At 31.4% G+C, this 116,339-nt stretch overlaps 10 protein-coding genes, 1 long non-coding RNA gene and 7 pseudogenes across 22 annotated transcripts; 14 read left to right on the top strand and 4 right to left on the bottom strand.

Moving 5' to 3' along the window:
* The first annotated feature begins 2,306 nt into the window (after positions 1–2,306).
* Positions 2,307–6,104, top strand: LOC111300526 (WAT1-related protein At4g15540-like). 4 transcript variants are annotated; one of them, XM_089747555.1, is made up of 8 exons: positions 2,307–2,413; positions 3,362–3,642; positions 3,766–3,831; positions 3,971–4,084; positions 4,622–4,883; positions 4,958–5,116; positions 5,198–5,346; positions 5,525–6,104. In XM_089747555.1, the coding sequence occupies exons 2-8, from the start codon at positions 3,452–3,454 to the stop codon at positions 5,685–5,687; spliced, it is 1,104 nt and encodes a 367-aa protein (XP_089603681.1). In that variant the 5' UTR covers positions 2,307–2,413; positions 3,362–3,451; the 3' UTR covers positions 5,688–6,104. The 4 variants fall into 4 exon arrangements, with proteins under 4 accessions (XP_089603681.1, XP_089603682.1, XP_089603683.1 ...); XM_089747556.1 differs by lacking the exon at positions 2,307–2,413 and adding an exon at positions 3,163–3,275; XM_089747557.1 differs by lacking the exon at positions 2,307–2,413 and having other exon boundaries at positions 3,177–3,642; positions 4,622–4,692; positions 4,798–4,883.
* Positions 6,105–11,591: 5,487 nt separating this feature from the next.
* LOC111291940 (WAT1-related protein At3g28050-like) lies at positions 11,592–14,223 on the top strand. Its single transcript, XM_022884076.2, has 7 exons — positions 11,592–11,979; positions 12,061–12,126; positions 12,294–12,407; positions 12,959–13,229; positions 13,332–13,490; positions 13,586–13,737; positions 13,816–14,223. The coding sequence occupies exons 1-7, from the start codon at positions 11,783–11,785 to the stop codon at positions 13,973–13,975; spliced, it is 1,119 nt and encodes a 372-aa protein (XP_022739811.2). The 5' UTR covers positions 11,592–11,782; the 3' UTR covers positions 13,976–14,223.
* LOC111291939 (protease Do-like 9) lies at positions 14,178–19,076 on the bottom strand. The gene is made up of 9 exons (XM_089747554.1): positions 18,367–19,076; positions 17,628–17,827; positions 17,361–17,541; positions 16,996–17,187; positions 15,851–16,083; positions 15,168–15,269; positions 14,966–15,016; positions 14,766–14,870; positions 14,178–14,662 (listed from the first exon to the last, which is right to left on the bottom strand). Exons 1-9 carry the CDS (start codon positions 18,953–18,955, stop codon positions 14,564–14,566), a joined length of 1,752 nt encoding a protein of 583 aa, XP_089603680.1. The 5' UTR covers positions 18,956–19,076; the 3' UTR covers positions 14,178–14,563.
* A 4,998-nt stretch (positions 19,077–24,074) lies between these two features.
* Positions 24,075–27,855, top strand: LOC149513721 (alpha-dioxygenase PIOX-like). The gene is made up of 10 exons (XM_089747553.1): positions 24,075–24,239; positions 24,325–24,588; positions 25,185–25,334; positions 25,425–25,558; positions 25,703–25,916; positions 26,019–26,164; positions 26,253–26,480; positions 26,562–26,764; positions 26,844–27,087; positions 27,311–27,855. Exons 1-10 carry the CDS (start codon positions 24,129–24,131, stop codon positions 27,534–27,536), a joined length of 1,920 nt encoding a protein of 639 aa, XP_089603679.1. The 5' UTR covers positions 24,075–24,128; the 3' UTR covers positions 27,537–27,855.
* A 4,236-nt stretch (positions 27,856–32,091) lies between these two features.
* LOC111299577 (uncharacterized) lies at positions 32,092–38,540 on the top strand. Of its 7 annotated transcripts, none has more exons than XR_016329868.1 (3): positions 32,092–33,009; positions 34,092–34,182; positions 38,320–38,540. XR_016329868.1 is itself a non-coding variant. In XM_022894839.2 (2 exons), exon 1 carries the CDS (start codon positions 32,433–32,435, stop codon positions 32,982–32,984), a length of 552 nt encoding a protein of 183 aa, XP_022750574.2. In that variant the 5' UTR covers positions 32,092–32,432; the 3' UTR covers positions 32,985–33,009; positions 34,510–38,540. The 7 variants fall into 7 exon arrangements, 2 of the variants coding, with proteins under 2 accessions (XP_022750574.2, XP_022750569.2); XR_002691315.2 differs by having other exon boundaries at positions 38,315–38,540; XR_016329866.1 differs by having other exon boundaries at positions 34,510–38,540.
* Positions 38,541–42,993: 4,453 nt separating this feature from the next.
* LOC111300945 (xyloglucan glycosyltransferase 4-like) lies at positions 42,994–46,979 on the top strand (annotated as a pseudogene).
* Positions 46,980–47,986: 1,007 nt separating this feature from the next.
* Positions 47,987–50,269, top strand: LOC149513720 (uncharacterized). Its single transcript, XR_016329514.1, has 4 exons — positions 47,987–48,243; positions 48,628–48,681; positions 49,436–49,495; positions 49,893–50,269. It is a non-coding gene; the product is annotated as an uncharacterized LOC149513720 (long non-coding RNA).
* Positions 50,270–56,202: 5,933 nt separating this feature from the next.
* Positions 56,203–58,053, top strand: LOC111300943 (uncharacterized). The gene is made up of 4 exons (XM_022896503.2): positions 56,203–56,369; positions 56,462–56,494; positions 56,993–57,515; positions 57,635–58,053. The coding sequence occupies exons 1-4, from the start codon at positions 56,313–56,315 to the stop codon at positions 57,817–57,819; spliced, it is 798 nt and encodes a 265-aa protein (XP_022752238.2). The 5' UTR covers positions 56,203–56,312; the 3' UTR covers positions 57,820–58,053.
* Positions 58,054–63,087: 5,034 nt separating this feature from the next.
* LOC111299575 (peroxidase 31 pseudogene) lies at positions 63,088–64,369 on the top strand (annotated as a pseudogene). Its single transcript, XR_016329865.1, has one exon. The product of XR_016329865.1 is annotated as a peroxidase 31 pseudogene (transcript).
* A 2,819-nt stretch (positions 64,370–67,188) lies between these two features.
* LOC111300525 (U-box domain-containing protein 40-like) lies at positions 67,189–69,517 on the bottom strand. The gene has a single exon (XM_022896155.2). The coding sequence runs from the start codon at positions 69,022–69,024 to the stop codon at positions 67,291–67,293; it is 1,734 nt and encodes a 577-aa protein (XP_022751890.2). The 5' UTR covers positions 69,025–69,517; the 3' UTR covers positions 67,189–67,290.
* A 4,629-nt stretch (positions 69,518–74,146) lies between these two features.
* On the bottom strand, positions 74,147–77,302 carry LOC149513719 (ferredoxin-thioredoxin reductase catalytic chain, chloroplastic-like; annotated as a pseudogene). Its single transcript, XR_016330140.1, has 6 exons — positions 77,296–77,302; positions 77,066–77,215; positions 76,646–76,758; positions 75,731–75,815; positions 75,453–75,524; positions 74,147–74,427 (listed from the first exon to the last, which is right to left on the bottom strand). The product of XR_016330140.1 is annotated as a ferredoxin-thioredoxin reductase catalytic chain, chloroplastic-like (transcript).
* A 9,131-nt stretch (positions 77,303–86,433) lies between these two features.
* LOC111300524 (uncharacterized) lies at positions 86,434–88,492 on the bottom strand. Its single transcript, XM_022896153.2, has 5 exons — positions 88,287–88,492; positions 87,830–87,865; positions 87,069–87,270; positions 86,749–86,827; positions 86,434–86,665 (listed from the first exon to the last, which is right to left on the bottom strand). Exons 1-5 carry the CDS (start codon positions 88,442–88,444, stop codon positions 86,544–86,546), a joined length of 597 nt encoding a protein of 198 aa, XP_022751888.2. The 5' UTR covers positions 88,445–88,492; the 3' UTR covers positions 86,434–86,543.
* Positions 88,493–91,339: 2,847 nt separating this feature from the next.
* On the top strand, positions 91,340–92,525 carry LOC111300523 (metalloendoproteinase 3-MMP pseudogene; annotated as a pseudogene).
* A 1,221-nt stretch (positions 92,526–93,746) lies between these two features.
* LOC111300942 (metalloendoproteinase 1-like) lies at positions 93,747–94,815 on the top strand (annotated as a pseudogene).
* Positions 94,816–98,842: 4,027 nt separating this feature from the next.
* Positions 98,843–99,868, top strand: LOC111300519 (metalloendoproteinase 1-like; annotated as a pseudogene).
* A 1,811-nt stretch (positions 99,869–101,679) lies between these two features.
* On the top strand, positions 101,680–104,792 carry LOC111299573 (uncharacterized). The gene has a single exon (XM_089747550.1). The coding sequence runs from the start codon at positions 101,743–101,745 to the stop codon at positions 104,386–104,388; it is 2,646 nt and encodes an 881-aa protein (XP_089603676.1). The 5' UTR covers positions 101,680–101,742; the 3' UTR covers positions 104,389–104,792.
* Positions 104,793–105,669: 877 nt separating this feature from the next.
* Positions 105,670–110,281, top strand: LOC149513718 (uncharacterized; annotated as a pseudogene).
* Positions 110,282–112,744: 2,463 nt separating this feature from the next.
* LOC111300518 (large ribosomal subunit protein eL27x-like) lies at positions 112,745–113,800 on the top strand. Its single transcript, XM_022896148.2, has one exon. The coding sequence runs from the start codon at positions 113,168–113,170 to the stop codon at positions 113,669–113,671; it is 504 nt and encodes a 167-aa protein (XP_022751883.2). The 5' UTR covers positions 112,745–113,167; the 3' UTR covers positions 113,672–113,800.
* Positions 113,801–116,339: the final 2,539 nt, after the last annotated feature.

The raw sequence follows: 116,339 nt of genomic DNA, 5'->3' as shown, positions 1-116,339 counted from the left end.
TGTCTTTTTATTTCAATTATTTTTATAAACATGAGCAAACAAAAATTTATGAATCCTATTTGCCCAGGTTTAACTTGGTGATAAAAGGACTGAATTGAGATGAAAAGTAATCTTATACATGTCAAAAATTTGAGTATCTAATGATAGTTAAATTCAAGTGATCTTCCTGTATTATCGATGCTTCCAGCACGTGATAAACAAAGAAATTATAAATACTAGATTTGAACTTTTAAATATTATTTTTTTAAAGGTAACCGTATAAGATAGTTTAGCTAAACTTTGGGTTCTATTATAAGAAATTTGTGTTAAGAACTTGATATGAAATGCCACCCTTTATTGAAGATGATTTTGAATTATTGTTACCTTCCTTGGATATTAGGAGGCTTCCTTTGATTCTGTCAACTCTAAAATCTCAAGTATAACCTGGCAGTAATCACCCAAAATCTGCTTAAACTGGAAGAAAAAATGTTACTCCTACTAGTTCCAATTCTTAAATATTGGTTATTAATCTTTTTGCATAATTCATTGAAGGATAGATTCTATCTGTTGACTTCATGCGTTGACAGAGACATCCTACATTTTATGAAAATCAATGTATCTGTTCATTCAGCAGAAGCATGTCTCAGATTCCATAATTCAGAGTACTTGTTAAAATGTTTTTTGTATCCAACCAAACATAAGTGCTCAAACCCATGATTATGTTCACTACAAGTGTTCCACTTCATCTGATGGTAATTGGGTGTTCAAATCCTTAATCTTTTTAGTCATTCATAGCATTCCTGATACCACTGCGTTCTTAGTGGAATCCATTGAGTTCTTAGTGGAATTTTCACCCACACTGACTTTGAGCTAACATTTGTTCAACATCAATAGAAAACCAAATGTCCATCAAGCAAAGGATGGTGACATGCCAACAGCCAATGGACATCAAAATGGAATAGAGGCCTGTCAGAGCCCATGTTGGTTGGAAATGGACTCTTTGCATAGAATCAATTTTGGAACATCTTGAATAACAGATTATATCTTCATTATCAAAGCATTGAAATCTAGAATTTCTAGTAGCTCTTTAATCAACAAATTTTCTCTGCAAAATCTAATTTTACTCAATTCTGGACTAACTATAATGAAAGATTTGAAAGAAAAAAAATATGGACCTGGAAATTTACTGTATCATTTTCGCGTGAATCTTCATCTAATTAATGGAGGAAAGCAGTTGTCAGATTATGGTTCATGGACCAGTGATTTATCTTCTTCCTCCTTTATGGTGTTGGTCGTGGCAACAACTTGGTTAATGCTTGGCCTAGCCTCAGGAGAGCGGTTAACACCTTTTATAGCCACCTGCAGTAAATTCAGCATCTTCTCGTCACTTGCACCTTCCGAAATTAGAGACTTGTCAAAAGCAGCCATCAGCATTGTCTCTAAAGTCAAACTTTTCTTCTGATAATCATCAAATAAATGCATGTTGTCTTAGAATTTCATACAAAATTTTGCTCCAACATATCTTCTTTATTTATTTGCTGTATGCAGAAAAACTGTGTTCCTCCCATTGAAGTTGTTGCGCCTGAAGTAATAATCACAACAATACAGAAGTAATAGACAATAATCAATAATAAAAAACGCAGAAAAAATAAAGCACATTAAGATTTACATGAAAAACTTTCTAGTGTAGAGTAAAAAAATCACAGACCACCAAAAAAATCTTCACTATCAAATAATAGGTATACAAAGTTTTTCTCTAATTAAAACTAGAGCTAAACAACAACTAGAGAAATAATTGAAGAAATCTAACCAAATAAGTGACTCAACAAATACACCCTGGATTTGTTTCTAGAGAGCTTCAAACCTGATCTTCACCGTTCAGAATGTAGAACTCTTAATCATAAACCTCCTGACAACGTTTCAACTCAATCGGACCACGGATCGATTTTCGTTCAACCAACTCTCCTTTCTCTTTTTTTCTTTCTGTTTTTTCTAGCTTTTCTTTTTTTTTTTACTTGGTTTTCGACACACACTTAAAACAATCCCACCTCTTTTTTATTAAGTAGCTAAGGCTCTGTGTAAAATGAAAGATCAAGGCTCATGACCTTTACTTGGTCCAAAACCACTTACATGAGGCTGAATCCCGTTTTTCTAACAGAAGTTCCCTCTCATCTCTAGAATTTGCCTTCCTGGAATTCTAGGGTATATTTATGAATTTCTGTTTCTTTCAATTCATTTGATGTACATGAACTATTATTTTCTAGCGATTGACAGCAAGAAAGAAAAAAAACCCATGGTTTGTTCATCGTTTGAAGACAGGTATTCAGGTCTAATATGCTCAAACAAAAGGCATAGAACTTGGCTCTCCAACTCTTGCTTCAGCCATCAGCAACCTCACACCAGCATTTACCATCTTACTTGCTGTCTTGTTCAGGTTAATTTCTTCCTTCTTCCCTGGTTTTTCATTTTCTGCAATTCATGTATTCCATTTTGTATCTTTAATAAAGAACAACACACTGTCTCTCCATTAATTGAAAAGTGTTAATCACCAATTCATACAGGAGAAAATTCTCATCTTTCATGTATATAATCCATTGACTAAAATGTTCCTGTTGATTGCTATGCCTTCTTTATTGAAGGAAAACATACTAAGAAAAGATCTGCTCAAGGAAGATGACCAAAATAAAGTATATAGATACAATAAACAAGAGAAAATGACAAGTGGAGGATAAAATATCCATTTTGTACTATTTATTTTATTGGCCATTAATTCCTTCAATAATCACAATTTGACAAGCATGGTTCAATCTGAATGTTGTAGTGTCAATCTAGCATTGATCTTAACAGCTGGGCTGTATCTATTTGCTTTCCTTTTGCTTGTAAGTAACACAAAAATTATCACCATTTTACCAGACAATTTGAAATTTCAGGGCTTTAATAGATTTCGTATCAATTGATTATTTTGACAAAAGAATTAATATTTGCATTACATGAATTGATAGTGATGGATATATATATATATATATATACATATATATTTATATAAGAATCTCATAATCAAGCTAGTTAATTAAAACAATGGCACCTTGTTTGAAAATGATAGAATATTGTCCTCTATATTGTCCTCTTATTTAAGAATTGCAAAACTTAATCTCAATTATATTTCTTCTTTGGCTTAAGAAGGCCCGCAAAATTATAAAACAGATATATTATGATATCATCAAAGATTTTGCTTCACTAAGGAAGAAACAATTATTATTTGTTTCCACCAATAGTGGCATTGAATGTTCATAAGAGTAATAGATTTTTAGTTCTTCAGAATTCAAATTGAAACAGCCTCAAAAAATATATATATATAAATATAAATAATTTCCTTTTACAGGTATTTTGGAGGTGGGGGATAGATGTTTTCTATATACAAACTAGTGCAATGTTAGATGCTATTACTCCATAAATCAGAGAAAGAGAGGAGATGGCAAGAAGGTATTGCTACAAAGAGGTCTTGCCATTCACAGCCATGGTTGCAGTAGAATGTGGAAACGTAGGAGTCAACATCTTGTTTAAAGCTGCAACTTCCAAGGGGATGAGCTACTATATCTTCATCACCTATTCTTATGCTATTGCGACCCTTGTTCTCCTCCCTTTGCCCTTCATCTTTTACAGGTTTTGTAGTCTTCTTTGTTTTGATTATGATCATGATCTAGTTTCCATATGTTCATGCTCTCCCAAATTCCATCTAAAATCTGTAATAATAATTATATCTTTGTTTGCTTTTGATGTATGCAGTAGAGCAGTGCTTCCACCATTGAAGTTCCATCTGATCTCGAGAATATGCCTCCTTGGCCTTATTGGGTATTGAAAGTTAAGCCATAGCTGCAATTGTTTTCTTATTCATATGTGATATACTGATGTGTTCATGTTTTTTGATGATTGAAAAACACGTAGAAGATAGTTACCATAAAAGCCAAGATTGTTTATCTTTTGGAGACAGGTTTTCAGCTCAAATATGTACATATAAAGGCATAGAATATAGCTCTCCAACTCTTGCCTCAGCGGTCGGCAACCTCTCACCAGCTTTTACCTTCATACTTGCTATCCTTTTCAGGTTTTCTTTCTTCTTTGATCTCTCAGGTGTTGATTTTTCCATGTTTGTACAGTTTCTTTTTTTCTCATTTGAGGCCGATTGAACTTGATCATTAGAACTAAGAGTCCACTATTCTACCAAAAGACTGTGTGTCTATTGAGTACAGTTTTATCTAGCATAATGGAAAATATGGAGTTCAACTTCATACAACCTTGCAATGGAAAGTATAGAAATCACAGTAATTATCAATTAAAATGCTCCTGTTGTTTTTGCGTTTTTAATTTATTCACCAAGAGCCACAGATGGACTCCACCATGTGAAGAAAATGATGTTCATAAAGAAGATTGTCAGAAAAAAGAATGGATAAAAAAAACAAAAGGAAATGATTTAGTGGGAAATTATAAAAGAAACCTTTAGTGCATGTCAATATCAAATAGAAAATTTTCAATTTTCTGAGTGCTGTGGGAGTGACCATTTACAGGATTTGATACGGTCCATGTTTAAACATCCTAAATCTTTTTCTTCACCCTTTCTTGGATACCAAACAATAATCAAAAGGATGGAAAAAGTAGCATTGAGAAGCTCAACCACTCAAGCTAAAATCATGGGCACCATAGTGTCAATATCAGGTGCACTAGTAGTAGTTCTCTACAAGGGCCCCAAAGTTTTTTCCTCCTCGCCTTTGACATCATCATCATCATCATCATCATCTGTTTTACTTCAATGGCCTCCAGAGTCATCAGCACAATCAAACTGGGTTATCGGTGGGGTCCTAATTGCAGTTGCCTATCTTCTTTATTCATTCTGGTACATTATTCAGGTAAAAATGATATTTTCAGAAGAAGCTTGTTTCCTCTCAAATTTAACTAATTTGAAGTATTTTGCATTTTACAGACCCAAGTCATGGAGATATACCCACAAGAGTTGACTGTGGCTTTCTTTTACAACTTGTGTGCCACATTTATAGCTACACCAGTTTCCTTGATAGCAGAATCAAAGTTGAGTTCTTGGAGACTAACACAAAGCATAGCAGTTGTTACAGTCCTATACTCAGTAAGAATTTCCTGATCAACTACAATTCGAAAGCAGGCAGTAGGGCAATATCTAAATGCAAGTTTCTCTATATCTGTCTAGGGAGTATTTTCATCCTTTAGCTCTTCTGTGCACATATGGGGTCTTCACTTGAAGGGGCCTGTTTATGTTGTAATTTTCAAGCCTCTGTCAATTGCCATAGCTGCTTTTATGAGTGCCATATTCCTTGGTGATACTCTGCATCTTGGAAGGTACTAAGCTTTCTCTTCATATTTTATCTACTATCAATGAATTTGAACGACAAACCTACTGGATGCCATCTCTTAAGAATGACCGTATGAACCATTTGAGCTAAGCTTTGGGTTCGGCAAATCTTTAGTTAGTCACTGTTTTTAAATCATCGATAAGCCTGACATCTTAATTTTGCAGTGTGATAGGAGCAATTATCTTATCCATGGGATTTTATGCTGTAATATGGGGAAAAGCAAATGAAGAAGAAAGGATTGATGATGACACTGCCTTAGGTAGTTTGGGGCGCTTATCCAATGATAAAGCCCCTTTGTTGCAAAGCCATAAAGTGGAAGATATATAGCACAAAGATTATCTACAAAAATTATAGCAGGTTCAATGTTTCCTCAATCATCAAATAGAAGGTTTGGGAAGTTATATTGGAAACTGTATAGTATGTGCTTTTGGTTATCTTTTTGGTTGAAATATCAAACATAGACATAGAGTACTTGTAAGTAACAGAGAATGATCACCTTTTTATCAGACAATCAAGATTTCCGTGCTTTAACAAGTGCTGAGAATGAAGGATTGATAACCTCATTTATTTAACCAAGTAATGGCACCTATCAAAGGAAGATGATGTGGCAGGTGTTTAAACATACTTAGACGAAAGATCCTGTCTAAGACCATGCAATGTGTTAGGCTTAAATTCCAAACCCGTGACAGACAATGATGTATTGTCCTTTTGTTTGAAAAAATTTATTCATGTTAATTTTGTTAATCAATGTTCGTCCTTTCTATATTATAATTTCCCTGCGTTTAAGAAGGACCACCAAATTATATTCCACATAACAAATGCAGTCTTATACTAGTAATTATTAAGCTTCTCATATGTGTCCTAATCAGAGTCTAGTGAGTTGTAAATTTTTCATACTGTATAATGAAACATCAGAGAGACAGAAAGAGGTCACATATTTGACTTTTCCTGCAAAACCCAGTGCAGTAAACTTTGGAGTTGTCCTTTAGATGAATTCATGGTTCAAGATTAGCAGAATCTGATCCTTTGTTTTCCATTAAGTTTGGTAAAACAAATTTGGTACTACTCATATTTCATACAAGGGGACTTGTCAACTCCTTGGAAAAGTGTGGTAAGATTTTTATATACAATCTATCCACTTAAAATTCAAAACCTCCATGTTACCTTGGTTATTTTTTGCTGAATATTACTTTGATTCCTTCACTAATGAAACAAAGTAGTTAACTAGCTTGACTAGGGGAAAAAACAGATGATGAACTCATCTCCATCAATTGAAATTTGAAACTTTACCATGTAAGACTTTTGCATTAAGATGGATAATATCTCAATTATATGTGAGTCTCCGCATTACCTTTGTCATTGCCATCACTTTCAGGTTTCTTCCTTCTTGGTGCTTCAAGTTTTCCATGGGGGAAATTATCTTAATCCATAGTCCAATGGTTTAAGAATATATATGTCTATGATTTATTTGCTTATCTATGTCTGCCTTAATCTGTGAACTTGTTTCATATTTGGAGGAAAACAAACTAAAGATAAATATTTATTTCACATTAATTATCAGATTCATGAAAGAACAAACTGATGTGATATCTAAACTATAAAACTATTAACAAAGCATGCATATGCAAAGAAGGGCACATGACAAACTCTAGCTTTGGAGGACAACAAAAGATTATCAAACTAGAGCTTGGATATAAATATAAATAAACGTTTAAAAATAATGAGTTAAAGGACGAAGGAAGGAGAAGCAAGCAACTGCTCCTTTCGCATTTTTGACTTTGTGGTTCGTGCAGGTGTCTTATTCAAAGGGAGTGTGGATGACACGTTCCCAGTCTAGAAGGGAAAAAAATGGATGTATTGACTCTGAATATGAAGGGCAAAGTGTCCCTTTAAACAAAGTTTAGGGTTGCTTTGGATGCTTTTTCTTTGCGTTTGCGATCCGGTACCTGACAGCTGCCCCCGTTGGATTGCACATTCTCTTTATCTGAAGACTATATAATCTTAGGTTGAGGTCAATAAATTCGATTTTATGGAAAGAGCATTGACGAGTTGAAATAAAAAAAAAAAAAAAAGTACTTAATCGATAGTATTAAGTTCGATCTCAATCGTAATTTGAAATATAAAAAATTGATAAATAAAATGTATTTTTAAAAATTATTCAAGATTAGTTTAGATTTATATAAAGCTTAAAAATACCTTAAATCATATACTATAGTTGTCTTCATCATTGAAATATCAATATTTTGTCTTTTAAGTATAAACTTAGCAACTGCCTTTTCTTTATTACCTTTCTAACTAACCACCACTAATTCTTATTAGGCAGGAAATGGCTAAAAAAAAGCAAGTGATGGTAACTAAATCATGGACTAGTGAGTAAATGTTACTACATTATATGTGATGGCGAACACCAGTTGTCCATCATATTCTTATGATCATATTCTATTTGAAATTATTTCATTCAAAATTTTATTAATTATTACAAAAACGTAAAACAAATAATTCGTGAAATATCATAAAAAATTATTCATCAATGAAATTAAAAAGGCAATTGTATATAATCTTATATACGATTTTGGAATGTATAATCATTGTATTCATATGATCTCATCTGATTTGAAATTAATTCATTCAATTTTTTATATATTAATATACAAAAATAAAGCAAAGACATGTTTGCTTACGGATGCAAATCAACATCAACTTTTAAGAAATTGTATTTGGTAGTGCAAAGTCACTCTAATGTGTGCCATAAAATATATGCAATCATAGAGGTTTAAATAAGAGATGGCATAGAGGATAAGCACAATATCATAATCTTTCTTTGGACATTATGACATTAAATATTTTTATTAGGTATGATCATGTCAGATGATGAAAAATGAGCCAAAATTATTTGATGAAGGAAAAGATACTTTTCACACCATAAACCCAACTATTATTCCTATTACAAATCAATAATATATATATATATAACACCAGCAATAACACCATTATATATAATCATTTTAATTCGATCTAATAATTAAAAACGACACGATATAATATGAAAATATGATATGAAGATGACACAATTTAAAATTTTAGTAATAATTATATATGAGTTTAACAAAATAAAAAAGTATATATTTTATATTTTTATGTAAACATGAATTATGATATGTAATTTTTGTATAAAATATAATATAAATACATGAATTTAAATATTTTACATAATTTGAATATACGAATCATCATATCTAATTCTAACCACAAAAATTAACTTGTTGATTAAAATAAAGTTTAATTTTTTATTAATCAAGATTTGGTTCTTGTAACAAATACTTACAAAATTAAAATTTTTAATGCATTAGATTGATATAATGAAAAAAAAAAAAAACCTTAATCACAATAAAAAATGCCCTTCCAACAATGCAATAACAAAAAAAAAAAAAGATTTATCTCCACTCTTTTCTTTTGTTTGTCTATCACACTCAAATTCGAAGATATAAGACTTAACAACGTCCCATACTCATAAGATGAATCTCACAAGCTTGTAAGGCAACAAATATCAAATTAAATCAAAATCTCTAATAATCTCCAAAATAATATTTTACAAAATCTTAAGTCTACAAAATTATATCCTTTACAAGTTGGTTGAATATACTAAAATTTTTACTAGCAAATCTTTTAGAATCAGTAATAAAATTTTCACTTGAAAACTATACCAAGCTAAAAACAGATGCTAATCTTGCTAATTCAAATAGTTGTCGAGATTAAGCCTCCCAAGATACAAACATCGAAAACTAAAAAAAGTAAAGAAAATTAAAGAAATGAGTACAATAACTCAGTAAGTAACTAACATTCCCTCAATTAGATTAAGCATGCTACAAAACATTTAAGTCTAAATATTAACTAAATGATTCAAAAATATTTTGGGTAATCTTGTATTCAAAAACATATTCTCTAAATCAAATTCTCATATCACAAAAATAGAATTAAATATCACAAAATTATAAATTTATTTAGCCTCTTGTAACATATTACGATCACACTTAATCCTCGTGACATATATCAAAATCAGAATTTTTCCTCTAATACAATTGGATAGAAACATATCAGAAGCAAATAGATCATTGTACTGATAATCATAATTAACCTATTAGTGCAATGGGACAGAACAAAAATCATAGTAACATTTTTAGTGTAATGGAACAGAAGTATATCACTAATGGCACAATGAATAAAAACTACTATTCTCAACCAGTGGTACAATTCGAAACCGATATCGATATCACCAAATATATGTCAACGTGGTCAATAATTAACCTCCATTAGCAAGGTCAGAACATAGTCATACTATGAAACAAAACTCATAATATATTTTTAAATTAGCCAACATATACAAATTCATTATTTATAAATTTTCTCAAAACATAGTCCATACAAAATAAATTTCATAATCATTCCAAAGAAAAATTTCTTAATCAGACAAATGATAGATATATAAATATATTATTACAAAACTATATTTGAAAATCAAAATGATATCAGACCATATTCCAAACTCAAACAAAAAAAATCATATATACATGTTACATGCTTAACCCGATTTACAAAATAAATTGACAAAATTTCTTAATCAAACAAATGATAGATATATAAATCTATTATTACAAAACTATATTTGAAAATCAAAATGATATCAGACCATATTCCAAACTCAAACAAAAAAAATTATATATATATATATATGTTGCATGCTTAACCCGATTTACAAAATAAATTGACAAAATAATATATTATTATGTATATCAACTTTAAACATCTTGAAGCTGATTTTTAGAAATATAAAAACCGAAAGAATATCAAGTCACTTACATTGTGCATTAAATCGAAATTTAAGCAGCAAATCACTCAATTCTCCTAGTATCCTAATCATTTTAGAAATATTCAAAAATCAAAATGTAACAAGGAAAACCTTCCGTAGGTCATCCTAAAAAAATTAGGTTGTGTGGCAACCTTTTCGACAATTCGAAACTATTTAGAAGTATTTTCTTTTAGCATATAAAATATTTTCTTTTAATATAACAAAATATCTAAAATTGAGTATAAATATGAAATTAAGGATTGAAAGACAAAATTTAGTAACAATATAAATTTTTACAAATATTTAATTTTTAACATTTAATAGTGATCATTTTTTTGTAAATCTGAATATAATTTAATAACCCTTTAACAATACTAATAACATAGAATTAACACAATAAAAATATATTAAAATAAGTAAAAATTTATTAAAAATAATATAACTAAAATTCAAGTAATTTATAACTAAAAACATCAAATATTGGCTGAAAATAATTTTAAAAATAATTAAAAACAAAAATTTTTAAATTCTAAAAATTTCATATTTTGTGATCATTTAGCTCATTTTGAGCCACAAAAGCACAACTATCCTACAGTTTCTAATGACAAAGGGAACCACGAATTTAAAGTAGGGATGTAATAATACAACCTAGAATTTTGTTTTGGCAAAAATAATCTCTAGAAGCCTAAGTTTCAAAGGTTAAAACTTGACAAATTATCACAAATAGCACAGATTTTTTAAGTTTCAGATTCATGAAATCTATTTTGTAGCTTTAATTCTCTTAGCTTATAAATCATCTGAACAAACTAATTATACCAGTAGATGTTCACATTTTGTACTATCAAAAGCATCTAAAGTTTGACTAAATTGGCTATCGAAATAAGGAGTTCTAATTATTCAAAATTAGACGTTTGTAATTGTCAAAAATCTAAAATTTTGAAATTTCAAATGCTAAATTCTCTTAAATTGCTCAACTAAATGAAATGTCACATGTACTATTGAAAATTTCTTGAAAAGACCTTTTTATTGCTACCCACAATTTTACTGGATTGTCATCGAAAAATCGTCAAAATATTTTTAAAGTTGAAAAAACATAAAAAGTTAGAATGAGATTTATAAAAAATTGTATAAAACATGAAAATTTTAAAAGTTTTAAGCAAAATATTACTTTAATAAGTGATTTCTATTATTGATTTTCCTTATCTCTTCCTCTCTTCTTCTTCTCGTGTTTTTTTTTAAGTTTTTTCTCTCTTTTTTGTCGTTAGATAAAACCATTACAAAAACTATCGATAAATTTTCTTTTTATTTTCTTTTTCTTTAAATTTTTTTTAACCAATGATAGTAGACCATTGATTAGGCTACAATAACTTAGGCTTGAGTATTGCACTGTCAAAACACAAAACATAAGGGACCAATAATTATAGGACATAGGAAGCAATTCCCAAATATCAAAACTATTTTTCCAGTCACCCCTCATCAATAACAGTACCTTACAATTTGACAAAACCTTCAAATGTAGTGTCTTTCTGGGTTGTTAATTTTTGTTTGTTCTGAGAGAATTTGAGAGGAAGAAAAAATGGTGTGGAGATGGAGTTATTGTTACATGGATGTTCTGCCATTCACAGCTCTGGTGACAATGGAGTGTGTAAACGTGGGGCTAAACACACTTTTTAAAGCAGCTACTTTGAGGGGCATGAGCTACCATGTTTTTGTGGTCTATGCTTATGCCATAGCTGCTCTTGTTCTCCTTCCTGCTCCTTTCTTCTCCTACAGGTCATTCCTTTCTCACCTTGTCTGTCAGCCTACACTCTTTAGTTTTCATTTCTGATTTGTTTCTCTTTAGTTTTCTTGCAGATCAAGAGTGCTTCCTCCACTCAGCTTCCTTATATTATGCAAAATTGGACTTCTTGGGCTTATAGGGTAACTTTGTTTGATTCCTGCAGATCTGATGATTTGAAGAATAAGAAACCACGATTCTAGCAGAGTTATCCTTAATGATTTTGTTTCATTTCACAGGAAATTTTGTTTTTGTTTTTGTTTTTCTATTGATGATCAATTTTTTTTTTATTGTTTTGAAACTGGATCAGGAGTTCATCTCAAATCATGGGGTTCACAGGCATCAATTATAGTTCTCCTACTCTTGCTTCTGCAATCAGCAACCTGACACCAGCTTTTACCTTCATCCTAGCTATCATTTTCAGGTAATTTTTTGTTCCACCTTCAATTACCAAAGCACCCTTTAGTGGACAAAATTCAATGGATTGTTCATCTAAAAAATGGTTGCTGATAAAGTTGAACTGGCAGTTACATTCCTTTTGGTCACAGTTTAGAATAAATTTTCATCAGTTAATTCTGTCCATTAGATCATGTCTGTCGGTTGTGAGGTGCTTTTCATTTTGCTTTTGGATGGTACTTGCCTACTTGACTTTTGCAGTTTTACCAATGGAAATTCTGTACTTTTGGGAGTTTAGCCTAAGATTGAAGCAAGCACAGATGAGGTTCTGGCCGCAACACAATCTGACTTCATAGACATTTGCTTAATTTGATAAATTTTAGGCTTAATTCTCATAATTTCACAGCCAAAATAAGAATAACAAGGCAAACAAAAGTTTTTATTACCACAGGATAGTTGGGTGGCTAACAATGTCATAGGTTTTAGTGGGGCAAGTGCTCTTCTTCTGCTATTCTCTGATCTTAGAGTGCTGTTCTTTCTTTAATTTTCATATATATTTTTCCTTTTATTTTTTGAAAGAATGGAAAAGCTAGTTTGGAAAAGAACAAGCAGTCAGGCTAAAGTCATGGGCACCATAATATCAATTATAGGTGCATTTGTGGTGACTCTTTATAAGGGGCCAGCAATAGTCATAGCCTCAACACCTTCCATGTCACTTCAACAACCTCTGGACTCATCAAAAACAAATTTGGTTTCTGGTGGACTTCACTCAGCAAATCCTAGTTGGGTCATTGGTGGCATTTTCCTGACAGCCGAGTATATTCTGGTTCCACTCTGGTACATTGTTCAGGTCAGAGTTTGTTTATAAATTACAAACATTTTCAAACGATTAATCAAATGGTACCATTTGATGAAATTCGAAGAAATTAATCGATCCCGTAATGTTTTGCAGACACAAATCATGAAGGAGTATCCGGCAGAACTAACTGTAGTCTTCTTTTACAACTTATGTGTGAGCTTCACAGCTGCAATTGTTGGTTTAGCTACAGAAAGAAATGCAAGTGCTTGGGGAATAAAGCCAGATATATCTTTAGCCTCGGTTGTTTGCTCAGTAAGAACTAGTGCAACCATAGATGTAAACTATGGTTAAATGGTCTGAAACTGTAAATTTCCTGTCTAAATGTTTGGCCTACATTCTCTTTTCAGGGACTATTTGGTTCATGCTTGAACAATTCTGTCCATACATGGGCTCTGCGCTTGAAGGGACCTGTTTTTGTAGCAATGTTTAAGCCATTGTCGATTGCTATTGCCGTTGCCATGGGTGTCATGTTCCTAGGTGATACTCTCCACCTTGGGAGGTAATAAACAATGCAGTGTACTTTTGTTTAACTGCTTTTTTTTTAGCTAACCGACTGATTTCTTTTATACTTTTGCAGTTTCATTGGGGCAACGATTATATCGATCGGATTTTACACAGTGATGTGGGGAAAAGCAAAAGAAGAGATGGCTGATGACTCTGGCAATGTCACAGGCATAAATTCGCCATCGCCCCACAAAGTTCCCCTGCTTCAAAGCTACAAAGATGAACAGGTGTAGAAACAAATACATGACTATGAAAGCAGAATCACATTAATATATGCAAAATATCTGCAGTCAGAGCATTCGAGATGGATAATTTTCTCAGTGCAGAAGGATTAGAATCTCCCCCATTTCAGCTCATGTCAAATCCATCTACCAGCAAAAGGGTTGTCTGATATGAAGATATTGAAGCTCAAGTAAATTATGTACAGAAAATAGATGGTACAACCTGAAATGATTTATAAGAGTTCTCACTAATTTAATTAGTATCTTAGTTTAAATTTGATTAGTGTTAATATTATACAACAATCAAACTTTTATATGAAGTAAAGAAAAAAGAGAGAACAAAAAAGGGTACAAAATGCTTTCCTGAGCAGGTCTAGGAAAAATGGCCATCTCTCTCCTTCCTTCTGATATAAACTAAAACCAAGAACTGCAACCGAGCCATAACTACACCCCCAAAAATGAACAGGCAAAAGTTAACAGTATGTGGTGTCCCTCGACTGTCACTTGCATTGGCGAATGTATCTCAATACCATGTTCATGAGGAAACATGCAAAAGTAGGATCACATAGATTAACTTCTGGTGTTCCCCTAAACCTTCTCTCAAGTCTTGAGATCATCAGACATTGCAGATGATATACAGTGTGTGGTTAGGATATCTAAAGTTGCAGCCTTTGCAGCCTTGGTATGTAGCACTACTATCTGTGCAGCGGAAGTTGAGAATCAGCAAAACCAAAAATACATGTATTGTGTGTGTGTGTGTGTGTGTGTGTGTGTGTGTGAGAGAGAGAGAGAGAGAGAGAACCTGTTGATATTCCAGGTCAAATCTTAAATATTCATCATTGCAGTTATCGACCATATTAGCTAAGCTCTTTAGATTCTTCACAGGTTTGCCATTGAAAGCAAGAACCTAGATAAAGGAAATTAAAAGAAAATTTTAACATGTGTTCTTTAAAGTTTTTATATGCTTTACATCATCAGCAATGTCATGAAACACTCCCTGACCTGAGTATTGACGATTTCCTCATATCCGATATTTATGTCAGCTACAAGCACCTGAGAACAAAGAAAAAATTGTAAGCAACAAGGTCTAAAATGCAAGAATAAGAAAGAAAAGCTAATCATTTGCTACACCAGACTGTAAATTTATCATGTTAATATTCATAAACAATATCTTGAAAGGATAAACATGAGAAATGACAGAGACCTGTGAAACAACAACAAGCTGTTCATTGATAGACTCTGCCATTGCATGTAGATGCTTATCTAATAGTTTGACTGGCGCATCAAATTCATAATCCTTCCCATACTGTAGATGAGAGAAGCAGGGATGTTAGAAGTAAGCAAACTTGACTACTGAAAAGCAAATCATAAACACATAACCAGTCTTCACCACACTCATGAAGATAAGTTCAGCATATTTGCAACAGTGGATGATGATGAACAAATGAAGTGGGTTGTAGGATGCTCATAATTTGGAAAGAATCTCTGGTTATGTGGCAATGTACAAAGTGTTCTGTAAAGCTTAACAAACAATAATATATATGTATGGGTGTGTGTTTACAAGACAGACCAAAAGTTTAGCTAGTGTTAAGGTTCTTTCCAAATTCTGAGCAATGGTTAGGACAATTCTAGATTAAACAGCTCTCCAATTCCTTAGGGCAGCAGAAGGAAAGGTGTATCATTCCACTAATGCAGACCTCAAACCTCACTAATGGGGGCCCTTTGTCGCACCAATAAAAAAAAATCTAATCAAGTTTCCCAATAACACAACAAAGACAAGAACCAAAAAACTAAAACAAAGAGTTCCTTATGCATTTAAACAATTACCAATAATTGATCTATCAAGTTCGAGAAAGAAAACACAGAGAGAGAGAGATCACTACACACCTCAGAACGCAAGTATGGAACAGTAACAGTTGTAAAAACAAATCCTGCGATAATGTAATAAGAAGGAGGTTTCCCATTGGCGTGTGCTGGGATAAGCCTCTTGTGGGTAGCAAGCTTTATGTCATATGCAAGTATCTTTGAATCACGGAGAACTTTAACCAATGCAGTATCCCCAGTATACTTCTGAGAAACAAGATAGCTGAAACCTATGCGCTCCCCATGCCTGAATGGAACTGCTTTTTCCCCATGTCAAGGAAAAAAGAGAAAAGAGAAAGAATAGGTCAAGAGAATGTTTCCCCACAAAACATAGAACAATATCTGCCACAATACTTAAGTGAACTAAAAGTTTACAGACAACTGGAATCAAACATGTGAGAGTCATCTAGTGGACTTTCAACTTTGTAGTCAAGTGAGTTAGTCAAGCATTATGCAACAACCATCACTTATCCAGAGCCCATAGCGAATGAAAAAGCAATTAAACCAGCAACTGAAAAAACTTTCATGTGTAGAGAAAGCTGCAAAACTCCAGAACTCGTGATAAAATTGGGATATGAATTGAATACCAAAAGAGACCACATGAATATTTCATGATTTTTTTGCATTGAAGGTTTTGTTCTGGTTTCATTTTTAAATTCTTTTGGGCCAAAATCATGAGTCATGATTGCTTAGGAAATCTCTCCTCTTCAAGGTCAAAATAAAATTTTAAGCCACTAAGGCATTATAAGACACCAAACCTATTAGACCTTAAAACTACCTCTCCACTATGAATAAACACTGCTTTTAATACCCGGCTCTCATAAATGGCTCACTGATTAAACTAAACAATATCTCCATAGCATATTTTCATGTGAGTTAGTAACCACAGCTAAATCATCATTCTCCACTAAGAAAGACATCCTACAGAAACATTCTAATCTTTACCAAACATAAAAACAATATTTAACATTTGCAGTCATAGTCCCAGAAAGAGGCAAATATTCTGACTCCAAGATAGTCTTGAGATGATGCAGAAATTACTAAGGCAATAAAAGTAATATGCATATATGCATATGTATGTCATGCATACATACATATACTCAGGTGAAAATTCTAATGAATACAATGATATGAGATCCTATCAACATGGGGGGGGAGAAGTCGCTTACCTGTTCCATCATTAGCAACTTTTACCCCATCAAAACTAAGTATAATATCAGATGGCTTCAGAAGATGAGATTCTAGAGCTGTGGGCTCAATTCTCTTAATACGAACCCCCTTCTGATCCGGTTTCATCCCCATTGCCACGCGCAAATCAGGATTTTCCATCTTTTGCCACTCAATACCAAGGATTGGAAAGCCTGAAACAGAAATGGCAAAGAGTACATGAGTAAGAATTCAAGCACAACAGAAATACAATTGAAATCAAAGTATCAAACCACTTTCTAATTCCAAAATTGACCAGGCAAATAGAGAGCCAAGAATGATAACTCGACTGAACTTTAAATAAAATGAGTACTGCTCGGAATAATACCTGTATATGCCCCATTCTTTTCATAATCCTGAATGAAGTGCATTATAACTGGTGTAGGTATGACATATCCAATATTTTCCACATCTTCATGTTTCAAAGATTGAAATGCAATACCAACACATTTGCCCTTATCATTGAAGGCAGGCCCGCCAGAATTTCCAGAGTTTATAGCTGCGTCTATCTGCAAAAGAATATCAACCGCAAGAGGTCAATAAGCACGTCAAGCAAACATGTTGAACTGCTACAAGCTGGAACTAATTTCAAAACCTGTAGTCCCAAAAGCTCAGTTGAGCCATGAACATATGAGAGTATTTCAATACGTGATACAACACCGCTAGTAACAGAGATTGTGTCACCTCCAATCGGGTAGCCCACAACAGTTACGGCATCTTGAAGTGCAGGCAAATCTCCAAACTCAACAGGTGAAACGCCTTCCCAGAACTCATCATCACTAACTGTTAACATTGCTGCAGCAATCAAAAACAAGAATTTATTAATCAATCAACTCAAACATTTCCCTTCTTTAATCAATAGCCATTTTCTCACAACAGACATTAATCAAGCTTCTCTTAGAAACACAAGTAGTCCCTGTTCATAACAATGCAGTAGCATAAATTCAGAAAACATGTTGGGATGAGCTATTTCCACATATACCTGCTTTGAAACTAAAGATCACTGCAATTTACTCTGAACATAGACCTATTAACTCTGCTTTAAAGCAAGCAAAATCAATAATTCACCCGCTTCCCTTTTGACTGAATAAAATTATATTACTCAAACTTCACTAAACCCAAAAGGGAGAGGGAATCTGCCTCCTAATCATTCGAAACGAATATCCATAAAAACTCCAACCTTAAATACCCTTACCCTCCCACTCAATACAAGCAACCCAATACCATTTCAACCCATTCCAATACTGTCAGAATCAAATTCCCACACAACTACTTGGGAAAATACTTTAAAAAATCCAAAAAATATCTTTAAAAAAATCAAAACTTTCTCTTACCAATATCGCATTCAGTCCCAATAGCCAAAACAGTAGCCAAGTACTTAGTATCAGACCCCCTTTTCTTCAACTTCACTTGTGTATAATGTTCCACTGAATGAGCATTTGTTAACACTCTTTTCCCTCCAATTATAAACCCACTACTACTTGAAGAGTACTGCCTTTTCCTTTGCCATGGCAGCGAATAATTCGGCTCCGTGTGAACACAAAACACTTTCACCACCGCATCCATCGCTGGCACCACCCTCGCAGCCACGCTCTCCCACTTCGCCACTGGCTGCGGTGGCAGCTCCAATACCACGCCCACATTTTGATAAGGTCTCCGTTCGGGGGACGCCGCCACATGCGGCTCCGTTTCCTCCGTGTGCCCAGCGCCAGACTTCCTCGGTCGTCCTCGGCCCCGTCGAACCAGTGGTGGGCTATTGGCGTCATTATTGACCGTGGCAGTCGAGACAGCGTCGTTTGCAGCGATAAAGACGTCATTTTGAGCAGTAACGGCGGCATTAGGATTGGTGTACTGGAAGTCCATGGTTTCGTTGGTTGGTGCAGGGATTTTGGGTTTCCGGCCTCGCTTTCTCGTTTCCCCCATTGGGTTTTGTCTGTTTTAAGGTTTCAAATTTAAGGTTTTTGAGTTGAAGATTGTCAATCTCAGGTATGGGATTCTTTGCTTACTGCCTCCGTTTTCGAAGCGAAGGCAAGATAGGTGGGGAATGAGGGTTCCAAATGGTGACAGGAAGGAGAGGAGAGAGAATATGAATTGGGCCTTAGTTGGGCTTTCAATGGCCTGAAATATGGGCTATCAGCCCAATTCAATGTGTTTGATTTATTGGGCCAGATGTGCTTTTTATGGAATGAAACATGGGCAATTTAGCCCAATTCAGACTAAAACATGGAGTTTGAGCTTGAAAGTTGGGCTTCTAATGGACAAAAAAATGGGCCTCTTGCCCAGTTACAAAGTGAGGTGACTTTCTATTGGATTGAGAAATTGGCTATATTTGTCCTTCTTTTTTATTAATTTGGGCTTAATTGGGCAATTGGTGAACATATATATGGGCCTTGAAGCCTAATTTTTAAGTATAGGAAAACTCATGTAGAATAACAATTTGGGCCTTTTAGCCCAATTTCAGATTTTAGGGCAATGTTAAATGAATTGATTACCTAGTAGGTTTGCCAAGTTTTTAATCTTGAAGATCAAAATTTCTTACTTTATTAAAAGTAAGAAGGTCACCGAGGTCCAAGAGATAATTCATCAGTAGTAGAATCGACTTCAAAGCTGAAAATTTTGAATTTAAATTCAATCGTAACTAAAAGGCCAAAAAAAATAAGAGAGTTAAAGTCATAATAAAAAAAAAATTTGAATGCAACATTTATTTTGTACCTTTCTATATCGTACTATTTTTTTTTTTGGTATATAAGCATTTGGCCTTCTTGGCACAAGGTGCTTATGCGCCCTCTCATTTATGCTCACCTTGCTTTCTCTCTCCAAAGGAACTTCCTAGGTATCTCTCAAGGCATGCACATTTGCTTTTGCTTTCCTTTGTGCCTATTTTTAGGCAATGTTCTGCTCCATTTGTTTCTTCAATTGTTTCGACCATTGCTGTAACAGTACATAGTGGTTACTGTAGCATAAAGAAGGTACTATAGATTTCAACTTATGTATATTGCAAAATTTGTCATTGGTTTCTGTGAAGTTTGTCGGTGTTCGATCAGATTGAAGCATCTGAATATCATCACTTACAATCTCTTTATCACCATGCAAGACTTAAAAAAGAACCTCTAGTTATGCACAACATTCAATTTGGGAACATACAATCTCAATTACTTTAAGTTGCAAAAAAGCTCATGATTAATTTCAGTCTACATTTCAAAAACAAATGTTAATCACTTAAGCTTATCTAGCTCTTAAAGAAAACACTAAACATGCAGACTAGTTTATTATTTAGTGAAATAATAATTGATTATATAAATATCACAATTTATTATAAATATAATTTTTTTTAATTAATTTTAGATTGAACTCAAATTAATTGTTTAGGGGTCGTTTGATATTGTTGCATTTTTTATATTTTATATTTTAGAAAATTTTATTTTGTTTTTATTTCAATTTATCTAATTTGAAAACATGTTTGGATAAAATATTTTTATTTTAGAAATATGAAATCAAAATCATGTAAAAGAAAATGGTTAAAGTTTTTAGACTCTATTTATTATTAATAATATAATAATATTATTAATAATATATTATTTATTAATATAATACTTATTAATATATTATTAATATAATATATTAGATTAATAATATATTATTAATAATGTATTACTATATTATTAATATAATATAGTAATATATTATTAATAATATATTATATTAATAAATAATATATTATATTAATATGATAGAAATAATCTATTAATAGATATTATTTATTAATAATATATTATTAATATGTAATATCTTTATATTAATAAGTAATATTATATTAATAAATAATATTGTATTATTAATATAATATTGCTTATTTATTAATATAATATTATTTATATAATAAATATATTAATATTTATATAATAAAATTATTATTTTATTAATATATTATTTGTAATATTACTATAATAATTTAATTATATTTTTTGTAAATAGTATCTGTGTGGTAATAGTACCAAATTATTTTCAAAAAATTAAAAATATCATTTATCTATTTTTAACAAATTTTAAAATTTTTTAAAATTTTATTTTTAATTTTTAAAATTAAAAAATAAAAATAACTTATTTTTATTTTTAATTTAAAAAAAAAAACTGAAAATGAAAACAAAAATATAAAAAATGTCGACCGCTTTCTTCTTTGCTTTTTTTATTTTATTTGAAAACAATTAGGGTACACTCCTAATCTGTTAACGGAAAGCAATTCCCCTTTCACAAACACTAATCATTTTATTAAAATTACTGTCACGTTTAATCTTGTGAAGAAAAAGTCAATTCAAGTGTCACCCAAACAAACTGTGGGCGAGATTAAACAATAATTTTTGTTTGATGTAATTTTCTTTAAGAAAAAAAAAATTCAGTGTGAACCAATCAAACTGTGGGCGATACGCTAATATATATCCCAATTTGACCAAATGAATTAGTTGCCTGAATTAAATAAATTTGATTTGATTTTTTATTAATATAATTTTTTAAATTTTTTAAATTTAATTCAAATTATTTATTTATTTTTGTAATTGATGAATTCAAATCAAATTTTATTGATTTGACTCAGTTTATTGATATTTAAAAATATTTTACTATTATTTTCATTTTTTAAATATATTTAAATAAATTTAAATATAAAATAATTATATTTATTTTGTAAAAATTTAAAATTTATATAAATTAAAAAAATATAATTAAATTTTGTATTTTTAATATTTTCACTTTACTATCCAAAATTAATCCAAATCAAATTAAAATATTTTATATCAAATTCAAATCAAATGAATAAAAAAGAAAAACACATTCCAAATCATATTAAATATTATAATTTTTAATAATTTTTATTTTTTTGATTTTTTTCGTCCTAATAGCCTATACCTTAGGGACAGGCACCAAAGCTATAACAGTAAGAATGATAATGGTTCAATTCAAATCAAATTTTATTTTATTTTTTTGAATATTATATAATATTATAAAATTTTAAAATTTAATCTAAATCTGAATTGAATCTTTATTCGATCTGAACCAATCTGAATTTTATCAATTTGGTCCCATTGGCTTTATCGGTTTTACATTTTTAATTTTTATATATTATTTTAATATAAAATTTTAATATATCAAAATAGATTTTGATATAAAATTATTATTTTTATTTTATAAAAATTTAAAATATATATAAAAATTAAAAATATATATAATTCAATTCGATTTTAATTTTTTTAGATTTTTTACTTCTTCATCGAACCTAATATATATATTTAAAATTTGAATTTAATATGAACAAATAAAAAAAATAATTTAATCTAGACCGAACATTATGATTTCAAATGAATTTTCAGATTTTTCAATTTTTTTTTCACTCCTATGTATCAAGACAAAGTAACTCTCCATCAATAGTTGATAAGTATGCCTACTAGTCAAGGATAACACGTAACACGTGTTAATTCTTTACGTATCTTGCTAAATTATTATTTTAATTTTATAAAAATTTAAAATATATATAAAAACTAAAAATATATATAATTCAATTCAATTTTAATTTTTTTAGATTTTTTACTTCTCCATCTGAACCTAATATATACATTTAAAATTTGAATTTAATATGAACAAATAAAAAAAATAATTTAATCTAGACCGAACATTATGATTTCAAATGAATTTTCAGATTTTTCAATTTTTTTTTCACTCCTATGTATCAAGACAAAGTAACTCTCCATCAATAGTTGATAAGTATGCCTACTAGTCAAGGATAACACGTAACACGTGTTAATTCTTTACGTATCTTGCTAAATTATTATTTTAATTTTATAAAAATTTAAAATATATATAAAAACTAAAAATATATATAATTCAATTCAATTTTAATTTTTTTAGATTTTTTACTTCTCCATCTGAACCTAATATATATATTTAAAATTTGAATTTAATATGAACAAATAAAAAAAATAATTTAATCTAGACCGAACATTATGATTTCAAATGAATTTTCAGATTTTTCAATTTTTTTTTCACTCCTATGTATCAAGACAAAGTAACTCTCCATCAATAGTTGATAAGTATGCCTACTAGTCAAGGATAACACGTAACACGTGTTAATTCTTTACGTATCTTGCTAAATTATTATTTTAATTTTATAAAAATTTAAAATATATATAAAAACTAAAAATATATATAATTCAATTCAATTTTAATTTTTTTAGATTTTTTACTTCTCCATCTAAACCTAATATATACATTTAAAATTTAAATTTAATATGAACAAATAAAAAAATAATTTAATTTAGACTGAACATTATGATTTCAAATGAATTTTCAGATTTTTCAATTTTTTTTTCACTCCTATGTATCAAGACAAAGTAACTCTCCATCAATAGTTGATAAGTATGCCTACTAGTCAAGGATAACACATAACACGTGTTAATTCTTTACGTATCTTGCTAAATTTAAGTTGGAGTATTCAATGGTTGATGATTTTTTTCTTTTTTAGAGATTTCTTACAAATAATTAAAAGTATTTTAAATATTTAAATTGATTTGATATGATAAATTATTGTCAAGTTAATTTGATATATTTAAAATCGTACCAATTCAATTATGTTGTTATCGTTTTTTATTGATTTTTTGTCTCTCGATTATAAATATAAATATCCAGACTTTATTATCCCAAGATAGTTTCATATGACCTTAATCCTTTATCAGCCCAAATGTATTTGAACTGTTCATAAATGTACAAAACAAAACGGAGCACGTCTCCTACAACATGGTAAAGTTTTTCAATTAAGTTCAGCTAAATGTAAGAAGAATCTTCTGTTCTAGGATAAACATCATATTTTCAATATGGGGTTCTGATTCTTAGCACATGTTTTAACGTACAAAAGTCATAATTTGCATGCATGTAAAGCTTTGACCTAAGAAAACACGTGCATGTATTTTAATTTTGAAGCAGTATCACATATTCCTCCCCGCCTTCGAACTTCTCTTAGTTTCGTCTATAAATAAAGGCATATGTTTGGCTACGATTCTTACAGGGAATAGCTTTACAAACAAAAAACTTTGGTTTTGTCTGAAAATCAATGGCATTTTCTATAATGTCCTTGTTCACTAGCCTGCTACATCGTTTCATCCATGAAGATTTTCATGAAGCTGTCTCTAAGATGACCATAATCGATGCTTTCCTCTTCCTTGTAAAATATTCCATCCTTCAATCATGTTCTGCTTGTACATTTAGTTCAAAACTGTCGCTTTAACTAACATTTTTTTGGCGAGCAGATTGTGCACTCGGTCGATAAATTGGGCATGTGGCACCGATTACCGGTTTTCTTAGGTCTTTTTTATCTGGCCATTCGCCGGCATCTTCACCAGGAGTACAATCTGTTGAATGTTGGTAAATCTCCATCAGGTGTTCGGTTTAATCCAGGGGATTATCCTTACAGAACAGCTGATGGAAGATATAATGATCCATTCAATGAAGGAGCAGGCAGCCAAGGAAGCTTCTTTGGCAGGAACATTTTGCCTGTTGCTCAAAAAGATAAGGTATATATATACAGTATATAATAATCAAATAAGTGAAGAATTCACCTTGTTCAACCAAAAGACCGCATGGCATCACACTAGAACTCGCTCGTTTTGGTGATTTTTGGTTCAAAACTATTTCGAATTTAAATCTCTTTGAGTTCGATATATTTTAAATTTTTTTAGATCTTATATAAGATATCGTGTTCAAACAATTTTGGGTAGGCTCAAGTTTTTAAATTTGAGTTTATTTTGTCATACTTTTAAATCAAACATATTAATATTAAGGTGGCATGAGATTTTTTTTTTTAATAAAAGAGGAAGATTGTAAGTGCTAGAATTTTTTGACACCAAATCTAATAGACGTTGTCTTTTAAAAGTGATATAAATCAACTAAAATAAATTCTAAATTAATTTTTATTTTTTTGCACACGAGAAAATTTAGAATCTTAAACCTAATTTCACTGAACAAAAGTAATAACGTCACATTAATTCTAAATTATCATTAAATAATACTATAGACGAGAATTTACAAAAACTAATATTAGATTTAATGTTCTTTATATTTATTATCTTTTAATTTCACTATAATCATGATGACAAAAATTTGTTGTTAGTTAATGAAGCCAGATCCCATGGTTGTCGCCACAAAACTTTTGGCACGAACACAATACAAAGACACTGACAAGCAATTCAACATGATAGCAGCTTCTTGGATCCAATTTATGATCCATGATTGGGTTGATCACATGGAGGATACCAACCAGGTTAAGTATAATTATCGATCAATTATATAAACTTTTATGCAAATTAATGATATTATTTAACTTTATTGTTGGGCAAATTACTTATGGCAGATTGAGTTGATTGCACCTCAAGCAGTTGCTAGTAAATGCCCCCTCAGTTCTTTCAAATTTTACCAGACAAAGGAGTTTCCAACCGGTTTCTATGAGATCAAAACTGGCACAAAGAACATCCGTACTCCGTGGTGGTAATAGTCTGATTAAATTGGCTTCAACTTACCATATATTAGGGTGTTTGAGAACCTAATCATTAATTCCGACTCTTTATATATAATATAATATATATATGCGTTCAGAATATCATACATGAATATGGGTGATTCAATTTGTAGGGATGGAAGTGTTATATATGGTAGCAATGTTGAAAGTTTAAAAAGGGTAAGGACTTTCAAAGATGGAAAGTTAAAGATTTCAGAAGATGGCTTACTTCTACATGATGAGGAAGGGATCCCCATATCAGGAGATGTTAGGAACAGTTGGGCCGGTGTCTCCACGTTGCAGGCTCTATTCATTAAAGAGCACAATGCTGTCTGTGATGCCCTCAAGGTCTTTCAATTCAATCTTTGCAAATTGCTTGCTTCATTGCTGATTGAAAATAATATAAATATTGAGCATTAACTAAACATTAATCTTTGAAATATTATTTAGAAGGAATATCCAGAATTAACTGATGAAGAATTATACCGCTACGCAAGGCTGGTAACTTCTGCTGTGATTGCAAAGATCCATACTATTGATTGGACTGTGGAGCTTCTGAAAACTGATATGTTGCTTGCAGGGATGCGTGCTAACTGGTAATCTAATATTTTTTCTTCCTTTATCATTAGCTCTGTTCAATTGTAAGATAAGTTCCGACGAATATCATTCTCAAATTTGTCATAGGTATGGCCTGTTGGGAAAGAAATTCAAGGACACATTTGGGCATGTCGGGGGAGCCTCATTGGGAGGTTTGGTTGGTCTGAGAAAGCCTGATAATCATGGCGTTCCTTACTCTTTGACGGAGGAGTTTGTCAGCGTCTATAGAATGCACTCGCTTCTGCCAGATTTCCTTCACCTCAGGAACATCAATGTGGCACCAGGGCCCAACAAATCTCCACCTTTGATAGAGGAGTATGCCTTGGAAAACAATGCTTCCCATTGGTTTTCTTGTCAATATTTAATCTAACTTCGTGTATTTGCTTGTCAATGCAGGGTTCCTATGCCAAATTTGACAGGCCATAAAGGAGAAAAGACTTTATCACAAATTGGATTCACCAGGCAAATCGTTTCAATGGGGCATCAAGCTTGCGGTGCACTAGAGCTGTGGAACTATCCTTCATGGCTTCGAGACCTTATACCACAAGATGTCGATGGCAAAGACAGGCCTGACCATGTGGACTTGGCAACTCTTGAAAGTGAGTCCCCATTGAAATTTCCGGTTCATTAATACAGAAATCATGGGAAGTTTGATTTATTTTGATATCGTTGATGCAGTTTATAGGGACAGGGAGAGGAAAGTTGCAAGGTATAACCAATTCCGCAGAGCTCTGCTATTAATACCAATCTCTCGATGGGAAGATTTGACAGATGATACTGAAGCCATTCAAACTCTTAATGAAGTTTATGGTAATGATGTTGAAGAGCTGGACTTGTTGGTAGGCCTCATGGCAGAGAAGAAGATCAAGGGTTTTGCCATCAGTGAGACAGCTTTCATCATATTCCTACTGATGGCAAGCAGGTAAATAAATTAACTAAAAATTTAGTTTTTTTCCATCTCAAATTAACCTGAATTAATAAAAAAAATTAATATGAACTCAAAACTTAATTCAATTAATTCATTTAATCATTTTTATGCAATAACATTTAACAAATTTAAAATTTAAATTCTAACAGCTCGATAAAATATATTAATGATGATGAAAAAGGGTTTTGAATTAATTTTGATTTGGCTGATGTTGTAGGAGGCTTGAAGCAGACAGGTTCTTCACAAGCAATTTCAATGAGGAGACATACACAAAGAAGGGTCTTGAATGGGTGAACACTACTGAGAGCTTGAAAGATGTGTTAGATCGTCATTACCCAGAAATTACAAAGAAGTGGATGAACTCAACAAGTGCATTCTCTGTTTGGGACTCACCTCCAAATGCTCACAATCCTATCCCTCTATATCTTCGTCTACCCTCTTAAAATTTTCGTTCAAACTCTTAAAATTTCTGTTCGATGATAATCAAGTCAAGTGTCAATTATATTTTAGCCACAATCAGAGATCGCTTAATAGAATTTAAAAGTGGGTTAATTTTATTATAAAAGTACAATATTATACAAAAAAAAAAAAAAAACAATAAAAGGTCTAGGAAAGTGATAGTGAAATTGTTCCATCATTATTTTAATGTAAGATATCAACTCCTTCGTGTTGTAATTTACAATAACATTGCTTGTTTGTTTGTTTTTCTTACTTTTGTATTAATTTTATGCATCAATAAAAGTCCAATGATTCTTGATCTAATTGTACTGAACAATGGAATTAACATCCTATTATTTCATAAATTTCAATTCAATCAATCCCAAAGGTTTGATTTCATTATTACTACATTTTGTTTTATAATTTTATGTAATTTCCTGGCCTATTGATGTAGCCCATGAAAGGGATGGACCAGCTGCATTTCAATTCAGACTAGTACTGTTTTAGAGAATAGAAGGTCTTTCAATGGTAAAGCAAGCCACCCTGGCCCAAGTTTGGGCTTGTTTATAATTTGGCTAAATATTTAATTTGAGATTGAATATTTTATTGGTTACTCAATTTAAGATTAAATATTTTAATTTATATAAATAAAAATCAAATGTTATCCACTTATAACATTATAAGAATTTTTTTTAATAAAAATTAAAATTTACATAATACGCAATGTTAAATTTAACAATAATTATAAACAAATATGATGTGAAATTAAATTACTCACAACATATAATGACAAGTGGAAAGGTTTTGCTAATCTTATTGTTTGTTCAAGCTTTCAAATTCTTCGTAGGTCGCTTTACCTCTAAAGACTACTTTTCTAATCCCATCCAATAGCTACCATTAATAAAAAAAAAATCAATCAAAACAATAATGTACCATCACAAAAAAAAAAAAAAAAAGAAGTACCTAGTAAGGACGAATGGAGTGAGCTGTGGAGGTGATGGAATTAGGGTAAGGAGTTTTAGACCAAGTGAGCAAATCTACTATGGAAGGGTGTGGTTTCCTAATTGGAGTGCTCTTCTCCATTTTGTTTAGGTTTTCTCTAATTTCATTCTCAAAATTACCCACAAAAAAATGCTTCCTATGCGAATAAAATAAAAACGCAAAGCCTCCGATTACTCCTCGTATGCAACAACAAAGAAGGCAATGTTTTTAAAGCTTTGAAATAATGAAAGGAAAACGGGATCTTTGAGAAAAAGAAAGATGCAAATGACAATTCAAAGCAGATTTGCTATGGGTTTGAGTTTTTTGGTTTTTTTTTAATAATTTTTTTTATGATAATAACTTGTCAATGGTGATTTTCTTAAAGATGATCAAAGCACAAATTGATTGCAATGGTCATTTTTTTAAAGTCATGCAATTAGTTATTTAGGTCTTCAAACTTCACCAAATTCATCTCATATTCATTTTGTTTATAAGTTTCTTGATTTTGCTGTACAAAGAGAAATAGGTCTTTTGATTTTACAATGCAAAGAAAGATAAGTCTTCTAGTTCAAGCAATTAGTTCTTTGGATCTTCAAGTTTCAGCAATTAATTTTTTTGATTTTGCAATGCAAAGATAAGCAACCCAAATAACACGTCCAAGGCAATTGCTTCTCCAACGCCATTCACTTGAGGTCGTGCAGTGCTTGCCGCTTTCTTTGTTGCTCATTTTTTGTGAGGGCTTTGAATCCGGAGCTCTAGGTCTTTGAATTGATTGGAATTTTATTTTTCTTTGGTCATAGCAGAGGATGAAGGAGTTTTAAGTTATGCTTATAGAAGCGTCTTTAATGTTTTCTGGGTTTAGATTTTCATCAACTAACGCTGAAATTGATTTTTTACTATTTGAAAAACAAGCTTGATTCTATGAGAAGTGTGGCAAATTCTGACAATGAAAGTTGTAGACATGAGCTTGGGTATTACTAAATTTATGAAGGTATCCAGAATTTTTATTACAAATAATAAAAAGAGGTTAAAAGTTTTAGTTCAAATAAAAAGGCTTAAAGATGTTAATTGCATCTAAATAAAAAAAAAAAAGTCAAGTCATTATCATATTAAACTTTTCACGTTATATAACAATGCGTGTTTTTCATATTTTATTTTTTATTGAAAAAAATCATACATTGTTATAATTAGATAACATTTAATATTTATTTATATAAATTAAAATTTTTAATCTTGAATTAAATAATCACATAAACTTTTAATCTTAAATTTAACACTTAGTCTTTATAATTTAAAAAAAAAAAAAAAAAAAACCCAAATGTATTCGAAAAATGAAATTTAAGCCAACTATTTTTTTTTTTTAAGTATTTAACAAACTTGACTGGACTTTGTTTGAGTTGTTACATAAAGATCTATTGATATTGAAGTAAAAAGTATTTCTATTATTATGTGTAATTTGTAGTTTTTTTATTTGAAATTGTAAAAAATTTTAGTTATTAAAATTAAGAGTGTAAACTTTTTAAATTTATTTATAAGCTAGGCCTTAAACAAAGCTTTTTGAATCGAGACCTTACTTGAGATATAATTTAATTAATAAAAATTTATTTTTATTTAATTGTAATTCTAAAATATATTCAAAATATTAATACATTAAAATTTTAATATTTTAAAATATTTTTATGGTCTTTTGGGAGCGGCGAACCAAATCAAACCTTGAGCAAATTTGTTAAAAACTATTTGTAATTAACTTAGATCAACCCATAAACATCTCTAAACACTATTATTATACTAAATATATCCATGTTATGCTAATATTATATAATATATTTCATTACATAGGGTACTATATATTTTTTTAATACAACTAATAATATCTTCAAATTTTATCTAAATTTAATATTTTTTAAATGATTTTAAAGATATATTTTCTCATATCAACATTTATTCTCAAAATATTCTTTACAAAAATCGAACTCAAAATGATTAAAAAAAAACCTTTTTTTTTTTTTACCAAATTGAGGAATCTCTTATTAGTGTAAGCTACCATATATTTGTTTGTCTATCAACACTTCTAGGAATTAAAATAAACAAGTTATTTAAATCTAAATGCTACTATTATAATATGATTTTTAATTAAAAATAACTAAAACAACGTGAATTAAATATTAGATTTTTTATTTTTAAAAAATATATTTAAATATAAATATAATAATTTATATTCATATAATATTTATTTTATATTAAATATATTTAAAATATAAAAATTATCATATCATAATTCATCTTGACTTATTAAATATAAAAAAAAAAATTTAATATTTATCAAATTTATATATAATCTTTATTAAAATTCTAAATTATATCATTTTGTGTTTTTTATATTATTTTTATACGATGTCATTAAATATTATTTGTGCTTAGGGATGGCAATCCAATTCATTCCCGACGGGTTCCGACCCGACCCTATGAGGTCGATTTTTTTTTTGAAATTCGAGTTTCAAATTGGGTAAGGTTAGAAAATAATCGAGTTCGGGTTTTAGGTAAACCCGACATGATCCAATCCGATATTATATAAAAAAAATTTTTTAATTAATTTTTTAATTTTTTATTTGTATATATTTATATAATAATATTTTTAAATATTTACATTTAAAAAATAATATTTTATATTTAAAAAATAATATTTTATTAATTTCAGGTCGGATCGGATTGGATACGTTTTATATAGTATCGGATTGGGTCGGGTTCGGATATAAAAAAATAAAAAAAATTTTTGAGTCTAATCGAGTTCGAATTTATTAAAGCATTAGGTCAGATTGAGTTAAGGATGAGCAAAACCCGTCTCGAACCCAATTCGATGCCAACCTTATTTGTGCTTAACTGCTTAAACATTTACTAAATTGAATGGAGATAAAATTCCAAAATTAAAGTTCCACTAGAAGTCAAACTAAAATTTAAGATCTATTTATTTATTATCACTAATAAAATAAATCAAAATGGATACAACTCTAGCTTAACTGATACTTTCTTTTCCTAATTTTAAAAAGAAAAATCTTCCAACTTACAACTTATATAGTGTTTGGTATAACCCCAGAAAGGTTAAAAAAAAAATTGTCACAAGCAACAAGAAAATAGAAAATCACTACCACTTTTTTTTATTTAAATTCTTTTTAATTTTCATCGTGAAAATTGTCAAAGAAAATCAAGACTAAATGTATTGGCGAGATTATCTCAATAAATTCTGAAAATTCACTCAAATTTTAAAAGAATTTAAATAAAAAATTAAAATTCGGTAAATAAATTTGAATGTAACTTTTATACTCATGTAAATTTTAAATCAAAATTTGAATAAAATAATTAAAACTCATAGTCCTGAATAAAGTATATATAATTATATTTTTATAATTTTTTATTATATAAATTGAATTTAATTAATAAACTTAAAATTTTTTAATTTAAATTAAAATTTAAAAAATTTTAAAATCCAAAATATCACGCTGAATTAAACTTAAATAATTATATAAATTATTAATATGAAATATGCCTCACTTGTAAACAAGACTCCTATATCTGGAATCCAAATATAATGCGACTCTCTCTCTCTCTCTCTCTCTCTCTCTCTCTGTTTCTCTTTATTTATGTTTTTTTGGATAATTAAAGTTCGTCTCTTTATTATCTATCTCTTTGAAAAAACCATAACAATTTGCATTTTATTTCACATTTTATTTCTTCTTCTTTGGCCTTTACAACACCAAATCTAATCTGGGTATCTTTCATTTCCCATGTTCTTTCTAGGGTTTTGAGGTTTTTCCCCTTACTGATTCACCTCCATTTCTCTTCAAGTTCCTATTTTCATCATCTTGGTACTCTTAGATCTCCCTTTTAAAATTTGGGTTCCTTTTATATTCGTCAAAGGTTCAATGTCACAAGGCTTTTCAATTGAGCTTTACTTTGATCCGGCACTTGAAAACCAAGTCTTGAAAGCTTGGAATGTTTTGGCTCGTCGTCAAATCAGCACTCAGTTAATTGAAATTGAGTCAAGACCTCACATTACTCTCTTTTCAAGCCCTTTTCTTGACCCTGCCAAGCTTGAATCTGTTGTAAAGTCTTTTGCTTCAAAGCAAGAACCTTTAGCTCTATCTTTTTCTTCAATTGGGACTTTCCCAAATGAAAAAAATGTTCTTTTTCTTTCACCAGTTCCAACAATGGCCCTTTTACAGTTCCAGGCTCAATTATGTGAGGCAGTTAAAAAGGAGGGGATTGAAATTGGAGAAGAGTTTAAAGCTGACGTTTGGATTCCCTATTGTGCTGTAGCTCAGGAAGTGCCAAAAACAAGAATGGCTGAGGCTTTTTGTGTGTTGAGAGAGTTGAAGTTGCCTGTTTCTGGATACGCAATGGATATTGGATTGGTGGAGTTTTCACCTGTTCGTGAACATTTCTCATTTGGACTTGGGAGTACCGCAGAGGCATGAGATTTGGAGGGGCCATTATGACAGTGTTAGTTTTTTTTTTTTTTTTCTTTATGTTACAATTCCAAAAATGTGTTTACATGATTTGCTGCTAATGTAGGTTTTATAATTAGTAATTAATGATGGATTCTTAGTTGCAACTTAATATGTTGCTTTACAGGTCAATTTGAAATTTACTTCCTTATCATGTCTTTTTCTTGCCTTCATTTTTTGTTGAGAGTATGTTTTAGCATTACATAACCACAGGGTTAAAAAATGGATTGCCTCAATCCTTTTTATTAATCTTTTATCTTTGTCCAGATATCTAGTTAACTTGAATTGTGGAAATTGTAAAGAATCCCATTAATGTAATGAGTTTTTAGTTGTCACTGTTGCATCTAATATCTTTTATGTGAGTCTGACTTCTGACCTTGATGAGGATATGTTTTACCATGAATGATCAGATTCTATACTGGATGGGGAGAAGATATTTTGGATCGCTTCATACCTTTTATCAATCTGCTATCTTGGTTTGAGTGTTTGGAAACATGTCATTGGTATATATATTGAGTTCACCATGCATTATAATTTGGATTTTGAAGCTATAAAGAGCAGATTGCGAAGTTTTCTGTCTTTGTAATTAGTTTTTTACTTGCTACTACTGCAGCTAATCTCTTGTATTTTAGTTTTGACTTCCTCAAATAAGCAAATGGAATTTGATTATGTTACTATTTCATAATAGTAATAAAATGGTGGTTTTACTGCTGCGACTGAATGCTAAAGTATTTAACCAAATCATTAAAAGTAATCCTGTATTCTACTTACCAGTATTCTTTTTCTTAAACCTACTTATGTTACTTTATTTCTACAAGCATGCTAATATTGGATTTTGTTCAGGATCACCGCTTTCTATACTTTTTGGCCTGACCTATTGGTCTTCGCATTGTGTATCTTGCAAATGCTTAATTTGACAAGCAATTATCAATATGGTCTTCTTGATTAGTTTCATGCTAAGCAAATTTGATGACACTTCCTGCTCATATGCAATCAAAATAGGAATCCATCTCTATTGGCTTGGGTTGCTAAATAGTTTTCTTGATGTTTAACATTATGAATTGTTGATTTTACCAGGTTGCATCATGTGTACTGCTTTCTGCAGCTTAGTTTCGAATTCGGACCTTTAGCATATTGACAACGACTATATCACTTCTCTTTGAAATTGGTAAACGGTATTTGCCATTCATACATGTTAGTAGTTCATTAGTCTATGTCATCATTATGTCGTTTGTCTGCAATGACGTCCAGGTTGATAAAGCCTTTTATTTGACCAAGCAAAGAAGATAAAGCCTAATTGAAGATAATAACTAGGATATTTAGCTTATGCAATGGTAGGATCTTTTCTTACAAGATTAATGCTGGACTTTGTAATCTTGTTCAGCATTTATTAGATTTAGTTTAGTGTGAAGTTTAACTTTTGGTGTAGAGGTAGTGATGATATGGTAGTTCGCTACATAAATGCTGCCTGACAAAGTCTGGCACTCTGATGCAGATGCAGGATCCTGTACCATGCATCTGTCACTTGACTGCTGCAACTAACACACTTTTAATGGAAGTGTGTTCCAAAGTGTGAAACCACTTACAGAGTGATACGACATGCTACAGACTTGTGTTTGTGTGGGAGTCTTAACCTTTTCCTTTAAAGCTGGATTTCCACTCTCACTATATGTTAAAAACACACTTTTAATGAAAGCATGGGCTGAGTTTACTCCTTTTTGTCAATAACATAGGTCTGATAAATGATTTGCTGTATTTGATTGGATGGATATGATTGTATTTGTGTTCATGGCTAGAGAATCAAGCCTTTCACATTGACTTTCGATAAAAAAAAAGTTTTATAATATTTCTGCATTACTCTTCACCTGTCTTAGTATTTAGCAAGGATATTATAAAATTCCTGAATTACACTTAAACCTGTCTTAGTATTTAGCATGGATATCATAATATTCCTGAATTACTCTTAAGCTGTCTTAGTATTTACCTTCTTTCATTCCATGATTCTGGTACTGTTTGGTTATGTTATGCATTCCGTGATTGATAAAAGAATTAGTTGAGTGTTCTTTTTCTTTGTTCTCCCTGAAAGTTTTTGGGGTTTTATGTTATCATCTTCAAGTTCCTTGCTTGTCTTTTTTTTTTTTTAATACATAGTAAGCCTTAGCTTGGGGATTGGGGAAGCAAGTGCTAGGATTTGAACTTAACTTATTAGATGTTACCTCTTAAAGGTGGTTACATGAACCAACTGAACTAAGCTCTTGATTTATGATATTGGAATAATGCCCCCATCGTGTTTGCATGAGTTGCCAGAGGTTTTGTTATTGGACTATGTAGAAAACTTAAAGAACAATTGTCCTTATTTCTTCTTATTCTATCTATAATGAAGGAGTACATTTAAATAAATAGGAATAGTGAAGTTTCTTATTAGGAAACAACTTCCATGAAAGAGAAAACAAAAAATAATAAAAGGAAGGAGAATTATTCAATTCTAAAATAGAAACAAATCCCTAAAAACTTGACAATCATAATAGTTGACTAAATCAAAAGAGTAAATGAGAAATACTCCCAAAATAAATTAGGAAATCAAGTTGCACTAATGTAGGAGAATCAGATTTGCACTAATGTAGGGGAATTAGATTTTTACACTCCTTTTCAAGTTGAGTTATGAATGTTAATCATACTCATCTTGGATTTCAATATGTCAAAAATGCTTCTAGGAAGAGCTTTAGTCAGAATATTTGCAATTTGTGAACTTGTAGGGATATAGGCCAGTTTTTCTATCTTTTCCTTTATGAAATGTCGGTCTAGCTCTATGTGCTTGGTCCTATCATGATAAACAAGATTTTTGGCAATACTTATAGTAGCCTTATTGTAATAAAACAATGTCATAGATGTCACAGTTTGAATTGTTGGCAAATCGGAGGTTAGCCGTGTCCATCAACTCTAAGTGCTCGAATGTCAATATCAGAGTGAAAAGTTCGACTTGGATGCAACAAATATATGATAATATGTAAAAGTGGAACACCCAAGTGGGCGATTTATTGAGTCAACCTGGAATGCAAGCTTGAAGGGGCACTAAGACAACCTAAGCGACAATGTTGAGTGCTGTAAACTAGCCTAAAAGCACACTAGAGATGTGAGGGTACATAGCTCAAAGAAGGTGTTTATAGGACTTACTTGCATGGGGGAGCCAAGGTGGAACTTGATCAAAACTCACAATTGAACGAGGGAGATTATTAGGATAAGGTTCACATGTGAGTAAAAAATCTCACATTATTAAAAAAATCTGAATGAGATGTCCCATATATATATATGGAGGGCTTAAGAACCCTGTAGCTTAAGTTTTTGGGCTTAAGTGATGTCCAATATGTATGTATGAGCTCTTGGTGTGAGGAACACCTATAGCTTTTTTGGTTTGGGGAATAACCAAGAAAGATGCATTTTAAGGCTTTGGGATCAAGCTTGCTGTGGTTTTGTTGGCTAATATGAACAAAGGTAATGCAACCAAAGAGTTTGATGGAAATGAAAGAGATCAACCAAGTTTGTAGGTAGGAAGCAATGAGAGTTTGACAAGGTGTTTTATAGCCAAGAACTTGAGAAGGCATTCGTTTAACTAAATAAGTTGCAGTGAGGACAACTTCTCCCTAAAAACATTTAGGTACATTGGAAGTCAACAAGAGGGATTTGGTCACTTCAATCAAACATCTGTTTTTGCGTTCGACAACCCCATTTTGTTGTGGAGTGTTAACGCAAGAGCTTTGATGGATAATGCCATGGTTGGTGAGGTAAGGACCGAGAATAGAGTTGAAGTATTCTTTTCCATTGTTAGTTTTTAACACTTAGATTTTGGCTTGGAATTGGGTTTGTACCATGTTATTGAAGTTTTGAAAGATTTGGCTAATTTTGGATTTTTCTTTCATAAGGAATACCTAAGTGAGTCAAGTATGATCATCGATGAATGTAATAACCACCTAAAACCTGTGATATTGCTAACTCTTGATGGTTCTCAAATGTCACTATGAATCATTTAGAAAAGACGAAGATGATTTATAGGAAAGGTTACGGTAGGTATTTTGAGTGCGTTTGAAAAATTGACAAATTTTACATTGAAAATCTTTAGAGATGTTATTGAATAATGAGGGAAATAGCATTTTTAGGTATGAAATATTTGGATTTTTAGGTATGAAATATTTGGATGTCCTAATCTATAATGCCATAACACGATAAGGTCATCTTTACTAGTATTAGAGGCTAAAGTTGTACAAGAGTTTTTTTATCTCTCAAGTACATTATCTTGAAGAAGGTAGACCCTTGCACACATCCTGGCAATGCCAATAATCCTCCCCACGCATAATTCTTGAAATTCATAAAAGTTGGGAAAAAATTTAGTGACATAACATTTATCTTTCATAAGCTTACTGATAGAAAGTAGGTTATAACATAAATTGGGGACATGAAGAACAGAGTTGAGTATTATCTTTCGAAACTACAATAGAACTATCCTTTCACCTTTGAGAGAGAGCCATTAGCAATTTTTACAGAAGAACTATCATAGCAAGGTCAATATGTGTTGATTAAGGATGCATTTCCTGTTATGTGATCTAATGCTCTTGAATCAACAATCCAAGATTGTATATTTGCCATTTGAACACTTAAGGCGTTTAGGAAATTACTTTTTTATGCTAGTAAACTAGTTCCAAAAGTTGCAAACTTGTTTTGAAGGGTTTGTTGGAACATCACCTCTTTATGACTTTTCTCATCCCATACTTTTGCAGAAGAAGAGTTCTCACTCCTGCTAGCCATAACGGAAACTCATGTGGCTATAGTCTAATAGTTTAGGCTGACTTGCTCTGATATCATGTAAAAAACTTAAAGAACAATTATCCTTATTTTTCTTATTCTATCTACAATAAAGGCGTACATCTAAATAAATAGGAACAATGAAGTTCCTTATTAGGAAACAACTTACATGAAACAAAAAACAAAAAATGATTAAAGGAAAAAGAATTATTCTATTTAAAAATAGAAACAAATTTCTAAAATCTTGACAATCAAAATAGTTGACTAAATCAGAAGAGTAAATGAGAAATATTTTCAAAATAAATTAGGAAATCATACTGCACTAATGTAGGAAAATCAGATCTGTCCTAATGTAGGGGAATCATATTTCTACATGCTATAATTTCAAGGTTACATCTAGTTGGAGATTTTAACAAGGAATCCACTTTATGATAAATGATCATACCTTTTCTTGGCAATTTTTCAAATTCTATATTTTTCTCTCTGTTCTTATTGGGTGCCAGCACAGGAGAACCGAGAAAAACTCTTCAGTATGGTATGGCAACAGAATGTCAAGTTTCATCCAGTAGAAGAACTGTCACTATTGTTCGAAGTTGATAGTTACTGGCGAAGTTGTTTATGTTCAAACTATTTTAAACACTGAGTAGTGGCTCTGCTGTGACTGATGATTGCTTGTTTAATATGTTTAAGGAGAAAATCCAAGGAGACAAAACTTTGTCATCCTAACAATACCTACCACAAGTATGAGACAAAACTTCCTGTACCTACTTATGTCTTTTGCATGGCTAAATACACCCAGATGTGGGATGGGAAGGGGGAAAAAAAATTGTCATCTCTCAGGGTGCAACTGTTATGCCCCTTGATAACATGAGTTGTCAATGAAAGTGCATAAAACATACTGTGCAGCTAGGATCAGGAATCTTCGAGCTGTTATATAGTTTCAAATTTCAATACATTTTTGAATGATATAGATATTTAGGCCCTGTGGAAAAGGCCTACTGTAATGGGTAAGCATCCCTTTGAGTAAAGGAATAATCTTACTGGAAGAACAGTGGACTATGGAGTATATATATTTATATAGTACTTCGTTTCTTTTTCCTTTCTAATTTTCACGAAAGTCTATAGACCAAACATTATTGACCCATAAACCCATGTTATTGCTACCAGACATCAATTGGTACTGTACAGGATTGCCTGCAGAATGTCGTTTTCACTTTGCTTTTTTGTCTTCTTCCAATCTTTTTGATGAGATTTATGCTCTCTTCACCCACCTTGGAGCCAAAAATTTTGAAAACAAAAAGATACTACTACCATATTAGATAATCATAGACTCAATAATGTATACGTACTAGTAATTTTTTTTCTTTCATTGAAATTCATCTGATGATCATTTGAATTTCAAGTAATCAATACAACCAAGATAAGATTTATGAAGCAATGAAAGCTCATACAAATTTATTAGCAGTACAGGACTCACCAAATCACATGTATCCAATAGAAGTTAGGTTAAAGTTTTATGGATCACTAGCTTCGTTATGTAAAACTAAAAATGTGTAACATGTATCTACAGGCTAATGATCTCATGTCAAATTGTGTTTGAGAACATTGATGGAATTGCCAATGAGGTATCAGTCTAGTGATAAAAGGACGTGTTGCGACTCTTTGGGGTCTCAAGTTCATTCTCTTGCTGTTTTAGTTTATCCTGGTTTGATATGTTAACCAATCACTTGCATAAAGCATCCTATCCTTTCTGATCGAAGGAGGAAAATTGGCAAGTAGCTATGCAAATTGCAATAAGCATACGGTCCTCTCCTATATGTGAAAGTATTTTTTAGGATGTTTAAAGTTATTATTTAGCAAGTCAAAAGACACAGATAAGATGCATAATAGGAACTGAAATAATTGAAATGCTTCAGCCTAATACAAATATTGCCAGTTTCTGTCAGTTTAATATCCAATGATAAGCCTTAGCGGTAAAAGCATATTTGGGCAGCTATGGATGGGTTTTCTCTTGGTCATGGACAAATAGCAAATGTTCTCTGCCGGCAACTGGCGATGCAGAAGTAAATAGCTCTCTTGTTTTAGTGGGTTCCGGTTCCGTATGCAGTTTGTTTGTAATCCACGACTGGAATTTTGTTGGTCCTCCATTTTTAACCATGTGTAGTTTCGATCTTCTTTGATGTTAATTTTGGTTATTTAGTGGGTTTTTCATCTTGGTTACCTGGAAGTGAATTCAAAATTTAGTTCAGTTAGTTCATGTACCATCTTTAAAAAATGATATCTAATGAAATTGAGATTCAAATCTTACTACCTACAACACTTTCTCTTATATACCAAATAAATTTTGATTCGCTGGAATTACTCATTGAACTTGAAATAAGGCTAACCCCGCAAAAAATATCCTGTCCTATGATTTGATTTGTTATTTTGCTAAGACAGAATAAATCACATCTTGATATTTCGGACTGCTGAGTATCTAAACTTAGCAGTGTTTGAAACTTGAGTAATTTGGTGCTTGCTTTGGATCTGTTTGGTTCATGGCTGCAGCTGATTCATGATTAATGTCAATGATTCATATATATACTCAGATTTTAAATAATGGTCTTACTGACATGGAATACTAGAAATTTCATTTCTTCAGATACATTGTTATAAAATATATATTAATATCAACAATATCACTATCAATCTACTTGGAAAACTTGATATTATACCAAATTGCTGGGAAAAGCCATATGTCATGCCAAGTATTCAAAGAGAGTAAGTAGACTACATTAATCTCATATAGAATAAGAAAGAAAATATTGTTGGATATATAAACGTTGGTGTTACGCATTCCAATAAAGTGATTTTGTGAAAAAAAAAATAATGATCACATAACACATGATTAAGTAGTTAATCACATGTGAGTTGTAACAGAGACGACGTTTTCATATGTGATCATACCAAATAATTAAAATTAAAATTTTTTATTATAGAGATTGATTTTTGATTAACATGAAAAAAACTCCTTTTTTTTTTTTTATAAAATTTTTATCAACTCAGACTAACACTCGTGGATTACATTTTAAAAACTTAGAAATAACTAACAAACTTGAACTTAGGGGATGAAAAAAATTAAATGAACTTCCCCAAAATAGAGTTGTCTTTGTTAGGCTCACATGGGGAAACCATAAAACTTTTTAGTTCTTAGTACCCCACTCCACTACATGCTGTCCCTTTAATGAGACTGCTTGTTTTCTTTTCTTTATTTTTTAAAGTGAATAAATCTGAGATTTTTTACAGCTGAGACTGTAGCTCGAAGATAGGGAAGCTTTAAACCTATTGAATGTCACTTAAAGTGATTCCATAAATCGAGTTAAGTTTTAAAGTCTGATATTTTTGTATTTTTGTGCATCTTAAAAAATTGATTCTGGGATGTTATTGATTATTGAACTAGTGAAAATAAAGAATGTAGCATTTCTATTGATAAGGCATTAAAGTCCCAAATATTCATATTAACACTGTGATGGACAGAAATATTGTAAACGCCTAAATGGAGCCACCAAAACATTGATTTTCCTGTTCTCTCACTGTTAATGCAGGTGTTTCCGTTAATTAAATACAAAACCTAAAACAAAAGGCAAGGGAAACAGAAAAATAATGATGGTTTTGGACCTTGAGCAGCCAAAATATCTTTTTTTTTCTTTTTCCCAATAGTTTGATGCTCAAAATATCATTAAGCCAAACAGAAAAGCAATACTGTCCTCTTGGCTGTGACCAATGCTGCCTTGGTTTGGTTAGAGTAGTCAAAATTCCCATAGGCATTCCCAGGATTGAATGAAACCAGGGGATTTTCAGAAGACAAGAAGTAACAATATTAGCATTAAATGGTGAGATTTATTTGACTTTGCACATTCAACATACGAACTAGGCCTCAATGTGAATAACTTGGGTCGTTTGCTATTATTGAGTGTGTTTTATGTTTTTAAAATTTTTATTTTGTTTTATTTTTAATTTATTAAATTTGAAAATATGTTTGAATAAAATGTTTTTATTTTAAAAATATGAAACCAAAAAATATAAGAAAAAGGTGTTAAAATTTTTAGATTTCATTTGTTATTAATAATATAATAATATCAATTAATTAATTAATTATTAATACAATATTATTTATTAACTAATATAATATTATTTATTAATATAATATTTAAATAATAAAAAATATTACTTTATTAATATAATAAATGTAACGTCATTACAGTGATTTAATTATAATTTTGTGAACAGTACCTATATTATAACAGTGCCAAATTATTTTTAAAAGATTGGAAACACCATTTTTCTAATTTTAACAATTTTCAAAACTTCCCAAAACTTTATTATTGGTTTTCAAAAACCAAAAAAAAAAAAAAAAACCTATCAAACATAATTTTGTTTTCAACTTTAAAAATAACTGAAAAACGAAAATAAAATACAGAAAACGAAAACAAAAATAAATGACCTTTAAGTTTTCAAATGTCTGTCAGTCCATGTAAATATTTCAATATATGGTCAATTTTCAAGGATTTTCCTGTCTGATAAAAAAAAAAAAGCATGGTTAATAAATGATATCCAGGGAAATTTTGGGTGGGAAACAATGGAAGTTTGAAATTAACCTTATTTTGTTAATTGTTGAATTGAAAGCTTTAGTGAGCTGTGGCAGCTTTGATAATGTATACAGCCTGGGTTGGATTTTTTTAAGGATAACTATATGAATTGGATTTAGGATTTAATTATACATTGTGTATGGTTGGAAAGGATTAGTGTAAAATTGATTAAATATGTCAACAAAAAATTAATCAAATATTCCCAGTACAGGAAAAAGAAACACCTTAGTAACAGGTTAAATGATAGGACAGGTTTGAGCAAGCCTGAAACAGATTTTTCCTGTGATGTGATCTGCAGTTTTGAAAGTACCTAGTTGTAATGAATCATATAATTTGGTTTGGGCTCACTAATCATCAGATTGTGGTCTTGTGAACATTGATCACATGTCAAAGCTGGATTAGTGCAATAAAGCTTTTTGAAAGATCTTTCCATGTTGACTAGGCTTGGTTGTATCTAATCACTAATTACTCAATTAAGAAATTAATACCACAGCAGCAAGTAACAGCCACAGGAACTCTCTTCTCCTCCTTTATTAGTAGTTCACTGAAAGCATATGAGCGTTACTTCCCTTTCACTCTCTTTATCTGTCTATCTCTCTGTGTAATGAAAACATATATAAGCTGATATATTTTGTGTCTTCTTTTTTTTCCTTTTGCATCTATGCTGCTTCCCAAATCTCAGAACTAAAAACCCAATTCAAGCTATTGCTTCTTTTCCGCAAGTTTGATCTGGGGTGTTGAATCTATTGATCTTTCTTCTCTGTTTTTGCTCTGGAAATGGCTTGTAGCCACAATTGAGAAGCCTAATAAGTTCTCTTTAGTAAAGATGAATAGCTCGGATTCATCGTTACTTTTTGAGAAACAGAAAGCAGTGAGTCCGAATAAGTTTACATGGTTTCTTCGTCTCAAAGCCTTCATGCTTATGTTTCATGGCTGGCAATGACTTTTAAAACCGTGCTTTTATCAGTTAAGAAATGCATCGCATTATCTGATGTGCGTGAAGAAGAGGCCAAAAGCAGAAGATTGTATAGATTTATCAAAGCCATTCTTGTTATCTCTATGGTAGCTTTGCTCATAGAAATTGTTGCCCACTTGGAGAAATGGAATTTGAACCTGATACAGCCATGGGAGGTTCAAGGTCTTGTGCAATGGTCCTACATGGCTTGGCTGTCATTTACAGTTGATTATATTGCTCCTTTAGTGTTAACTATGTTAAAATTCTGCACTGTACTATTCTTGATTCAATCTCTCGATCGGCTTATTCTTTGTCCGGTGTGTTTTTGGATTAAATACAAGAAGTTGAAGCCCAGAATCGAAAAAAAGGCTTATGACATTGAGGATGGCTCAAGTTTTCCTATGGTTCTGGTTCAGATGCCTATGTGCAATGAAAGAGAGGTGAGACTGAACTTGCTCAAATTGGTTCATTGTCTCCTCTATATCTCTTTGTTTTCTGATTGCCAATCTGCTTTAGCGTATTTCTTCACTAGTCTAAGTACAAATGTTGCAGAAGGTTTTGACATTCATTCAAATCCACTTAGATTTAAATAGTAATTATTTTGACTTCAGCAGACCAAAAACAAAGCATTTTTAGCCCTTTCTACTGTAGAACCAATAGTTTTTCTTTATGGAGAACTTTATGACATAAGAATTCTAAGCCTTCAATTTCATCATTCACTGTTAAAATTTTATACAATTTTGTTTCTGGATCCATTCAGAAGTAATTCTTGGAATTAGGTATATGCACAATCAATTGCAGCTGCCTGTCAGTTTGATTGGCCAAAAGACAGGATTCTTATTCAAGTCCTAGATGACACCCAGATGATGGAAATTTACAGCTTCTAATTAAGGATGAAGTCTCCTTGTGGCGTGAGAAAGGAGTAAAAATAATCTACAGGCATCGGTTAATCAGAACTGGATACAAAGCTGGCAATCTTAAATCAGCTATGGCCTGTGACTATGTCAAGGACTATGAATTTGTTGCTATATTTGATGCAGACTTCCAGCCAAACCCTGTTTTCCTCAAACAAACCGTTCCTCACTTCAAGGTATTATATAAAATCCAATGGAAGGATAGAAACTTGGGTTTCATTTTAATGTCAGTAATCACTTAAACAATCTTTTTTTTTTTTTAATTTCAGGGCGATCCTGAGCTTGGTCTGTTCAGGCTCGTTAGTGCTTTGTGAATAAGGATGAGAATTTGCTTACAAGGTTCCAAAACATCAATCTGTGCTTCCATTTTGAAGTGGAGCAGCAAGTGAATGGTGTTTTCCTCGATTTCTTTGGATTCAATGGGACTGCAGGTGTTTGAAGAATTAAGGCCTTAGAGGAATCAGGAGGATGGCTCGAGAGAACAACAGTTGAGGACATGAACATTGCAGTTCGAACACACTCAAATGGATGGAAATTTATCTTCCTCAATGATGTAAAAGTGCTTTGTGAGTTACATGAATCTTATGAAACCTACAAGAAACAGCAGCACCTCTGGCATTCAGGTCCAATGCAGTTATTGCGTCTATGTCTTCCTGCCATCCTAACTTCCAAGGTTCGGCTTATTTTGGTTTCTGAAACTGTTGAAAGTTACGAGGACTAAAGATTGATGCTGTAATGATTTGTGTTGATGCAGATATACATGTTGAAGAAGGCCAACTTGATTTTTCTTTTCTATCTTTTGAGAAAACTTCTACTTTCATTTTACTCCTTCACATTGTTCTGTACTATACTTCCATTGACCATGTTCATTCTCGAAGCTGAACTACCCCTATGGATAATCTGTTATGTCCCCATTTTCATGTCTCTTCTAAATATCCTTCCTGCCCCAAAATCTTTCCCTCTCTTGGTTCCTTATCTTTTCTTTGAAAACACAATGTCTGTCACAAAATTCAATGCCATGATATCAGGACTATTTCAGCTTGGTAGTGCTTATGAACGGGTGGTAACCAAGAGGGCAGGCAGATCAGCTGAATCTGATTTACTGGCCTTGGCTGAGAGGGAATCAAAATCTTCAAATGAAGAGAAAATCCATAGGAGGCATTCTGAGTCTGGTTTGGAAAAGCTGAATAAACTGAAGCAAAAAGTTGCCTGTAAAGAAGAGAAATAGGCTCTACAAGAAAGAGGTTGTGTCACGGACCTAAGGAAGAGTCCTGAATCCCATATCGAACATAATAAGAAGGTCACTGAGGTATAAAATGGTTCACACTACCTTTATCTTATGAGGTGACTTTTGTAGGACAAAACCGTAAGGTCAGAAGGTCAGAGCGAACAATACCTCACAAGGGTGTAAACCATGACAGGAAGACTGATTTGAGATGTCGGGTGTGAACAGTGACAGGAAGGCTGATTTGAGATGTTGGATGGGTGAATGCTCGAGTCTCAGAGCCGCACGGGTTCGGAGCTTAAGTCTCGACCCGTGATAAGTGATATCAGAGCTAGCCCTAAATCGCGCACGGGTTCAAAACTTAAGTCTCGACCTCTGACAAGTAATGTCAGAGCCAACCCTAAACCGTTCGATCCACGCCACCTAAAAAGAAGTCTTGAATCCCACATCGAACATAATAAGAAGATCATTGGGGTATAAAAGGTTTCACACCACTTCTACCTTGTGAGATGCCTTTTGTAGGACAAAACTTTTCTCCTTGTTCCATAACCTAAGTTTGTACAAATAGGAGATAAGAGGGACCTAGGGATAATGTGGAGTCCGACCACAAGGACTAACAGAACTGAATTGATTATCCTCATGAATAAGGATATTAGATTATTCGGTATAAAAGATTTGAAAATCATAAGAAACTCCCTAATTTTTTTTTTGTTTTTTTTTTCTGGATTATTCATTATTATATGATATTATTCTCATATGATTATTCATTTTTTCAATATAGTTTTTTTTTTTTTTTTGCGTCTTTAATTAATTTGATGTTTATTTTTATGAACCAATGAAATACTTATAGTTTGATATAGAATAAATATAGAATAAATTGTCCATCAATTTTTACATACCGGCGAATTGGTTCGAGGTTGGGTGGAGGAGAATATCACGGACATAAGGAGGAGTCTTGAATCTCACATCGAACATAATAAGAAGGTCATTGGGGTATAAAAGGGTTCACATCACCTATATTTTGTGAGGTACCTTTTGTAGGATAAAACCGTGATGCCAGAGGAGATCAGAACGGACAATACCTCACAAGGATGTAAACTGTGACAGGAATATTGATTTGAGATATCGGATGGGTGAATGCTCTGATCCCAAAATCACACAAATTCAAAACTTAAGTCTCGATCCGTGACACTTGCACTTGCTTTTCTTCTACTCACTACAGCTGCAAGAAGTGTATTATCTGCCTGTGGAGTTCATTCCTACTTCTTGTTTCAAGGTCTGACTTTTCTAGTACTTGGCTTGGATTCGATCGGTGAGAAGATAAGAAGAGAAATAATGTTTTTTAGTGCATATACAGAGTTTGGACTGATTTCCAGCTCTAGTAAAATTTGGCTTAGATTGGAGTTGTGTAATTCTCTGATCCAATTTCATGTCCGGATATTATGAGTATATGTTATGATACTTACGTAAAAATTTAAAATTATATTTTTGAGATACTATTTATGAAATAAAATCATAAAATTTTTAAATTAAAACGAGTAATATTTCAAAAATTGGGAGAGAGTTTCACAAGCTGGATTTCAACACGGATACAAAACACTGCTATCTGAATTATTAGGAAAGGACTAAGTGATAAAAGTTTGAGTGTATTGTATACTCCTACAAGTAATCTGTGTATGAATAATGATAATTCCATATAAAATTTTCAATTCAATTTTCTTCATGTAACTTTGAAATGGAGACAAAAAGATGTGCTTCTATCACTTGGAGCATGTGGTATCACCTCGAAGGGATGCAGGATGAAATACAATCAAGAAATATGAGCTTCATTGAGAACAGGCCTCAGATGCATACCTGCCAATATCTATTGATCATTAGGATGTATTAAAATGATGAACGCTCTTTTTGGATTCTTTGATATTCCTGGAAAGGCATCAGTTTCTGCACCCATTTGCATATGCCTGATAATACTATTTTGACATCTGTTTATGCTTAGCAACTGGCCAGTCAAAACACAACACCGGTCAAGCGAAGATACCTACACGACGATGTTGAGGCAAAATGATGCTCTAAGGCATAACATAGATTTGGTGCATGAAAGAAAGCATAGCATTAAATGCAGGATTTAATTGATGTAATCATATTTAAAAGCGGGATCGAACAAGTTTAGTTTAAGAGTGGCATCGAATCGGTTTATCCAGGCCACTAATCGGTGACCCTTGTAATTTCATACCAAAAGTTTGGTCCAAATATGGACACAGAAGTAAAACCTATCCCAATGGATAGGGAGGAAGGAAGGGCAAAGCCCAACAAAAGCATTCCTACTCTTCAGTCTTGACTGTTCAGAATTCAGATGCTACAGTAAACTCAAAACTGTTCTACTTCTCAGTTCTCAGTTCAAGCCCAAATCAAAAGACCAACTAGAAAAATGGCAACACTCTCCGAATTTTCAACTCCTTTACATTTAATCTCCAAAACCCATTTCAACATTCCCCAAAACCTCTCCTTTTATTCGAAGTCTCTCCATTTTCAGACAAAAGTCGGCACATTTTCTTTCGACAACTTAACTTTATCCTTCAAGAAGGACAAAAATCTATATGGATTTGGAAACTGAAGTCTGCTGAAGCAAGAAGAAACAGCAACGGCTGAATAACAAAAGTCAGTTTATGTCCCTGTCTCTCCCTCAGACATTCTCAGAATGTACTTCCAGGTATGGTTTTTTTTACTGTTTCCGTTAGTTTTATGTTGTTTTGGCCTGGGATAAAGGAAAACTGTACGTTGGCTATTCAGAACTGGCTTCTTGTATATGCGGTAACTATCAAACCCTCTATTGATGTAATAAAGTTTTGTTGATTGAGTGATATAAGTTTGCTTTTTAAGTTTTATTTTGGTACTCAATTTTGTAAAAGTTTCATTTCTTTGTTAGTTATTTAGATAATAAGCCTTCTTTTGTAGAAGTTGATTAAATAATGAGGAATTGTTGTTGCATTTCTTAAATGGTTTCTGTTGACTAGTTTGGCTTGAATTTGTATCTTTGTGTTTGACCTATTCATTCATAGCTCACTGATAATAATTACATCTTGATTGTTTGAAGGCAGATGGAACGTTGAATGAAGCAGAAATTCCAAAAGTGACCAAGGCGTTAGAGGTAGAAACTTTTTCCCTTTTATCTGATTTATTCGTGTATTGTGGATTTTGAGGCCGGTTTTCCCCACAACACCATGACATATATACGCATGGTAATGCAAAAAGTCAAAAAGATCCCTTCCTTTCCTTCTATTTAAAGAATTGCTGAGATCATTTATTGCTTTAGTTTTCCATTGTTTTATAGTAAGCTTAGTGAATTTTATGCTAGGAGATGTAGTAAATTAGGCTGGTTGAAGATGGAAAGGGACTGAGTTGAATATCTTGCATTTAGCTGGTTTTGAAATTCAACTGATTAGGCATACCAAAAGTATAAGTCAGAGCCTATAAGGATATCATTCAGTTAGCTCATATTTCAAATGTTAATTTGGTCTAGACATAAGCTAATTATAGCAATAATAAACTTATAGGTTTTACCTTCTGCAGAACAAATGATCATTTGTAATAGGCATCTTGACAGAATATCTTTAAATTGATACTGACCTCTACTTCCACAAGGGGAGGAATCTAACCTGTCGTTTCAGCTAATTTTATGTCTAACCTGAGGGGCTAGATTTCACATTCCTGCTCCTGCTTACCACCCATAATCGTTTTGTATTACCCCTACCGAAAACAAAACAAGAAAAGTAAGTTTTACATCTGTTTAATTGTACAACTATATTTGCTTACTTTTGATGGCAGGTTCTTTGATTTTGTTTGATTACAAATCATGATCTAACACGAAATAGGAAATTTGATGATTTATTTGTTCCCTGTAGGAAGCTGATGGCACTTCCAACTTGAAAGTTCAAGTCCTTGAGGGTATTGGTACTGTTGAGGTGAGTGTTTATTTGTTGTTGCTTGATATGTCTCGTATTTAAGATTTCAGTTCACTTTCCATGAGCACCTTCTCTGATCTGTGTGGTCATAAAGTTTGAGTTCATGATCAAACAAACAATAATGACATGTTATGATATATGTGATGGAATGTGGGCTTTTCCTTTCTTGCTGCTGGTTCTTAATGAAACTTTCCATGCAACCATTAGAATTTGTATGAGACCCTTACTCAAAAATGACTACTATCTTTGTATCCAGGGTCTTCATACATAGTCTTTTACCAGCCCATGGTTTATTAATAGAGTTCTCTGCATTCTGTTCATTTCAATTTTCGTGTGCTAGAGTAAGAGGTTTCAGTCCTTGCAACATAGGCAATGACCCTTTTATTCTCTATCACAGTTAACAAAACCGACAACAGTTCAAGCTATGGCAGTGTTTTCCAATTTGGTTGAGATCATACATGGTGCAGGATTCAAGTTACAAACATTGAATTTGAGTTTTGATGATGAATAGGATATTCTATCTTTGCAGTCCTCAGCCCCTTTTCTTTTTTTTTTTTCGTTCTCCTTTTTCCATTTTCCCTTTCAATGATAGCTAACATGAAAAGATCATATTATCGATATGGAAAATCTGTTCAACATGATCTGTAAGCCTTTGGTTAAACACCTTGAGCTGTATCTGTATTAATGTAGTATAGAAATAAACATAGACATTCATGGTTTTGTTCTCCATTAATCATCAACAACAAAAGCTGATCTAGATCTAGAATTTATCAACATTCATGATTCAATCTTGTTACCAACATGCCAATATGGCATTGACCTTTTACATCTTCCTGGGATTTATATTTACCATGCATTGCTCAGATCACTGTTTCTGTTTAACATCCAGGACAACTATCAGGATTAACATCTCTGACGCAACAAACAAGAGGAAGTACATTGATTCTGCAATTGTTTATTGTCTCAGTCTATTAGAGAACCATCATGAAGGTTTGAATGTTTGTAAAATGTGTGATTCTGGGAAATATAAACAAAAAAGAAAGCAACTTGAAGCAAACTAGCAGACTAAATTAGGTCATTAAAATTTAAAAATGCTGACAGTGGATAAATATGAAGAGTGACAGACCAAATGCCTTGTACTAAGTACTACTACATTTTTAAAAAAAGAATTGTACAGCGAATAAAAAAGAGAAACAGGGAAAACAATTGAACGTAAGAAAATGAAGGATCTTGATTCTTGACGACAATCAGAAAGCAGCACAGCAAAGTTTTAGCTGGCAGCTACTATCCCAGGAATGATGAACCCTGGAGTCTGCCGAAAAAAAGAGCCTGCTACAGTACTGCTCCCTCTGTAGTTTTTATGTTTGTCCGTCCTTTATTGTCCATGTGAAGATATCACATAAACCCCTTCAATTCTGAAGTAACAATTGCTAAGGTTGTTATAGTTCTTTGTTTTGATACCACAAGAAATTACATGTGCAACCTTGAGTTACCTGTAGGAAATCCCGTGTCAAACCTTCAAACTCAAAAGGCTGCAGGTGTTAGAACTAAAACCTCAGTCTAGCGAGTCCATCTTGGGTGAATTATTCATGCTAAGCTTCAAGTTCATTAAAACTGCTCTTTGAGTGAGTTGAATCATAACTGAATCTCAATTTTACTGCAAGTAAGATAGTACTAGCGAAGATTTAAAAGTTCATCGGACTAATTTTCATGCCTTAAAGTAAACATTGTTGAGTTTGTGATTGAACTTTTAACTCCCATTCCATTCAATTACTTGAACTTGAAAGTCAAATTTATGGCTGAATCATACCCAATTGCCCTGATGCCATTACCAACGCAGATAAGATAGCTCTCACAGCAAGTTTTCATAGATTTTTTTAGCCTACACAAATATATAAACATATTCTTCACTGTTTTAGTGATATTAAAATTATGCGGCCAATCATTCAGAACTTTGTCATTACAATTTTTGACTTGACATCAACTTAGGATCCACATGCAGCTTCTCAGAAAACGGCCCCTAAACCATGAAGATTTGATAGATTTTTGTCTCATGACCAAACAAGTTTCATTGATATTTCTTTGAGCCCTTCAGAGTTCAACGGTCAACCTCTCTGAGAAAAAGAAGAAAAAAAATTATATTGGATGCCATCTCAATCCCAAAGAAAAAAATAATAATAATAACATATATTGTCTCATCTCGTTTAGCAGCGTGTTTACTCATAACAAAGGGGAATGTCCATTCCTAGAAGAATTTCAACAAATTGCATTACATTTCCAATCCCTTCGAATGCCAAAACCATTGGATTTAGATCAAACAGGAATATGCTATGAAAATTTATCTTTGTCTTTTATTTTTTCTGTTTTCCTTTTAGTCTTTTGTTCGCAGAATTGTATAATGTATAATTGTAATTTGTCAGCAAAGTTGTTTCTTTTTTTTTTCTTCAAATTCAAAGAATTCTTCTCACTTTATACATAGGTCATCGATTCAACAATGAAAAAAAGGATTCAAATCATTTTATCGACATGAGTGTCTTATATCTTAAAAACCTTTTTTTGTTATCTGTTTTGAAAATATTTTTGTATTTATTAACATAGTAGTAGAAAGAGTACCCTGTTGCATCTGAACTTTAAACAGTTTGGCCTTAACCATGTTAATGGTCCCTGATTATTGGTTAATAAAGAATCAAAGTCAATGTACCAAAAAATGAAGAAATGCTGTGGTTCTTAAATATATTTTTGAAATTTATTCAGAAATAATTCGTAGGATCAAGCACTCTTTTCTTTCCTAGTTATAATGAAAAAAAATGCAACTTGGTGAATTCAACCTATTCTTGAAATAAAAAAATTGCACACACTTACTTCCCAAAAATGATCAATACACCAAGGACTAAACTTAGATTTAGTGGTTTTGTTGCTAAAATATCGGTATCCATTATGAGAAGGGGCTGGAGAAAGCTTGAACCCAATTCCTACAATGATGAATATAAGCGCAATTGAAGTTCCTGGGTAGTTACACATTTGTGTATTAATAAGATCATTCACTATTTATTGAAGCTTGATCTCTTCCTGGATGAACCATATAGCCAAGAGAAACCATGAACCAGAATAGAAGAGCCTGCCCCACCCACGAGTAAATATTTCGTAGTAGCCTCATTAGATAGTACATCTTTCTTGGTGTATCCAGGTAATAGGTAGGAGCATAAACTGAAACATTCTAGAGCTGCAAAGATAGTTATTAAATCGTTAGCATTGCATAAAAACCTTTTTCCTGAAGTAATTATTAATACGAATAACAAAAACTTTGTTATAGCCATTTTTGTACATTCAATATACTTTACGGATAGAAGAATATATAGAGTTGAACATAGTGAAATAAAAAATTGAAAGATTTCGTTGAAATTGTTCGTTTAAAAATTTCTTGAAAAGCTAATCATAGGTTTTTCTCTCTGTCGGAACAATAGGGCCATTATGCTCATTGCAACTTGTTGAAGAGATGAAATATAACCAAGATATATATTTTTTATTGGAGGTTGAATCGATCATCAGAAGAAAAATTAGGTCAAAAATTAAGATATATTTTACGAAAATAAAAGTTCCATCGAAGAGAAGCAAATGAAAGGCTTTCATAAAAATTTTCGTAGAATCGAAAATGAAGCTTTTATTCTGTACATGCCAAATCATGAATTAGTAACTGCATCCGATTTTTTTAAAAATTTCAATTGTTTTAAACTTTCTATTTTTGGAATGAAATATTTACGGAATCTCCTTGAAAAGGATCAAGCCTTATTTCATGGTATTTGCATAAGATTCCTTTTTCTTATTCTTAAGTTCTCGAGAGAGCTTAGTTGATGGGATGTAATGACTTCTTAGATCATATTTATTCTTATCGAGCTCCAATGAGAGAATATTTTTGAAAGAACAAAAGAATAAAAGAAAATAATTAGAGGCCAAAGTAAAAAATATTTTTTATTTTTAATTTTTGCATAGGTTAAAAATCAAAATGAAAAAAATTAAAAGATAAAAAATAAAAAAAATTTATCAAAATAATAATAATATTATTAAAATAACATAACATTAAATATATCAAATCAACTTCACATGTCAAGTTAACATAAATAATCAAATTCCCTCTTATTATCTATCAAAAACTAATTTAAAGAAAAAAATTATTGTATCCTTTTTATTAGTATAGGTTAAAAATACCCTTATCTAACGAATGTAATCAAACTGATCGTTTCATGACATGTGATGTCACATGTCATACTCATATCTGACCATTTTTTCATGACATGTGATGTCTCATGTAAAGAGGAAAATAAATAATCCCACTTGCACGCACCGTTTATTAATTTTTAAATTGGCCTCCAGGGAACAGTCAAGTCCAATTGCAAGATTGGACAGGATTGGAACTTTGAAAATCTGAAACAGGTTCAAAACAATTGATCTTGACAATAAACTACTGCTTAAATTGATTGTAATGCAAAACACAAGCTTCGATTCATATAAAAGAAATGCATCCATGAGCAATCAATATCGTGGTACAATGATGACAATAAGCCACTTTTTGAAGCTTTTCAGCTCATACAGTATCCTTTATCCAAGATAAAAAAAGGAAATCTCTTACCCTGTCTTGCTATATTTACAAAGTGTATTTTTGACAGCTTGCAGGATGTAGAGCATGAAGTATGATTAAATTTGGAATTTGGTCCACATTGATTCATCCATCAAATTAAGGTACTTCAATTCTTATAATATTTTACAGCAACCAAAGGAGGATGGTTAGATTTCTTTCCATATTTTAAGTCATGGTTCTGGCTGGCTTATGTCCCAAGTCTCAAAAAGACAGACCTCGTGTGCTGGTTAATAAACTATAGATAACACACACTTATGAAGTAATTAGATATACCACTTTCGCGAGCACAGTACTTGGGGAAAGTAGGGTTCAAGTCTAACCATTGAGTAAGAATTTTTTGGACAGTAAAGTCTTAACTAATGCCATCAGTGATTATGTGACATTATCATAATTTGTTGATAAATTATTAAAATTTTAATTTTAATAATCAGATTTGTTAAAAATAATGACTCAAATCTTATAAGAGATTTGTTTGAAGTTTATTAGATATTACTTAGTAGATAAAAAAACTTACAGAAAAAAATTTAAAAAAAAAAGATCATTAATAGGTAAATTTGACTTATAGAAAAAAAATTCCAAAAGAAAAAAAATTTTTAATAGGTAAATTTGTATGGTTATAAATAAATAAAATCTCTACAATATTAGTTTTGTGAGATAGACAACTTATAGGATTACTGAAAATTTATGTCTTATAAGTGTATATGTTTTGTTTGTGAGTGAACTAGAGGAGACTAAGACAGTTTACATAGATATGATTTATGGATATATATATATATATGTGTTTGATTATATTGAAAGGATGTATGGATATATATAGATATGTGTTTGATTGTGTTGAAAGAATACACATAGGTATGTGTTGTTTGGGTTAAAAATACTTTATAAGAGTACAAAAAATTGAGAGTCTATGGATATTGATTATTGAGTAGTTGATATATTTTGATATATGTTTGTAATTATCTACAACTAATGGATCTTATTTTTCATCTGTGAACGTAGATTAGTTGAATCAAATCATGTTAAATTATTATATCTTGTGTGATTGATTAATTGTTTGATTTTACTTCCATTGGTGTGATGGGATTAAGGCTTTTTAGTTTAACAAGTGGTATCAAAACTGAAGGTTCAAGACGTGAAAAGAGTATGGTTCGAGGTATAAGAAGAGGTAAGTTTAGAGGTGCTCGATTTAAAAGAAGAGTTCGAGTTTATGTTTTAAGGGATTGAGGATCAGTTTGCATAAAATGTGAAGACACACAAGAGAAGATGATTATGAGACTTCTATTGCAGGTGAAGCTAAGTATGCTAGCATGAAGATAAATGATTTGATAGAATTTGAGTTGAGGTAGAGATTGTTAGGAATAATAACTTAAATCTCATAAGAGATTTTATTTGAGACTTATTAGATATTACTTAATGGATTAAAAAACTTATAAAAAAAAATTAAAAGAAAAGATATTTTTATTAGGCAAGTTTGACTTAAAAAAAAATTTTAAAAGTAAAGTGATTCTTAATAGGCAAGTTTGTATAGTTATAAATAAGTGAATCTTTACCGGATTAGGTATGAAAAAAAATTGTAAGAGAGTTATCAGATTTTGTGAGATAAATACCCTCAAATTACTGAAAATTAACGTCTTATAGGTATGTATTTTTATTTGTGAGTGGACTAGAGGAGACTAAAAAAGTTTATATAGATATGGTGTATAGGTGTACAATAGTTTGTGTTTGTTTAGATTAAAAATATTTCATAAGATTATAAGAGATTGAGAGGGTCTTATGAATATTAATTATTGAGTGTGATTGATATAATATATTTATAATTCTCTATAATTAGTTGATCTTATTTTTCATCGTTGACATAAATTAATTATATCAAATCATATTAAATTATTATATCTTATATGTTTAATTAATAATTTAATTTTAGTTTCGTTGGTGTGAATTAGATTGTAACTTTTGGCCTAACAAAATTCAACCTCTGTCGATATGAAGTAAAAAAAAAAAAACGTACAGTGATACGGTGATGCTGGCAAGCAACATTTATTGAACCAAGTAATTAACATGTTTCTTCACCGCCTCAAACTCTATTGAACCACAAGTCAGTTTCTGACTGATGCAACATTGTGAGAAGCAAACCTTTCCCTGCTTTAATCCAACTGTACTCTCTTTTGCCCATTTTTCACCATGGCTTTCAAAGCTCTGCTGCTTCTATTGGCCACTCTTCTGCTAGTTTCCACAAGAGTATGCCTACCTCCCTGACCTTTAAACTCAAGCACAAGGTTTTTAGTTGTTAATGTTATCTAACTGAATGATATCTCATTTTGTTGTTGTAGGTTGCATCCAATGCGGAGGAAGAGAAGATTGAGGTGATTTTTTAAACAATGTTTACTGCTCTTTTTTTTCTTTTTTTTTTCTAATTGTCTTGTTTAGTTTAATTAAAGTTTAGCTGATAAAATACTGACCTGAGACAAAGCTGAATCATTTGAAACAATCTGGTTCTTGTTTTTTTTTTTTTCTCCTAGTTTCATGAGCTGAAGTACTGCCCAATGTGTAGTTGTTGAGCATTTTTATTTTCCAGTTACCACTTCAAAGAACATTGTCAAGCTTGTTTTGATTAACTGGATAATATCCAATTGCACCCTTCTTTCTTTATGTTAGCACTCTAAAAGCTGCATTTTCATTCATATTGTGAAAGGTAATTGTCCGGTGCATCACATTACTACTGAACATACTGGCGTTGTGCTTTAGTGGTAACCTTGGCTACGTTCCCTTTTGCAAACAAGAAATCTAATCTGTAAATGAACTTACTAGATGAGTTCTTCTGTGTTCATTGTTTACTAAAATTATTGCAAATTACTTTGCAGATTAAATATGTTAAAGTTCCTGTACCAGCGGCAGTCCCAGTGAAGGCGGCCCCTGCACCCCCAGTTGAGACTCCCACTCCAGCACCCCCATATAAGGCCCCAACTCCAGCTCCCCCAGTCAAGGTTCCTACTCCCCGATATGAACCCCCAACTCCAGCTCCCCCAGTCAAGGCTCCTACTCCCCGATATGAACCCCCAACTCCTGCACCTCCAGTCAAGGCCCCTAATCCCCCTTATAAACCCCCAACTCCGACGCCACCAGTCAAGGGCCCCACTCCCCCATATAAACCCCCAATTCCTGCACCACCAACTAAGGCGCCAGCACCCCCAACCAAGGCTCCGACTCCGCCATATAAAACACCAACTCCTGCACCTCCAGTCAAGGCCCCTACTCTCCCATATAAACCCCCAACTCCTGCACCACCAACCAAGGCACCAGCAACCCCATACAAGCCACCAACAACTCCAGCACCCCCTTACAAGCCTCCGAGTCCGCCATTGCCACCTGTTAGGACAAGAAAGGGTAAAAACTATCTTTTTCACTTACCATAGTAAAAGCTAACATCAGTTTCCCATAACTTGGGGAAATTTCTTTATTTATTTTCTGACAATGCGTATGTGTATGGACAATTCTGCTGGCAGACTGCATCCCTTTATGTGGACAAAGGTGCAGATTACATTCAAGGACTAACTTATGCTTGAGAGCATGCATCACATGCTGTGACAGATGCAAATGCGTTCCACCAGGGACATACGGCAACAGAGAAATGTGTGGCAAGTGTTACACTGATATGAGAACCCACGGCAACAAACCCAAGTGTCCTTGAAACCCAAACCCAAACGAAACTTTCTTGATGTTTCTACTTGCAAAGCGGAAAGCATGCTGTATAATAATGTTTTAGAGAAGGGAGAAAATGAATGGTTTTCTTGTAATGTTTCCATTTCTACTCCTAGAAACTATCAACTTGTCGAATAATTTTAGGGCAATGCTTCACTCTATTAGTCTACTGAATTTTAATTATGTTAACTGAAGATAATAATATGATTTTCTTGTTATTGTCACCAATCCAGAGAAAACCATGGTTGCAATTCTTTCATCTCATACCATCTGGCTTTCTTCTGCTAGACGTCATGGCTTAAAGACAAGAAAATATTCACGGTGTCACCTGATCATCGGATACTACTACTAGATGCCTTCTATGCAACCAGGCTAGGATATTTTGCTTCAATTAATACAGTATGCACTATATAGAAATTGGAATAGTACCATAGAATATTTAGCATAACTGTGTTGGATATCCAACTCGATTGAGAAAGGCAACATTCAGCAAGGCTGCTGTAATTTTCACTATCTGGTTTGCCTGGTCAATGTTTAACCATTTCTGCTAAAGAAGAAACCTCTAGCTGGCCACCGGCCCCGACCACCAGTGCAGCACCAAGCGCGCCCCTAAACGTTTCCAGCATTGCTGGCTGGAGACATCGGTGTAGCGATTTCGTTGTTTGTCCTTCACATTTGCACAGGAGAATACCTAATCAAATGAATAATGTTGGGCTTCAAGCTTGAAAACGTACTAAGCTATGACCATGCAGGCAGGCCAATGCCTGAGGCTCATTTCTTTTAAGACTAACAGATTTGAGGTCCAAACATAGAACCCAAGCTAAGCCAATCAGCCCCAAAGCTTAAAGCCCAGGCTTTTATTTTCTGTCTTTTTTTGGCCAGACAATTTCTAGATTAAAAAAATGAAATTTAAATTATTATCATATACTTTAAATTTTATTCAGATTTTATATTTATTAGACTTATTTTTGTATATACTTTAAATTTCAACTTGTTTATTTTCTCATAGAAATTTGATGATTTGATAAAGTAAATTGTATAAAAATATGAGATAACTATCTCTAATTATATAATTGAAGTCCATTCAATCTGCTTGTATTCAGATTCTGAGGCTTTCAAGAACTTTGGAGTACTAAACTCTTAATTCTTGTGATCAGAGTTTAATCTTATATAATTTCAAGTAAAATAAAAAAGGATCCCAGGGCTGAAGAAATAGGTTACTTTGATTTTTACAAGAACCAATTCTCTAGATGGGACAGAGACATTGTCAAGCACAAGAAAATTCTCACCACCACTGGAAAGACATTGTTGTACAAACAGAGAAAAAGACTCAGAAAGAACCAGTATACTTCCGAATGCGGTGGCTGTATCAGTACAACAAATTTGATTATTAGTGACGCATAGAATAATATCATTAAATATTTATTTTTTATCATCATATATATTTTGTGATAAAATTAAATATCATAATATTTTTTATGTTTACACCGTCGCTAAAGAGCTAACGTGACAATAGTGAAATATCGCTACTCTTTACGCATTTCTGTGCAATATAACAAAGACTTCTTTCGTAAAGTAGCAGAAGATTATCTGAATTACGGAAAAGATGTCACTGACTGATCGTGACTTGGATCAATGGAATAAAATGAGATTTTAAGAGAATTGATACGTTTCATTCATGAAAACCGTTGTTACAATGTAGCTTCCTCATATAGCACCTTCTATCATTGCAATCATAGCAGAGACTAATGTATACAGACAAACTTGTTGACATCACTATTCTAATGTCTTAACAGCTCAGGGGATGCTAATGATTAACCGCCATTTCAGCCCATTTGTCCATTTCTCCCCAGTCAGTGTCTCGCTCAGCTGTTGGCTTCTTTCCTGGCACATTCCTTTCTTCATTCAGCCTATCGTTTATTGCCTTCAGCCCAGCTCTTTTCTCTGCTAGCTTGGTTTCCAACTTCCTGTTATCATCAGCGTCCAACTTTCTGTTGTCATCAACATCCATCGTCCCCTGGTCACTACCCTGAATAGTTGATTCCATTACAAAAGATAACAGATTCAAGATAAACCCTATTTCCAAAATAAACAATCTTTGATCTAACTTTTTAAATAAGCCCAGTTCCATATTCTAAAATGTCAAAAACGAATGTAGGATATTCTCCTCGTTTAGGATCAAAACAAATTATAAATTTAGAAGACTTACATAAGATTTACATTTTATCATAAAAAAAATGATTGATAACAAAAATCGAATCTAAAATTTACAAGCGAAATATTCAATCCTTTTCATTTTAATCAATTTGGTTTGATACTCTATTTCTTTTCCCAACATAGCTTCTCTAGGTTATTGGTCCATTGTTAACTCGTCATGGACCTTTATTCTACCACATTCTATGTCCATCTAGATCAATCTATGAATTTTTATAAAAAATTTTGGATTTTGTTACCCAATCCTTCAAATCAACCCATCTATTTATTACCTGAAACTATGAAACAAGAAGAAAATCTTGCCATCCCATCATCAATAGCTTTACCTCACGAAGATGCCAACAAAATCAATAGTGATAGATCGTCAAAGGTGGGGCCATTCCCTTGGCAAGGTCTAGATGCGTTTGAGTGGCAGAATCATGGGAATAAGCTGTTAAACGTAGACACAAGCTAACCTAGGAACCAAGCCAACTTTCAGTGGGACCAACACGCAAATGCACAAGAAAGAAAAAACACCCCCTCATAAAAAGAACAGAAAATTACCTTATCTTTTCTTTCCAGGTTGCTAATGGAATTTTTTGGATTTTGATCTTTTATCTTAATCTTTTCCCTTCTGAAATTGGCATATTCAAATGGAAAAATGTTACATTTGAATATAAGAGAAAGCTGTTCTTGAAACAGTAGATTCTTTTGCTGGAAATTGGAAAATTGCAGAAAGTTGAATTATTATTTGCAGTGTTCCACGTGGCCTGGCCTTATTTCAGCTTTGTATGTATGACAAAGATCAGTGGAGCAGTCAGCAAAGAACACGGTAGGACAGTGCATGTTGAGCACCAAAACTTGAAATTGATCTGATGATCAACTTTATTTTGTGACATTACCAAGACTTTTTATAAATTATAATATTTTTTTTAAAATGAAAATTGTTGAAAATTCATGATTTGAGCTGATAAGTTGAATCCCCCTCATCCAAGTACCCAAAGAAAATTCAATTATAGGATCATGAAGGATAAAAACTTGGGTTTTTTTCTTTTTTTATGGGGAAAAGGTTGATGAATCCTCGGACTATTAACAAAAGACTTTAGATAAAATAGAATCGAATTTAATTTGATATTTTAAATAATATATAATATTATAAATTTTAAAAATTTAAATTATTTTTTTAAATTAATTTAATTCAACTTTAATTTTATTAATTTTTAAAATTAAAATTTATTTTTATATATTATTTTAATATATTTAAGTAGATTTATATATATAATAATTAACATTATTTTATAAAATTTTAAAAAATATATAAATTAATAAAAATATATAATTCAATTTCATATTTCAATTCAAAATTCAATTTATATATTAAATATTTAAATTTAATTTAAATCAAATAAAAAATTAATTTAAATTAAATCCAATACTATGATTTAAAATTATTTTTTTCTTTTTTTTTTTTTCTCAATCCTTAGGCGGAGGAAACGAAGACAATAAATTGGAAGCTTCGAAATTCACCGCTCTTTTTAATACGAAAGAAAAGAAGCCACAGAGGGCCCATTAAAAAGCAACCGCGTAGAAACGAATTGCGTATGGCTAAAGCATGATCCTTTCATGTGATCCACGAAATATGCGCCAGATACACCGTTCCTTTGCTGCCTCCTTTCCTACTAATTTATTACATTTTCTTTATTGGAAAATCAAATTGATTTTCTTTATCCTTTTTTTTATTCAATCAATGATAGCAAATCTACACAAAATCCAGTTGTATGATTGTTATTGCTGGCCCGCAACTCCACAATCCCAACACGTTCCAATCCCATAAACCAAGCTTCATTTTCATGTTTCAATTTTTCACATCCTATAGAGTTAGATGTTCAATCTAGCCCAACCATACAAATCAAAGAATTTGATTCTCTTTTTTCATAGAAAATGGTGTAAGCAAATTTTAGCATAAAATGTCTAATTTTTCATGCATACAAGACATAAATACGATACCATGAAAGCTGTAAAAGTTTTGCTATTTTAGTATATTAATTCAAAGTCTAAATAATTACTAGAAATGTTTATAATTTAGTTTTAATTGAATTAATTAATTAAATTGATTTAATTCAGTTAATCAATTTATCATAGAATTAAATTTAATCAATTATCAAAAATAATTTTAAAAAAAATTGATTTTTGATGAATTCGATTTGAAAATTAAATTGAAATTTTAATTGAAATGTAATAAAATTTATATATAATTAAAAATATATGAAATTACTTATTTCATTTTAAGTTATTAATGGTTTTAATTTAATAATTTGATATTTGAATTTTTTGTTAGATGATTTTATTTAATTTATTTCAAATATAAGAATTTAAGAATTTAAAATATAATTTATTTTATTTTTATTTATTATTTGATTAATGGAATCCATCGAATTAATTTTAATTAATTAATTTTTAAAATTAAAAATTTAATTCTATTAATAAAAATAAAATAATTTAATTAATTCGATTTTGAATATTTCAATTAAAAAATAATTAAATCGATCAAATATCCTATTAATTAAGTTCATACAATTTTTTAAGGAATTATATTCAATAATTTTAAAATTCAAAATTTGACATTTAATTTTTTTTTTGTTATTCTCAATTTACCATCTTCACCACCTTTTTTATTTATAAAATTGAATTTTGAACTTAAACTCAAATCCAAGATGTTCATTGGATTAAACGTATAGATTATGAATAAATCTATTGAAATTATATAAGAATTAGTAATGGATTCATGACTTTGCAAAGCGATTTTATAAAACAAATCTCAACTGTTTAACAGGTTGTTTACGTCTTAAATTTAGTTTCGGAAAAAGGTTAGGACATAAGGAGTTTAGGACAGTCAATTTGAACTCGTGAACTTTCAAAACAATGAAAATGTTGTATGAAACATGGCAATGGCATCATCGTCTGTACGTTCGAACCGTTTTTATCGCATCATCTCAGACTTATCAACGGCTGAGATATCATCACATAAATTGGACCCCTTCCGCCACGGTTTTCACCCCGTGATTGGTGTACCATTGCCTCGGTTTCTTTTTTCAATTCTCTCAGCAAAAAGATAAAAGCAGTCCCTCACTTCTCTCTCTCTCTTCATTGAATCTCCCTCAAAGCCCAGCTCTGCTAAACTCTGCTCAACCAATGCCAATGGCGCCGTCATCACCACCACCATCGCCGCCGTCGCTTCTGGTTGTTCTCTTCTTGCTCTCATCCATCGCATTGCTTTGTGAATCAAGGTTAAGTTTGGATTACTACTCCAAAACCTGTCCAAGTTTCAATCAAATCATGCAAGAAACCATAACCAACAAGCAAATCACCAGTCCCACAACAGCAGCAGGAACTCTTCGTCTTTTTTTCCATGATTGTCTCCCGAATGGATGTGATGGTTCCATTCTCATCTCCTCCACTGCATTCAACAAAGCTGAACGTGACGCCGACATCAACCTGTCTCTTCCTGGAGATCCCTTTGACCTCATTGTACGTGCCAAGACAGCCCTGGAACTCTCCTGTCCTAACACCGTCTCTTGCGCTGACATCCTCGCCGTCGCCGCCCGTGACCTTGTGACTATGGTTGGTGGCCCGTACTATAATGTCTTACTAGGACGGAAAGATTCAAGATTTTCTCAAGCTTCTTCAATAGAAGGGAAACTGCCTAAACCCAACATGGATATGTCACATATTATCAATCTTTTTGCAGCAAGTGGGTTCAATGTTCAAGAAATGGTGGCCTTAAGTGGGGCACACACTATTGGGTTTTCTCATTGCAAAGAGTTTATCTCAAATATTGGCAATGATACCAATTACAATCCAAGGTTTGCTCAAGCGTTGAAGCAAGCTTGTTCAGATTATCCAAAGAACCCAACTTTATCTGTTTTTAATGATATTATGACTCCCAACAAGTTTGACAACTTGTATTTTCAGAATTTACCAAAGGGTTTGGGGCTTTTGAATTCAGATCATGGGATGAATAATGATCCTAGAACAAAACCTTTTGTGGAATTGTATGCAAAGGATCAGAACAAGTTCTTTCAAGATTTTGCTACAGCTATGCAGAAGCTTAGTGTTTATGGGATCAAGACTGGGAGCAATGGAGAGATTAGGCGCAGGTGTGATGCTGTTAACTGAGTTTTTGAGCTGTTATTACTGTCTGAGATGGTGAATTTTGTTTTCTTTTTACTGAATTCTTTCTCGGGTTTTGAAGATCTTTTGAAAATATGTATACTTCTCTTTGTTTGTATCAATTGTCACATCAGGCTTAAATTTATACATATTTATTCTGTGTTCTGGGTTTCAAAGTTCCATTCTTTTTTTGTTTTTCGTAGTGCTGCTGCTCCTGGATTTCCCTGATTCTGTTTTACTTGTTTCTATGATTAACACAGAAGAAGCTGATCTTCAACTTAAAATTTTTGTATAGTTTAATTAGAAGCTTCATTTAGGTGATTCTGGTTCTGGAAACATGGGGAGATGTTGTGAATTGAAAGAGGGGATATAATAGTTATGAAACCAAACAGAGAGATGCCTTTTTTGGGGTTTTAAAATTCATGATGTTGGATTGTTTAAGTTCCTTGAGTTTACTTTTGTCTCTTCTCTTTGTCTTCTTCAAGAAATAGATTAAGTACTAGTTTAGTCATCAATTTGAAATATCAATGGTGAGTGTATTTTATATCTGATGATGCCTTTATCCATTCACTAAATCTTTCTCAACCTGGGTAATCACACCATTCCCACCTGCTACCATGTGGGGAGCGGTTATTCATTTTGAAATGCAGAATTGAAAATTTTTCCCAGAATTTAACAACCAAAGAAAGAAACCATTTCCAAGAAAGCAACCTGATTTTGGTTTCAGCTGTGTTTGATTTCTTACTTGAGTTTGAAAAGTATTTTGAGATTGGAAGTTGATTGAAATTTGAAACTGCAGCTATGGATGAACCTGACCATTACACTTATCAATCCATTGTCTTCAAAGTTTAGGCTTACAAGTGATAAATTGAACAGCCTTAATTGTACCATCTACCACAATTATTTCAGGATGCTAACAGCAACTACCATTCCAACTGCTTTAAGGAACACAATCACATTGTGAAGAGCATTGATGCAGGTACATAGAGATACCAATATATGTTTCTTCTATGCTGGTTTGACTCTTTCATTCTTTTTACAGTACTGTCCATACCCGATGAACATGTGTATAGAGGTCCGACTTTTCAAATATATAAAAAAAAATTAGCAAAATTTGAACATACCTGCATAGATGCATACCCGTATCTCAGATTTTTGTAATGTATTGAAAGGAAAATACTTGTAGGCCAAACTGCTATCCAAAAACCACGGTAGAATAGACACATAAACTACCAGACCTTGGTAATCTTTGCTGTTCTGTGCTACAACATTTAAATGTCTCTTCTCTGATAAAAACCTGTAAAAAGCAAATAGCCCTGCGCCAACAACCAATTGACTCGATATAGACTTGCAAATTCTTTTGATGCTAGTGGCTGTTATAGACTTGCGATATTTTTTGTTTCATGTTCTTAATTTTGAAGGCCCAGAGTAAATAATCATTACTCAGTGTGCCCAAAATGTCAGTTCAAACCATTTCTAGACATGTTTATCACTCTTCAGAACCTTTAATGGTCGCCATAAGTTTTCTTTTGCTCTTGTTTTCTGCTTGAAGACATGGAAAGTACAGGCTTAAAAATACCTAGTTTTCTAAACTGAAATGAAAAGGACCAAATGGACCGGTAAAATGGGATGAACTGAACTTTCATCCAGTCAAAAGCATTATTGATTCACTCATTTTTTTTAAGTTACAAAGCAGGGATTTGTGAATTGATAAGCCAAAAAAAGGGGGTCAATGCAAGTATGATTTTGCTTTCCTAGTTATATATTTTTACCACAAATCTCAGTCCAATATGGCCATGTCCCAATCAACAGTTATATATTTTTACCACAAATCTCAGTCCAATATGGCTATGTCCCAATCAACAAAGCCCACCAGTCAGCCTTATCTTTCAGAGCTTCAGTCATCAACAAAAGCATGCTCATTTATTTTGGTTCAGCTAAGCCTGTGGATACATTCCATGCCACCAAATCCTGGGTCCAAGCATTGGTCACACAACAACCATGGATTTTTAGTGCAAGTAAGAAGTGAAAGTGATGAAAGACAAATACCTCTTATCGATTGTGACTTAAAGCAACCAAAAATTTTGAATTCTTAGTATTTTCATGATATGAAATGAGAACAAATGAAACTTTGGTAGATGGTTATGTCCTTTGCAAAAGAGGCAGCTTAAAATAATTTTAATGTATTCAGTTTTGGCCTGGTCATGTGAAAGGTAATACAATTGATGGCAGTCCTTTTCACAAACATGCATTTGCAATAAAGTTCTAAACCTTGCTATTTTCCTTGTCCAATGCTAACATAGATATAATACATTATTAATAATTTTGATTTGATTTGATTTGAGGAACTCAAAATTTGTTTCAATTACAAATTTAAAATTTAAATAGATTTATTTAACTTATGCTATCAACTTTTTTATGATATTTAGTAATTTTAAAATTTAGTGACTTTTATTTTATATTAATTTTTTTTACACAAAAAAGTGAGATTTTATTGAATTTAATAATTTGTATATTTGTGTTATGTAAATATTAAAATTTTATATATTCGTGTAATATTTTATATAAAAATTATGTACTACAATTTATATTGATATGAAAACATGATATTTTTTTTAATTTTATTAAATTTATTTATAATTTTTATTAAAATTTTAAATTTTATTATTTTTTTACTTTTTTATTCATATCATTTTTATATTATATTATTTTATTATATTTAAAATTATCAAATTTAAATTTTATCAGGTTCAAAGTTCATACAACCATGGATTCTAAGCAAAATTGAATAAGGAAAAAGTTTCCCTTCTTTTTATTTCAAGAAATTAGTGTCACAAATACAATCCAGCTAAGAAAAAGAGTGCCTTTTTCTTTAGAATCAATTCTTCTCAGGAATAATTTTCCAATTTCCATCACTTATTTACATCTTTATCACCACCAATTGCTTTTGAGAGGAAAATTTAAGAAAATTAAAAAAGGAAGAAAAGTCACAAAGTGAAAAAGCAAGAAAAATCTCTACAAAAAAGAAAAATAATCCACCAATAATACAAACCCGAATAATAAAAAAAAAACCCACAGGAGAATTAAAAAAAAAAACTCAGAACTCGGATGAGTTCACACATGATCCGTTCATTGCTCCACCGAATCGAAACCGAGTCCGACTCATCAACCCCGAGTCAAGCAATTCCTCCCAGTCCGCATCCTCTTGCTCCTCCTTACTCCTCGCTTTCAACATCTCCAACATCCTCCTCGCCTTCTCCCTCGCCGGCTGACTACCCATCCTCTCCAACTTCACCAACTCCTCCACCGCCCCAGCTGCCATCGCCAATCCCTTAAACCTCAACCCCCCGTGACTCAGTACATACAAAACAGAGACACAACCCTCCCGAGTCGACTCATCCACTTCACTCTCCTTCAACAAACTAACCAAACACTCCACCCCACCAGAATCCATCATCGCAGCCCGCCCGTCCGAATCCGACCCCAAATTACACAATACGATCAATACCCGACCCGTCATGTGACCCGATTTAACCATATTTAACAAGACCGGAACCGATCCAAGTTTAATTAGTTTACTCTTATTACTCCGAACGAGTGAGAGATGGTAAAGTGCCGAGGCCGAGTCATGCCGAGCCCGCTCAGTCCCTGATCTTAGCATGTGCATGAGAGGTTGCAAAGCTCCCAAAAATCCAATGGCAGTCTTGTTATCATCAACAAGGGCTAAGCTAAAGAGGGCACCGCAAGCATGCTCCTGCGCCTCAGGTGATCCTGCCTTCAACACATCAATCAAATCAGGAACCAATCCTGACCGTACGATCTTAACCTTATTGACTTTTTCTAACGACAAGTTCACCAAAACTGCAACTGAGTTCACTTGAATGTTTATGTATCTGGAAATTATTAAAGATCTGAAAGCCGAAAGTACACGTGGCGTGCAAAGAACAACCCTGGAACTCTCTTGGGTTCTTGTGATCTTCCTTAATGCAACCAATGCTTCTTCAACATCGAAAACTTGAGGGCTTTTTAGTTTTGTAAGAAAAAACTCTTCTTCTTCGTCAAGGTTAGGGGCTAATATTTCGATCTCGGAGGAGGATGAAGCGGATGAGTAGCAACTCGGACGAGTCGCTAACTGCAATGGCGGTGTTACAACATTGGTTGTGGTGGTGATGGCGGTGGCGGCAACCGATTCCTCTGAGCTGGAGTGGAAGTGAATTGGCCTCGGAATTAACTCAGTGACTGCCTGATCCAATTTCACTGAAGGACTATCTTTAACACCTTGAATCAACTCTTCCACTGAAGTAGACACCTTTTCTTCTTCTTTCTTTATCTGGGTATTTGGGTTTTTGGCAATTAATGTTCGGACGAGTTCCTCAGCTGTGGAAAAATTCAGGGGTTTTGGAGGATTTAAGGAATGATTTTGACACCAGTTGAAAATGGCGGATTTAAGGGCAAGGTTAGGGATAATAGTGGAGAAATCAGGGATGGAACCATCCCCGAGAGTTGGTGTGAACTCCAAGGTTTTACAGGCTTCAACACAGGCTCGTTCAAAGGTGTGACCTGAGAAAACTATAACCGGGTCAGCCATTAAAGACCCTGAAATAGGACAACAAAATTCTTTGGGAGTTTCCTTTTGCTGAGCCTGAGATGTCTTTGAAACTTTATTATTTGATGATGACCTGTGAAATGAAATCCTCCATTTTTGTTTGGTATTAACTGCACCGGTTGCAACTTTCTCTTTCTCTTTCCCTGAAACTTCTTGAAAAAACGCTTTATGATGAGCTGGTGTTTTATGAATCACTAGTTTCATCAAAGCTTCCTGGAACTCCATGTTGAATTCTTCCCTTCAACCACAACACTTTCCCCTTCTCAATGGAACTTACTTTAAACTTTGTATCAACATATCAATAAGGAACATCAGGGAACGTTGCTGAGACTCCATGATTTCAAGTGGGTGAGAAAAACAGTAAACTTGAGAATCAAAATATTGTTTTTGACCAAAATGGCAAAATCCAGGGGACTTAACAGGGATCAAGTGAAGAGAGAATCGGGAGGAGAAAGTTAAGGAACATGTTACCATAGACCAAGTCCTTGTGAACCAAACAACAGAAAGAAAGAGTTTGGAATTTGATTTGGATGATGAAATGATGATTTGGGAGAGAGTATGGGGGTGAGGTTTCAGTTACCTGTTAGGATTTGGATTCTTTTTTTGGTGTTTTTTTTTTTCTTGAATTTAAGCCAATGACAGAAGAAAATAAGGAACTTGTCAAACTCCGGTTCCCACTTACTACTGCCATTTTTACTTGCTTTGAACTTTCTTTGAACTTGTATCCCTTTTTTTTTTTTTGTCGGTTTTGATAATTTACTATAATTTTACATTATCTTTCAAGTTTGGATCGTATTTTCAATTTTTAATAGAATAAAATTAAATAAAATAATTTATATATTTATGTGATATATTTTTTGGTTAAATATTTTTTTATTTTTATTAAATTATAAATTTTATTATTTTTATATTTATTGTATATTTTTATTATATTATCTGTCATTTCTAAAATTATTGATATAAATATAATTTGTATAGAGGAACAGACAATTTAATCATGGATTATTGTTAATGAAGCATAATAGAAAATGGGACGCAGAAACATCACATCAATCTTTTGCTGTTCATTCTTTTGGGGCAGTTACTGGCTTTGTTTTTTTTTTTTTTAATGATTACAAGTTTTTGACATTTCATAAGTTAGAGGAAAGCTCGAAACAAATTTTGTGTTTTGGATGAAAGATTGAGTAATTTTGACGAGATTAAAAATAATAATAAAAATATAATTAATTATTATATTTATAAAATTAAAATTAAAAATAAAATATGTATTTAAATGTAAAAATATTATAATAATAAGATAAATTATAATAAAAATAAAATTTTTTTTAAAAATATTAAAATAAAACTATATATAATAAAAATTTTATATGATTTAACATTTATAAAATTAATAAATAATTAAAAATTATTTTTTATATTTATTAATAAATAATTAAAAATTAATAAAAATAATAATATAGCAAATAATATTTTTATTATATTTTATTAATAAAATTATTTATTATTTCTAAATAAAAAATGAAATTAGAAAAACAGTGAAAAAAGAAAAATTATTAAAAATATATATTTTAATAATTATAATAGTATGTAAAGGGTAAAAAAAAAAAAAAAAAAGGCCAGTTGACCACCGGAGGTTTACTCATGAGTGGCTAAAAGCCACAAAACGCACTAAATGTTTGACATCCTACCGGAAACGAGGCTTGATTGACACGAATTTTTATAACAATTAACCTCCCATTAGAGATTCATTTAATTCCAAACGAAGCCTTATTGGATATAGAGATTTGTTGTAGTATTTATTTTTATCCATTAACTTTGAGTTATCAACTCTATTTTTTAACATGAGTTATCAACAATTTTGTTTATATATGTCATGATAAAACTTGGGATTTTTTCAATATGATAATTTAAGATCAAGAACATTAATGTTTTTATGAAAATTTTGGGGGTACATCTATAAAAGAGTTTGTAGGATTGTTACTTCATTTTCTATATAAATAAAATGTATTTTAACGTTTAATTCAATAATAGATGCACGTATTTATGATTTGAATTCAAATTTTCTTTTTCAAAATAAAAAACAAGTATAATCATCATTTAAGATTGTAAACGGATCGAACATAAATGAATAAATCTATGTTTATGATTTATTCATTTATTTTTAGAGGTTTCATACTTAATTCATATTTGATAAGAAAATGATTTTATTCATTCGAGCTCGATTCATTTAAGTAGTAGTATGTTTGTATTCAATTCGAGTTTACTTCAATTAAATTAAATAATTTTATTCATGAACATTAAATATTAAATGAATATGTTAATGAACATATATAAACAATATGTTAATAAAGAATAAATAAACTATAACCAAATAAATTTAAATAAATAAGCATTAAACAAATATAAACAAATTCAAATTAACATAAAACGAACCTTAAAATCGAATTAAGGTAAAAGATAAAAATATAATTTTATTAGTTTTATTATAAACAAACGGCATACGAATAATAAACGAATGAATTTTAAATAAATTTTAAACAAATTTATTCACAAATATAATCGAATAAAACAAATTTTTATTTGTATTTAATTCATTTAATAACCGAATATAAAAAATATTATTTAAGATCATTTATTAAACTTAATAAATGAATATAAATAAATAAAAATTTAACATATTCACAAAAATTCTATCCGGTTACATCTCTATTTTCATCTTTAATGAATTTATGGCCAGTGCAAAAGCAAATCTGTATTTACATTCTTTGTATGTTATCTTAACAAAGTATAACCGTCCCATACTCTTTAGAGTAAATCAAGAATTCATGGCTTCTCAAATCTTTTGAAGCAGTTATTAATGCTGTTGAAGCACACAACTTTCACAGCTTTATAAGCTGTCAATCTCTCAGTTAAATGAAAAAAAAAAAAATGCACTTCATTTGGCTTACAGATGTGTTTGCTCCAAAAGTTAAAGAAAAACCAAACCCCTTTTTTTTTTTCCTCAAAATGTTGTTTTCTGATTAGCTAATGGCCCCTGCTGCCTGACCACTACTGCTTTAACTTCGAATGGAGCTGATAGACAACAAAGTCACCAACAAGAATACTAGATTGTTATTGAAGTCTTAATTGCTAAGTTTTTGTAGCATTGGAAAAGTGATTTTTGACTTTTCAAGTGTTCTAGGTTGGATGGTATCTCTTTATCTTTTCTTTTTTATCAAAGTGATTGATAAAAGTGTTCATCAAAGCTCATCTCCATACCAATCCCATGGATTTAAGAGGATTCCCTTTTCTTTTTTTTCATAATTTTCTTCTTTTCACATTACATGTATTGTTGCTCAAAGTATACTTTACGGCCACTGCTTTTCTGAAAATTTTATTCCCTTAGCTTGGCAATTTCTTTTCAATATTTAACACGGTGAAATAGAGTTGGTATTCACTTTAGAATAATTATCTTTCTTCAATCCAAAATTAACCCATACTTTTTTTTTTACAAAAAAAATTATCGAAATAAAAAAAAAAGATTACAAATATTAAAATTTAAACTCTAAATATTTTAACTGTCATCTCTTAAGTTTGGATGAACACACTTTATTTCTTGAAAAACTGTTTTATTTTACTTTACTTTTTCATGCTAAAGGTTAACCAAAATCAGCACAAGCAAGAGTCCCATGATATTGAGATATGTAATGGATTGGCCATAAGGTTTTGGCTGTATTATAAATTGATCTCCAAGTAAGGATTGTATGTTAATGTTACTGTATATAATTTAATCATTCACCAACATATGCTTTTTAAAAGTGGAATGCCTCTGCCTTTACAAATTGGCATCATCCACCTTTTTGTCTGTATATTAGTCAAAGAATGATTCAAATTATGCAACATTGGGTCTGTGGTCTAAGCAATAATGCTGTCGTTTCTGCTATGGATAAAAATTATATTACAGCATTAAACCTTTGGTTTTTTAGCTCTTGGATAATATTTTCTCCTGATAGGAAAAGAAATGAAAAGATGGCAGAGACCTTTTTTTTTTTTTTTTTTTTATTAACAAGTGATTGATTCAATGATTAAATTTTTTTTTTTTTATAAAAAAATCTTAGATTCAAATTTTATCGATGATCATTTGTTAAAATTATTTCGAATGTATAATTTATAATCATCTATTTTAAATTATTAATTACAATATATTTTACCTTAATTTGAGGAACTGAGTAACCTATTTATTCTTAAATTTTATCATTAAAAAAAAAAAAAGACTCTTCTCTTTATCCCAATTTGTAAAGAAGGTCGATTATTCAAGTAATCTTGTTTGCAAGAGATCATCCACTCGATGATTTAAACTCCATTTGAATTGATAATGAGATTGAAAATAATAATAAAAATTATTATAATTACGATTGAAAAAAAATTTTAATAAAAAATTTATGTTAACTTAATCTCGTTGAAATTAATATTTAAATTTAACTAAAAATACATTGAGCTTAATGCACCACACCAAAGATGTGATGAAATCCAAATGACAACTTAGTTGATAGAAAGAATTTCCTTTTTATTAACCAGATTAAAATTTTAAATATATTAAATTAAGGTAAAAAATATATTTATAAAATCGTCAAAAAAAATTAAATATAAACAAATAAAGAAAAATAAAAACTCTAATTCAACTTATTCAACAACTAAACAACCTATCTTGAAGGTCTGTTCAAGTTTTAAAAGAAATTGAATAAAAAATTAAGACCTATTAAATAGATTTAAATACAATTTTTAGTTCTGTTCAAATTTTAAATTGAATCTTGGAAAAAAAAATTATAATATGAACTTGATTTGACTTAACTCAAATAAATATATATAATTAAAATATTATAATTATTTAAGTAGATATATGTAATTTTTTATTTTAATATTTTATTTAAACAAAAAGGATTCTTTTATTTTTTTAATTTTTTATTATACTAATTAAACTTAATGAATAAGCTTAATATTTATCTTTTCAACTTGGATCAGACTTGAAAAAATTTTGAGACTTGGATTGGACTAGACCTGAACACACATAAATTATTAATATCAAGTATAAATCTAACCGACACTTGGCCCAACCCATGAATACATCTAACCTGGACCATATTAAGAAAAAAAAAATTCGGGTTTCAAAGAGTAATTATAAGTCCAAGTTGTCTAGGATGGAGACTTTGCAAAACAAAATTATGACAGCTTAGCATTCAATAACTTGAGTAATGACTTGCCAAAAGAATTATAAGACTAATGCAGCAATTATAACCATGATTGCTATCAGGAGTTGCAGCAAAATCAGAGCAGGCTGCATCTGAACAGCTTTCATGAAGGAGGTTAAAAAGAAAAATGGAATTTATCCCCCTATTGACATACAAATATACATACAAATACAACCTCTGTTGGGCCAAATACAAGCTATGACTGTTTAGAAGAGAAAAACTCAAATGTCAAGTGCTACCTGTTTGTTGTTTGATATATGCTATTAATATGATGCTTATAAATAATGAGAAAAAAGATTTAGTAATCCATATATATATATATATATATATTTATGTATACCTGATCCTTGCAGCAAAATCATTATATGGAGTGAGAAAGAGCATGCAGTGACATTCTTTCCTGTCAAACAGTAGTAGAAATTAAATAAGAGAACTTAGATTAAATTAAGGAAATCAACATAATGACTGTAGATTCACCCAAACTGAAAACATCTGAGTAGATGTACCATTGTTCTGAAGCTGCATTCAAGCAACCAGATTTTACACTCCATAGGCCAATAGCCTTCAATGAAGGCATGTTTTAACCATTATCTTTGATATTATGAACTGCAAATTTTCAACCCATACAACAACTCGCCCTGCTAGAAGAAAGAGCATAGCCTAGAACAGACCAAAAGTCCTTTTTCTTTTCAAAAGACTGTGTGCCCTTGGGAAACGAGAAATATAGCTTGAATTTTCCATTGTACAGCTAAGAATGTAAGAAACATCAATATGCGTACATGAATCAGAACTCCAAGCCAGTAATTACTTAACACCCTTTGCCATGATATTAAAGATGACACAACAGGGAATCTTATCTACTAAGGACAATATCAACTTTAACATAGATCTGCTTTAGTTTGCAGCAAGTTTCTTGTTCAATTATTCATTCGGTAGATGAGATTCAGAAATATCCTTGCATGTTATTTTGATATTTAGAACAATAAAGGCCTGATGATAGATTTAATTTGAGTCATTAAAGATCATGGAAACCCTTCCCCACTTAATACCTTCAATACAACACCTAATACCTTCAATACAACACCTATCTGCTGAAAGTGCTTCAAAATCAATCTCAATCATGAGATTGAGTTGTGTTCTTAATTTCAAAAAATAACTAACTAGTTCTTCATGACAGTGAGCTCCAGTTCAGAAGTTTCCACTAAGTCAAAATCAGCAAGTTGACAATGCAACCATTATTTATAAGGGTTCGGAAAAGTTTTATACTTTATACCATTGGCACTGGGCAGCTGGTTAGAAAGGCAGTTATCATCTGCACCTTTCCAGGATGAATCAAAAGATCTTTCTACTTCCCATAAAACTCTAGCAGTGAGACCAATTTAGATGAATAACATACATTAAACTATGTTGTGACAATATATTCACCTCTCTCTCATAGGAACGCATGGACAATTCCAAAAGCCCTGCCCTACCTCAGCAGCTTTGTCATCATGATGACTGTAATACATTGGATTTACACTTAAATGTTATTAAATCTGATATAGCTATAACTATCAAGATACCTGACCTTAACAGGATTAATAATTCTGAACAAGATCGAGAGATCATGGAGGAAATATTTACCTACTATATATCAAGATATGTGAGTGTAAGATGATTGATAATTCTGAACAAGATTGAGAGATCATGGAAGAAATATTTACCTACAAGGGCTGAGTGGCGCACCTAACATATCTTTATGCTCTGCCAATTCTTGTTCAAACATCCAATATGAGTTTTTATTCCCCCCTTTTTAAATTTTTTATGTAGCATATTTGAAAAGATGAGTGAAAAAGATAGATTAAATAAAGAATCAGAACTAAGACATGATCTCCTCCCAAGAACATTCAGTTTCACTTTTCAGAAAAATAAATCACACTCAACATGATCTCAACTAAGGCAGAGATAGTTGGAACAATGGAGTATAGCACTATAATTGTTTTTCTATCTATCTTGTTGTTTATGAGTGAACAAGTTGTGATCCTTCTATCCATTGTTCATATGCAAAGCACTGAAAAATTTTAAACTTGACTTCTCCAATAGAACAACTCAATTCCAATTGAGCTGAAGTGAAGATTTTACCCACTAGTTTAACCTTATTAGACGGCATTCAATTCTTTCCAATTACAACCCAGGTTCACCAACTCAGAATAACAAATGCTTCTGATTGCAACAGTCTAGCATAAAACACTAAAGGATGGGAACTCCTCCCAAGAACTCAGTTTCACATTATGAAGCCATAACTAGGTAATGGCCCAGAATTATGGTGGATGCATATTAGATACGGCCTAAACAATACCTATAACAAATTTTATCTGCTCAAAATAATATCTTGCAAATTCAAGAATATGGCATAACTTCCATCATCAATCATATTCACATACTTACTTTAATAAGGCCAATATGTGAAGCTTTTTGAGTTGTCATATTAGCCGAAATGCTAAAGGGTGTAACCTTTGCAATTCAGCCCTTTAAATGTCTCACTTAGGTGGGATCAAAATTGGGTAATGACTCATATGGGAAGATTCTGAATGAGAATATGCAGTTAAATCTGTAAAGAGCAGAAGTTAAAAGAGTACCTTGATTACAACAGAAGTCACTCCCTTATCAATACAGAAATATGTTACTGACCGACGTGCATACTGTTCTGAGAATTTCCTCAATATTTCCACAGATTTCTCTGACGGCTCCACTGAACAGAAACCCAAAGGACCCAAAAGAAATCCATAAAAAAAAAAAAAAAAAACATAAACTTGAAGTCACATAATCATATAACATTGAAACCCCATGAATTATATCAAATAGAAAACCAAGAATACAGCTCCAATTCATTAAAAACAGCATCAAATTCAATCTATAAAAAAAGGAAGAAACTTTAACTCACATAATCACATAACAATCAAACTCAAAGACAAAGAAACAAAAAATGCAACTCAAATTCAAGCTAAAAATGATGATACAAAACTTAGGCCTTCACCAAAACAAGCAAAAGTTACTACCTTTAGCTCTGATTATAAAGCGGTGATGGTAAGTATTAGGAGGGCAAAGAAGATATAAAATGCCTCCATTACAGGAAGTTGCATGAAGAGTGCTAATTGCAACACAAAGACACAAACTAAAAACTACTTTTTTTTTTTTAAGTATGTGAGCTGTTTATCTATTATTTGTTGTCCTTCAATAGTTTTCAGATACATTTGTTTTCTGTTGGTTCCTGTTCCGATTTAGATACCGGACATAGGATTATTTGACGTTGATTTTTAGTTTTATATTTACGTATTTTTTTAAAATATATTTTAAGGCTTGTCTTTTATTTTGGGCCAAACTTTAAGGGCTATTCAGCACAAGTGAAGAATCATCTAACAAATTACTTAAAACAGTAGATTTCATTCTGCCTGTTTTATTTTCCAGCTTTTTTTGGGCCGTCCTTATTGGGTCATTCTGCTTATGCCAATGTTGTTTGCATTGGGTTTTGATGCCTCTTATTGGGTCCTAATGCCGTAATCCATTCATTTCCTTTGGAAATAGATGAATTCCAGGATTATAAAATATATTATATGTTTAGCCTGTTTGGATTGGTTCGGAAAGATGTATTGGATGAAACTCAAGATCCCATTGCTGCTAAATAAAACATATATATGTATATATATATATATATATATTAGATGCTTTCTGGCTAATAGTAGAAAGAGATGTAGACCCTCTATTGAGCCTTGGCATATGGTATTGGCTGTCCGACGACTGGTATATATCATTAAGGCACACGAATTCTTGGAGTTAATTCACTTCAGTTGATCACCCAAAAACTTCAAAAGTGCTGTCTACGTCAAATTATTGGTACTAACTAGCCAGTTATGATCACAATGTACTAATCGAGAGTCAAAACGTAAAGAAACCAAAGCTCTCATGCACTTGAAAGACGATGAAATTTTATGACCTGATATTACGATGCAGAAATCCTCCCATCACGTTGCCTGTCAAAGAGATGTTAAATTGTACTAATTGTTTGTACATTTACAATACTTTTCTAGCCATTAGGGAACATGATTTTTCTTTTATTAATAAAAATTTAAATTATGAGATCTATTAAGTTAAGGTAAGTCGTTAATCTATAAGTGACAGTTCAAGATTTTTTAAATTTATAGATTGCCTACTAACAAAAAACTATGAGAATTTAAATCTGGATGTTTTGCATGCAAAGTTTAAACCTTAACCACTTGCATCAACTTTTATTGGCATTAGTGAACATGATATTAACATTAAGCTTCATGCATTATTAAACAAGGAAGAGATAAAAAGTATAAAAATAGGCCTTGGGTTTCATTAATCTCTTATATCTAAGAAGAAAACTATGCATATGGTCACTTTGCAGATAGAATTAGGTGGTGTTCCAACAATGACAGATATATAAAGAGATGTTAAAGTAATATGATCGTTGAACAGTACTTTTCTTTTTCACCTTTAATAATGGACAGAAAGTTAGAATATAAGGACGACAACTGGAAGATACATGCATGGCCACTGGCCCTCTGCAGCTGGCCTCTCTTCAAAAAGGATATTAATCACCACATTATAAAGCTTTAGTGGATCTAAGTTTCTGCTCATGTACTTGACATTCAATGTTGCAAATTAGAGCAGGAGCTGCCTGCAACATCTATAGGCTAATAACCTAAGTCCAATAATGATCATATCATCGAACAACGTTCCGAACGTTGTCCTAATTTTATGTAAATTGATTAAGAATAAGTTATATGTTGACCAAGGCAAGCTTTTCCTAGTAAAAATTAAGTATAATTAATGTAACAAGATACATAATTACATGAGTTAATAGCACTATAGAGATACATAATTACATGAGTTAATAACACCGCGTTAAATTTTAAGATAATTTATTTTTGTTTTTAATTTTTAAAAAATTTTAATTGGATCTTTAATTGCTCAAAATTATCATATTTTGATCTTTTTATTTATGAAACCATTTAAATTGAAGATAAATATTAGTTGAAACAATGTAAATGATATTAGCTAATATTTCATGTAATAGATGGAGGGATCAAAATAAAATTTTATTTAAAATTTAAGCACCAAAGATGCTATCATCTCAAAAATGTTTTATATTTCAATATATTTTTATAAGATATTATATTTAAAATAGTATTTTTATATTTTTATTGTAATATATAATTTATTAGCTCAATATTTTTTGTTTTTTTAAAACATTAGATTTTCAAAAAATTAAAAGTAAGTTAAAATTTTCAAAATCTTTTTTAAAAAATTTCATATCATTAAAAAAATGTTTTATATTAAAAACATTATTTTGCGAATAAGTGATAATACAAAATTTTTTTCTATTCAAAAAATTTATTTTATATTAAAAATCTTAAATATTTTTCCTTTCCTTTTTCTAATTTATTTTATAAAATAAAAAGAGAAAAATAAAAATAAAAATAATTAATGAAAATTTAATTTTTTATATTTTGGATATGTTTTAGAAAATATTATGATTTAAAACAATTATTAATTTTTGTTATGATATTTTTTTAGTAAAATACTATTTTTAATAGAAGATAAATTTTTTTGAAAATTAAAACTTTGTTAAAATTTTGAAAATCCTTTTCAAAAAATTAAATAAAAAAGTCTATATCATTTTAAAATATTAAATAAAAAAATTTCATATCATTTTAAAAAATAGAATTATTAATCTATTCAAAAAATATATTTTCTATAAAAAATCTATGTTGAATATATTATTATATTAAAAAATTTATAATTTTATAAAATAAGGAAATAATATTTTCAGTAACTTGATTTTTTCCCCTTACCTGATCGGATGCGGTAAGGGTCGTTTTCGTGTCTATTTTTTAATTTTTTATAAATATAAAATTTAATAAAAAGATAAATTGAAAATATTTTTTTCAATAGGAAAAATATTATGAATAGATTGGTAAAATGATTAGAAAATATTTACTTAATATTTTTAAAAATATAAAATTTTTATTTAATTTTTTAAACCATTATAATTAATTTTTAAATAATGCAAATTTTTTCAAAAAAATATTTTAAAATTTTAAATTAATTTTAGTTTTTGAAACTCTATTTTCTATTAAAAGTAAAAAATATTTAATGAATAAATTTTATTATAATTAATATTTTAAAAATATTATTTTAAATTAATATTTTATAAAATGTATTTGAAATATAAAAAATTCGAGATAGTTGCATTCTTGATCCCTAAATTTTGAGTGAAATTTTATTTTGATCATTTTATCTACCATATGAGATGATGCTAGTTGACACCATTCAACTGACGTCAATTGACATTTATCATCAATTTGACAGATGAAAAGACTAAAATAAGATATTTTTAGATAATTAGATATTTAATTAAAATTTTTTAAAGATAAAAATCTAAAATAAAATTTAACTCAAAATTTAGCGACTAAAGGTACTATTTACCCCTAGTTACATAGTACAATTTAGACAAATTAACATATTATATGTATTAATATAAAATTTAACTCAATTAATTCATATTCTCATATTTAAAAAGTGACTACCAGTAAAACTATTATTTAAATCTTAATACCTACAACTTTTCTCTGATCATTATACTATGGCCTACTATGTAACAAAAACATTTGGTCAAATTATGTTAAAAATCCCATGATCTTCTAATATTTGAAATTTAATTTTTATACTATAATTCATATAAATTTAATTATCTTATTATTTGGATTTGATAATTTAATCCAAATGCTAACTATATCAATTTTTTAACATTAAAAAATACTGACATTGCCATTGAATTAATGATGTAAGCATTGACTTTTTTTAACGTAGTATTAACTTTATTAACGTTAAAACTTAGATAAAATTTAAAATTTAATTCATATACTCACATAAAATTTAAAATTCCCTCTAGTAAAAAAATTCAATATTTCTAAAATTTTTTTATAAATTTTCTAATTTTTTAAAAATATCAAAAAAAAATTTTCAATATTTTAATTTCTTTTTTCCAAAATTTTTTTATTATTCAAAATTTAATATTTTTATATAAATAAACTATTTAATTTTATTATATCTAAGTTTTTAGAATTTTTATAAAATTTTCTATATATTTTACTTTTTATGTTTTTTTTAATATTTTATAATATTTAACGTTTTTAAAAAGAATTTATAAGTTAAAATTTATTTACATGTTTTTATATCTTATTTAAGTGAAAAAATAAATTAGAATAATTAACTCTTCGTGCTTCGCTATTTTTATATTTTACTCTAAATTTTTAAGCTCTTCTACCATAAATATATCAAAACAGATCAAATTTTAAAGACACATTGTTTCTTTATAATTTATTTATTTGCTTAAATATTAAAAAGAACAGAAAATTTATAAAAGTTAAAAATTAAAAAAAATGGAAATTTTATAAAAATTTCAAAAATAGTAAAAAGAACTTAAATATTTTGGTTAAATAAAATGTTAAAATTTGAAAAATAAAAAATTCAAAAATGATTTTTATTTAAAAAAGTAAAATATTGAATTATATTTAATATTTTAAAAAAAACTAAAAAAATTCAAAGTATTGAAGTTTAAAAAATTAAAATGATTTTTAAAAAATTGAAAAAAATATGATTTTTAAAAATTAAAAGATATTAAATTAATATTTTAAATATTAAAATTTCTCAAAAAATTAGAGATTTTTTTAATAAAAAATTTAAATCTGATTTTTAAAAGAGTAAAAACTATAGTTTTTATTAAAAACTATACCAACATTATTAATTTAAAGATTTTATGAAATTATACTCTAGTGATTAAATTTTGAATTTCATGTTAATACATTAATTATTTGCATAATTTAACAATTAATTTATTCGTATAACTTAATTCCACATTAACCAAATTTACGCCTACATCATAAATCAACGGCCACGTTAATATTTTTAATTGTAACAATTTGACAGAATTAACTATTAAACTAAAATTATCAAATGATTATCGAATTAAAATAATACAAAAACTAAATTTATATGAATTACATTAAATGAATTAAAATCCAAGATTTCGTAAAGTATTAGGCACATCTGGCATAATTGGACAAAAACATATATATGGATCTCGAGTTTGATGGAGATGAGCTAAAAAACCGTGATCAAGGGGAAAGAAATCATCCTTCATGGTATATGAATGGAACAAGCATAAATAGATATTGCTGAAGATATGTATCTTATTCCTTCTAAGTAAGAAGTAAATCATGTTAAACCAGAAAGATATAACAGATCAGAAATGTATTAATCAAAATAAAGTAATTAACAACAATGAACATCATAAGCAACTGAAATATATTAATCTTTCAGAAGCAGTTTCCTTTTTGATCTCCAAACTCAGGAGAAAATTAAGGGGAAAAAATGGCTAAATATTAAAGGAAAAAAAAAAAGCTAAACAAAAGAATGCTTGAATTAAAAAAATCTTACCTAACCAAATGAATGGACAGTTTGCAAGTGTTTGTGTTGCTTAAGACTGAAGCTAAACACTTTTGCTTCTAAAATGGAAGTCCAAGACACCTATTTGATTGAACAATTCCTTAACAAAAAAACTTCAATCCTTTATGTTACTACCATAGAATATTGTTTTCTGGATTAGATCAACCATATCATACATCCAAGAGTTTCTTCTCCTATGTGTTTCAATATAGACATAAAGAAAGAAAAAGAAATGTATAAAATCATGACTAATGATAGCATCTGATTGTCTATTACCTTTGTTTTGTCAAGTTATTAATCATGGCAAGTTCATGATGCTATCAGTTTAATCATAGGATCAACTCCAAAATGGTATATTTTTAGGAGATAGACTTGGGTGTGACAAAAAGAGCTCCAAGTTAGAGGTAGGCTTGAACTGCAAAACCCTAATACAAGAAAAAACTACAGTTTCACTTATGATAAACATGATAGATCTGCTTTAAGCCATTTCCATACCTTACAATCATGCTCTCAAGCATAAAAAACACTTCAATATAGCTGAAACTTTAGATCAAAATATTTTTATCTTGGTTAAAAGATTATCTTGAAAGAAGCAGAAAGTAGAAAGTAAGTTTAAGGAAGTACTTCATATGTAGAAACAAGAAGAAAAGAGAGAGATCTCTTACAGAACATAGTGAAAACACACAAGTTTTTTCACTTCTTAGTTGTCTTCAATAACCTAACAAGAACAAACCATAGAAACTAAAAGCTAGAAGTACTAGATTTGCTTTGATCTAGCAAATCTTTCGGACCAAGATGCTTGATTCCCCCAAGATATTAAAAGGAAAAAGGAAGACATGGAAAGACTGGAAGAAACAGGAGAAGAGAAAAGACCCATCACTCAAAACCAGGAACGCAACTCAAAACAAGAAAAGCTATAGCTAGAAAGGCCCTTCTTTGCTTTCTTCTGGATGATCTCCTCTATCCCACTTGAAAACACATGTCCTTTGCTTAGCTTCTTCTAATCTTTTTTTTTTTTTTATTCTTTTATCCTCCTTTTTGTTTGATGAAATGATGGCATACTTTGAAGATTGTAGAAGGTTATGATCATAAAGGAAGTGGAGTGGTGTGGGAACAATGATGGCGGTGGAGAAGATAGAGAGAAAGTGGACATCATGATTGCTGTTAGCTTTATTTCTCTGGTGTTGAAAGAAAGAAAGTTCAAGGTTTTTTGTGCTCTTCTCTCTTTCTCTCTCTTTTGTCAGATGAGGGAGAGAAGAGAAAGAGAGAAATCATCAAACCTCAAGACCCCTCTTAGCCATCAAAGTGTTCAATACTGCTTGCTCTAACCCTACATTTAACTAGGTTTTATACTAGGGTTAGCAAATACTAGTTGCACTACTTTTCTGAGATCAAATTCTGTATCTAAAATGAAAGAGTACTCGAACTTTCCCAAGTATGGATAAGAACCAAACATGGTCTTTCCTTTCCTTTACCAAATGATCATTAAGATATTGTTTAATGTTATTAATTAATATATACAGGTTTGAATTTGATTTGATAATTTTAAATATGATATAATAAAAAAATATAATATAATATAATATAAAATTAATAAAAATTATATGTGAATTTAATAAAATAAAAAATATATTTTTTAATGTGTTAATATGAATTTTAATATAATAATTTTTATATTTTATATGTATTAAATACAAAATAAATGACCAATTATCAACCTAGTTTGAAAATTTCACTTCATCTTAATGTGAATATCCTTTTCAAAAAAAAAAAAAATTACATGCATGTGATTCAAGTTTCATATATATGTAGGGAACTTGCATTTTAAAATTGTATGGCTGTTGGCACCAAAAAGGAAGTCGTATGGTTGTTATAAGAGAGAAATTTATTGGTACTAATGGTAAAAAATTTAAATTTGTTAAAGTAAGATTTTAATTTCGAATCTTATGAATGAAAAAAAAAAAAATTAAAAAAAAATATTTTTTTTATAAAATTCAATCCAATTCGATTTTAAAATAATTAAAATTTAAAATAATTACAGAATATTGAAGAATCCCAGAAAAAAAAAAAGAATTGTACTTTTATGGTTATTTGCTAGGCAATGAAGCATGATCCTCGTTGAGAAAGTGAAAGTTTATTTATTTATTTTTTGTGCAAAAGCCAAAGTCTTAAAGAGCATGCAAAATTGCAAATGCAACTATGAAATAGGTGGGTAATGTGTTTAAGGGGCAAAAGGTGTTTTTACACTGCCCAAGAATAAATATTTTCCATGGCAAGTTGAAGTTTTTTATTGGTTTTCTGAGCCAAAATCTTGACAACTGATTTTACTTGGTATCTGCCTGTCCTGCCTTCTGAATATCCATCCTTGCTTATGCATTTTGGGGTAATTTTTCATGCCCCTCGTTCAATTAAAAATGCAAGAAACCAAGAATAATCATAATGTACATCCTGTCCAATTCTCTGTTTGCTGCAGAAACTCACTTGGAAATCTATCGGTTTGGTAAAGAGCGAAAATCAGGCGGTATCCTATCAAACATCAACTTTCACTTTATACCAAACATGAATTGAATTTCGCCCTGCTACAGTGCAGATATGTTGCAGTCAATCAAAAAGTTAATACTATCTCAAGTTCACATAGCCAATGTGTGAGTGAATAGGTTTGATTTGAACTAGAAAGCGATGAACTTACAAATTCACATAAAAGCAAAGAAAGTTACTCGAAGTGCAAAGATGTGAAAAGTGAAAATGCTAAGGGAAAATTCGCTTTGGAAAACTCTGCTATTGATATATATTTTTTTTAGCATTTGAAATTATTAAAATTTAAAATTTGATAATTAAAATTAAAATTTTAATATTCTACTAATAATATCTGGTATTGATTTGTATACCGTTTATATATCACACATTAGCTAAAACTTTATTATCCATCTCTAAAATATAAATTTTCGCTTATTTTATGATAGTGTTAGAAATGTTAATAGGTAAGATATGAGATAGATGATGTATTTTTCATCCTAATATCTTTATATTATACATATTTTCGTATTCATATTCAATAGATATTTTAAATCTATTATCATCTCTATCCTTATAGGTATTTAATGAGTATGTGTAATCTTTGTACTCATAACTTTTTAAAAAAAATTAAAGCAAAAAATTATTTTCTTAAGTTTTTTTTTTTTTAATTTCTCGCATATTTATGTACTTTTTAAATAAATATATTAATATATATTTTAAATAAAAATATATTAATTCTATTTAATTTAAAATAATAATATATATTATTTAATAAAAATTTTATTTATTAAATATATATAAATATAAATGTAGAGTATAAGCATGGGTACAAGTTTGAATACAAGATGGGTGCTATATTACTTGTCTTTGTCCTCGTACCTAGTAAAAAATTTAAAATCATACTTGTTCTCATATTTTTTTTCATTAACATCCTCGTAATGTAATACTCATTCTTATTTCTATGACAAAAAATCAGATTTCTCTTTGAATATAAGTAAAATTGACATCCCTAACAGTCAAGTAATCACATAAATCAACTGCACGCTACTAATACTAAAAAGTATACAACTTTGTGTTTTCCAGATTATAATGAAATAAGAAGGCATGGGAAAAATTCTTATATTAACCATTTTACTGTTTATGATTGCTTCATAATACATTAGCATGAACCCATAAACAATAAGAGCAACTGTGTTGTAGTTATTTACAAGATAGTTTTAATTATACACAGTTTACATTCACATACAAATATAACCATGTAAAAGAATGGCATTTGGTATTGAGTTTCACATTTCACAGACTGATGGCAAATTTGTTCCTGTAGATGGCAACGACCAGCATCCAGGGGAAGAAAAATTAATTGGCAAACATTAAATAAGCAATTGCAATAAAGAGTAAGGTTTATTCATTATGAGAGATGATCGAACAGTACAAAGTGCATACTTGAGGAAACTTTTGGCATACAATTGTATACAGCTTTGACATTCACATTTTGTATTTGAGGTACTGATCAACTGTGAGAGGTTTAGGGCCACCAAACCAGTTAATCATAAAAATGTCTTTGATCTCCAGTTTGAAGATCTGGAAGTTATGACTCTTAGGCCACCCTGTCCATCAACCATTGCAAACTTGGTTACCAGAATAAAGAAAGGAAACGAAGTGAAAAACAATTGTTTGGACTAAGGATTACCCTTCATCTCAGGATGCTTTGTGAACAGTGCAGTTTGAGCAAATTCTGCCTCTTTAGAGTTTGCATCAAGTAGTACCAACTAAAAAACCACAAGGCACAATCAAATTAACAACTCCAGTTACAAAAACCAGCATAACTTTATCATATGAATCAGATTAACAAAAAGAACTTAATCTTTATAAATGACACAGGTGAACCAAGATCAAATAACTATAAGAAACACTGGAGTGACTGTATGTGCACATTATAGGTGACACAATAATATTTTCCAGATGGTGACTAGAGAATAAACAAAAAGCTTACTTGATTTAGCATCATACCTTTCCTGTGAGGGTGATTTTGGCACAAACAGGGCTCTCTGGGTCTGCTTTACCACAAGTTCCAAGTGGATACTCACTGATTGTGAGTGAGGATCTATGGTCCTTCAATGCATTTCTTGCTGTTGGATCAAGGGTTGTCAAATAGAAATATGGGATGCCAGAGCTTTTCTCAGGTACCCCATCACTAAAAGAGACAACATTCCTGCAGCACAAGTTAACATTCTTGTTCAGTGGGGAAAAATGCAGGACTATGAGAGAGTATCATGACATCTTCAAAAAAGCAGCTTAGAATACCGAAGGTTAGGAAACCTATCGTATCATTGTGAGTTGTGACGTTGCAAATACGCAACTTAGAAGCAAATGTAAAGATAAATGTCATGAAAATTTACAGATGTAAGTATAGAACTTTAAAGCATTCCCATGCTTTCTCAATGATTGCATGACGGTGAATTGTATATGAAAGGGCCTAAAATGCTGAAAACAGTAATCCCATCTCATCAAAATCTAATCCATACCAATAAAACCAGATATTTGAAATAAGAGTCAGATTAGCTGAGATCCTTCATCTCTCTCTCATCTAATCTTGTATAGAATAAAAAATAATTAAGGCCAAAAGCACCCAAATATCATTCACTCACATTTTAAGAAAACATCCAACTTGGCATATAGGTATAGCCAAAGAAAGGGACAAAATGTATTGAGCTTAAACAAGAGGAATATCTTCATTTCATTAACTATAAAAAAAAGTGAGGAAAACTTACCCAAATGGTGCTCCTTCCAACTCAGTTGATATTGTACTGCAAAATTAAAATGACAAATAAGCCAAACCTACAACACCAATCATTTCGAAGCTGTAAAAAAAATATTATAACCAATTCAATAGGAAAGGAATGATACCAAGCAACAAATGTGATCTATGGAACATACAAGCCAAGATACATAGGCAGTATAAATTCATTGTTTACTTCAAATTTTGTATTTTTTCCCTTCATTTCCCCTAGTTTCAGCAAGCATATAATTCATCTTTGAGCAAAAAAGAAGTGAAAGCTTTATCTTTTGACAGTTGCATATCAAAATTTAACAATATCAATCAATTTGGTAATCTGATCAAAAGTTGAAGTATACAAAGAAACACAGAATCCAAATTACAATCTCAAAGCAAGAATCAGAACAACAAATTAAGAGTAGCAGAAGCCAGAGAGGAAAAAGAAGTATTACTTTAAAATCCCCCAAGAATTCTGGGACACCAACCATCGAGCATAGCCAGCAGCATCATCTCTGTCAGGTTTTGATGCTGCTAACAACCTTCCCTGAACGCAAACTTGAAAACCCAGAAAAAACAGGACCAACAAACAGTAAAAGCCTTTGGTTTTCATTTTTTTTGTTTCTCTGACTCTTTTCAGACAAAGACTATGCAAGAAGACGAAGATAAACTGGACAATATCTGTATTTATACACAAAGTTTTGGAGTTAAAGACAAGATAGTGGCAAAGGCAGCAAATTTGTAGTTTTGGTTGCGTCAGCTTTCAAGCTCTCTATCAGAAGGAGATTATGCAACTGAGCTGTTAAAAGATGGGATGTTTTAATCCTATGATGTCAAGAAGACTACATGAATCAATCTTTGTGCTCCTTATGATTGTACTTTTTGTCAAAGTGCCAGCTTTGCCCAAGATGTACAAGATTAAAAACATTTAAAGTTATAAAATTAACATGTTTGACATATGTGTGAAATATTTATAGTTCCGGGTCGATGTATAACATTGTATATTTTGTACTGAATTGTAGCAGATTTGGCCCTAGAAACTTAAGAGGATTGAGCTGGATTTCAGGGTCCCAAGGAGCATGGCATTAAACACTTTAGCTGTCAATCTTTATTGTTGGCTCACATGGATATCCACCCATCCTTGGCTTCTTGCTTGTACATTCTGCATGTTCCCATGTTATTTGATTGTAAGACAAGTACTTGAGTTTTTGATTCAATGGCTGATGAAACAATAAAAAGCAAGATGAATTGGAATATGATGACTCTTTAACTTGTAGATAGCGGATAGCTTTTCTTTGTCTTGTGTATCGCATCATTCTCTTTTTAACAATTTAGGTTGGAAACTCTTACTCTAAATTGTAAACTTAAATAACGAATTTCAGTTGAAAAAGTATATTTGTACTTTCCTTCCCTTTTTCTTTTTCATTCAATACAAAAAGTCTTCCATGCATGTTACTATTGTCTAATGTTATTGTTATACTTCCATCCAACCTTAGATAAGAATCTAATTGTTGAAATTTATATAAGAGCTCAAAATTTAGTTGCTGCAAATAATTACTTGATTTGGATTTGAAAATCAGTTATATTAAGGTTAAATGTGTAATTTAACTCTAAACTATATCACTTTTCATGATTTAGTATTTATAAAAAAATTTACAATTAAGTATTGAACTTTGTTTTGGTCAAAAATTTTGTCCCACACATTAATTTTATTAACGGTAAATTAATATGGTATAAAACAACCAATAATATCGTAACATGTAATATATTATTATGGGTTAATGTTTATTGCATCAACGTTTTGATTAATGATATTAATTTATTATGCAAAATATTTGATAGAAATAAAGTTTGAGTAAATTGTGAATTTTTTTCTATAAATATTAAATAGTTAAAAATAATATAATTCATGGACCAAATCACATATTGACCGATATATATATTTGAAGCGAGATTTGAGCAGAAATTTAGATTCTTAAGTCTTAATTCTCAAGTTGTTACAGTTATACAATTCAATGCAAGTTCACATTGTGCTTGTAAGAGGCCCAACTCAAAGACTCAACACTTCCAGCTAAATCCAAGAGCAATTGGGCTTCGTTTAAACATTAGAAACGGGTTCAATTTCCCGGGTGGGGAGACCAGATCAAGTAAACCAGGGAAGTTTCCAAAAATCCACGTTTTTCTTGCATCAAAGATCTTAAAAATACTCGAAAGAGAAAGCAAAATACAGAAAAATTTCACAAATTCAAAGAAAGAAACCCAAAAAAGACGTATAGGATACTTAGAAAATTGTCATTACTAACGGATGGTGCTCTTCTTTTTTCTTGTATGGATTCGACTCTCATAAAAATTGAAAAAGATAATTTCTCAGGCACCTTTATTGCTAAAAAAAATTTGTCAATCATTTAGCTGACTCACTGGCTTTTTTTCTATATACAAGTTGCGCGGTGGGGAGAGGTTGCGCACGAAAGTTACAAATGTGTTACAAGTGATGTTGGTGAAGTTATTTATTAAAAATGAATAAATAAAAAATTTAAATTAATAAATTATTAATATTTAATGTAAAAATTAATAATACGTAAAATAATTATTAAAAATATTATTATAATTTAATATGATGAAATCTTTTAATATATTAATTTTGAATTTGAATTTGAATTTATTTATTTTTAATAAAAAATTTTATGGATTTCACCTGCAAAACTTCACGTAAATCCTTTAGGAGATGTTGCTGGCTACCTTTTTTTTTCCCTTTTCTTTTTGCACCCAATATTTCACGATGAAAACTGAAAACAAGCATCACTGTCCAGGTTTTAGTTTGCCTGCTTGTTTCTGAAGAAAAGATCACACTTGTGCGGCTAACACAGGGTTAATTTGTTTTGTCTTGAGCATGGATATTGGATATATGTAGAAAGGAAACGCCAGAAAAACCAGCAAAATACGTATAATCAAATTCCAGAAAAACCAGACAAATACTTATAATCAAATGCCACTCTAAAGCCCAAGTTCCAGTTTTCCAATTCCCTTCAGGAATGCCAAAGACTTGACTTAATCATTTTTTGTTCAAATTTTAAATAAACAATTCTAGAATCGCAGTCTATTTCCTGTAACTAATCAAATAATCAAGTCAAAATTTGGTTTCTGTCAATTCTTGGGGGTCCAAATGTCTGTTTTTTGTCCTTAACTTTTCTCATTAGAAATGTATGCGCCTACCCTCTTTTTTTTTCTCTTTCGGCCCTCTTCCATGCATGGTTTCTTCCTTGAAATGTTATTAAACTTTTGTAAACCAATATTGCAGGTTGAGAATTCGTCAACTGATGATTTTATTTAAAGCTTTTACTCTGTCCAGGAAAAAGTTTTGATAGCCTTTTCTTTACACGTTAAGAACTGTGACTGTCTTCATTTGCAAGACCTCGTAAAGTCCTATTACAAACGAAGACTGACTCGAGTCTATTGTTCAGACTATTCAAGCCATATATGGCTATAAATAGGCAAATAATATGAGTTAATTTCACAACCACTGAAGAGATTTCCTCTATAGCCATTGATTAATCATAATCATGAAATCTGAAGCTATTCCATTCTTCTCATTCACCCTCCTCCTTCTCTTTCCCTTGCTGTTTCAGGTTGTTTTAGCAGACTTGAAAGACAAAAAACCATCCCCATTTGAGTTTCTCCAGCATCTTCAAGGATGTCACAAAGGAGACAAGGTTAAAGAGATACATAAACTCAAAAAGTATCTCGAAAATTTTGGTTACTTGAGCTATAAGAACAAGACGCATGCCAATGATGACGATTTCGATGATTTTTTGGAGTCTGCCATCAAAACTTACCAGCTCAATTATCATTTGAAGGCAACCGGGACTTTGGATGCCAAAACAGTATCAAAGATGATGAACCCGCGATGTGCAGTAGCAGATATCATCAATGGTACTTCTAGGATGCGTTCTGGCAAGAAAAGGCACCACCCTTCAGGCTCTAAATCGGTCCATATGGTCGCTCACTATTCATTCTTTCCAGGGGAACCCAGATGGCCAGCTTCCCAGTCCCATCTCACCTATGCATTTCTTCCAGGGACCCGAGCCGATGCCATTAACCCTGTGGCTAAAGCTTTCCAAACATGGGCCGCAAATACTCACTTCAGTTTTTCGAGGACTGAGGACTATGTCAATGCTGATATCACAGTTAGCTTTGAAAGTCTCGATCATGGAGATGGATCCCCTTTTGATGGACCTGGTGGAACCTTAGCTCATGCTTATGCACCAACTGATGGGAGATTCCACTATGATGCAGATGAACAATGGTCTGTAAGTGCAACCCCTGGTGCATATCACTTGGAAACTCTGGCATTGCATGAAATCGGACACCTTCTTGGCTTGGGGCACAGCTCCATTGAAGGGGCCATCATGTATCCCACCTTCAGGTCCGGAGAAAGCAAGGGTTTGCACGGGGATGATATTGAAGGAATCAAGGCTTTATACAACTATTGAGGAAGCTAGAGCAAGTGAAATTTGTGAATCAATATAAAAAACAATAATGTTGCATTTTTTGTATGCTAACATCTATCGGGTTTACGGATCATATAGAAAGTACTGTCCACTAGAATAAGTCTCGTCCAACAAAAATAAAATAGAGATGAGGAGAAAAGTCTTTATATTTTCCAGTTTGGTCATAATAAAAGGAAATTAGTTCAATTGCTGATCTTATCAATCAACCTTGTATAAATTAAAAGGAAATGTTCCAGAATAAACCAAACCAACCAAAGCAAATTCGCGGCCCAAGACAGACATAAAGAATAAAGGACCTTCAAGAGAGCCAATCAAATCCTGATCATCAATTTACAAATTGAATTTGATGAGACTGAGAAATAATTAAGCTTATCACATGCATGCGCCCATGGCTTCATTGTAAGGCATGATCTAGTTATCTTATTTATTTATTTATTTTTTTGTATAATGGTCTACAATGGTATCATAATTTGATGGTACCATATAAAGAAATTGATAGTAGATATTTTTACTTGAAAAAGTGGTTTTTACATGTTCAAATGGAGAAATTTGAAAAAAAAATAGTAATTTCTTTTTTTTACATAAATAAGAGAAGTGATTGTAAGAATTGAGATTCAGACTGCATCCGTATTGAATGTCATCTCTTAAATTGATTGTATAAGCTAAATAAATTAAATTTTGAGTATAAAGATTTATTTTCTTTTACTTATACCAAATAAAATTCAGAACAGTTTAAAACAGAGTTTTCTTCGGCTTGATAAAGATGTAGATAATTTTAGTAGCCATGACCATGATGGCTATAGAGAAAGGAAACTTCAACAAGTCCTGTTTGTTTTCCTGTCAGAGTTGATGATGTGCTGATTCATCTTGGTGGTTACCAGTAATTAACAGATTTAAATAAAGACTAGCTTTTTGGCATAGCAACTTAGTAACTGAAGTTCATGTCAATCCTTTGAGTTCTCTTCTTGCTTTTCTACAAATCCTATATGACAATTTTGAAGATTTGCTTGCCTGAAAACTTTTTGTTTCTCTATTTTTAATTCCAGCAAAGGAAAACAAATTAAATGAGCATTTCATCTAGTAATTATTCAGAAAAGACAAAGAGAGTATACTCATTCATTGTTGCCTGAGTTCAAATTTGAGAGTCTGCGAAAAAATAATTTTTCATGAATTTGCCAAGTTCGGCAGATAAAATAACCCCACCGGTCTGAAAGGAGACGTTCTAAGCAAAGACTAGTAAGCGCATGCCACTTAAAAAAATGTGAATATTTATAATGACAATCAAATGGAACGCATTAATGAACTACACACGTGACATCAAGGGAAGAACTTGGCCTAGCTTCATTGAGTTAAGCTCAGGAGGTTCCCCATTGAAAAAATCCAAATCCGTTGAATTTCTTTAGCAAAATGCATTGCCCCAAGGGTAACTTGAAACTTGAAGACTGGGGTTCCAAGTCTTCCATCTTGAAAAGGAAACGTTAGACCTTTTTTTTTTTTTGGTTTTTTGGTAGGGTAAAATGTTGAGAGTAACTTGCCCCGCGGGGTGTCACTGGTTTTTCCTTTGAAATTGAATTGAATAGAATATTCCAATAAACGTATATTATCAGTTGATAACTCGTCAAGGGATTTATGTCTATGGGAGAAATTAGCATGTTATAGCTTTTTCCTAGAGAGAAATGTGTGTGTATCTTTTTTCTTCAACTTAGAAGACCTAGTAAACTCATAATTAAAAACAAAATCTCATGGCATGGCCATGATGATGATTTCGATGAGCTCTTGCAATCTGCCCTCAAAACTTATCAGCTGAATTTCCATTTGAATTCCACTGAAACCTTGGATGCCAAAACTGTATCAAAGATGATGATGCCTCGATGTGGCTTAGCAGATATCATCAATGGTACATCTTGGATGCTTTCTGGGTTATGGCATGAAAAGCACCACCATGGAGGCTCTAAAACTATCCATGATGTCAGGATGTCTCCCATTTTTCCTTCTTCCCTCGAAGCCCCAGATGGCCAGTTTCCAAGTCCCATCTCACTTAAGCATTTCTTCCAGGGACTCGTGCTGATGCCTTGAGCCCCGTTGCAAGTGCTTTCCAAACATGGGCCGTAAATACACACTTCAGGTTTCAAGAATTTAAAACTATAGGGATGCAGATGCTGATATCACTATCAGTTTCGAACGTCGCAATCATAGAGATCGAAGCCCTTTTGAAGGCCCTGATGGAGCCATAGCTTATGCTTTTGCACCAACTGATGGGAGATTCCACCATGATGCAGATGAAACATGGTCTGTAAGTGTTAGCCCAGGTGCTTTTCACTTGGAGACTGTTACATGGCATGAAACTGGACACTTTCTTGGCTTGGGGCACAGCTCGGTTGAGAATGCCATTATGTACCCATCCATCTCGCCCGGAAGACCCAAGGGTCTGGATCAGGACGATGTTCAAGGAATCAGGGTTCTATACAAGAGATGAAGAGTTATGAAGTGAAAGTCTATGCATCGATATTGATCAATATTGCAATTTTAATAGTGTTGTTTTCATTTTGGTTTCGGTTATATAACAGAATGTCTAGTGCATAAGCATAAGTCTTTTTCGACAAAATAAGTTGTAGGGTGAAATAGGTAAGTCTTTGTATTTTCGTGTTTGGTTATAAATAAAGTTAGTCCTATTATTATTACTTGTTTTCTACAGTTTTCTATATTAATTTCCAAACTGATTTGGAACTTGAATCTCTGGTTATCAGCTACATTTATTCATCTTGATCAATGGACCAATACAAATTAAGAATCAATGCAGCTATAGCCTGCAAGATTAATCACAACAGTAATTGATGTATGTTAGCGGGAAAGATTAAATGAAGTTATTTAAGTGAAAATTTATATATTTTTTATTAAAAATAAATAAATAAAATTAAAATTGAAAATTCAAACCGATATATAGAAGGTTTTGCTTTACATTAGATTAGCTTCACAAAATTAAAAAAAAAAAAATGATATAATTTTTAGATTTTTAATAAAAATTTTAATAAAATTTTTACTGTTGAATAAGTATTAATTAAATTTGAGTTATAAATAATAATTTTAATAATTTTTTATGTATTATTGATCTTATCATTAAAATTTATTAATTTATTAATTTGAAATTTTTATTAAAATTTTTATTGACTTGTTTTTAATAGAAAACTTAACGAATTTCATTTAAATCTTACTCATTTGTTAACGGGTTAAATTTTGAAAAAAAATTTAAGATTTAAAAGCAATAGATCATATTAGAAGTAATGAGTTTCATTTCTCTTTTTGCCATGTCAAGACTCTGATTTTATATTTTAAACGTATGCAAAAAGACATTGAAGTTTGGAGGCCTTTAATTTTAAGTCAAACCAAAAATATTATGGCAATAGACTTTGTTATTTCCATTGATTTTAGACTACATTTGATCGAAACTAAACTCTCGTGGAAATTCTAAAGCCAATAGTGATAGAAAACCTTGCCAATGTAGAATTAAGCAAGCCGAAATTTCAAAAATCTTAATAATGAAGTGCTGAAAATCTTGCCAAATGAGGCCCTGAAGTGATAAAAGGACCAAGCTAGTAAAATGAAGAATAATAATTCTTGAGTTAATTTGGTCTCAATAATATGAAATAATTAATCACTTGATTAATCTAAATCATGAAATTCATGAACTGCCTTCTTTTTACTTCTTATTAATATTTATTAATGTCTTTATTTTAAAATTCATAAAAATTTTAAAATTTTTCGTTCAAACCCATCTAAAGGTATTGTCCATTAATGCAATAATTCTAAACAATTTCAGTTGGACAAACAATACTAATTATGTGGATATACGTTGTTGGATAGAGAGAGGAATTATATATCTGAACATGTTTCTATGTTTTAATTTAATAAATGGGTTGACTACTTTTTCAGTTTATAAGTTTAGTCCTATTAGAGTAGGTCTATGAATAAAATTTTTAAATTCAAGTTTGACGAGATATTATTAAATGAATAAAACAACTTTTTTTTAAATTAATTTTAATTCTAAAATATATTTAAAAATATTAATTTTTAAAATTTTTGGGTCACATGTTCATGGGTTGAGCTTTGGACAAGGATTCCCAAAAATCAACTAAGTCTAATCCAATCCAATTTGATCCATAAACGTCTTTAGCTATTCATAAATGAATTAATTGTTTGATTTTTTGTAGAAGAAAAGAAAAAACTAAAACTCAAATCTATCTCAAACGAGCAACATCAATATGGTGTCACCAAAAATATGTTGGCTTAACTCTATTATGGGATTCCTTGAAGAAGTGCAGCCTCAATTGAAAATTTTCTATTCTTGATACAGAAGATCCTTAATATCCAATAATAAAATTTGTAATTTGAGTTTAATTTTAACCTTATCATCATGGGATATGACTAAGCATTTAACAATAATCAAGTCACTTTTTCTCTTAACCATTTCTTAGATAAACTTAAGATATATTTGATCTTAAATTAGTTTATAGTAAGAATGATTTTGCCCTCATAAATGTCCTTTAATTCTCGATTTTGATTCATGAATGAATTTTTGGACACACCACGATACATGAACCATCCAACATTTTATTGTACAAAAGCAGAAACAAGATAGAAGTATCTCATTAAAAGTTTCCTTATGCTAAGGTTGTATATAGATATGGTAAATACTTTATAATCAAGTTCATATATGATTTTTTTTATTAAACAGCAAGGAGTTTTTGAGTTTTATCCAATACATTTTTTTGGACGAGTCCAAACAAGTTTATTTATGTTAAATTTATCGAATTCATGAAAAATTATCTTTTCATAATCTTCAAATGAATTCAAACTCATGCAAATAAAAAAAAAACACATTTTATTTATCACTTGAACCAACTATCCAATGATAAATTAATAATTTTCATTAAATAAGGTTTAACAATTGCCTTGCCATATATGTGGGCAACTAAAAATGATTCATTTTAGAGGTGCATGTACTTTCTTTATTCCTCTTGACCCTTGCAAAAAAAAAAAAAAATTATGTGAATAAATTTTTTCGAATTTATAATTTCTAGATGATAACTCCAACAATGTATCAATTATTTCAAAAGTCAGTCAACGGATGATTTTTCTTTTTAAATATCTTACCTTAGATAATAAATTCACAAATATTTTCAATATTCAAAGTTTCTTCTCTAGCAATGTTCTTGATGTTTGCATATCTAAATTAATTAAATAGTAAGGTAATTCTACTATTTTGTCTAAAAAAAAAAAAAGAAAAGAAAGAAAATGGTCGAATTCTTATAATTTCATCTATATATTAATAAATTATTATATGTGAAACTATATTTTTGTAAAAAAAAAAAATCCTTAAATCACAATCTTGATACAGTGATTTTGAATAGCAGATGTATTTTAAATATGATTTAAAGAGTAGATTTTAATACATTGATGTCAAGCATATCCTGATTCATGCATGCAGATTAGAGTTTTGTACATCATAATTAAACAGAAAATTGGTTCTTCTCTTCCTTTTTTTTTTTTTGCCGAGGTAGTAAATATATGGTATAATGTGTGAGCATGTAGCCTTAATTAAGGGCGGTCCACTATTAATTATTTATCATCGGTATATATTTCTTAAATCAATTGTTTTTATGAAATTATAAAAATAAAAGAATCATAATCATAATTAAGTATTATTTTTGTATAAAAATTATTAAATTAAATCAAACAAACCAATTAACTAATAAATTAGTACAAAATTAAACAAATCTTGTGTGACGTCATAAAATTTTAGAATGGATTATAATTCATATAAAGAAGATAAAGCATAAAAATTTTAATTTAATAATGAATTTATATATGATTGTAACATATCCATTTAAGTAAATTGAATTATTAAAAAAAAAGTATAATTTAAATGCCCCTTCCCCAAACATTATATTAGTAAAATGAACACATAACAAACAAATAATTAAATCAATAAGTAAAACCTTTTTTTTTTCAATTTCAACTGTATAGGATAATAATCTTTACTCAATTGCATTTGTAATCATATTAAAACAAAATTTTTCATGAAAATTTTCAATTAATTAATTGTTAATACTACAATCAACAAGCTTAATTTCCATGAAACTGGATGGTTCCATGACATGTTACATTCAGGCATAGCTAAGCAACTCAAGGAGGCTTGTTCCCTTGTGAATAATCTTCCAACGTTAGAGATAATATAAGTTTTTTGTTGTAGTGATTAAAAATATGGATTCACCTTTCACACCTATGCATTCCATAATACCAATTCATTAGGATCAGTGTGGGATAAATAACATGTCGAATCAAAAGGGGTCCATGAACTAGAAAAATTAATCAAACCTACATAACTCACATCTAATGATCTAATGGCGTATTCTTTAATGCCCTAAATTTCTATGCATTGGCAAAAAAAAACCTAAATTCTATGCTTAATTTTGGTATAAATAGGCATGAAGGCAAGCCACAAAATACAACACCTTAAAGCAGTAATTCATCTTACTAGCTACTTCTTGCATAGCTTACAATGGCTGCTAAACTTTCTCTTCAGGTTCTTGGAGCATTCCTTATGTTCCTTGTGCTGCAACCTTTTCTAGCTACGTCTAGGCCACTAAAACTCGAATCCCTTCAGAATCTTGAGGGTGCCCTAACACTGTCATTGGACTTAATCAAGTCAAGCAATACCTCAAGGCCTTTGGCTACTATCCCAATGACATCGATCTTATTGATGATCATTTTGATGAGTCTTTAGTGTCTGCTCTTGAAGCATTCCTGGAAATTTTCCATCTCAAAGTAACTGGCAAGATTGACCCTGATACAATCAAAACAATGTTGACCCCACGATGTGGTGTCCCTGATGTCATCCGTAACAGAACTTCTAGTGGCACTAAGGGAACACATGGCCATAATCATGGCATATTTCACTTAGTTGCTAACTATTCCTTTTTCCTGGGAGCCCCATATAGAGCAGGTACGAGCTCACCTACAATTTACCACCTGATTCTTACCAGGTGGTTAATTTTCAAGTACTGCGATCCGTATTTGCCCAATGAATTCTAAAAATGGGCAGCTGTTTCTCCATTTAGGTTTCAGGAGGTATCACAAGGCAATCAAGCTGATATCGGGAATGGGTTTTATCGATATGACCATGGGGATGGTTATCCATTTGATGGGCCTGGAAACGTTTCGGCTCATGCTTTTGCACCCGAAGATGGGCTTTTTCACTATGATACAGCCGAGAATTGGAGCTCTAATCCTACTTCACCTGATCAAGTGGATTCATGAAATAGGACATAATCTCGGCCTTGATCATAGCTGGGATCAAAATGCAATCATGTATCCGACAATTCCACATGGAACTACCAAAAGGAACCTAGGCCAAGACGATATTAATGGCTTACAGGCTTTATATGGCTACTAGCATGCAAGGCCTTGCTTCAGTGAAACCTATACAGGTTTCATGACTTGAGAAGCATAATTATATCATCTTAAATAAGTGATTACCACTAGAGTTTAAAGACTAGAATAAGAAGCTATATGTAAGCGTAAAGCTTTAGTTTCCATGTAAGTTATGCATAATTTTTGAAAGAAAGTTGCTATTAGGGTTGGCAACAGGTCGAGATGAGATGTGTTTTTGCTCATTTCGAATTCGATCTGATTTTACAATCATAAAACATATATTCGACTCGACCTAATTTTTTTTATTTTTTAATATCCGAACCCGACCCGAAAATCGATATTGTATAAATCGTATCCGACTTGAAATTAATAAAATATTATTTTTTAAAATATAAAATATTATTTTTTAAATATAAATATATAATTATATATAAATAAAAATTTTAAAAATAATTTTTAATATAGTATCGGATCGAATTAGATTTGCTTAAAATTTGAATCCGATCCGATCCGACCCGAAACTCAAAACTTTTTTTTAAAGAAAAATCAATTCTTAAGATCAAATCAAAATTCATTGAACTTGAGTTAAATTACCAACCCTAGATGGTATGTCTTAGCGGTTCTCATACTATTACGTGTGAAAGCTTCGAAACTTCACTTGCATTCATATAAATGTTTTCATTATAATAATTATTTGTTTAATAATTTTAATGTATAGTTAAAGTTAAAACATGAAATTTCGAAAAGAATGTGTCAAATACGAACCTTTTGGGATATTGTTCACAGGAAAAGATCAGTTATCTTTTTTTTTTTTTTTATGAAATCATGAAAAAAAAAAGAGTTTAGGTTGAAAGGAAACTTCTTCAGTTCAGAATTAAAGACAAACCGTAAATTTTAGAGAGGATTTAGTCCTTACAAATGAAAATCAGTTATCTTTGTTCGTATAATTCAACACCCAATCTCCATTTGTACAAAAAACAATTAAATTATTGTATTGTGTATATTAATAGGATTACTACTAATTGTAATTTAATCATTATAATTTGATTTTCATGTATTATTTCTTAATTTTATATTTTATGAGCTCTAAAAATCACCTTAAATTAATACTTATCTAATTATCTTCTTATTTGATTTTCATACCCAAAATTATCCAAAAAACAAAATAATTATCGTAAATTGAAAAGAAAGATGATAATGATAATAAGAATCGATAGTAATAGAATTAAAAAAAAAATCTTATTTTTATTTTTAAACTTGCTTTATCATAACAACATAATTAATCAAGTAAAAAATTAAAATTTTGCGAACAATCATATTATCTTTTGATGAAATTATTAATTTGTAATTCCATTGATAAAATCCTAACAGTTTCAATATCCAAAAAAAAATTTTTAATGAATAAAAGTGAGGAAAAAGGTTTTGGATATTCCTCCTATATATTATATAGATTCAATGTAATATTGGTTATACTTGGCTGCATGGAGGGATTTACTACCAATGGTGGGGAAATTTTGCCATAAATTCTATTAAATTCTAGTTCTTTGAATATTCCACTTAATTTGAAAAAAAATATATTAATATTCTAAAATATTTTAAAACAATGAGGGTAATTGATACAAAATAATCTCTTTATTACCAAAAGTACTAAGATTATGTTAAATATTTTATTAAAAATTATAATTTCATAAATTATTCATATAAATTTTTAAATTCTATAAATGAGATTAAAAAATTATCAAATTTTTTTTTTTAATTGACCATTGAGTATTATCCCATCAACCACCCAACCCATGACTTTCCAAACTAAAGGGAATCAACCGAGCCCATCCAACTTGACTGACTCAACCAGGTGAGCCCCATTGGCCCCACCCCCGAACCCCTCTAAATAGTAGAAAGTCTCCCCAGTTGACCCAACCCAACTCATAATTCTCAACCAGACCTCAGCAACAATACCCAACAGCACCCCGGAATGGCTGATCGCAACCACCACCACCGTCCCAACCGCCTTTCCGTCCCTCCACGCGCCACCACTTTTACGAACCCCACCACAAAAACGGCCACCCCAAGATCTTACCCTTTGTATTCCTATCCTTCCCTCGCAACCCCAACTCCAACGCCCTCAAAACACCGCCTCTCCCTCCAATCTTCCAAAGCCTCCTATTCCTCGCAGAAAAGATCCTCCTTTTCTTTCCTCCTCCTCCTCCTCCTTTCCCTCCGCTCTCTTTACTCTCTCCTCCCTTTCCTCCGCTCGTCCCCTCCTTCTTTCTCTGTTTTCCCTTTCTCTTTCCTCCTTTCCTTCCTCTCATTCCTCCTCTCTCTCTCCTTTTCCCTCTTCTCCAAAAAACACCCCAGAAACCACCCAATTCTTTCCCTTTCCTCTCTCTCCAACTCTCAGCTCAAACTTTTACTCTCAAAGTCCTTCCTTTTATCAATTATCTTCCTTCTCAGGTTCCAGGCTCTTAGATACTGTGGTACAGCTGCTATGATCTTGGCTGAACTATCCGGAAACCTTGTTGGCAGGCTATTTTCTGACGCAAAAACTCCGAGAAAAAGGTCGTTTTTTTCGTCTCAATTCATTGGGTTTTGCTTTTTATTTATTGGGTTGATGTTATTATCTTTAAGTTGGGACAGAGTAGATTGTTTCCCTTGGAATAAGACTGGGTTTTCTATGTATCCTAGAGAAGGTTGTGTTAGAATTTGGCCAATGTTGTTGCCATTTTTATCAGGGTTTTTAGGCTGTTATGAGAAGGTTTCGATGAACTGGGGAAGCATTAGGCAGCTTGGTCGGAAAAGGGTTAGGTTGATTTCATTGTTTTTCGCTACTGTTATGCTTTTTGTTCCTGCTGTTGTTAGTTTCTTTGTTTATGAAAGTGAAGGAGGAGGAGGAGGAGGAGGAGGAAATGTTTCCATTGAGAATTTAGGCTGGCCTTTGGTGAATACTGTTGTTTTCGGAGTGCTTTTGAGTGAGAATTATAGTGATGAAGATGATAAGTTAGTGAGTTCTAAAGATTTTCAAAGGGAATTTGTGGTTACATTTGTCTGTACTGTTATTTTGGAGTTGTTTTATTTTGATGAGGTATCCCTTTTGGGGCTGTTGTTGTGCGGTTTATTGTTGTACTTTGGTGTTCAAGAACTGAGTTCTGTTTACTCTAGTTATATTGAATTGGGGATAGAATCTTCAGAGTCTTTTAGTATGACGATAATGAAACCTGTTCGGCATATTTTGAGTGAGCGAAAGTCTCGAAAGATCGCAATGTTCCTGTTGATTAATACTGGATATATGGTTGTAGAATTTGTTGCTGGCTTCATGAGTAACAGTCTTGGGTTGATATCAGATGCATGTCACATGTTGTTTGATTGTGCTGCATTGGCTATTGGGCTATATGCTTCATATATTTCACGGTTGCCAGCTAATAATCAGTTCAATTATGGTAGAGGCAGATTTGAGATTCTATCAGGGTATGCTAATGCAGTTTTCCTGGTTCTAGTTGGGGCATTGATTGTGTTGGAATCCCTTGAGAGGATTTTGGACCCTCAAGAGATATCAACTAACAGTCTGTTAACTGTCTCCATTGGAGGGCTTGTTGTCAATGTGGTGGGTTTGATATTCTTTCATGAGGAGCATCATCATGCACATGGAGGATCATGTTCGCATTCACATTCTCATTCCCATTCCCATTCCCATTCCCATTCCCACTCTCATGATCACCATCAGCATTCACATGTTCATGAAAGTCACGTTCAGCACCATGAGTATATAAATGTTTCCGATGGATGCCACGAATCATGCTCTGGCCATGAACACCTTCATGGTAACCAACATGGTAGCAATAATTGTCATGCTGAAGATCACAAAATAAACACCGAGTGCCATGACCTCCATGACCATGCTCATAATCACACCCTTCATGGTTGTGCTCATCATCATCATGGTCACCATGATCATGGACGTCAACACGATCATGCTCATACTCATGACCACCATGATTGTGCCCATCATCATGATCTCCATGACGACAGACACCAACATGGTCACAAGGATCATCATCATGATCAAGGATCAGGTTTGCACTCCCATGCTCACTATTCAGAACCTACAGGTTATTTATCCTTGGCATATGAGCAGCTTCTATCTGATGGGAAGGGACCACAGAAGCACCAGCATCACCACATTGACCACAATATGGAAGGAATCTTCTTGCATGTTCTGGCAGACACTATGGGAAGTGTTGGAGTTGTTGTATCTACCCTCTTAATTAAGTACAAAGGATGGCTTGTTGCTGATCCTGCCTGCTCAATATTCATTTCGGTTCTAATTATATCATCTGTTATCCCATTACTTAGGAACTCTGCTGAAATTTTGCTTCAAAGAGTTCCTAGGTCTCAGGAGCAGGGTTTGAAGAAGGCCATAAGTGATGTTATGAAGATGAAGGGGGTATATTGTATTCAGAACTTTCATGCATGGAGCTTCACAAACACAGATATTGTTGGAACAATCCAACTTCATATATCAGCAGAAACTGACAAGGCTGCTACTAAAGGACAGGTGTCACACATCTTACATGATGCTGGAATCAAGGATTTGACATTGCAAGTGGAACGCGTTGAGCAATAGTAACTTGTCTAAGGTTGCACCATTGAGAGTGGAGATTAGCCTATTCATCTTGGGGACTGAATCTTGTTATGATCAAGGGCAGATAGCTCCAATTGATATGATGTTGAGGAGTATGGAATTATGGATTTCTCGATGCTTTCTTGGCGTATGTATATATTGGTAAGAATTGAGTTCAACATTGATGGATTTCGGCAAGCAACAAAAAATGAAAAGTGAATGTTTTGGTTACACACGGGATCAGCAGTCGTGTCTTCAATACTTAAGGGTAGTGATAATTTTCTCTTAGGTTCAGCTGACCACCAAACAAGAAGAATTCAATGATTTTGGAATGAAACAAACTGTTCTACATTATTTTCTTATGTAACCACTTTGCTTATGAAGGGAAAACTTGTTTTCATGGTTCATTTTGTTCCAACTGTCATATTTTTGGCATGTTTATTGAAAGTATAGTTTTGATTAGAAGAAAAAAATGAACTACAGTTTTGGAAGCATTTGTCAAAATGATAGTTGCCTACCCCAATCCACCAACTTCCCAATCTCATTATTGATATTGATAATATGGACAGATTCCTGCTTTCCTGTGTTTAGTATAGCAGCAAAGGAACTCAGCCTGTTCTTTTTCACCCAAGGAAGAGAGAGATCTATTTTGATCCGGATTTACCTTGTGGAGCCATGAAAATTAAGTTGGATTTGCTTTGATGTCAATTGTTGCGGATTGAATTGTCTATTAGGTGGAGGAAGACCCGTCAAAATCACCTTTTTTTTTTAAACCGATGTGAGATTGGTGATATACGCTTCTACTTTAGCCATCTTTGTCAGCAGGCAGATCTCCATCTTCATCTTGCAAGGCTTCTGAAAGACTTTGGAACAATCATATGTCTGACTTTTTTTGGTCTTTTACAAAGCAATTCAACATCAAGAGATAGATCATAAAATCCATAAGAGAAATCAAATGCTAGACTTTTATCCGGACTTTGGCTAACTTAAGATAATTAATACTACTTCGTAACTTATTTTGAGCGGTTCAAACTTCGAAGCATAACCAAAGCTTCATTTTGGTGGAATTTGGATCCTCCATCAAATTGAACGCAAACCAATTGAACTCTTTTCACTGTCCAACTAAAATCCCATAACTGAAATCTTCTCAAACTTTACTAAATTTGGATTTCTCTGAACTGATAAAGTAGTAACTATCTGTTTTCCGTTCTCTCCCTCTCTATTTCACTAAAATAAAGCATTAAAGCAAGGGTTTTTCGAGGGGAAGATATAGGCTTTTTGGACATGGAGAGTTCAGAGAAGGTTGTTGCCGTGATCATGGTTGGTGGACCCGCCGAAGGCAATAAACTTTGCCGTTTTTATCTATTAAGTGAGGCATTTTTTCCCTTGTGGGATTTTGATTTGTTGATTCTTGTTTTATTGTTTGGATTCTTTTTCCAGGGACAAGATTTAGGCCTCTATCATTCAATACTCCAAAACCTGTGTTCCGTATAGCAGGCAAGCCTATGGTTCATCACCTCCATTTATGCTTGTAAAAGAGTATTCTTTTTCTCATTTCTCAACCTTTTTGGCTTTTGCCCCTTTATTTGATTTCTGAAGAAATTTCAAAACATTTATCATATATTGTGTTTTCACTGTTATTTTAATTCTATGTAACTGTTGGGATGAGGTTCGCATGTAAATAAAGAATTCTACATCATTAAGAAATCTGAATGAGATATCTTATATATACGCGGAGAATTCAAAAACCTAATAGCTGAAGCTTTTAGATTCAAGTTATGTTTAAAATGTAAATAGGAGCTCCTTGGTGTATTCCCATGAGCTCCAAGTGTGACATATTTTATCTCATCAATTGATATTAGAGCCAAATGTTCGATTTGGATGTAGCAAGTGTGTAGAATTGGAACGCCTAAGAAGGTGATATACTGAGTCAATCTGTGATTGATTGCCAAGCTTAAGAGGCACTGAAACAATCTATAGGCAGTAAGATTGTGTACTATGTTTGAGTACAAGATTGAGAGGCACTGAAATAACCTCAGTAACAAGGTTGTGTGCTATGATTGAATCCAAACTTGAGAGGCATTCAGATAACCTAGACCCACAGAGTGGCAAGGTTGAATGTTGGGCTTAAAGTACACTAAGACCATCCAAGAAGTGAGGTTGCTTAGCCCAAAAAGAGATGTTGCTACGACTTATTAGCACGAGGGTGCTAAGGTGAGATTTGATCAAAACTCACAAATAAATGAGAGAGATTCACGTACAAGTAAAGAATCTCATATCAATAAGAAATCTGAATAAGATGTTTTATATGTACATGGAGGATCCAAAAACCTAATAGCTTAAGTTTTTGGGTTAAGTTATGTCTAACATATATGTATGGACTATCTGATGTGCTCCTATAGACTCCAAGTGTGACATATTTCCTCATCAATGTGCAGAGCAATAAATAATAAATTTTTGCATGTTCATTAATCACTAATAAACCCTTTTAAACAACAAAATTCAATAATTGTGCAACGCAATGAATATCAAACCTTTTTCATGACATTATAAACCCTTATTGATCAAAATGATCACATAAAAGGTGTTGCTTGATATCCATAGTGCTGACATTATCCAAAGTAATGCTAATTTTTTTTATCTCAATTTATCATTCTTTTAATAAGTCATAAATCTTGTTATAAAAAAAAATACAATATATAATGGTGCCGTATGTCGAAAATTCAAAATTAAGTTCGGCAATTTCCAATCTTTATCAATAAAATACATAATTAAACAAATGTATCCATCAATATAGGATGATGTTCACATATAAGCAATCAAACAAATTCTACTTTGACAGTTTTTTCATATTAGATTTAAATTATATTAGATTTAAATTTCTCTTTCATTTTCTTCTTTAGTTGCAAGCAATCAATCTTGCAAGTATTATTACAAGTGGGTTTGCCATAACTATTCAAATAGAAATGAAATATTTTAAGTTTGACATCCTTGATAATTTTCAATGGATATTCATGACTAACAGCACTTGTAGTTATCATTTTGCGAGCAACAAATAAGTCTATTTTCTTATTTCCACCCTCATCCTCAATAAAAAGATTTATTTTGGTACGTTTTCCATCGGACAATACATAATGGACGTTCCTAGATAAGACCATGAATCATAACAGTCCGATAAAACTTGAATTTATTTCTTTCTTTGGTATCATTGTGTTTCGCTTGATACACATGTCGTTCCACAGGATCAAGCGTAACAAAAACATTCTAAATTAACATTAGATTTTTTCTCTTCCAAAAATTAGAAGATAAGTAGATATCGAGGAATTCTACAGTGTTAGAATCATCATCACAATTTGATACGACTAATCATGCAGCCTTTAGCTTTGGCTTCATTCACTTTGCTTTTGAATACAAGACTCCAATTGTTATATAATTTAGATTGTTAATTGATTTAGTAGTGGAATCTGATAAAATCGCTTTGAACTAAAGAAAATATCTATCATAGCTCTACCAAATATTTTTTTGTATCAAGAATCAAAAATAAAAATGTGGATATAATCGAATGGTAAAATTTCTCTTTGTCAAGGGGAAGACGCGAGTTCAATTCGCCCAGGGCAATTGTATTGTATTTAAGATAAGAGGATAAAAGATTCATTATAGTTGACTGTAATTGTAATATAATACACCCCCTAAAAAAATTACTAGTTAATAAAGTCAAGTCTAATTTTTTTTTATCCAAAAATGTTGTGGGAATGGGATATGAACTGATGACCTTAAGGTTATGAGCCTTGCAAGTTACTAAACTGCTCTATCTTGTGATGAAATGAAACCAAACTAATGGATAAACAAAGATTGAAAGCACCCCTCTAATAGAATAGCCTATTTATACAAAATGGTAAAGGAGCCCCTCTATGATCATCGATCATAGAAATAAAATGAAAAATGAAGCGATATTTTACTCCTTATCAATTTGATCTTGTTGCCAACCACCACAGTTAAATATAAAGAGACTAGCAAGGGAAATTTTATGTTAATTTGATTAGTGCATGTAAAAGCTGATGATAAAGGAAGAATTTGCCATGTTTTAACAATTTGTATGAACAATTTAACAAGGGAATAATGGGTGAAAAGGGTACTTCCGAAGTATCACGTATGAAACCTGTCAAACCAAAAACATAGCATTTTAACATTGATTAGAGGACCAGAAATAAGGCATTCCTTATTGTTGTAAAAACTCAATATACTAAAGAACTACATAATTTTAGGACATAGAAGCAAATTACAACATATATCTAATAAACATGGCTACAAGGTCCAACACTCCAAATATATGAAAAAAACATAGAAAGAAATAAGCATACTTATATCAAACACATACCCGCATCCGAAAATTTACCATTAAGTCCGAGTAACATAGAACAGGATTGCCTGTTGATAATTATGGAAGCAGAATCCAGCCATAATAGATCTTATGCATAGCTCTTTGATGTTAGCTCTTTGATGTTCAAACCTTGGGTTACCTTAATTAAATAGAAAAGAAAATAGCATCATGTTTATGACATAACAACTAACAAGCTCTAATTGCTTTAAGAGAACATCAACATTGCTTTCTAGATATGCTAGCTACTTACAGCAGATTATAGGTGTAAAGAAGTGAACTTGACACCTTCCAATAAAATGGCAGTATGAACCAAAAGGATAAACGAAATAATGGTTATTATACAGAAGAGATTGATGTTGTCTAAAGTGTCTTGTTTAAAATTTCAAGATTAGAGCCCAATTAAACAATGCTATAAATATAAATTCAGAGATAGTCAATCTGATAAAATTAAAATCACTCTATAAAATCATGAGGAGAATTAGCATAGTTTTCTCATAAGCAATGCTGATTGATTCAGGGACATTTGAAATGTAAAAACATTGTACATTTATACCTGAGTTATGTGCTTTTAATCTCCATTTTAACCATGAGCTTTTTACTAAGCACATTACTTGATAAGTTAGTCACATTGGAAGCTTGTAACACCCCGATATCATATTGGAAGATTTTGTGGATCTACTATGATATTTAAGTAAAGATTTAAACACAAAATTTGTGAGGCGCCTTTTATGAAACAAAATCGTAAGACTTTTGGATCAAAATAGATAATATCTCATAAGTTTGGTGCTATCTTCTTAAACTTAACCAAAGCTTTCCACTCTATAGAATTGTCAACATGTTGCACTAGTGGCTGGTGTTGTCGTTGATCCCTTACCAAACCGATAACATCATCAATCGAACCCAAGACCCTATCTTCATACCCAACCATAACACCTTATGCTCATGAAGTTTGCTTCGGCAAGCAGTTGAGAAAGTTTAGTTGATTAAAGAACATCTTCGAGTGGCTCAAAGTCAACAAAAAAGTTATGCAGATAATAGAAGACGTGAATTGGAGTTTGAAGTTGGAGATCATGTGTTTTTACAAGTTTCTTTGAGTAGAAGGGTTATGAGATTTGGAATTTGTGGAAAACTTAGTCCTCATTATGCGGATTCATTTGAAATTCTTGATAAGGTAGGAAATGTGGTTTATAAATTGGCACTTCTACCTTATTTGGCTAGAGTACATAATGTGTTTCATGTCTCAATGTTGAGAATGTATGTTTTGGATTTGAGTCATGTGGTGGAGTTAGCACCTTTGAGACTTAGAGAAGATTTATCATATGATGAGCATCCTATAAGCATTGTCGATAAAAATGAGCAAGTTTTGAGAAGAAGAACTATTTCTTATGTTAAGGTTCAATAGAGTAATCATTTCGAAAGAGAAGCAACTTGGGAGTTAAAAGAGAATATGAAAGAGAAGTATCTTTATCCTTTTAAGAGCCAAGGTTTAAGTTTAGAGGAGTAAACTCCTTTTAATGAGGGGAGGAGGTAACACCCACAAACTTAGCCTATGGTTGAATTATATTATATGATTTATGTCTTAAAAAAACTTATTTCTTAAAATTTTATTTTTCAACCCATGTTTTGCCATAATTAAAAACTTGACCCAACATAACTTTTATTTACAATAAAAGTATATTATTAAAATGCTTTTTATTATACAGATAGTTTTATTTTACGGAGTTAAGAGAAACTAACCCTAAAAAAAAAAGAAAGAAAGAAGAAGGGTGAATCAATTCTAAAAATCTCTGATTAAGATAAGATTTTACTAAAAACTCTTGAAATTTTCATATTTTGTACAATTTTCTACAAATCCCAACCTATATTTTTGTATATTTTTAACTTCAAAAATATGCTGATGACTTTTCGGTGATAATCTGACGAAATTATGGGTACCAATGAAAAAGACTCTGTAAGACCTTTCTAATGACATGTGTGACACTTCAATTAGTTGAGTAATTTAAAAAAAATTAGTGTTTCAAGTTTTTGATTTTTGTGTTTCTGACAATTACATATGCCCACCTTTGCACCTACAAAACTCCTTACTCACGTGTTCGATTTAGTTAGGTGCTTTTGATAGTTCAAAATGTGAACTTTCTAGTAGTACAATTGGTTTGTTCAGATGATTTATAAGTTAAGAGAATCGAAGCTTCAAAGTAGGTTTCATGAATTTGAAACCCAGGAAATCTGGGTTGTTTGTAATAATTTGTCAAGTTTTAACCTTCGAAACTTAGACTTTTGAAAACCATTTTTGCCGAAAGAAAATTCTAGATTGTATTATTATATCATTACTTTAAATTCATGCCTCTCTTTGTCATTAGGAATTGTAGGATGTTCAAGTTTTTATGGCTAAAAATAAGCCAAGTGATCATAGAATGTGAAATTTTTAGAATTTAAAAATTCTTGTTTTTACTTATTTTAAAAATTGTTTTTAGCCAATATTTGATTTACTTAGTTATAAATTACATAAGTTTTACTTATTTTATTTTTCAATGAATTTTTACTTATTTTAATATATTTTAATTGTATTAATTTCATGTTATTAGTATTGTTAAATGGTTATTGAATTATATTTAGATTTACAAAAAAAATTAATTACTATTAAATGTTAAAATTAAATATTTGTTAAAATCTATATTACTTACTAATTTTTATGTTTTAATTATTAATTTCATATTTATACTTAATTGTAGACATTTTGCTAAAGTAAAAGAGAATTTGTTTTATATGTTAAAAAAATACTTTCAAATAGTTTCGAATTATTGAAAATATTGTCACACAACCGAACTTGTTTAGGATGACCGCGGAATGTTTACCTTATTAAATTTAGGATAAATTCTTATTTTTGAATATTTCTTGAATTATTAAAATACAAAGCAAATTGAGTGATTACTGCTTAAGTTTCAATTTAACGCATCAGGTAAGTGACTTGACATCTTTTTTATTTTTATATCCCTAAAAATCAACCTCAATATGTTTAAAGTTGAAATATATAATATATATTATTTTGTCTATTTGTTTTATAAATCAGGTTAAGCATGCAAAAATATATATATGAATTTCTTTTTATAAGTTTGGAATATGGTTTGATATTATTTTGATTTTCAAATATGATTTTCATTTTTGATCTTGGCTCAGTTAAAATTATTTTTCAGACTTATGATTCAATCCCGATCACTTGATCTTGGCTCAGTTTAGATTATTTTTCAAACTTATGGTTCAATCCTGATCGCTCGATCTTAGCTCAGTCTAGATCGTTTTCTTGACTTGGGATTTAATCTTGGTTGTTTGATCTTGGCTTAGTCCAGATCATTTTTCAGACTTATGGTTCAATCCCGGTTGTTCAATTTTGGCTTAGTCCAGATCATTTTTTAGACTTGTGGTTCAGTCTCGGTCGTTCAATCTTAGCTCGGTCCAAATCAGTTTTTAGACTGGTGGTTCAATATTGGCTCAGTCCAGATCATTTTCTTGACTTTTGGTTCAATTTCGATCGTTTCGATCTTAGCTCAATCTAGATCATTTTATTTTCAAACCTATGATTCAGTCTCAATCACCTATTTTGATCTTGATTCAGTCCAAATCATTTTATTTTTTTGATTTACGGTTTAATCCCGATCACTTGTTTTAATTTTGGCTCAGTTCAGATCATTTTATTTCTTATTTTGTAGTTCAGTCTCAATCATTTTCCCATTTTAGGCATACTTCGATCACTTTTTAAATCTCGACTTTCAATCTTGAATAAAATAGATGTCTTTTATCTTCACGTAATTTTTATTTCACAGAAACTGTGCAAAGAGAGATAACTGTAAACATTTTATTTTGTCTAAAATTTTTTTCAAGACAAAAAATGGGCTTTTGATAGTAAATTGGATCTGATTGTATAGCTTTGGACCCAATAGAATTTTTTAAGTTTGCTTTAATGGAATCATTGTGAAAAAGGAAATTTATGGACACAGATTTTGGATCAAATTTGAAAGTTCACAGTTTGATGATCTTAGGCTTAATTCGTGCAAAACCAAATCACCCGAAGTCAAGTCAAATTCATTCAGTTGATTCTTTCCAAACTAAAATGATTCAATCCTTATAAACAGGGCAGCAATCGAGCGAAAAAAAGAAAAACGAACCCTCACCAAGTAGTCCCCATCACAATGTGATAATGGTCGTAATTACAGATTTCATATTTGTTTATCTTTCTGCTCCTACCATCTCTCAGCCGCCGTTAACCCCTCTCTAACTTCGCACCAATAAGAATTGACAACCTGTTTCAAGAAAAATCGTAAAAAGCATGGCCATGTAAGTGCTGGTCATGGCTATATCGGCAAGCATCGTAAGCACTCGAAAGGTCTTAAAAACGTCGAAGGCATGCACCACCACAGGATCCTTTTCGATAAGTACCACTCTAGGTACTTTGGAAAAGTCAGAATGAGAAGAAAAGAAATAAACAAGATAGTTTGTGATGAGGGAATCAAAGGCACCTTTGCTATGGTGAAGTTTTTAAAACCCAACAAAGTCATGATCATCCTCCAAGGTCGATACGTCAGACGAAAAGCGATGATCGTGAAATCCTTCAATGGAGGGATGTGTGATCGCCCTTATAGCCACTGTTTGGTTACAAGAATAAAGAAGTATCCAAGCAAGGTTATCCATAAGGACTCTGCCAAGAAAACGGCTAAGAAATCACGCGTCAAGTGCTTTATCAAGCTTGTGAATTACCAATACCTGATGGCCACGCGCTATACCCTTGACGTGGACTTGAAAGACGTGGTTACCATCAATGCTCTTCAGACAAAGAACAAGAAAGTGGCTACTTGTAAGGTTACCAAGAAGAGGTTTGAAGAGAGGTTCAAGACTGGAAAGAACAGGTGATTCTTTACCAAGCTTAGGTTTTGAGTATTTTGTTAGAGTTGTTAAAAGTTTAAAAACTTTGGATTTCAAGATAGATTTCAATCTATTTTGCTGGGATATTTCTGGGTTCTTTTGTTGTTATATGAGGTATTAACGTAAAAGCTTGTTCATTTCTATTAAAAAAATAATTAAATAAATCTTTTTAAATAAATTCATTAATCCTAACAAACTATTAGAGAATTTTTATAAATTTAAATTTTATGAAATCTACTAAACTATTAGAAAATTTCATAAATAAATTTTAAAAAAATAAAAAAAATAATTTTTATCTTACCAAATTATTGAAAGATTGCTTCATAAATTAAGTCTTACAAAACTATTAGGAGATTTAATGAACTTTTTCAAAAGAATAAAATTTTTATAAGTATTTTCAAATAAAATCTCATCAAACTATTAGGAGATCTGCCTCAAAGTAAATCCTGCTAAATTATATTGGAAGACTTTACTAATTTTTTTGAATAAAATATATTAATAAATCCAACGATAGAGTCTCTTTAAGGTGAGACACTAGTCTCTATAAATACTCTTAAGGTGAGAGAATTATTTTAAATTACTACCAAATTATTAGGATAATTTTAGGATTAATTTTTAATGCTAAATATTTTGGTAAAATATAAACATATTTAAGGTTTGGATAATTTGAAATCAAACTAGTATCGTCTTTTGGATGTATGCTGTAAGGGTGCTATAACTTTTTTCACGTATAACCGTACTTCTGAACTTAAAATTTAATTTCATGAATCATAATCTATTATTTAAAGATACCTAAATCAATTTTAAGACTTCTTTTTAAATGAGACAGATTCGATCAGGTGGTCAATCACACCTAAACAAAAAGATTGGTAGTGACCCTCAAAAATCATATCTAACGATAGGTTCATGGATCTATACATTATGACAAATATGATTCTTTTGACTACATAGTTATACACTAAAGTAATGATTACTATAGCATCATCGTGTGGGTGTTAAATTCTTTCAAGATCTTTCAAGCTAAATGGAATCAGCTCATCTCTCTTCTTTTTTTTTCTTTTTTTGTTGAGGTGTCTACCACCATAACTATGTCTACGTTAAACTTTCTTTTGGTTGAGATGGAGCTACCTCCAGTAATCATATTAATCACCCCGATAATTGGCCTGTTATTATTAATTCAAACTTCTTCTTAAATTAACTTGTCTCATCGAGTTTTTTTGCTTTCATGTTCTGATCTTCCTTCTCTATCCCGAATGGGCCCTCTTTAGTCTTGCCTATAGTCCATTCTAGGTTGGTTTTATTTTTTTTATCCCATAAATCTCTTCAGCTAATTTCTTTTTATCATAACTTCAATTTTATTTTTTAGGTTGATGCAATCTTGAGTGTTATGGCCTATATCTCCTTGAAAGGTATATCTTTTGATCGAATCCCTCTTCGTGTTCTGTCTTAGTGGCTTTGGCCATCTAAGGTTAGGGTTTCTTTTAATTTGCATTAGAATCCTCTTTCGAGAGGTATTCAGTGTAATGTAACTTATTTTTTTTACTGGAGCTTATAGCCCTATGTCATTTTTCTCTTAGAGGAGGATCATAGAAATCATTGCCTTTCTTACCACTGATGAAGGGGGATGAGCCTCTGTCACTTCAATTAGTTTTCATTGTAACTTCAGTGTTTATGTATTTTTTTAGCTATCAGTAAGATGTTGGCAAAAGTTTGAGGTGGTTTTAGCGACAAAGTTAACTTTAAGTGATATTCTTTATCATGGAGTCTACTTGTCAGGGCGACTACGATCGTCGACTATTTCAGGTCTTTAACCTACAGAGTTTTTGCATTAAAACGTGTGACATAGCTCTTTAAAGTTTCATCCCTTCCTTGGTGGATTGACATCAAACTTAGAGTCGTCTTCTTCGCTCTTCGACTACTCACAAACCTGGATAAGAAAGAGTGATTGAGCTCTTTGAACATCATGATTGACTTTGATTCCAAGCTACTGTACCAGGATCAAGTTGCGTCTTTCTGTGTAGTAGCTAAATCTTTACACATTATAGCCTTGTTTGCCCCTTACATCATCATGTTAGTTCTATAAAATTCTAAATGATTGAAAGGATCAGAAGTATCATCGTAGGTTTTCAAGGTCGATATTTTAAACCTTTTAGCAAGCATCGCTCTATCAATTTCTTCGATGAATGGCGAGGTCTCCAGGAACTTGAGCTCATCTTTAAAGGCTATTGCTTTTGTTTTTAGCTCTTTTTTTATGGCCCACATCCAAGTTTTTAAATCCCTATTCGGTTGGGGTTTAGAGTTTTTTTGTTTGAATTTTTAGGTCATAGCCTGTGTTGAATTGTGGCTGGGGTAATGGTGCATTGACGTTATGTGCTTCTCTTTTCTAGAGGCTGAGAAAGCTTCTACTTCTTTGTAGCTAAGTTGTCTAACAGCGACTTCTTGACGAGGGGTGATTAAGTCAAACACTTTCGAAACTTGGGGTGGAATTATGATTTGTAACATTTGTTTAAGAGCCTATATTTGTTAGGTTAGGGTTTGAAATTGTTCCATGGTTAGGCCCACCTATGGTCAGGCTGATCAGATGGAATACTAGCTATGATCGATTTTTGTTCTAACTAACACGATCGTCTCTCCTTCCCCTAAGGTTTTCTTCATT

The sequence above is a fragment of the Durio zibethinus genome, chromosome 18 (genome assembly GCF_047325235.1).
Source record: "Durio zibethinus cultivar Kanyao isolate XHJ-2024 chromosome 18, ASM4732523v1, whole genome shotgun sequence".
NCBI lineage: Eukaryota > Viridiplantae > Streptophyta > Magnoliopsida > Malvales > Malvaceae > Durio > Durio zibethinus.
This window is presented reverse-complemented; position numbering and strand designations above follow the sequence as displayed.

Excerpts from the sequence above, each read along its gene's own strand:
- LOC111300526 (XM_089747555.1), top strand. The coding sequence starts at position 3,452 with ATGGCAAGAAGGTATTGCTACAAAGAGGTCTTGCCATTCACAGCCATG. Across the intron at positions 4,085-4,621 it reads ATACTTGCTATCCTTTTCAG|GATGGAAAAAGTAGCATTGA; the intron begins GTTTTCTTTCTT and ends AATAATCAAAAG. Across the intron at positions 4,884-4,957 it reads CATTCTGGTACATTATTCAG|ACCCAAGTCATGGAGATATA; the intron begins GTAAAAATGATA and ends TGCATTTTACAG.
- LOC111291940 (XM_022884076.2), top strand. The coding sequence starts at position 11,783 with ATGGTGTGGAGATGGAGTTATTGTTACATGGATGTTCTGCCATTCACA. Across the intron at positions 11,980-12,060 it reads GCTCCTTTCTTCTCCTACAG|ATCAAGAGTGCTTCCTCCAC; the intron begins GTCATTCCTTTC and ends GTTTTCTTGCAG. Across the intron at positions 13,491-13,585 it reads TAGCCTCGGTTGTTTGCTCA|GGACTATTTGGTTCATGCTT; the intron begins GTAAGAACTAGT and ends TTCTCTTTTCAG.
- LOC111291939 (XM_089747554.1), bottom strand. The coding sequence starts at position 18,955 with ATGGGGGAAACGAGAAAGCGAGGCCGGAAACCCAAAATCCCTGCACCA. Across the intron at positions 15,017-15,167 it reads AGCTTGTTGTTGTTTCACAG|GTGCTTGTAGCTGACATAAA; the intron begins GTCTCTGTCATT and ends CTTTGTTCTCAG. Across the intron at positions 14,871-14,965 it reads AGGAAATCGTCAATACTCAG|GTTCTTGCTTTCAATGGCAA; the intron begins GTCAGGGAGTGT and ends TCCTTTATCTAG.
- LOC149513721 (XM_089747553.1), top strand. The coding sequence starts at position 24,129 with ATGGCATTTTCTATAATGTCCTTGTTCACTAGCCTGCTACATCGTTTC. Across the intron at positions 25,559-25,702 it reads AACATCCGTACTCCGTGGTG|GGATGGAAGTGTTATATATG; the intron begins GTAATAGTCTGA and ends TTCAATTTGTAG. Across the intron at positions 26,165-26,252 it reads GCAGGGATGCGTGCTAACTG|GTATGGCCTGTTGGGAAAGA; the intron begins GTAATCTAATAT and ends AATTTGTCATAG.
- LOC111299577 (XM_022894839.2), top strand. The coding sequence starts at position 32,433 with ATGTCACAAGGCTTTTCAATTGAGCTTTACTTTGATCCGGCACTTGAA.
- LOC111300943 (XM_022896503.2), top strand. The coding sequence starts at position 56,313 with ATGGCTTTCAAAGCTCTGCTGCTTCTATTGGCCACTCTTCTGCTAGTT. Across the intron at positions 56,370-56,461 it reads TTCTGCTAGTTTCCACAAGA|GTTGCATCCAATGCGGAGGA; the intron begins GTATGCCTACCT and ends TTGTTGTTGTAG. Across the intron at positions 56,495-56,992 it reads CGGAGGAAGAGAAGATTGAG|ATTAAATATGTTAAAGTTCC; the intron begins GTGATTTTTTAA and ends ATTACTTTGCAG.
- LOC111300525 (XM_022896155.2), bottom strand. The coding sequence starts at position 69,024 with ATGGAGTTCCAGGAAGCTTTGATGAAACTAGTGATTCATAAAACACCA.
- LOC111300524 (XM_022896153.2), bottom strand. The coding sequence starts at position 88,444 with ATGAAAACCAAAGGCTTTTACTGTTTGTTGGTCCTGTTTTTTCTGGGT. Across the intron at positions 87,866-88,286 it reads AATTCTTGGGGGATTTTAAA|TACAATATCAACTGAGTTGG; the intron begins GTAATACTTCTT and ends TTAATTTTGCAG. Across the intron at positions 86,828-87,068 it reads AAATCACCCTCACAGGAAAG|TTGGTACTACTTGATGCAAA; the intron begins GTATGATGCTAA and ends GTGGTTTTTTAG.
- LOC111299573 (XM_089747550.1), top strand. The coding sequence starts at position 101,743 with ATGGCTGATCGCAACCACCACCACCGTCCCAACCGCCTTTCCGTCCCT.
- LOC111300518 (XM_022896148.2), top strand. The coding sequence starts at position 113,168 with ATGCACCACCACAGGATCCTTTTCGATAAGTACCACTCTAGGTACTTT.